The sequence below is a fragment of the Lepidochelys olivacea genome (genome assembly GCF_965140295.1).
Source record: "Lepidochelys olivacea isolate rLepOli2 genome assembly, chromosome: 1".
NCBI classification, from domain to species: Eukaryota; Metazoa; Chordata; order Testudines; family Cheloniidae; genus Lepidochelys; species Lepidochelys olivacea.
Genome location: NC_140411.1, coordinates 3,502,048 through 3,619,484, shown reverse-complemented (window position 1 = coordinate 3,619,484; position 117,437 = coordinate 3,502,048). Strand labels below are relative to the sequence as shown.

Sequence of the window (117,437 nt, the reverse complement as noted above, 5' to 3'; positions counted from 1 at the left end):
TGTGCAGGTGGGCGGCCAATCAGAGAAGGCCTGTGAAAAGTGCTGGGGTGTAAAACAAGATGATGATACAGACGTGGGAGCCACAGGTGCTTAAAGCCTTGAGCCGGGCATCTTTGGTGGGGAGCCTGAAGACAGCCCTGAGGATCAGCGCATAAGAGACGCCAATAAGCACAACATCTAGTATAACGGTTACAATCGGCACTGCAAAGCCATACCAGATATTGACGGTTATGTCTGCACAGGCCAGGCCCTACCGCAGTATGAGTGCGGTAGGATGTTGCTTCACATAAAGTGAAACTGAAATGTGCTTTCTTTGAATGCCATACAAACCTGAGTCTAAGAGCTACATTCAGACCTGTAAAGAACAGAAACGTATCATGTGACAGTGACCAGTCAGGAAGCTCAGATGTCAGATAGGAACACTTGCAACCCACTGTAAAAAAGCCACAGTGCAAGCGTTATTGGGCGAATAATTTCAGATAACTAATATATGAAAGCAAATCTCAGTCAGCTCTAGGAGGATACACAAACAGAAACCAAAATGGTGAAGTTCAGCTCTATCAGGAATTATTCACCCAGCTGTGTTCCAGCTGTATTTTCCCGTTGAGCAATACTGAATGCAACAGTCAGCTACTGAACAACTAAATACGACAACTCAGTTTAGTCACTGCAGAATGGATCACTAATGGCTTCATAGATTCTAAAGCCACAGGGGATCAGTGTGATCATCATGTCTGACCTCCTGTATAACACAGCCCAGAGGACTGTCCTGAATCAATTTCTGTTTGAACTAGAGCAGATCTTTTTAAAAGCTCTCCACTCTTGATTTAGAGATTGTCAGGGATGGAGAATCCACCTCAACTTGTGGTAACTTGTTCCAAGGGCTAATCACCCTCACTGCGAAGAATTTGTGCCTTATTTCTAGTCTGAATTTGTTTAGCTTCACCTTCCAGCCATTGAATCTTGTTAGACATTTGTAGACTGAAGAGCCCTCTATTATCACATTTCTGTTCCCCAGCTCAGTACTCCTAAACTGTGATCAGGTGCATGAAGCGTATTCTAGTTACATTATATTCACATTTATTAGCATAGTTTTATAAAATCATATAGAGTGTGTCACACAGGGATTTGACCATAGGTCTCCATGTTAGGGGCTTATTCCGTCACCCGCTAACTTCACTGGTCCTTCTCTCATGAACAGAGAGCAACGATACCCGAAGTCCAGAGGTGCAAACAATTCAATGTTTATTGGGGTGAACTTCCAGCAAGCATGATTTCAGTTTCCTTCTTTAGTGTCCCCCTTCCCAGCTCTGACACCACAGAGCCTTATCTGTGTCCCTGTTCCCATTCCCCCCCCTTAGCAAGACATGATTCCAATCCCCCACTCCCATTCCCTGTTCCCATTTCCCCCCCTTACTTCCTGATTGACTGCAGATTATATAGTAAAAGTTGAGTTCTGCTTAGCTATACCTTAACCTATCATTATACTGAAATTTAACTAACCAATCCGAACATATTGTAACATGGTTATTTAACCAATTATATTCTACCACCTTAATTAGTTTACACCCAGCAAAATTAATTATACAGCAGACAGAAACAATCACAGAACCAGACAGAGATTATACAGACAAACAATAGGGAAATGATACATTAGAATAACACAGAAATGAGGATTTCACATCCTAGCTATGGATAAGTGAGTTCTTGCCAGACAGGATGCTATCAAACTAAGTTTCCTTTTACAGTTTCTAGGCACTTCCCTTTCTCTGGAGGCGACAGGCTCTGTCAGGACAGAATTGTATCCTAACAGCCCCATAGCATCTTCTTTCAATGTGACTAGTTTGGGATGTGAGGAGGTGACCGGTAGCTTCACAGTTTATGGCTGCCTCTGCTGCTTAGCCAAAGGCCTTAGCCTAAGAACAGGGCCTCAGACTGTCACAGTAAGAGAAGGCCCTTACACCGGCAGACAGTGATTTTGATTCTTTGTTTTATAGCTCTAGAACTAGCCAAGTGATAAGAATACCCCTAAATTAGAGTCTTGGCCTTTAGAGACAGGCCTGAATATCTATATCCTAACACTCCACGTCCCATGCAAGTGCCCGGTTTACTGGGCTGTGGGTTCACGGTCTCCCACACAGACAGCGTGTTGCGGGCTGATCCCCACTGACCACGTGGCAGATCACTCCGCCATTGTTAGGGTCCAGGGCTGGGACGCACTGGAGTCAGGCGGGCCTGCATCCCCCTGCCACCCCACCCCTGGGGTGGGATCCTCCTCAGAGCAGGCCAGGAGGCCTGTGTTAGTCTAGTGCATGCTCACCCGTAACTGAGCCCATGGTCATAAGTCCCTGCAATCAAAAGGAAAATACATGGTTATGAATTTGGGAGTATGAACTTGAGCCTTTTGGTGGATCAGCTGGAGAAGCTGGACAAAAACCAGGTCCTGGACATCTACCGGGAGACCATGGCTCTGCAGGAGCAGCTGAAGGCATGCCAGGAGGAGAATGCCACCAAGCAGATTGCCCCCTGTCAGCATGGCCTCTATTCCTTGAACGGGAGGGGCAAGAGAAGGGGGATGACTTGTGGATTTCCCACTCCCCAGAGTTCAGCCCACGTAGCCGGAGGTGGGGTGGGGAAGAAAGCTCCCCACTCTGGCTCCCCGGCTGCCAGTGTCTCCCTTGTGACCCTAATCACCCCACCCATAGAGGCAGAGGATGGAAGGTCCATGGAGACCTGAATCTCCTTTGTATCCCAATTTTATAACCATTTATTTTCCTTTTGATTCCAGGTACCAGTGACCATGGTGGACTCATGGGTATCAGCAAACCTGTCTTGACACAGGTGAACTAGAGGGGGCTTGCCTATTCCCATTTCACTGTCCTGCTAACACAGAGAAGGAACTTTACCGGGTGGCACCTTTGAACACAGATGGGAGATCACTGGGATAGTACAGTCTTTACCAGTGATATGATGATTTTCTGCTGTACAGAAATGATCAAGAGAAGAGAATTCAGTGTGGACAAGGTAGTGATATTACTGTGTATACTCCATTTAAATACAAACCAACTAGTTCAGTCTAAAATACATCACAGATGCCATCTATAACAACCGCGTTTCCTATGCTGGTGCGTCATGGCAGGACATTGACTTTGCTGTTGATGAAAGTGGGTTGTGGATAATTTATTCAACAGAGGCAAATACAGGTAACATTGTGATTAGCAAACTCCCTGCAAGTGCAAAACACCTGGTATAACAGGCCACACAAACCTTCTGTTTCCAATGCTTTCTTTATATGTGGGGTTCATTATGCCATTAGATCTGTCCACACTCGGCAGAAGGTCTTTTGTATGTACAATATCAACACCAGGAAAGAGGGCAGAATTAGCAGCATGCTGGAGAAAATGTTTAACACAGTGCAAAGTATCAACTTGTGACGAAGTGGGAATGTTCTTAATGTTTTCTCTGAATACTGTGTGGGTGCCTCAGTTTCCCCCATGCATTTCTTAAGCATCTAGGTGGTGGGATAAGGGTGTGTGAATGTGGCAGAGCCCTAAGGGGTCAGTGAGATGGTGTTTGGACAAAGAGTGGCCGACACCCTGTCTCCTGGCAACTGATGGCCTGGGCCCCTCCTCTGCAAAGGTGCCAACTGAAGGTGTTGGAGAACAAAGAGATCAGGTGGCCTCCTGGACCAGGAAAGCGACAAAGGAGAGGAGGGGCTGGAGAGTTTCAGTTTGGAGCTGACTGGGGAAATGGAGTGAGACTCAGATGGGGCTCTGGCCTCCCTGCCCCCCAAGATGGATCTGACTGAGGGGTCCTGTTCTAGGGGTCCTGTTCTCTGTACCTACAAGCTCTGTTTTAGACCATGTTCCTGTCGTCTAATAAACCTTCTGATTTACTGGCTGGCTGAGAGTCAGGTCTGACTGCGGAGTCGAGGTGCATGGCCCTCTGGCTTCCCCAGGAGCCCCACCTGTGCGGACTCATTGTGGGAAGCTGTCATAAATATAAAGGGAAGGGTACACACCTTTAAAATCCCTCCTGGCCAGAGGAAAAATCCTTTCACCTGTAAAGGGTTAAGAAGCCTTAGGATAACCTCGCTGGCACTAGACCAAAATGACCAATGAGGAGACAAGATACTTTCAAAAGCTGGGAGGAGGGAGAAAAACAAAGGCTCTGTGTCTGTCTGTGTGATGCTTTTGTCGGGGACAGAACAGGAATGGAGTCTTAGATTATGATTTCTTTAAGTGGCTGAGAAATTAAGTTGTGCTGAATGGAATGGATATTCCTGTTTTCGTGTCTTTTTGTGACTTAAGGTTTTGCCTAGAGGGATTCTCTATGTTTTGAATCTAATTACCCTGTAAGGTATTTACCATCCTGATTTTACAGAGGTGATGCTTTTTACTGTTTCGTCTATCAAAATGTTTCTTTTCAAGAACTGAATGCTTTTTCATTGTTCTAAGATCCAAAGGTTTGGGTCTGTGGTCACCTATGCAAATTGGTGAGGATTTTTACCAAACCTTCCCCAGGAAGTGGGGTGCAAGGGTTGGGAGGATTTTTGGGGGAAAGCCGTTTCCAAACAATGTTTTCCCAATAAACCCAGATAAATGTTTGGTGGTGGCAGTAGAAGTCCAAGGGCAAAGGGTAAAATAGCTTGTACCTTGGGGAAGTTTTAACCTAAGCTGGTAAAAGTAAGCTTAGGAGGTTTTCATGCAGGTCCCCACATGTGTACCCTAGAGTTCAGAGTGGAGAAGGAACCTTGACAGAAGCGCATGGTGTGGAAGGGGATGCTGAATGCTCCGAGGTCAGCCCCACAAAGGTTGAAACTGTGTAAGCTTCTTGCCCTGGAGGCAGTCTGCTCACAGAGAGGAGGCTCCCCCAGAGTCCTGACTGGCTTCGTATGGAGTAGTTCCAGAGCGGCGCCCGGTGACTCCGTGACAGAACTACCAGCCCTTGAACCATAAGTTGTTGGTGGACAATGACGGCAACTTACAACCGGAGCTTCCACCCCACCCACCAGTGAGAGCTTTCTTTGGTTCTGTGAAAATCAGTCATGCAGAGAAAATATGCAGTTATGTTTTGACAGAACAAAGAGCAATGGTCTCAAGTTGCAGTGGGGGAGGTCTAGGTTGGATATTAGGAAACACTGTTTCACTAGGAGGGTGGTGAAGCACTGGAATGGGTTACCTAGGGAGGTGGTGGAATCTCTGTCCTTAGAGGTTTTTAAGGCCCAGCTTGACAAAGCCCTGGCTGGGATGATTTAGTGGGTGTTGGTCCTGCTTTGAGCAGGGGGTTGGACTAGATGACCTCCTGAGGTCCCTTCCAACCCTGATATTCCATGATTCTATGTTTTTTTACTGACACTTTCACAAGACATCAAAATAATCACAGAATAGTTTGATTAGAATCACTAATCATTACAATTAATAACTGAGAACAATTAGAAAACTAACAATTAGAGGCAGAGATTTACATGGAGGAGAATTAGGGACTAATCTTGAGAGAAAAAACAACTTCTTGGGTCATGGTTGTGGAAAGAAATTCAATGAAACCAAAAGGCTGCAAATTTAAAATGGTGGTGTGACAGGCTGGGTCACAGAGACCCCCTTGAGACTGCCTCTGAGCTGGTTTCCCCTGGCAGCTTGGGACGTCAGTGCCCTGCCTCGTTGACCCAGACACGCTAGCCTGCTGCAAACACAGACCCAGGCCTGAACCACGTCCCCCACAAGCTGCAGGCTTAACTGAAAACAGCTTAAGAAGTGCTCCTGTCTCCAGCACCCAGATACCCAGTTCCCAATGGGGTCCAAACCCCAAATAAATCCATTTTACTCTGTATAAAGTTTATACAGGGTAAACTCATAAATTGTTCTCCCTCTGTAGCACTGATAGAGAGATATGCCCAGCTGTTTGATCCCCCAGGTATTAATACTTGCTCTGGGTTAATTAATAAGCAAAAAGTGATTTTTATTACATATAAAAGGTAGGATTTAAGTGGTTCCAAGTAATAACAGACAGAACAAAGTGAATTGCCATTACCAAAATAAAACAAAAACATGCAAGTCTAAGCCTAATACAGTAGGAAAGTAAATGCAGGTAAATCTCACCTTCAGAGATGTTCCGTTAAATATCTTTCACAGACTAGACTCCTTCCTAGTCTGGGTCCAGTAATCACCCCTTCCCCCCTGCCCCCCGTAGTTACTGTCCTTTGTTCCAGTTTCTTTCAGATGTCTCTTTGTGATGGAAAGGCTATATTCTGAGCCAGCTGAAGACAAAATGGAGGGGTTCCCAGGGCCCTATATATTCTCTCTCCTGTGGGTGGGAACCCCTTTGTTCTCCTGTGCAAGATCACAGCAACAAGATGGAGTCTGTCATCACCTGGGCAAGTCACATGTCTGTGGTGATTCAGCATTTTGCAGGCCGACGCCATTGTTTACATGTTAGTTTGAATGCTCCCAGGAAAGCTCAGATGTGGACTGGCATCTCCCAAAGTCCATTGCTAGTTAGGCACTCCCAATTACTTGAATAGCCCCTTCACACTATGCTGACCAAATCTGCCCTATGTGCTTCCTACAGCAAACACTTTAAATATAAGCATAGAGCCAACGCTCATAACTTCAGATATAAAAAGGACACATGGATACAGATAGGATGAATATAGTCAGTAGATCATAATCTTTGCAAAGATATGTTACATGGCATATCTAGCATAAAACATATTCTAGTTATGTCATATTTGCACTCATAAGCATATTTCTGTAAAGCATTGTGGGGTGCAACGTCACAGGTGGAAGGAGGGGTTGTTGTTTTTACACAACACAGTTCGCCTTTGGTACTCACTGCCACAAGATACCATTAACGGCTAAGAGCTGAGCAGGATTCAAAAGAGACTTGGGCATTAATAGAGATGAGAATACCGAATTTACAGTAATGAGGGTTAAATGTATATTTAGCAGAGACTAAAACCTTCCTGCTTCCGGGCATAAGTCAACCACTAACTGAGGGGATTTAGGAAGAAACTTTCCCACACACAGGATAACTGTTTGTACCCCTGTGGGGTTTCCTCTGAAGCAGCTAGGACTGGCTACTAGAGACAGGATATTGACTAGATGGACCACGGCTCTGATCCAGCCCGGCGGTTCCCATGTCCCTAGATATCTACAGTATTGAAGTCAAAATTGGTTCTTTGTCTAACTGGCCAAAACCATTCCTTAGCTGGATGGGTTTTTCACCTCCGTCGTATGTGAAGTGGCAGCAGAGCTCCATGGAAAGGCAGATATTTTCAGTGCCCGTCAAGGTGAGCGTAACTCACTTGTCAGCGTCCTTGTGCCTCTCCATCTGGCATAAAGTGGGCAGCACAAGGACTAACCTCCCATTTGGCCTTCCCCTCAGACTAGTGAGACCCTCCCTCTTCTGGGGGTGTCATGAAAATTGATCAGAAGGCTACCAATAAATGGATCTCGAGCCCACATAGTGCCATGGCCCTGGGTGTGCAGTGACACATCCCGGGAGCTGATACTGTCTCTTTTGCTACAGGGAGTTAAAGTGTTAACTTCCATTTCTCGGTGCCAAGGGACCCTCCTTGTCGTGCAGAAGAAGCTACGAGTAAGTTTCATTGTTCAGTTAGCAGCCCATCTGGGGTACTCGGCACCATTTCCACTTCTGTGAGAACATGGAGCCCGCTTGTACCCGGATCTGCTTGGTTTTCATCCCGTAAACAATGGGGTTTAGCATGGGGGGGATGAGCACATAGAGATCGGCCAGCAGGATGGGAATGTGACGGGGGATATGACGGCCAAAGCGGTGGGTTAGGACTGTGAAAAGTGCTGGGGTGTAAAACAAGATGATGATACAGACGTGGGAGCCACAGGTGCTTAAAGCCTTGAGCCGGGCATCTTTGGTGGGGAGCCTGAAGACAGCCCTGAGGATCAGCGCATAAGAGATGCCAATAAGCACAACATCTAGTATAACGGTTACAATCGGCACTGCAAAGCCATACCAGATATTGACGGTTATGTCTGCACAGGCCAGTCTGGCCACCCCTATGTGCTCACAGTATGAGTGCAGTAGGACATTGCTTCCGCAGAAGGGCAGCCATTCAAGCAGAAAAACCACGGGGACAATTATACAAAAGCTTCTGATGACTATGGCCACAGCGATTTTCCCAGTCTTCGCATTGGTGAGGATAGTTGTGTATCTCAGGGGGTCGCAGATGGCTACGTACTGATCAAACGCCATGGCCAGCAGGACAGCCGACTCGGCAACAAACCCAAAGTGAACAAAGAAAATCTGGGTGAGGCAGGACTCGAAAGCAATTTCCTTGGCCCTAAACCAGAAGATGGCCAGCATTTTCGGCACTGTAGAAGTAGATAATAATAAATCGGTGACCGCCAACATGGAGAGGAAAAAGTACATGGATTCCTGGAGGCTGCGCTCTGTTGCAATAAGGAACATTAGAACACAGTTCCCTAAGAGAGCAACAGTATACATCAAAGAGAAAGGGATGGCGATCCAGGTGTGCCAGTCCTCCAAGCCCGGGATGCCGACGAGAATGAATGTGAGATGACTGAATTTTGTGCTGTTGAGATGAGACATGAAGAGGTGTGGGTTCTGCTTGGACGCTAGGCAAAGCTGGAAACAAAGACAAGGTCAGTACTTGCTGGGGTAATGCCCCTTTCACACTCACTTCTCACAAACATTCTAGAGTGAAACTCACCCCCGGCCGAGAGCTTGCACAGGGGGTGCAGGGCCCTCTCGGCCACCAGAAACAGGTTTTTTTCAGGAAATAGTGCCAAAGATTCACATAACGTGAAACTAAAATGTGCTTTCTTTGAATGCAATACAAACCTGAGTCTAAGAGCTACATTCAGACCTGTAAAGAACAGAAACGTACCATGTGACAGTGACCGGTCAGGAAATAGCTGGTACAGCCCTTGTTCCAGCTCAGGTGGTAGCTAGGGGATTCCTCATGATTGCAGCCGCCTTTGTTCAGTTCCACCCCCTTATATAGCTTTGGCACAAGGCGGAAATCTTTTGTCTCTCTGCCTCCCCCGCCCCTTCTAAATGGAAAAGCACCCAGGTGACATGGTCACATGTCCTGTGAGACACCCAAGCGTTCATTCCTCCCAGCCTGGCTCACAGGGAGGCCTGCCTGCAAACAGAGCCATCCACAGTCAATTGTCCTGGCTGATGGGAGCCATCAAGATTCCCAGCCACCATTAATGGCCCACACTTTGCATAATTACAATAGGCCCTCAGAGTTAAATTTCATATTTCTAGTTTCAGATACAAGAGTGATACATTTATACAAATAGGATGACCACACTCCGTAGATTATAAGCTTTCTAATGATACCTTACAAGAGACCTTTTGCATGAAGCATATTCCAGTTACATTATATTCATACTTACTAGCATTTTCATAAAATCATGAAGAGTGCAATGTCACACATATAATTTCCCTACTCGTACTTGAGGGTCCCCTGTTCATACGTCCAAGAATTACATTAGCCCCTTTTGACCCCAGCAACACACTGGGAGCTCATGTTGAGCTAGTTATCCACCATGACCCCCGAGTCCTTTTCAGACCCATCTACCCTGGGTCTCCCTGCAGCACTCCCTTTGATTTCAATTGCAGATCCATTGTGATAACTCTACACCCCAGCCAATGGACCATAGTTAACAATGACATTCAGTCCTCTCCACAGAATGGATTTGCCATTGCCTGATATAGGGAGTCTGCAGGCAGGTTCTAATCCTCCTCTTTAATCAATAAGTCAAACATAAGAGTTAGTGCTAAATAACCAAGTATTGAAAGAGCTTAAACCTCACGCTTCACACTGAAATCAATGGCCAACTATTACCAGTCAGGAGGATCCCTGAAGAAGTGTCATGTTATCCCACATCTGCCAGTTCTGGAGCTTCTCGCCCCTTCCCTGCAGCACCTGGTGCTGCTCACTGCTGCAGGGGGGGATGCTGGACAAGACAGACCCTGGTCTGACCCAGTCTGGCAATGCCTCTGTTCCTACGTTCGTAGTAGCTTCCGTTTGTTCTTTGGTGCTTTTAATTAGTCTGGCCCAAAGTAGCAGATTGTCAGTCAAAACGTTATGGAGTCACAGTCTAACCCCACCTCGGAGATGCCCAGAAGACTCTCCAGAGTAACAGATGTGCAGGAAACTCAGGTACGAAAGACAACCCATACCCATCACTGTCTGCCGGGTCAGGAACTGGCCAGGTGTCCCAGGCAGAGACATGGCATTACGGCATCTCCTTGGCTGGGAGCCTGGACGCTGTATCTCTTAGTGGCGTTTTCTCCTGGCTGCCAATGCCCTGCCTCTCACCCTATTCCATCACACTGCTTAAATGACAAAGGGCTCCTTCCAAACCATGCCCGGTTGTCACACCGGGCCAAATCCCCAGCTGGTGGCACCCCCACGGCCCCACCAAAGGCAATGGAGCGATGTCCGGTGACACGGGCTGATGATCTGGCCCTTTGTTATCTGAGGCTTACAGATTTCCTTGAAGCAGTCAGGTGAAAACTGGAGTTGTTGCAGCCACCCTTGGGAGAATGTCTTGGGTCAGTTTATGATCCAGGGTAACTGGGATGTTACAAGAAGACAGCCACATTTCATATCCCTTTGCAGTAGTTACACACAGTATTTCCATATGACCCACTGGGAAGACAAAGCACACTTCAGCCTTGCACGCATGATTTGCAGAGTGGAGAATTCAGCTGCTCTGTTAGAATTGCACTTTCCCTGAAAATAGAAAATAAACAATAGTTTCTATCTCCCTGTCTTTCTGTCCCTCCACCCACCATCTTTGGTATTTCTAAGGCACTGTCAGCTCGGTATCTAAAGCCCTGAAGTTCATTATCATTTTATAGCTGAATCATTTGGAAGCTTGGCATAACGAAATGCTAGTGATTCTGGCCTGCTCTCGTCTGAGCTCTTGGGATGGGAAGGGAAATCAAGACATGCCTCCCCTCTCTGAATGGGACACGAATGATCTGTAATAATAGCACTTCGCAGAGCATAGCAGCATCAGCCCCACGGGGAGGTGCAGCAGAGATTATCTCTTTCTTGCACACTGGAAAAATGAACACAGGCCTTCATCTTACAGGGACCTCTCCTGTGGAATGTCTTTGCAGGATGCGGGCCAGGGAGAGGCCAGGTGATGGGACAAGACCTGGGACTGCCTAGTTTCCATTCCTGGGCTCACTGCGCAATACCCAATGAGAATTCTGCAGCTCGTTGCAAGCAGAAAACACGCTCTGTGAGGCATTGCATTCCAGTCTGTATTTTCACTGTCTTTTCTTTGGCTGTGGGCTCGATCCTGGAAGATCCTATGTGCCCTCAACTCCCACTGAAACCAGCGGAGGTTGAAGGTGCCCTTGGACTGGGTCCTTGGCATGCTAATGTTCCCACTGATGACACGCAATGGGCACCTTTCTAAAGAGAGGGATGCACCAGTAATGGAGGCCTGCCCCGATCCCAAACGACTCACCATGCTCCTGCTCCGGCCCGGGTTGAGGAATCTCGGCCTGTGATCCGGGTGGAGAGCTCCAGGCAGTGTGAAGCACACTGACCAGGGCTCAGACACAGGGATATTTATACTGCCTCCCTGGGAATCCCTGGAGGGCTCCGAGCCAGCAGGGAGCCCCAGGGACTCACCACTTTCCATCTCAGCCTCATAGAATCATAGAATCATAGAATATCAGGGTTGGAAGGGACCCCAGAAGGTCATCTAGTCCAGCCCCCTGCTCAAAGCAGGACCAATTCCCAGTTAAATCATCCCAGCCAGGGCTTTGTCAAGCCTGACCTTAAAAACCTCTAAGGAAGGAGATTCTACCACCTCCCTAGGTAACGCATTCCAGTGTTTCACCACCCTCTTAGTGAAAAAGTTTTTCCTAATATCCAATCTAAACCTCCCCCACTGCAACTTGAGACCATTACTCCTCGTTCTGTCATCTGCTACCATTGAGAACAGTCTAGAGCCATCCTCTTTGGAACCCCCTTTCAGGTAGTTGAAAGCAGCTATCAAATCCCCCCTCATTCTTCTCTTCTGCAGGCTAAATGCAGGTGAGATCTTTAAACGGGGGATTTCCCAATGTTTGTATGAATGATATTCCTGATGGCTTTCCCCATCGCCAGCGCAAACGCCCAGCCTCTGGCTGTTATTCCACATGGGGAACAGGGGAGCACCTTCAAGCCCTAACTGGGATCAGGGAGCTGCTGCACTGGGCTGGACACATACAGCGAGAGCAGCTCCTGCCCCAGAGAGCTCTCAATCTAAACAAAGGGTGAGAGCAAGGAAGTCCCATTGCCCCCAGTTTGCAGGTGGGGAACAGAGCTCCAGGGATGCTAAGTGACTCACCCAAGGTCACACAGGAAGTCAGTGGCAGAGCCAGGAATTGAATCCAGGGCTCCCAAGTCCCAGCCCAGAGCTGCCATCACAACACCATTCTTCCTCTCTGAGAGCGTGTCACAGGGTGCTCTTCTCGCATCTAGGAGTGCTCCCTTCTGGCCATGTCTGGGGATTAGCTCGACCAGGCCCACACCCCTTCCTGTGGTTGCACCCTTCACTCTCTCTCTCTCTCATGGGACTTGACTGCTCCCGCTTGGTGGCTTGGCCCTCCCCTCCAGGAGACTGTGGGTTTCCCCTTCCGGCGACGTTGCATGCCTCAACGTCTCTCAGGACCCACTGACCATCTTTCACTGCCCCTTAGCACTGCGACTTTGCCAGTGCCTGTCAGGGGAAGCCAGGTGTCCGGTTTTCAACTGGAACACCCATTGCAAAGGGACCCTGGCAGCTCCATTTGGCACAGCTGACCAGGCCACTAAAAGTCCGTTTGGCCACAGCAGGGGCTAAGGCAGGCTCCCTGCCCGGCTCCGCATGGCTCCTAGGAAGCAGCAGCATGTCCGGCTCCTAGGCAGATGGGTGGCCAGGGGGGCTCAGCATGCTGCCCCCACCTGCAGGTGCCACCCTGACAGCTCCCTGACAGCGCCTGCAGCCTCTCTCTGCAGCAGCCTTCTGCTCTCAGCTCCTGGGCCCCCCAGGGCCGGCCCTAGATTGAATAGCACCCCAGGCAAGGATCATCTGTGGCTCCCCCCTTCATTTGTTAAACCTTTGAATACCCTTTTTTTATTGCATTTGTTGCCCATTTCACGACTTCAATGCATTATTTACATACATGGTTTATCCCTGTCATATAAGACTATACATTTGTAGGCTAGAATCTGTAAATCTGTATTTATTCATGCCATATATAAGCAAATAAAAAAAATAGTTTCCTCTATGCTTATAGGAACTTTTTAATGTTAAAAATCCCTGAAATGTACAAACACCGAGACATTGCTCTGTGCACCGACATTGGGAGGACCAGCATTAACTCGTGTTCCAGCAGGTGACGGCTGTACACTGTTAACCCTCGTCCTTTCGTTCAAAAGGAGGCTTTTCCCGCCTTTGCCCTGGGGAAGTGCAGGACAACGACTGGCCAGGGGCATTTTCAAGTGGTACCATAACGAGCGAGCTCATTAAATACGTCCTTTATTAGGCGCGACTTACACGCTTCGAGTCTTAAAACACAGGAACGCTTCCACAATTGCACAATGAAACAAAGTTCACAACATCGCAGCGGGGCTCTTACTTCACTTTGCTCTTTGGCCACGTTCTAGGAGGTTCCAGGAAAACGTCGTTCTCCTGGAAGGATCCACAACATTTGGCAAAGGTCCGGAACATTCTGGGAGGCTGGTGAAACATGAACCCAGCTACGGAATACCGGAAACATTTTCCTTCAGACATTTCCTTCTCCCTTTTGTCGCTAACCACAAAAACAGCACCCTGAGCCCAGCACCCCCCTACCAAACCCCGGCTCTCCAGCCTGGGTCACGTGCCCCTAAATCCGGCCCCTAAATCCGGTTCCTGACCAGCTGAGCCTCATCTCTAATTAGTCCCGGCTCCTCCTAGGTGGTTAATTGGCCCCCCGGCCACCTGAATTCCTTCAGGCCACGTGGGGGGTGTACATGCCATCGCACACCCTCCCCCTCACACCTGTAATCCTTGGGGTGCCCTGTGCTCAGCATGTTCCTGAGCTGGGGCTGCAGTCCATCCCTCTCTCATTCGAGGTATGAATTGATGCTTTTTCATACCTGAACCCTCCTGCAGAGTCCCATTACTGTGGCACCCATAACCCCTGAGTAAGCTCCCGTGCATCCAGACCGCCCCTGCACCCAGATCCCGCTCTGAGCCAACTGCACCCAGATTGCCCCACAAAGAACCCTCTCAACCCACACCCAGATCCCCCCACATTAAGCCCCTCTGCACTTAGATCCTGTCGGGCTGAGCCTGCCCGTCCACACCCGGTACACCTGGCATTGAGGGGCAGGACCTGGGTGTTTCTGGGGCAGGATTGGTCCTCACGTTGTGTCAGTGTCAGGAGCAGCCCCACCGCTGAGTCCATGTGCCGGGGCGGGGAGCTGCAGAGTGATCGCCCACCTCGGTGCAGCCAGTGGCCTGTGCTCCCCAATGCCATCCTGGAGCCTCCACATTTATTGGACAAACAAATTTTGCAGAATGTTGTTAGAATTTTTAAAATATTGCATGCAGAATTTCTAATTTTTTGGTGCCGGATGCCCTCCAGAGTAATGGAGGATAGGTCTATCCATGGCTATTAGCCAAGATGGTCAGGGATGCAACCCCATGCTCTGGAGGTACCTAAACCTCCAACTTCCAGAAGCTGGGAATGAGCGACAGGGGATGGCTCACTTGATGATTCCCTGTTCTGTTCATTCCCTCTGGTGCACCTGGCATTGGCCCCTGTCGGAAGACAGGGTACAGGGCTAGATGGACCTTTGGTCTGACCCAGTGTGGCCGTTCTCATGTTCTTCCTTATGTTTTCCTTAGTCTAAAATAAAGGTCATTTACGACCCCCCGCATCACCTCCGGTCCCCTTTCCCTGCTGTTCTCGCCCTGGGGTGCTAGAAACAAGGGGAAAGGGAAGGAAGGAAGCAAGAAAGGACAGGGAGTTTACTGGCCCAGGGGCAGCCCCATTAGCCCCTCCTTACTGGCTGTCCCTGTTGCAAGGCCCCTGCCATACTTTTTGGTGCTTCATCAACACTTGTAAGGGTGTCTGTGCCCAACCCCAGGCTCTTGGCTCACCAGGAGCATAGACACAGCCAGAGGGAGCTCCATTACCAGCCCCCTCGAACATTTTCAGAATAATTCTTTCCTTGCCCTGTTTGTTGAGCTGCAGCCCTTCGCTAGAAACACTCAGAGGAGGGCTTGTGCAAGGCACAGCCTGCCTCCAGCAAGGAGCAGCACAGAATGCCTTCTGCTCTCTGAGCCCCTGGTCCAAGGCCCTCTGAATTCACCCAGCAGGGTTGGGTCAGACTTTAGGGCTCGCGCTCGCCCAGGGCTGAGTGCGCTCTGCTCCCATCGGCATGGGGGTCAGGCTCTCACGCTGCACAGGCTCCCAGGTAACGCTCTGCACTATCTGCAGGGAAAGTGTTAACAAGAGGAGCTCACGCTGCCCACACACACAAGTGAGGCCGCAAGTTGTGTGTGCGAGCAGCATGGGGTGCATGGGAGAGAATTAGCAAGGGCCTTCGGCACGCGCTGGGAGGTTGAAGAGACATTCAGGTCACCTCACTTCATACACCTGACGGGGAAGCGCTGTGACATTTTATGGCAAAAACCCCCAGATCCCTGGGGCTTGAATGCTGCCTGCAGTTCTGGTTGCTGCAGCTCAGAAATGATATATTCGAATGGGAAAAGATTCAGAGAAGGGCAGCAAAGATGAGGAGGGGGGTGGCAGAGCGAAGATGAGGAGGGGGAAGGCACAGCAAAGCTGAGGAGGCAGATGGCAGAGTGAAGATGAGGAGGGGGATGGCACAGCGAAGATGAGGAGGGAGATGGCACAGCGAAGATGAGGAGGGAGACGGCACAGCGAAGATGAGGAGGGGGATGGCACAGCAAAGATGAGGAAGGGGATGGCACGGCAAAGATGAAGAGGAGGATGGCTCAGCGAAGTTGAGGAGGGAGATGGCACAGCAAAGATGAGGAAGGGGATGGCACAGCAAAGATGAGGAGGGAGACGGCACAGCGAAGATGAGGAGGGGGATGGTACAGCAAAAATGAGGAAGGGGATGGCTCAGCGAAGATGAGGAAGGAGATGGCATGGCAAAGATGAGGAAGCGTATGGCACAGCGAAGATGAGGAGGGGGATGGCACAGTGAAGATGAGGAAGCGGATGGCACGGCAAAGATGAGGAGGGGGAAGGCACAGCAAGGATGAGGAGGGAGACGGCATGGCGAAGATGAGGAGGGGGAAGGCACGGCGAAGATGAGGAGGGAGATGGCACAGCAAAGATGAGGAGGGGGAAGGCACAGCTAAGATGAAGAGGGAGACGGCACGGCGAAGATGAGGAGGGGGACGGCACGGCAAAGATGAGGAGTGGGATGGCGCAGCGAAGATGAGGAAGGGGACGGTGCAGCAAAGATGAGGAGGGAGGCGGCAGAGCGAAGATGAGGAGGGGGATGGCACAGCGAAGATGAGGAGGGGGATGGCTCAGCGAAGATGAGGAGGGGGATGGCTCAGCGAAGATGAGGAGGGAGACGGCATGGCAAAGATGAGGAAGCTTATGGCACAGCGAAGATGAGGAGGGGGATGGCTCAGCGAAGATGAGGAAGGGGGTGGCACAGCGAAGATGAGGAGGGGGAAGGCACAGCAAAGATGAGGAGGGGGATGGCACAGCGAAGATGAGAGGCGGATGGCTCAGCGAAGATGAGGAGGGGGATGGCACGGCAAAGATGAGCAGGGGGAAGGCACAGCAAAGATGAGGAGGGGGTGGCACAGCGAAGATGAGGAGGGAGATGGCTCAGTGAAGATGAGGAGGGGGATGGCTCAGCGAAGATGAGGAGGGAGACGGCGCAGCAAAGATGAGGAAGCTTATGGCACAGCGAAGATGAGGGGGATGGCACAGCGAAGATGAGGAGGGGGATGGCACGGCGAAGATGAGGAGGGGGACGGCACGGCGAAGATGACGAGGGAGACGGCACGGCGAAGATGAGGTGGGGGACGGCGCAGCTAAGATGAGGAGGGGGATGGCACAGCGAAGATGAGGAGGGGGATGGCACAGCGAAGATGAGGAGGAAGATGGCATGGCGAAGATGAAGAGGGGGACAGCACGGCGAAGATGAGGAGGGGGACGGCACGGCAAAGATGAGGAGGGGGAAGGCATGGTGAAGATGAGGAGGGAGATGGCACGGCGAAGATGAGGAGGGGGATGGCTCAGCGAAGATGAGGAGGGAGATGGCATGGCAAAGATGAGGAAGCATATGGCACAGCGAAGATGAGGAGGGGATGGCACAGTGAAGATGAGGAAGCGGATGGCACAGTAAAGATGAGGAGGGAGAAGGCACAGTGAAGATGAGGAGGGGGAAGGCACAGCAAAGCTGAGGAGGCAGATGGCAGAGTGAAGATGAAGAGTGGGATGGCACAGCGAAGATGAGGAGGGAGACGGCACAGCGAAGATGAGGAGGGGGATGGCACAGCAAAGATGAGGAAGGGGATGGCACGGCAAAGATGAAGAGGAGGATGGCTCAGCGAAGATGAGGAGGGAGATGGCACAGCAAAGATGAGGAGGGGGACAGCACAGCAAAGATGAGGAGTGGGATGGCACAGCGAAGATGAGGAAGGGGACGGCACAGCAAAGATGAGGAGGGGACGGCACAGCGAAGATGAGGAGGGGGATGGTACAGCAAAGATGAGGAAGGAGATGGCATGGCAAAGATGAGGAAGCGTATGGCACAGCGAAGATGAGGAAGCGGATGGCACGGCAAAGATGAGGAGGGGGATGGCACGGCAAAGATGAGGAGGGGGATGGCTCAGCGAAGATGAGGAGGGGGATGGCACAGCGAAGATGAGGAGGGGGATGGCACGGCAAAGATGAGGAGGGGGAAGGCACAGCAAAGATGAGGAGGGAGACGGCATGGCGAAGATGAGGAGGGAGATGACACAGCGAAGATGAGGAGGGGTAAGGCACAGCTAAGATGAAGAGGGAGATGGCACGGCGAAGATGAGGAGGGGGACGGCACAGCAAAGATGAGGAGTGGGATGGCACAGCGAAGATGAGGAAGGGGACGGTGCAGCAAAGATGAGGAGGGAGACGACACAGCGAAAATGAGGAGGGGGATGGCACAGCGAAGATGAGGAAGCGGACGGTGCAGCAAAGATGAGGAGGGAGACGACACAGCGAAGATGAGGAGGGGGATGGCACAGCGAAGATGAGGAGTGGGATGGCACAGCGAAGATGAGGAGGGAGACGGCATGGCAAAGATGATGAAGCTTATGGCACAGCGAAGATGAGGAGGGGGATGGCTCAGCGAAGATGAGGAGGGGGAAGGCACAGCAAAGATGAGGAGGGGGATGGCACAGCGAAGATGAGAGGCGGATGGCTCAGCGAAGATGAGGAGGGGGATGGCACGGCAAAGATGAGCAGGGGGAAGGCAAAGCAAAGATGAGGAGGGGGTGGCACAGCCAAGATGAGGAGGGAGATGGCTCAGTGAAGATGAGGAGGGGGATGGCTCAGCGAAGATGAGGAGGGAGACGGCGCAGCAAAGATGAGGAAGCTTATGGCACAGCGAAGATGAGGAGGGGGATGGCACAGCGAAGATGAGGAAGCGGATGGCACGGCGAAGATGAGGAGGGGGATGGCACGGCGAAGATGAGGAGGGGGATGGCACAGCGAAGATGAGGAGGGGGATGGCACGGCGAAGATGAGGAGGTTGACGGCACGGCGAAGATGAGGAGGGGGACGGCACGGCGAAGATGAGGAGTGGGATGGCACAGCGAAGATGAGGAAGGGGACGGTGCAGCAAAGATGAGGAGGGAGACGGCACAGCGAAGATGAGGAGGGGGATGGCACAGCGAAGATGAGGAGGGGGATGGCTCAGCGAAGATGAGGAGGGAGACGGCATGGCAAAGATGAGGAAGCTTATGGCACAGCGAAGATGAGGAGGGGGATGGCTCAGCGAAGATGAGGAGGGGGATGGCACAGTGAAGATGTGGAGGGGGAAGGCAAAGCAAAGATGAGGACGGGGATGGCACAGCAAAGATGAGAGGCGGATGGCTCAGCGAAGATGAGGAGGGGGATGGCACGGCAAAGATGAGCAGGGGGAAGGCAAAGCAAAGATGAGGAGGGGGTGGCACAGCGAAGATGAGGAGGGAGATGGCTCAGTGAAGATGAGGAGGGGGATGGCTCAGCGAAGATGAGGAGGGAGACGGCGCAGCAAAGATGAGGAAGCTTATGGCACAGCGAAGATGAGGAGGGGGATGGCACAGCGAAGATGAGGAAGCGGATGACACGGCAAAGATAAGGAGGGGGAAGGCACAGCGAAGATGAGGAGGGGGATGGCACAGCGAAGATGAGGAGGGGGACGGCACGGCGAAGATGAGGAGGGGGACGGCACGGCAAAGATGAGGAGGGGGAAGGCATGTTGAAGATGAGGAGGGAGATGGCACAGCGAAGATGAGGAGGGGGATGGCTCAGCGAAGATGAGGAGGGAGATGGCATGCAAAGATGAGGAAGCATATGGCACAGCGAAGATGAGGAGGGGGATGGCACAGTGAAGGTGAGGAGGGGGATGGCACAGTAAAAATGAGGAGGGGGATGGCACGGCGAAGATGAGGAGGGGGATGGCACGGCAAAGATGAGAAGGGGGATGGTACAGCGAAGATGAGGAGGGGGATGGCTCAGCGAAGATGAGGAGGGAGAGGGCATGGTGAAGATGAGGAGGGAGATGGCGCAGCGAAGATGAGAAGGGGGATGGCACAGCAAAGATGAGGAAGTGGATGGTACGGCAAAGATGAGGAGGGGGATGGCATGGCAAAGATGAGGAGGGAGATGGCACAGCGAAGATGAGGAGGGGGATGGCAAGCGTCCATATGAGGAGAGGTTAAAAAGACTGAGGTAGTTCAATTTAGAAAAGAGCCAGCCATAGCATGGAGAAAAAGAATTTGTTCGTCTCTAAGGTGCCACAAGTCCTCCTTTTCTTTTTGCGGATACAGAATAACACGGCTGCTCCTCGGAATCAGGAAGAGTTCACAGAACCCAAGGACCAGGTCTCCCGCAATGAAATGAACAGGGAGCTGGTTTAAAACAAAGGGAAGCATTTCCTCACACCATGCACCGTCAACCTGTGGAACTTGTTGCCAGGGGATGTTGTGAAGGCCAAATAACGGTGTTCAAAAAAGAATTTGATCAGTTCCTGGAGGAAAGGTCCATCGATGGCTATTCGCCAAGATGGTCACAGTTGCAATCCCATGCTTTGGATGTCCCTCGCCTCTGACTGCCAGAAGTTGGGAATGGGCGATAGGGGATGGATCACTTGATAAATTGCCCTGTTCTGTTCACTCCCTCTGGGTCACCTGGCATTGGCCACTGTTGGAAGACAGGGCACTGGGCTAGATGGACCATTGCTCTGACCCAGTAGGGCCATTCTTATGTTCCCTGCTGGCTCTGAGCCCCACACTGGGATTCCCAGGGCGGCAGTATAAATATCCTTGTGTTTCAGCCCTGGTCAGTGTGGATTCCCCACCGCCTGCCGCTCCCCACCCGGGTCACAGGCAGAGAGTCCTCATCCCCGGCAGGGACGGGAGCCTGGGGAGTCCTTTGCATGGCCACATAGTTGGAACAGCTGACGTCAATCCAGCGTTGAGGGGCTATGAAGCAGGGATGGTGGAGTAGCCCATTACACTCTAAACTGGAGCCGGTCGGGCATTTTTTGAGGTCACATTTGTTGGTGGGAAATGCCAGTGTCTCCAAAACAAACCTTTTCACAGGAATGTGTTGGTTTCCATGAAACCTTCACCAGGAAGGTCCTCAAGATGGAACAGCTCATGAGCGAGTGCTCCCCAAGCCTGAATTACCCATGGCAGGGCATTCACATAGCTATGGGAGACCTAGATTTAAGTCCAAACTCTGCCTGATTTGGAGCCGGGATTTGAACCTAGGCCTCCACATCCCACACGATGGCCTGTGTGTAACCCTGACTGAGGAATGCACATCTCAGTTAGCTACATTTTTTTTTTAAAACAGAGCCAAGTTGTGAACATTTACAAACAGTCACTCCAATTTTCAGTGACTTAAGAAAAGACCCCGGGGATTCTTATGCACCCAGCAGCACCCAGGAAAATCAATGAAAAACTCCCATTAACGTCAATGGACTCTGGATCAGGCCCAAAGGAAGTATTGCTTTTTAGGGGGAGAGGAGAAGTTTGGTGAAAGTTTGACCCAATACATTCCTCCCCTTTGTGGACGCTGAGATGCAGCTAAACCACAGACGAAATGTTCATAGAGTCAGAGATTATCTGCCAGGAGACCACTGTGACCCTCGGCTCTGATCTCTGGTTTAATACAGGATGTAGGGCTTCCCTGCATTATTTCCTGTTTCAACTAGAGCAGAGCTTTTAGCAAAACAGCCCACCTTGATTTAAAAATCGCCAGTGATGGAGAATCCTCCACGACCCTTGGTAAACGGTTCAAGGGATTAATTACTTTAACCGCGAAAAATGTACGCCTCATTTCCAGTGTGAATGTGTCTAGCTTCCACTTCTGGCCGCTGGATCGTATTAGACCTTTCTCTGCTGCACTGAAGAGTTCATTATTAAATATTTGTTCCCCATGTAGGTGCTTACAGACTGCGATCATGTCAGCCCTTAACAGTCTTTTTGTGAAGCTAAATAGATGAAGCTCCTTGAATCCATCACTCTAAGGCAGGTTTTCTAATCCTTTAATCATTCTCGTGGCTCTTCTCTGAACCCTCTTCTCTCCATACTGCTGAAACTGTGTCCTGTGTTTTCTGTTCTCACGCATCCCCACAGAGCATCCTTCTTCTGGGGGCAGCTGCAGGCCAGTCCAAAGTCTCTTAAATCCTGCTTCAGCTTCTGCAGGGGGTGAATCCCACCTGCAGGTACATACTCTACATTCAGCGTGTGAATCCCGGCTGCACACGTATTTACTGATATTATCTTTGCCAGCAGGGACGAGAACCTGATCCAGAGTCAATGTGACGTTTCAGGGTTGATCCGACAAAGCACGTTTCTGAAGCTCCCTCCCCGCGCTGACCCTGATAACAAGTCTACCTGCATCAGTCAAGGAGCAGCCCCACTGCAGAATTCCACACAGCTTCCTCATGTGGGCCAACATGTGATCACTCTCTCTCGAATCTGCCTCATGCTCACCCCATAAATGATGGGGTTTAACCTTGAGCGGGGGATGTACAATTGCTGGACCCAGGTGTCACAGCTGTGCTAACGTGTCCATCCTGCACTGCACAGACCTTCTGATTTGGGTCTGAGGCTTGGCCTGCGTCCGCATTGCAAAATGACAGGGCTTGGACTCGAGTCCCCGTGGGACTGGGGCTCTGACCCAACCTGCTAGCAAGGTCCTAACGCCTGGGTCCTGAGTGCTCGCTGACCCAAGGGAGATTGACTTGTGAGTGGATGGAAGCGGGGCTCAAACCTGAGTCAGACCCTGGGCTTATGTGCAGTGTAGACAGATCTGCATATGCTTGTGGGCTTGAAGGCCAGCATATTCAGAAGTGGCCACATCACCCAGCAGCTGGTGTTTTCAGTGGTAATATCGGGGTGCCAAGCAGAGCTGGAAAAAAACCTACTTCCCCCAACCCCCCAAGTTATGAAATTTTCTGAGAATAAAGGGACAGGGTTTTTTCAACATTTTTTGTGCAAGACGTGTTTCGTTTTTCTACCAGCAGTAGAACCGAGCTTCTTTGAAAATCTGGGGCCAGGCGTGCGAGAGGCACACGCCCTTCTGAAAATGTAGCCCTCCAATGCCGCGGTTTCTTGGTTGCAAGGTGGCATTATAAAGGAAAAGGGGCATCAATATTATTTCAGCTACTCAGGCCGGGGACCGAGAGATCCATAGGCTTTAATGCTAGAATGACCCCTGTGACCACCTGCTCTGAGCTCCTGCATAGTGTGGGCCATAGAATCGAACCTAGCCCTTTCTACGCCAAGCCCATAACTTCTCTTTGAGCCAGAGCAGAGGAGAACAAAGAGCCACCTACTCTCAGAAATCTCTTCCCCATGAAGGTACTTGTTGCCCATGATCTAGTCACCTCTTAACCTTCCCTTGGACAAGCTAAATAGATAGAGCTATCATTTGGGATGCTGGGACATTGCTTGTCATTTGTCAGTGTCATTCCCCTTTAAAATGGTGTCTGAATAATAATGCACTATAAATAAATACTAACTTCTGAGATTCTGGCCTCTCTGGGCTTCACCACAAACGTGGCTGTAATTCAGCATATGCCAGTTCAGACTGGAATGCTAATGTGTGGAGAAACAATGCAGGCTTCTGGGTTTTGCCACTGGCAGAAACCCTTGCCCACAGAGCAACATCTGCATAATGTAGATGATGTGTTTGGAGGTGTTGCTGGTAATGCAAAGACTAAAGGGTAAATTGTATCCTAGGTAGCAGAGACACCAGGCCTTGAGAACGCCAGCCCAGCTCTGAAGCTCTTAATGGTCTTCGGTGCCTGGCTCTGTGTCAGTTGTTCTTGGTTTCAGTGGTCAGCACAAGTACCACTCAGGCCCATGCAGGCTGGGTAAGTTAAACCACTTGTAATGCAAATGATGGAAAAGCAGGAAATGGCTGAACGAAACTGACCGGGTAAGTTCCTGTTAATCTTTAATGCACCAGGCAGTTTAAGATTCAGCAAGTCCAAGAGCCTGCCTGAGGCTCACTGCTGGGATTCATAAGGAGGCAATGTTAATATCCCCACGCCTCAGCCCCAGTCAGTGGCAATTCCCCACCACCTGCAGCTCCCCACCCGGATCACAGGAGCAGAGTCTTCGTTCCTAGCCAGCACAGAAGCCTGGGTGAGTCTTTTGCATTAAACATTTGGGCTTGGGGGCAGCTCAAAGTTATTTTAAAAATGTTCTAAGGCAGGAAATGTTCAGCTGGGACAAATGGCTCCTCTGAGAGGCACTTCTAGGATAGGACTTAGTTCAGTGGGGTTTGCAAGCTGGCTACCTCCTGCCCTGTATGATTCTACACTCCATGAACATGAAGGGAACAGGCCTTGGCTGTCAAAGAAGTGGGCAAATGCAAGGTCTCCTTCTGGGAGGGTAGCTCTGGGCTTTTCCTGACTTAGCTCAGCATGTGACTTCATAATGCATTTTCAGTTTGATAATTAGAAATCTAGCTAGCTGGGTTGGTGATGACCAGGAGAACCACATGGTGACTTGCCTACCAGGTGCAGAGGTTGCGGACCTCACAAGGTATCCAGACAGACTCATGGGTAGTGCTGGGGATGAGCTGGTGGTCGTGGTACATGTAGGTATCTGTGACATAGGGAAGAATAGGAGAGAGGTCCTGGAGGCCAAATTTAGGTTGCTAGATAAGAGAGAGAAATCCAGAACCTCCAGGGTAGCATTCTCTGAAAGGCTTCCAGTTTCACGCGCAGGGCCAGTTAGACAGGCGGAGCTGCAATGTGGCGATGAGACCATGGTGTAGGGAGGAAGGTTTAGCTTTGTTAGGACCTGGGGAACCTTTTGGGAAAGGAGGAGCCTACACGGGAAGGATGGACTTCACCTAAACCAAAAAGGAACTGGATGGCTGGTGTGTAAAATTAAAAAGGTCTCAGAGGAGATTTTAAACTAAGGGCTGGGGGAAAGCCAAGTAGTGCGGAGGAGCATGTGGTTCGGAAAGAGACATCCCTTAGGGGAGGATCTCTATATCCTAGTAAAGAAGAGAAGATAGAAGTTGGTGAAATATAGGCAGAAACTGAAGAGAAACAGTCACAGAAAAAGAGTGACAATCTGTTCCATCACATTAAGGCAGACGAGGAAATATTGGCAGATTTTATAAGTGCTTGTGTGGAAATGCTAGAAGTCTAAATACTAAGGTGGATGAACTGTAGCACCAGGTATTAAATGTGGATATCAATATAACAGGCATCATAAAAACTTGGTGGAGCAATGATAATTAATGGGACAGGGTAATACCAGGGTAAAAAATGTAGAGGACTGATGGAGTAGCTTGTGCTGGGGGGGGGAGGGGAGTGGCACTATGTGTGAAAGAAAACAGACAGCCAAGTATAGTAAAAATCTTAAATGAATCAAACTCTATGGCTAGAAATCCCATGCTTGAATAAGAAGGATATAGCAGTAGGAATATTCTACCGACCACCTGACCAGGATGGTGATGGTGAGTGTGAAATGCTCAGGGAGATTAAAGAGGCTACAGAAAGAGAAAGCCCAATAATAGTGGAGGATTTCAACGATCCCCGTATTGGCTGGGTACATGTCAGGACGGGATGCAGAGATAAAGGTTTGAGACATCACTAACGATGGCTTCCCGGAGCAGCTGGTCCTGGAACCCACAAGGGGAGAGGCAGTTCTTGATTTAGGCCTAAGTGGAGCCCAGGATCTGGTCCAAGAGGTGAATATAGCTGAACCACTTGGTAATAACAACCATAATGTAATTAAATTTAACATCCTTGTAGGGCAGAAAATACCAAAGAAACGTACCACAGCAGCGTTAACTTCCAAAAGGCGAACTACACACAGATGGGGAAGCCGGTTGCACAGAAACGAAAAGCAACAGGGAAATTCCTGCCAGCTGCATGGAAACTCTTTACAAATACCATAATAGAGGCTCAAACTAAATGTATACTCCCTCCCCCTCTCCTCATATCATAATGCCACTGCACAAACCCATGGGTCCCCTATACCTTGAATACTACATGTAGTTCTTATCACCCCATCTCAAAAACATATATTGGATTGACAAGGTACAGAGCTGGGTGATAAAAATGATTCAGGGTATGGAACAGCTTCCGTACAGGGGTCACCCGATGAAATAAATAGGCAGCAGGTTTCAAACAAACAAAAGGAAGTACCCACAGTCAACCTGTGGAACTCCTTGTCAGGGGATGTTGTGAAGGTCAAAGGTATAACAAGGTTCGAAAAAGAATGAGAACTTCCTGGAGGACATGTCCATCAAAGGCTATCAGACAGCATGGTCAGAGACATAACCCCACGCCTGGGTTGTCCCTAAACCTCTGACTGGGAAAAGCTGGGAGTGGACGGCAGGGATGGATCACTCGATAATTGCCCTGTTCTGGTCATTGCCTGGGAAGCAGCTGGCACCAGCCCTGTCGGAGGACAGGATGCTGGGCTAGATGGGCTGTTGTTCAGACCCCATCTGGCTGTTCTTATGCTTTAACACTAAGTCCAGATGTCCTTGCTGGGATATGGGGGAGAGCAATAGCAAAGAAAGGGCTTGGCTCTCGGGCTGAGTGCATTTGGTTTCTCGAATGCTGATCCGGACAATGGCCATTGCACGCCCCCGTAGCAGAATCACCCTTCATGCCCTGGTGGCCCTGTGCACTTTGTGGCAATTGAAAAACCTGCAGAAAAGCAAAACAAAAGACAAGGAAGCCCCTTGTCTGGGCTGTGATTACACAGCCTTGCCTGTGTGTCTAGCATGGCCTCACGCACCTGACATCAAATACCGCTTGCCTGTAGTTTGTGCTATTGGCTGTCAGCCGGACAGAAAGTAATATAGTTCCCTGGGCAGTTCCCTGGCCCTTGTTCTTGCAGTCGAGGTGGAGAATGGGCTGTTCCCCTCACCCTGTGCCCGGAAGGCAGGAAGCATTGTCCACATTTCACAGATGAGGAGCTACGGCACAGGTAGATTAAATGCCTCACCCAGGACGGCTGAGCTGAGAATTGAATCAAAGTCTCCCATGTGCTCAAGTCCTGTCCACTAGCTTAGTGTTTCTCAGCTCCTGAGTCATCACCCCTTTCCCCAGGGGTCCCGAAAGGGGAGGTCAGCTGGCATAGCCGTAGTAGGAGCTATAGTATACAAGCCTATCATTGGCAGCATGGAGACCTTTTTCGGATGTGTATGGAGGATACGAAAACCTGAAAAGTCTGGGAAACACCAGCCCAGGCATCCTTGCTAAGCAAGGGCACAACCCTATGAACAGTGACGCACTGGGGTAACTCTACACTTATGAGTTGTACACGTGTGAGGAGGTCCATTGGCTTCAACGGGGCTACTCAGGAGCACAGTTACTCCCACATGTAAGTGTTTGTAGGATCCGAGTGCACAGAGACTACGGTGATGGACAGCAATATTTCAACCCAAAGTCAGAAAGGATCTGGCCCATTATAACTGCACAGCCAGAGAAGAAGCCCTTAGCACTGAAATTGAAGAGGGTGAATGGCAGCCAAGTATAGTAAAGTATAGCTGGTTAGTGGTTTTACTTCTTGAGTCCATTTCAAAAGAGGGAGAGAGATTCCTTCATGAATTAAGTCCCTGCTTTTTAAACATCTTCTAACTGGAGTCATTTCAGAAACAGATGTTTGTAAGGGGCGAAGCTATGTCTGGTCCAAAATGATTGTGTGAGCCCTAGCTAATCAGAGGAGTTATTTCTGCATTTGTCTTTCTCTACAGAGCCAGTGTGAGTTCAAACCCAGGGCCCACCATGCCGACTCTCAACCAAAGCAGCTTTGATCCTATAACGTTCATCCTGACCGGCATCCCGGGCATGGAAGAGTCTCACATCTGGATCTCCGTCCCTGTCTGCCTGATGTACGTTGTTGCTCTTTTTGCCAACTCGGTTTTACTCTTCATCATCATAACAGAGCGCAGCCTCCACGAGCCCATGTACCTTTTCCTGGCCATGCTGGCGGTCGCTGATCTAATGTTATCCACGACTACCGTGCCCAAGATGCTGGCCATATTCTGGTTTAGTGCCAAGGAGATTTCTTTTGATGCCTGCATTACCCAGATGTTCTTTACCCATTTTAGTTTCATCGCAGAGTCAACCGTTTTGTTGGCCATGGCGTTTGACCGGTACGTTGCCATCTGCTATCCCCTGAGATACCCGGCTATCCTCACACACTCAGTGATAGGGAAAATAGCTGTGACCGCTGTTCTCAGAGGGTTATGTATAATGTTCCCACCTATCTTCCTCCTGAAGAGGCTACCGTACTGTGGCCACACCGTAATGCCTCACACGTACTGTGAGCACATGGGCATAGCCCGGCTGGCCTGCGCCGATATAACAGCCAACATCTGGTACGGGTTCACCACAACTCTGCTGTCATCAGGGTTGGACGTCATGCTCATCGCTGTGTCTTACGTGCTGATCCTCAGGGCCGTCTTCCGGCTCCCGTCCAAGGACGCCCGGCGCAAGGCTCTCAGCACCTGCGGCTCCCACTTCTGCGTCATCCTGTTGTTCTACACTCCGGCCTTTTTCTCGTTCCTCACTCACCGCTTTGGCCACAATATCCCTGGACACATTCACATCCTACTGGCCAACCTCTATGTGATTGTTCCCCCCATGCTAAACCCCATCGTCTACGGGGTGAGAACGAGACAAATCCGGGAACGAGTGACCCGCATGGTCTCCCAGGCCTGGGGATTTCACTGCTTCTGCTGCGGGAGGGGATGTTGACCTGCACGTAAAGGTGAGAGACACGGACTGGGAATGAGCAATTGGTAGTGAGTGCTGCCACAGGGCCGAGACCTGAGCAATGAAACTCACCAGCAGGTTCCTTCAAAATGAAACCAGATTGCTTCGAAGGCGGGTTTTCAGGAGATGGGAGACTGGTTCATCTGGTCTTTTCATCACTGGAGGTTCCTCCCGTGATGTTTGCTTCCTGTGGCTCAGATGAACCATCAGACACTCCCCTCCAGCACAGATCAAATGCAGAACATTCAGAAAATAGCCAGGACTACCAAGATCTCTGTGACTGTGATCGTATATAAACATACCTGTCACTACTGTTAGTCTGTCCACCCTTTACCTCCCATTTGTCTGTTTATTCACCTGTTGTGCATTGCCTTAATCTTAGACTGTCAGCCCTCTGAGGTGCAGGCTGTCTTTGTGTTAGCAGGAGACTGCCTAGCTCAGTGGGGCCCAGATCTCTGATTGGAGTCCTCAGGTGTTACTAGGATACGGATAATAGTCATAACATATGATGATGACAACACTCTTTCCATTCCATTAGTATCGCTGGAGGATGTTAAACAGCAGCTACTAAAGTTGGACATTTTAAAATTAGCAGGTATAGAGAAAATGCATCCAAGAGCTTTAAAAGAGCTGTCTCAGGCGCTCAGTTGGGACGTTCCAGAAGACTGGAAGAAAGCGAATGTTGTGCCAATTTAAAAAAAAAAAAGCAAAGGGAATGATCCAGGTAATTATAGGCCTGTCATTCTGACATTGATCCTGGGTAATGGAGATGGGTGATAATGGATTTGATTAATAAAGAATTAAAGGGTAATATAATTAATACCAATCAACATGAGTTTATGGAAACTAGAGCCTGTCAAACTAATTTGATATCTTTTTTTGACAGACTCAGGAGACTTGGGTTCTATCCCCAGCTCTGCTTCTGGCCTGCTGGGTGATCTTGGGCAAGTCACTTCCCTGCTCTGTGGCTTAGTTTCCCCATTGGTAAAGGGGGGATAATGCTACTGACCTCCTTTGTAATACAAGATCTGCCACTGAAAAGCATAATGCAAAAGCATGGTCTTGTGATTGTGTACAAAATAGGTGTGAAACACTAGGGAGAATGTTTCACATGTACTCTGCAGAGGAGCAAATGAATTACTAGGAGCTGGGCAGGGAATCCGGCCCATGGAACCTACAAAGAGTGAATGTGGCTGGGGTTTATGTTTAGAGCATGAATGCCCCCAATTGTTTCAATGCCCTCTGTGCTAGATCTGCCGAAACCTCCACTGATCTAGGCAAATCCTGGCCCATCCCCTTATAGGGCAGAAGGGGCCTGTCTAAGGTGAACCCAGTTCCATTCTGTTGGAGGCATGGTTCAGCGATCTGGTGCAAGATGTCTGCACCCGGATCTACCTCATCTTTGTGCCATGTGCAGGGTCCCTCTGCATCAGGGTTATGGGGCAAGGCGGTGGACCTGCTGCCATCAATTTCCCCCTGCCCCCGAGTAAGGAGAGAATGGCAGCGCCTCTGAAAGGAAGGTTCCTTCCCGTGGTGCTGATAAACTCTCTGGGCCATGCCCGGCGGCTCTGGTGAGATGGGAACGTGGGCTGGGAAGGGGTTAGATGTGGCCCATAATGAAGTTGCTCTGGGGTAAGGGAATGGAGGGGCCAGACATGATTGCCTCACAGAGATGGGAAAACACAAGATGGCGGCAGCTCTTTCAGCACTGGGATGGCTGTCTGCGGACCCCTGGAGCATTACAATACGGGGCTCAGAGCTGCTCGAATGGCAGCCCAGTCCCTTTCTGCTCCTCCCTCTTCCGGGGCCAAGCAGAGGCGAAAAGCACTTGGTTCCCTTGGGATGGGATTTTCACAAACACCTAAGTGACTTAGGAGCAGCAGCCCCATTGGAAGTCAAAGCTACTGTAAACCAATGGGACGTGTGTTTCTAGATTATGTAGGCCCGTTGGAGACAAAGACACACCAAAGGAGATGTTGGGACTTATTTTCCTAGTACGTTTATCAAGGTTTACCACAGGAGAACTGCCACACAGACTTTCCTTGATGTAATTCAAAGGCCACTTGGTGATAATTATACCCAATGTACTAACATAAACATATGCATCTATATTCTGTGCCCGCCAGCATACAATTATAAGTACCAACGGGATGAGGCCCAGAAGCTACCTTCCCATCATGGTGCTCTCCAGAGGGGTAAGGAAAAGCTTTGACAAAGAACCCCTGAAAAACCTGGTTTTTTATGCACTATAACACACAAGAGGTGTCGTTGCCAGTTATTGGACCTTAGCTAAAGCCAGGTGAGGGAATTTTAGGGGGGAACCTTGCCCTCAGGTCTGGGTAGGAGAAGATTCATGGCTGGGCCCCTTTCTTCCCAAGGTTTCCTTCTTATCTCATTTTCCCATATTTCGTTCTAAGCTGCATTTCTTTACAATAAACTAAAGAAACAGATTGTTTACTGCCCCTGCTGTCCAACTCACTACGTTTTCTTTGTCTCTACTGCTTTAACCCAAACCTTGAATGAAATAACCCTGATATTTCCAGGGGCACTAGAAGTCCAACACAACCAGCCCCTCTTGCTCAGGATCGCATTCTTTTCGGTCACATGCTCTGGGGCTATCACTCATGTTAAGATCTAGGCTCAATTTAAAACCGTAGTTCATCCAGGTTTCAGGCGGGCACCAGGGCCTTGACGTTGCTGTGTGGGAGGGCAGGATGGATGATGTTTACACTTGGCAGAATGGGATTTTTTATTTGTATCATTTCAGCAGATAAGCTCAATGTTTATTTTTAAGCATTTTTTCCCTAGCTTTATTGATTGAAATTTTCGCAGTTGTGCATGGCTACGGGTTCGAAGCATTTTTCTTTTTGATTTTCAAGACTGTAAATTTTCACAGTTGCGAGAAATGATGAGGGGGGATGAGACAATAATTATTCAATGACAGGCCATGTTGAGATTCAAACAGTTAAATCTTTATAGCCATGAAAACCCAAATTGTCGACATCGTGTGTGAAAATATACACAGTAAATCACCTTAAATTGAACTCTCATATGTTCTCAAGCAGCATATTTCTTGCCTGGCTGCCAATTTCAATTATTACAGATGGAAATATTTTTTGGTCAGGTTTGGCATGTGACATTGACATTTACCGAAAGAAATCCAATCCCCTTCCTTGCCCAGTGATGTCCAGCTGGGCTCTGACCCTGGCTTGGCTCGGGAGAAAATCTCTAGAACCTATTGCAATGCTGGTGGAGGAAAGTGAACCCAATGAGAAATAGGGGTCGGACGTTGGGGGGGGAATCCAACCCACTTCTCAAGAAGGATTTGGGGAGCTGCTGAGCAGGAGGGGGAACTTATCTGAATGACAGCTTTACCCCTCCCCACGCCTCACTGCTCAGGTCCCTGGTCACCCCTTTGGCGTGGCTGCTGTCTTACTAAGAGGCTTTTTTGTGGGACCCAGCGAGGTAGGGCAGCATTTTATTCCCCATTTCACAGAAGGGGAAACAAGGTTCTGGGTCTCACCCACGGCCACACAGGGAGTTGGTGGCAGAGCCAGGAATTGACCCACATCCTCCCCATTGTTTTAGAGACCCCCCCCATGGGGCTCCTGAGAAAGACGGTCTGGGACAGGTGCCTGTCCTGGGAGGGCACCCCTCAGGGTCAAAGTGGGGCGAATGGCAGTGAAACATGTCTCAACCACCCGCTCAGAGACTGGCAGACGTCAGTGCAGCTTAACCGTGGGGCAGGAACACGCAGAAACACACTCAACAAGCTTCCTTCTCTGGCCAACCCCTGAAGGCCTTGTCCAGTCCCTCCTCCTGGGGGAGTTGTGGCAGTCACTACAGGTTCGGGGAGAGGCTGGGGGTTTCTTTGGGAGTCAGGGTTTGCCCTGAGGAGGGGTTTGTTTGGGCAGCTGGATTGGATTCCCTAGGGGCCAGGCTGGCTGGGTGTTGCATGTTTTATGGGCCCAGGGGTCTGTTTTTCTAAGGATGGGACAATACATTGACTTATAGGACATGGCTGTGCTAATTGTGAAGATCACGCAAGGAGTTCCAGCAGGGACATGCAGCATGGAGAAGGAGCTGACTGGAAAGCTGAAGGATTTAGAGAAGGGAAGTTCTCCAAGAACTATTCTGTGGGTTCTTGGGAAACATCTGTCCACCCATTGTCTCATCCTCTCCCCTTCAACTGGTGTAACTCAGTCTCAGTGGAGCTCTGCTGATGAACACCACTGGAGGGTCTGGCTGTCTGCAGCTGCTAAGTGTGTTTCAAGTTTGGATCATGGCTTTTTGTAAGACCCTCTGGTTCCCTTGTCAGGGAAGTAAAACTTTATTTGTATTGTTACCCCTTTTGGCCTAAGTGGTTGGACAAAGTTTGGGGCCCTGCAAGTTGTTTCTGTTAGGAGGCAAACCTGATGATGCAGTCACACATTTGTTTGATGGAATCCTGTTTATTTACACAGAAGGTACAAAGTCCTTGTTCCTTGACTCCAGGAGGAACTAAGGATAGTTTCCTTGTTTGCAGCTCCAAGCCTCTTTCTGCCAGCACTCTGCCAAAAAGCTCTCTCTGACCTTTCTCAGGGCCACTCCACCAGCGCTTCGGGAGCAATTTGGCGCTTCCTTCCTGCCTTCTTTCCCAGCTTCACTGGCCTTGCTGCAGTGTCTCTCTCAGAGACACCCAGACACACTCAGTTCCATCTGCATTTGCTGTATCAGTCCCCAGGGAAACCCACTGGGCCACACAGTTCAGCCTTTACTCAAGCCTAGCCTGTGTGATGGGTGGTGGCTGCTATTGTTTCAGTTCCCTGGTTAATAAAGGAGCTTACTCACTTCTTCACATTCATCCTGAATGAAAGGCGGCTGCTACACTCCCGCAACTTCAACCGGATTTAACCCAGCCCAGAATGACATTTTAAATTTGTGCTGGGTAAAAATGATGGATGACAGAGAAATCTCCATTCCCTCCCCACAGAAGTTGCCTGAGTAAAGACTGAGTAAGGATCCCAGAATTATTTATTAGTAGAACTAAGATTATTACAGATTTGGGGCCAAATTCACCTGTGATGTGCAAAGACCCAGCTCCATTGCCCTTGGTCTAGTTGCATCTACTTATGCCACCGGGAAAGAATTTGGGCCTTTGCCAGGAAATCGCCACGTTGAGGTTCTCAGAACGAGTAGCTTGCGTGGGGATTAATGTAGAGGAAACGGCTGGTCTCACCCACAGGTGCCATGGCAGCTTATGGCATCAGCCGTGATGTCACAGTGCAGACACAGGAGGTTGCAGGTCAGCAGAGGAGCAGAGCAGCAGGGGAGCCTGGGCCTTGGTTGGAGACACCGAGGAGGTCTCCCCCTTGGTCCTCTCCAGAGGCTCATGATGAGAGGGGGCCAGTAGCGGGGAAGCAGAAGACGCTGTGTCCTTTGCCTCACACCCCCATCCCTGTGCCAAAGCTTGCAAATGTCCTGTTACTGAGGCTCCATCCCACTAAGCATGGTCAGAAGCGGAGAAGTCCCTGGAGCTGGTCTAGAGGCTGCCGCCGCTCCCCAACTCATCAGGGTGACAGTCAAGACTCCCGGGCAGAAGGAGGAGTTTGTGGTGCCCGAGGACAGGCTCATCAGGGAGTTTAAGGCCGGCGTCTCCACCCGTTTCTCCTCTCCCACCGACCGGCTCGTACTGATATTTGCTGGCAGGATTTTAAAAGATCACAAGACCCTGAGCCAACATGGCATCCAGGATGACGCCACCATCTACCTCGTCGTCCAGTCGCAAAGGAGACCCCAGGAGCGTCCGGGTCAGCGCGCCGGCTCCCCGGAGGGTGCGGCCGCCACCCAGTTGGAGAACGGCTGCCTCTCCAGGCCGGGCTCTGCCAGCAGCATGGCCTTCGGCACGGCCGGCCTGCAGGAGCTTGTCAGCAACCTCGGCCTGAACACGGCCAACTTCTCCGAGTTTCAGAGCCAGCTCACGTCCAACCCCGAGATGATGTTCCAGCTCTTGGAGAACCCCTTCATTCAGAGCCGGCTCTCCAACCCCGACCTGATGACCGAGCTGATCACGGACAATCCTCTGAAGCAGCAAGTGATCCAGAAAACCCCGGAGATCGGCCACTTCCTGAACACTCCCGACATGCTGCAGCTCATGCTGGAGCTCGCGCGGAGCCCAGCCACCGTGAGGGAAATCATGAAGGACCCCAGCCAGGCCTTGAACTTTCTGGCCAGCATCCTGGGCGGAGGCCGTGCCTCGCAGCACATGAGCAGGGATCACCCCGATTTAACGTGGAAGGAAGCACAGACACAGGCTGCGGGGAACTCATTTGCTTCTCTGAGGAGCAGCTCATCCCTCACCAGCAGCCAGACCCCTTTGAGTAGAAGAAGAAGAGCTCCTTCACCCCCGGCTTGTACTCCGCCCTCCAGCTCCCCCAGTGACACCAGCAGCAGCCGTAGCATTAGCCACTACCCAGCACGGAGCTGCTTCGGACCCACTCCAGACCCAGGAAGCACCGCCGCCCTCTCAACGGCCATCAAGGGCTTGCTGCAGCAGACGGTCAAACAGCTTGTGCAGGACGTCCTGGTCGGGCCCGGTGCGAGGAGCGTGCAGCAGTCGCTCGGCCTGAACCCCGACCTGGGGACAAAGACGCTGCCGCAGAGCCCCCCGACAGCTGGGCAGCCCCCGACGCAGCCCCTCCCCACCTTCCATCAGCAAATCTGGCACCTGGAGGAGCTGGCGGCCGTGCCGGGCTCTAGAGAAATGCAAGCAATGGCACAGATTCAACAGAGGCTGCAGGCACTGGCAATGGGGGAACCCGGCATCCCACTGCAGCTCCTGTCTCCTTTAGCGGGGTCGGGGCACACGGCAAGCTCAGCAGAGAGAGCGCCCCCGAGCCCTGGGCTCAAGGAAGCTGCACAGCCAGCCTCAGCCGTGCCAAACCAGAAGTTCACTGTTCAGCAGATGCTGCAGGCCCTAGCTGGAGCAAATCCTCAGCACGCCCCAAATCTCTGACGAGCAGCTGGAGCTGCTGACTGCAATGGGCTTCCCAAGCCGCCGTGCAAATTCACCAGCTCTGCTAGCAGCAAGAGACGACGCTGAGGCGACAACGAACAGGCTCTCGGGCTCCCAGCACGGCTGTCGCTTAACATGAAAAAAACCCAAACCGAAAAGAACACCATGATTTCTGATAAAAAGGTCGTAAATCTTTCAAGCCCCATTTTTGTTTATTTCATTCCAGGTCGTGTCACTCTGCCTAAGGTAGGAGAGCAGCAGCCGTCGCCGCATTCGGGCTCAAAGCTTCCTCTGTAAAAGGGGTTTCCTGCATCAGAAGCAAATAAAGTGATATGAAGAAAAAATTAGAGCTATCCAAAAAAAAAAATGTATTTTATTTTCCAAGAACAAAAGGTGGAGGAAACCATTTCCTGGTGGTTTTTAGCAGCTGTTTCATGAACACCTACAAAGGTGGAGGAAAAAGGTCATTTTTGGTTGAATTCTTTTTTTTTTTTTGATTAAACGTTTCTGACCAGCTCTAATAATAATCAGTTACCAATTGTAGTAGGAAGAGAGAGCCAGAAGCACAGGCCTTGTTCAAGGCCTGGAGCCTGAACCAAAGCCAGGAAAAGTTACGCTCTGAGCAACGGTCAGGCCCTGTGAAAAGCAGAAACCTCCCTATTCATCATCTGTCTTTGTACTTTTACTCCTCATATTTCAGACAAGATATTTTGCCCAACTGTCTTATCGTGTGCGAGGCGGGGGTTTTCTTGTGCTGGCCTGCTGGCATGGGCTCGCCTGCTCAGTGTGTTCTAGCAATCCTAGCACCGAGTTCGGGTACCGGACGCTGACTGGCCGGGATTAGGGAAGCATCTGCTTTTGACAGGGCCTGACTGTTGCTTGTAGTGTAACTTTTCGCTGGCTGTGGTTTAGGCCTTGAACCAGGCCCATGTTCCCGGCTCTCTGTCTACTACACAACATGTATTTATTTATATTTCGAAAACGTCGTTCTCGTGACTGTTCATCGCATGTGTGTTACCCATGGCTCCTAACACTGTTACTCCCCTGCTCCCCGTCTCTTCCTCCCCATTCCTTCCCCTGGGGCCCAAGTCAGCGAGGTCCATCGGCACATGCCTAACTGCGAGCACGTGGGGCTGCCCATGCATTTAAAGTTAGGTGCATGTTTAAGCTCCTTGCTGAGTTAGGGCCCCGTGTGTTACCCCTGCGTGGTGTGTCTTGTTTTATTAATTATCGTTATCTATTTGTATTACCCTCCCACCAAGGAATCCCAGCCATGGGCTAAGTCCCCGTTGTGCCAGGCACTGTACGAACACAGAACAAGAAGTATAGGAGGAGAGGTGCAGACAGACAGATGGGGGCATGCCAGGAACAAATGAGACACTCTTGGCCAGCGTGATGGGCCATGGGCTCAGCACACCAGCTGCTGAATTGTCCAGTTCATGGAGCTCATGGCCTGCTAATGCCTGAGGACACGACTAACTTCACTTACAGGAGTGGTCCCACTCACCTAAACAGCGGCTATTGGTGCTCTGTGGCTCTAAAAGACCAGCCGGCTGGCACTTAGAGGACTGAGGTGACTGGGTTATGTAGCCCAGTTTGAAAAGGACGGCACTGAACCATAGAACAAACGCTCACTGTACGCCTAGAAATCAATCCGGCCCTTTGTCAGACTCTGCAGCCATCCTGCAAAGGAGGTGGAAGTATTTTCAAACCCTGGCTGTAGCCCTGCTCTGAGGGGGACTAAGGGGCCTCGGGCAGGTTTTTGCACAGGTTATGCACGTTTGGGAAAGAGAGGAAAAGAACCACTTGGTCAATCAGTCACCAGCTCCACAGCGCCTGCCGGTTCAACTCGTACATAATGCCAAATTAGTCAGCTCCTTAGGAAGATTTATACTCGGAGCTTGGTTAAAATGTTAGCTGAATTGCCCCACTGCTCCTTGGGAAAGCACAGTGTTCACAGCTCCTTTCCAACGGCTCCCTCGCGGAGAGAAAATATGTTTCTGAACACCAGGGTTGGGCTAGCTCCCCGGGCAGCTACTTGGCTAGCGAGGCTGGTTCACATATCGCACGCCGGGGCTTTCACCGCAGTTGGCCTTCCTGCACGCCTCACTCAGAAGCCAGCCAGGCAGGAAAGGGGCTGAGCGAAATGCAAGGTGGATTTGGGGCCTGAGCCAGAATCCGTTGAAGTCCATAGAAACCCTCCCAGTGACTTCACTGGACTTTACAGTGGGCCCTTTGTGATTATTTGCCCTTAGACCCTAACTTGGCAAAGCACTTAAGCATGGTCTGTGCTTTAATATGCGCTTGCATCCATCTAAGCCAGGGGTGGCCAACCCGAGCCTGAAGAGGAGCCAGAATTTACCAATGGACATTGCCAAAGAGCCACAGTAATACGTCAGCAGCCCCCCATCAGCTTCCCCCCCACACTCCCAGCACCCGCTGCTCACCTGCAGCCCCGCCCATAAGCGCCTCCCCCTCCCTCCCTCCCCACACCTCCCGATCAGCTGTTTCGTGGCATGCAAGAGGCTGCTGGGGTGGGGGGAGAGCGAGGGCACGGCAGGCTCAGGGGAAGGGGTGCAGTGGGGGCAGGGCCTGGGGCAGAGCCAGGGGTTGAGCCGTGAGCGCCCCCCGCAGCACATTGGAAAGCTGGCGCCTGTAGCTCCACCCCCGGTGTCGGTGCCTAGACAAGGAGCCGCCCATTAACTCCCGGAGAGCCGCGTGGGGCTCCCGAGCCAGAGGTTGGCCACCCCTGCTCTAAGTACACACTTAAGACCCAGTGAGTATGGCTTACATTGCAATTAGACCCCTGTGGCTGGCCCGGGCCAGCTGATTTGGGCCCCGGCTAGCTGATTTGGGCCCCCAGGGCTCGCGTGAAGGGGCTGTTTCATTGTGGTGTAGACATCGGGGCTCAGGCTCCTGGAGCCTGAGTCAGCTGCATGAGCCAGGCCTGGGTTTCTAATTGCAGTGTAGCCACACCTTTTATCTTCAAAGTTAAGCATATACTTAAGTACTTTACTGAATGGGGACAGAGTTAACATATGCTTAAAGTAAAGCATGCGCTTAAGTGTGCTGCTGATCAAGGCCTTCATAGGTGCCTTTTCTCGCCGCAGGACTCTGAGAGAGACAAGGTGGGGAGGGAGACAAGCTCACCAGCTGAAGTTGGTCCCATAAAAGTTATCACCTCCCACACCTTGTCTCTGTAACATCCTGGGACTGACACCGCTACAGCAACACGGCCAATGAAACTCCTTGTGAGCAAGGGTTAGCAGCCCGATTTCACTGGGTGGCTAACAGATTATAACGGTCTTGCCTAAAATTGCCCAACAGCAGAGCCGTGAGTGAGCGATTAGTTGATTTACTCAGCTGTATTCCGGCCTCCTGATGACTTCCTAATTCTGGAGAAATCCAGACTGGCCTCTCAAAGCTCCATGCCTGTTGGGAAGCTGGCTGATACCAGCTGAACCCAGGAGTCCTAGCTCCCAGTGACCCACTCCAAGCACAGGACTGCCGTCTCTTCTCCTCTGATTTCAGCCTCCCTGCAGCATGCAATGCAAGTGGCTGCTTGCTCTGTAGAAATTCCAGCAGACTCCATTCCAAACCTCCCCTAGGTCTCTGCTGATTTCTCGGGGAGGACCAGTAGCCCCGGGAACCAGGGGCCCGATAAATCCATTGCTGGGTTCCAGAACCAGCTGACAACCAGAAAACCGGCTACTGGAATTTCCACAAGGATTAACCCTTTATCACCTGTGTTGCTCTGCGCCTGTGGGCGCAGAAAAGTTAAAGAGCCACTGAAATCGCAGATCGCTGCTGCAAAGTGGTAACAGTCCCTGGGTGAGATGCCACACCTGATGCAGAGGGCCCGAGGCTGCCCTGCCGGGCAACCTGCCTCTGCAGGCGCAGCTGTCGAGAGTGGGTATAAAATGCTCCCGCTTTGATTCCCTTGCCAGGGACCGCAGGACGGGGCACCTGCCAAGCCAGAGCCATGCAGCACACTCGGCAGAGATCCCTGGTCTCTGTTCTGGGGCTGATGAGCAACCCAGGGCTTGATGCTCTGTCGCCGCCTAACCGAGCCGATCGTTCCTGCACGGGGGGGGGGGGGGGGCTGGTGTGTGGGGCTGGAAGGGACCTCCTGGGTCACTGAGCACAGCCCCATCAGATACGGAAATGGGATCCCGGTTCAATGAGAAAGCACCTTGGGCTATAGGAGGGCAGACTTATCATGCCGATAATGCTAATGCAGAAAAATGCACAGAGAAACGAAGGGTTAAATCCCTGTTGCTCTTCACCACCTGAGTCACAGACATCAGGTCCCTGGGGCTCCCTGCTGGCTTGGAGCCCCCGCTGGGATCCCCAGGGTAGCACTATGAATATCCGATGCCAGCCCCAGTCAGTGAGGATTCCCCACCACCTGCTACTCCGCACCCGGATCATGGGCGGAGATTCCTCCTCCCAGGCTGGGGCAGCAGCCTGGTGAGTTGCTGGCCTTAGCCGTCTGGGTCGGGAGCAGCTCTTGGGCATTCAGCAGGGCCCGGTGCGGTGAGGGCTGTGATTGGAGGGAGGGGCAGGGAATCTGTAGCTGGAGGAAATGCAGCTTCTAGGCTCGGAGCTGGGAGACACCACTGGCCCAGACAGGTTTAGTATAATGTGACCTCGCTGCCCGGGACACCCGGCCATGCCCTGAGCTGACAGAGGTAAGGATCCCCGGGAGGGGGGTGGGACCTGTACTTCCATGGGGTCAGCGGAGTCACCTGCTCAGATCTTAGCCAGGCGATTCCTCTGCCTGGAGCGGGACCGTACGGAGCGAGTCCATCTCTGATGTCAGGACAGTGCACACCACCATGTATGCCACAGATGCTGGGCTGGCTCCTGCCCTGTGCCACACTCCAGAAGACAGGGATGAAGAGCCTCAGGGGACGATTAGGAGTATGTTTTGTATCGCAGTAGGGCCTAGGGGCCCACATTGGGGATCAGGGCCCCATTGTGCTAGGTGCTGTATGGACACATAAGAAAAAGCCAGTCCCTGCCTCAGAGAGGTGGATGTCAGGGTGTGACCGCACCGAAATATCAAACGCCCATTGGTAACTGGAGTTTGAGACCCAAACTGGGGCTGGAAGCTTTTTGCTTTTTTCTCCTCTTTAGGTACTGTAAAACGAATCTGTAGGTCCCCTTGAACAGCTGGGCTACCGGGATTCGACGCCTGGCACCTGAGGCTATTGGGATTCGATGCCTGGCACACGGGGCTATCGGGATTCGATGACAGTAAATCCGTTGGGGTGGGATTCTGTTCTGCAGGTCTTTTCACCCAGTCTGATTCTCTCCTGGCCAGCACTTTGTGCCATCACTCACCCTGGTGCTAAGTTACTGTGAGACAGCAACTCGATCAGGCTGGGAAGACTTTGCCCAGGAGGGCATGGTCACACAAGGTATTGAAAATCTGAATGTTTCCTACATTTTAGCATGAATGTTTGTCCTTCCAAAATACAACCCAGAAGGGCATTGTCCCTTCCATATGTTTGTTATTCTCCTTATCAAAATGATCCCATTCAGGAAGCAGACATGATTCTACGTGGCTGTGGTGAAGTGAGAATTTTCTGTCATATTTTTATGTAGCCTACACATGCCTCAGTTTCCCCGCTATTTTGCATTGTTATCCGGGGGAGTGGGGGAGGACTGTTTGCTCTCGGGGTAGGCTAAGAAACATAGTTAGGAATATCTCCCAGCTATCTGAGCCTGAATGGGTCACTAAATAGGACTGGCCGAGGGGTCCCCATATCAGTGGAAAATTGGAGAAGACAATGGCAAAGCCAGTCACCGGGACATTGACACAGAGACAGACAGAGCCTGAACAATGGGGCTCACTCCAGCTTGGCAGGACCCTGGGCTGATCAGAACAAATGATGCTTTAACCATCAGTTCTCTGTGCTTACCTAGGACTTCCCATGCTGCATTCCTTGAGGAATAAGCCCACTGTTTTGACAATGCTGTTTGAGTGTCACTGCAAATGCTGGGCAAGGGGCATTAACCCTTGCAGCATGGACCTTCTTATTTTGAGGGAACTGGGATTGTTTAGTCTACGGAAGAGAAGAATGAGCGGGGATTTGATAGCTGCTTTTAACTACCTGAAAGGTGGATCCAAAGAGGATGGCTCTAGACTGTTCTCAGTGGTAGCAGATGACAAAATGAGGAGTAACGGTCTCAAGTTGCAGTGGGGGAGATTTAGGTTGGATATTAGGAAAAACTTTTTCACTAGGAGGGTGGTGAAACACTGGAATGGGTTACCTAGGGAGGTGGTGGAATCCCCTTCCTTAGAGGTTTTTAAGGTCAGGCTTGACAAAGCCCTGGCTGGGATGATTTAGTTGGGGATTGGTCCTGCTCTGGGCAGGGGGTTTGACTAGATGACCTCCTGAGGTCCCTTCCTACTCTGATATTCTGTGATTCTATGATTCTATGACCAGTGTCTCCCAGGGGTCTGTCTGCCTCTGTTGGACTCGCTGGGCAGAGCTCATGGTGTGAAGCCGGAGGGCTGAATGACTTACTCCAGAGGAAGAGGGAGACCACTTGGGGGCTGGCATGCTGAAGGGGTTCCAAAGCTGGGGGTGCAGCAGGATCCTGTGGGTCTGTGACAGTGGCCAATCACAGAGCTCAGATAATGAGTAGTGAATAGCTGGAGGAAACAAGCTCATGACCAAACCACCACCCGACATTCATTCAAACTAGTCATTGACTATTTGCAAATAGAGAATACACCCTGAGAACGCCAGCTCACCCAAATGGGGGAAGGGAGACTATGAACATTACTGGCAATGAACTCTGTAGTTTTAGTGATTCTGACAGCGACTGTTCTTGTCTTCCCCCACAGGCCAGGGAGCCTGCGTGGCCTGCATCATACCATGTCAGTGATCAATTCCACTAGGTCCCACCCCGCAACATTCGTGCTGGTCGGCATCCCAGGCATGGAGCAGGCGCACATCTGGCTCTCCATCCCCTTCTGTCTGATGTACGTTGTTGCCCTTCTCGGGAACTCTGTCCTCCTATTCACCATCATAACAGAGTCGAGTCTCCATGAGCCCATGTACATCTTCCTATCCATGTTAACAGTGGCCGATCTGCTGTTATCGTCCTCCACGGTGCCGAAAACCCTAAGTGTTTTCTGGTCTCTCTCCAAGGAGATCTCTTTCAATGGCTGCCTCACCCAGATGTTTTTCATTTATTTTATTTTCATTACCGAGTCGGCCATCCTACTGGCCATGGCCTTTGATCGGTACGTTGCCATCTGCGACCCCCTGCGGTACACAACTGTATTAACACACTCCGTGATCAGGAAGATAGCCATGGCCGCTCTAACCAGGAGCTTCTGTATAATGTTCCCAGCCGTCTTTCTCCTTAAACGGCTCGACTACTGTGGACATAATATTATGCCTCACACGTACTGCGAGCACATGGGTGTGGCCAGGCTGGCCTGTGGGGACCTAACAGTCAATATTTGGTATGGTTTAGCAGCTGGTTTCCTATCAGCAGGATTGGATGCTCTTTTTATTGCAGTCTCCTACGCTTCCATCCTCAGGTCTCTCTTTAGGTTGCCATCCCAGGGCATCCATCTCAAGGCTCTGAACACGTGTGGCTCCCACGTCTGTGTCATATTGATGTTTTACATCCCAGCGTTTTTCTCTTGGAGCACCCATCGGTTTGGCAGCCACATCCCCCGCCATACCCTCATCCTACTGGCCAACCTCTATGTCATCATCCCCCCCATGCTGAACCCCATCATTTACGGGGTGAGGAGCAAACAGGTGTGGGAAGGAGCGACCCACGTCTTCTCACATTGAATGTGGCAGCTGGGCTGAACCATGAAACTCGCCAAAGAGTCTGTTTAGAAATGAAATTGGGTTGAAATGATGTTGGGTAGAGAAATGCAGTGGGACGAGGTAGGACACCACATAATGAAGCTGAATCTGGCAGGCTACCATTCCTGATACACGTAGTTTCATTTGATGCTTCCCCATACTGCTCTAATTCCACCATGGGCTGAGTGTATTTCATACTTGTCAATCAAAGTCCTCTACAAATCGAAAATAGCTGTTCCTCTGAGCTTCTCGAACTACAGGAGCTCAGATGACGAGCTTCTTAGAAATTATTATAAAGAGAACAAACGGATCGATAGAACGTGCAAAACACAATGTTAAAAAGAACATTATTAAGGTTGCAAAGTCAAGCATTCACATGTTGGGACATGCCAGAAGGCCCTGGCAGTCTGAGCACAGCCCCGCCCTGTGTATGTTTTGTGACACTGTCGTTAACTGATTTGTGACGTTGCACTCCATATGATTCTATGAAAATATGCTAATGAGTGTGAATATAATGTAACTGGAATATGCTTCATGCGAAAGGTCTCTTGTAAGGTATCATTACAAAGCTTATAATCTATTGAGTGTGGTCATCCTATTTGTATAAATGTATTATTCTTGTAGAAATATGAAATATAATTCTGAGGTCCTATTGTAGCATGACGATGCTGCCCGTGGGAGCCAGCTGAGGTCACTCAATCAGGGTGAACTGCAAACAGACCGGGGCAGACAAACCCCAAAGGCTGTTGGATATTCCAATACTTAGATTTACCCAGCCAGCCCAAAACAGCTTCTACAGCATCTCCCTGGTTACTCAGAAGCCCAAATAATGCAGTTCCCTTAAAGTGATCCAGCCTCAGGCCTCCATCCAGACACACCTGTCAAACATAGGATGATAAAATTCTGAAAATCTGATTTCATCATATAAAAGAAAAGGTTCTCCTGACCCCAAAGGACCAAACCCCAGACCCAGATCAAATGATAACTCAGCTCTTACCCAAAATACATGCTTATAGTAAATTCTTATTAACTAAACTAAAATTTATTAAAAAAGAAAAGAGAGAGAGTGTTGGTTAAAAGATCAATATACAGACAGACTTGAGTTCAATTCTTGAGGTTCAGATACAGAGCAGAGATGAGCTTGTAGTTGCCAAAAGTCCTTTTAGAAATAGTCCAGAGGTTATAGTCCAATGTCCATATTCAGGGAGATTCCCGTCAGTGACTGGGGATCTCAATCCTTATGGCTTAAGGTTTCCCCTTCTTGAAACCCAAAGCAGATCTGAGATGAAGAAGGATCATGTCCCAGGTTTTTTATACATTTCCAGCAGCCTTTTGGGCTGAGAAAACAATAGTCTTAACTTTCCTTCTCCTAAACATCATGGCAATTAGCACAGGGTAAGTTATCCATTAAACAGTTCAGACACAGGTTACCACAACCTTCAAAGAGACACATAGACAATTATACTATTTCACTCAAGGGTCTTCCTAAATGTTCATATGACTTTTTTGATCTTTGAATCAAAGCTATAGCCATAGACAAGACTTGTTTGCTGACATCACAAGACCTGAGCAAACCTCTATCCTTCTATCTCTAACAATGCAGGCTTGCATTACAAAGCTCTATTCATTTACATCTCTTCCTAACAAGTCTTTAGAGTCTGGCCCTGGGTCAGGTCAGTCTGTGAGTTAATTAACTCTTTCTGGACCTATCACCTTTCAATGAGATATTATATTACACTCATAACATCACGTGTAGTTATGCGAAGTGTGGGCCATTAATGGTGGTTTAGAATCTTGATAGGTTTCAGAGTAGCAGCCGTGTTAGTCTGTATCCACATGCATCCGATGAAGTGAGCTGTAGCCCACGAAAGCCTATGCTCAAATAAATTTGTGAGTCTCTAAGGTGCCACAAGGACTCCTGTTCTTTTTGTAGAATCTTGATGGCGCCCATCAATGAGGACAATTGACTGAGCGGTGCGCGGTTTACTTGCAAGCCTTCCTGTGAGTCAGGCCGGGAGGAATGAAGGCTTGGGATCTTACAGGACATGTGACCATGTCACCTAGTACTGGAATCCATCTTTAACCTGGTGCTTTTCCATTTAAAAGGAGGCATAGAGACCCAGAGAGGCAAAAGATTCCTGCCTTGTGCCAGAGCCATATAAGGGTGTGGAAGAGAACAAAGAGGGCTGCAGTCATGAGAAATCCCCTAGCTATCACCTGAGTTGGAACAAGGGCTGTACCAGGGGGAAGGATTGGGCCCAGACTAGAAACGAGTCTAGTCTGTGAAAGAAGCTTATTGGCACATCTCTGAGGGTGAGGTTTCGTCTGTAATCAGTTTCTTACTGTATTAGGCTTAGACTTGCGTGTTATTGTTTTATTTTGCTTGGTAATTTACTTGGTTCTGTCTGTTATTACTTGGAACCACTTTAATACTGCTTTTTATAGTTAATAAAATCACTTTTGTTTATTGATTAAGTGATTAATACCGGGGGGGGGGGGGAAACAGCTGTTCAAATCTCTCTATCAATGTTATAGAGGGTGGACAATTTATGAGTTTACCCTGTATAACCTTTATCCAGAGTAAAATGGATTTATTTGGGGTTTTGATCCCATTGGGAACTGGGTATCTGGGTGCTGGAGACAGGAGCACTTCTTAAGCTGTTTTCAGTTAAGTCTCCAGCTCTAGAGGACGTGGGTCAGACCTGGGTCTGTGTTTGCAGCAGGCTAGTGTGTCTGGCACAACCAGGCAGGGCTCCCAAGCTGCCAGGAGAAACAGGCTCAGAGGCAGTCTCAGCATATCAGGTGGAAGTCCCAAGGGGGTCTCTATGACCCAACCCATCTCGTGATTAATCTGTCTGACTCAGAGCAGGGCCTTCATTTGGGTCCCTTACATCCCAGGGTGTCCCCTAACCACCAGGCTATGGGGTATTCTGGGATGGGGCTTGTGACAAAGCAGCCCTGCCTGAGGCTACTTCCAATAACAAATGGCAGTATGACAGATGCACCTACCTCAGTTTCCCCTGTAGTTGCCCATGCAAAGGAGTATTGTCTCACCCCTCTGTCTGGTTCATCAGCCCCCTTTCCAGGCCTCCACTCTCCAGGCCTCCCCCCAAGACCTCCCAGACTCGCTTCCCTCCGCAACTCTTCTCCCGTCGCTCCTACTCAGGTCTCCTGTGAGAGGGCCCCTGGCAGGATTCCACTCGTCCCGGCCTCCCAGTCGAGGAGTCCTACCCCTGTTCTGGGGAACCTCCTGCCAGTACCCCCCCTTGTTCCTTGGCTCCTCCCACAGCCCTCCACTTGGGTGCCAGGTCTTCTGCCGTAGGGCTCCCTGCGTTGGCACGCTCCTCAGACCTCCTGGCTGTGAGCCCTGCGTCTGGGTCTGGCTTACGTGGTCCATGCTGGCTCTTCCCCTCGTTCCTAGGAGCCTCCCTGCCACTCAGCAGGGCTCCCCGGCTCCAGCCAGTCCCCGCCACCAGCTGTCCTCCAAACTCTCTGTTGGCAGCTTTCCCTCAGGCAGGCCTCTGCTGCTCCTTCGGTCTCCCCGGCCCTCCCCTGCCCCCTCCTCCGGCCCAGGTGCCCTCACTTACACCCAGGCTGGGGGCAGCTGTTGAGTCACAGGCACACTGGACTTGGGGGGTGGGGTGGTCACTTTGGGCAGTCACAGGGCTCTTGCTGTCCCTTCCCTTGGAGCTGGTCCACTTTGTGTGGTGGCTGGAGCAGAGACGCGGCCCCGGGTCTCCCCAGGGAAGGCACCTGTCACTGGGCTCGAGAGTCGGTCTCTAGCTCTTTGGCCCGGGGAACGTCTAATGAGCTTCCACTGGGAGATTGAGAAAACGGAGACAGACTGGATCCAGTGGTGCAACCCTCCCCTCGGATGTCGAGGGCCCACATTCCAGTGCTCTGCTGAGTCTGAGCAGCAGCTTGACCCTGGGTTTCCATCCCAGGTAAGTGCCCTGAGCCCTGTCTAACCTCTGGACCCCCCCCCGCCCCCTTTTTTAAAAAATGTGACCTATGTGGAGGGGAGGGAAGTCAATCTACTTACCAATTCTGTGCTGGAGTTCCTCTCTCGGGCTCCAGGTACTTACACAGGCCGTGCAGCCCCATGCTTGCAAGAGCCAACAGCAGGACTTTCTGTAGGAACCTTTTCAATACTGACAGTGGGAATGACCATTCCCTTTCTTTCTCTTCTTAGGAATCCGGTATCTGCCTTTCCCATAAAGCAGCTCCGCTCACCCGCACAAGTAACATTTCCAATTCCTTCTTATGAAGAGCACTCCAGAGCAGCTGGTCCAGCACAGCAGTAAGAACGCAGCATCGCCGGATTGACAGGGCTTGCTAGCGAATTGTTATTTTGACTGTAAAACAAAGGGCTGGAAGGGACCTCAGTAAATCGTCTAGTCGGGTCTAATGCACTCAAAGCAGGACTGTAGCTATATATCAACCCCCACAGGGGTGTCAGCAGTAGGGGTCAAACGTGGGACCTCTGGAACTAAATGCATGAGGGGTTTTATGACCCCTGCGTGAGTTGGCCTTATATACACACGTGATGCCTTCGTAAAGCAAACCAGGGATTAGGATGTCTGACCACTGGAGGTCTCCTGCCTTCATGTAGGCTCACCCTGGCTATTATATTGAAGACTGAATAATACAATTAGTTGTACTATGTAACCAATTGTTTCAGCATCTGCATTATTGAGCACAGACAAAATTCCAGATAAGAGAGGGGGAAAAAAACACCCTTTGCAGTGACCGTAGCTGTCAGGCTTTGTCGACCTTCGCGGAGAGGTTTCATCTGTTGCTCTGTGAAACGGTCCCCAGCGTAAGGGGAGTGAAAAGCGGGCCGGCCTGAGCAGCCCCGTCTGAAGTTCTCACACTCTCCTCGGCCCTGTGGAGGGCAGCAGAGGAACGTGGCTGTAAGCCCTCCGCTCAGAGGGGCTGGGTGAATTCAGCCTGGCCAGGCTAGGCAGAGGTGGACACAGGACCTGCCATTAGAGCAGGGGGCGGCCGGCCCAGTGGCCTGGCACTGACCCAGACCAGCCCTACAAGAAGTCCCAGCATGGGGCAGTTCTGGAGTAACCTGCTCATAGGGAGAGTTTTTTTCCTCACTCTCATCGGCTGTTGGATGGCTTCTGCCCTGCAGCTTGTGGGTATCTGTCCCCTGGGATGTTTAATGCATAGCCACGGATGGTATGATCGCCCACAGAAACACATGAGAGGAAGTAAGGCCTAGTAGTTACAGGATGTGCCTGGGCTTTTGGGGCCCCGGGCTACTCCCAGTTTTGCTACCAAATCACTGTGTCACCTTGAGCAAATCACTACCCTCCCCTTGTGCCTCAGTTTCCCCATCTGTAAAATGCAGCTAACGCTGCTGACTCAGCTCACAGAGCAGGAGAAGGGGGGTTAGACTGACTCATGGATGTGTGTGAAGCTCACTGAGACCCTCAGATAGACTGTATGGGAGACAGGATGGGCCATGGATTGGACACCCCCCTGGTAGCTAGGAGATCCCCATTCAATTCTCTGCATCACTGCCAACTTCCTGCGCGGCCTTGGGTGAGTCACTTAACCTCTCTGCGCCTCACTGGGGACAACAACCCTGCCTTGCCTCACAGGGCTGCTGTGAGGCTAAATACCCTACAAACCGGGAGCTGCTCAGGTACTACAGTGACTTGGCACGTGAGAGACGTAGCCAGAAGGAGCGATGGGTATGCACAGTAGCATCTCCCGTGATGTGGGTTATTCCGGGCTGGGCTGTGTTCATTGCACCTGACGGAAAGAGGGAAGGGAAAAAAAAACTGAGGAAGTCAGAGCTGAATATTAGAGAGACAAGGTGCGATGGACCTAGCTGCATCTACACTGCAAACAGCATCTGAATATTAAGCATTTAAGGCACCTGCAGCAGGTTTATATCAGTGCTGTGAGCTCCCTCTGGCTCGGCAGTATAAATATCCCTGTGCGGGTTTCCAACCGCCTGCCGCTCCCCACCCAGGTCACAGGCAGACATTCCTCATCCCCCGCTGGGCAGGAGCCTGGTGCGTTGTTGGCATCAACCATCTGGGTTGGGGGCAGCTCTCCGGCATTCAGCAGGGCCCAGTGGGGTGCGGACTGTGATTGGAGCGAGAGGCAGGGAAGCTGCAGCTGGGGGGAAATGGCCCAGTTTCTAGGCCCTTCCCTATTCAGATATTTCCAAAAATCTGGGGAAAAGCTACTTCTGCCCTGCTCTGCACCTTGTGCTGCGCCTGCCACCAGGGCAGAGTGGGCGTAAAGCACCCCCGTGTCAAAATATCAAGGGCCAGATTCACACGGTTAGTGATGTTTATTATTGTTTCCGTGGCAATCGGTCGGGGCCCCATAGTACTCGGCCCTGAAGAAACAAAGAACTCAAAACCAGCCCAGTCCCCAAGAGATTGCAGCCTAGGGTCTGTGCCCCAGCCGAAGCCTGCTGCTGGGTCCCACGGGGCTGGAGGCAAGGATGGCTTGACACTGGTGTGGCTGGTGCTTAGCCCAGGAAGCTGGTCCCAGAGGCCAGCAGCCGTACGGTTTGAGACACGTATATTCCAAACACCTAACACGCCGGACATCCCTGAGTATTGGGGTATGGCTGGAATCTGAACCACAGCCCCGGCTGCCTGCCAGTGGCCCCTATCTTATAAAAACAGCCTGAAGTAGGACAACCAAACTGGATCCAAACACCGATCACGCAGCGTAGGCTCCTGTCTAGAATGGTGGCTGAGATCACAGTATCCACAGTATTCTTGTCAGCAAGTTAAGGAAGTATGGGCTGGATGAATGCACTATAAGGTGGGTAAAAAGCTGGCTAGATTGTCGGGCTCAACGGGTAGTGATCAGTGGCTCCATGTCTAGTTGGCAGCCGGTATCAAGTGGAGTGCCCCAAGGGTCGGTCCTGGGGCTGGTTTTGTTCAATATCTTCATAAATGATCTGGAGGATGGTGTGGATTGCACTCTCAGCAAATTTGCGGATGATACTAAACTGGGAGGAGTGGTAGATACGCTGGAGGGGAGGGATAGGATACAGAAGGACCTAGACAAATTGGAGGATTGGGCCAAAAGAAATCTGATGAGGTTCAATAAGGATAAGTGCAGGGTCCTGCACTTAGGACGGAAGAACCCAATGCACAGCTACAGACTAGGGACCGAATGGCTAGGCAGCAGTTCTGCGGAAAAGGACCTAGGGGTGACAGTGGACGAGAAGCTGGATATGAGTCAGCAGTGTGCCCTTGTTGCCAAGAAGGCCAATGGCATTTTGGGATGTATAAGTAGGGGCATAGCGAGCAGATCGAGGGACGTGATCGTTCCCCTCTATTCGACATTGGTGAGGCCTCATCTGGAGTACTGTGTCCAGTTTTGGGCCCCACACTACAAGAAGGAGGTGGATAAATTGGAGAGAGTCCAGCGAAGGGCAACAAAAATGATTAGGAGACTGGAACACATGAGTTATGAGGAGAGGCTGAGGGAGCTGGGATTGTTTAGCCTGCAGAAGAGAAGAATGAGGGGGGATTTGATAGCTGCTTTCAACTACCTGAAAGGGGGTTCCAAAGAGGATGGTTCTAGACTGTTCTCAATGGTAGCAGATGACAGAACGAGGAGTAATGGTCTCAAGTTGCAGTGGGGGAGGTTTAGATTGGATATTAGGAAAAACTTTTTCACTAAGAGGATGGTGAAACACTGGAATGCGTTACCTAGGGAGGTGGTAGAATCTCCTTCCTTAGAGGTTTTTAAGGTCAGGCTTGACAAAGCCCTGGCTGGGATGATTTAACTGGGAATTGGTCCTGCTTCGAGCAGGGGGTTGGACTAGATGACCTTCTGGGGTCCCTTCCAACCCTGATATTCTATGATTCTATGATTCTATGATCCTGCAGCGCATTCACCGCGGGTAGTTAATTGGCAGCTGGTGGCTGCCGTACCCTAGTAGGGGTTGAGGATGGGGCTCCCTGCACTGTGGCTGCCCATCTTGCATCTGCTCCGGGCACTCCAGCCCCCAGCCCTGTCCATCTGGCACCTCTCCCCAGCAAACACCGCACAGGCCAAATCATTAACGAAACAGATCAGGAGATAGTTTGCCATTTTTGCCAAAAGCAAGTGACTGAGCCCTGATGTGTGGCTTGGTATGTCTTCTCTAAGCCCCGGTCCACACTACGGGGGACGGGTGATCGATCCAAGTTACGCAGCTTCAGCTATGTGAATAACGTAGCTGAAGTCGCCGTACTTAGACCTACTCACCGCTGTGTCTTCACTACGGTGAGTCGACAGCTGCCGCTCCCCTGTCGACTCCTATACTCCACCGCCATGAGAGGCGCGGGTGGAGCCGATAAGTATAAGAACTACTGTGATGGCTCTCAGGGGTCCCAGGGCTGTGAGTCACCTCAGTACCCCCTGCCTCAGAGAGCGGGAGTCTCGCTGGCGGTGGTTGGGTGCTGGCTCCTGGACACTACCTGCCCGTCAGCCACTCAGGAGCCTTCCTCTGGGCTAGGCCAGCCCTGACTTCACCCGACAGGTTAATGATAAGGGCACCTCCACTTCTGAGCCCCTGTGAAGCATTCCCCTGTGACATCCAGCCCCTGACACTGGCTACTTAGAGAAATCCAGAATCTCTGCCCCAAAAAGAGCAGCGTATCCCAGTTTATCAGTTTTGAAGTAAATCTCCACTCCTGTATTACACACGGCGCGTGTGAGCACGTACAATAAAATAAAAGTTGGTGTATTTAAGAAGAATGGAGAGTTAACTAGAAACGAGAATGTGGTGGAAACAAATGGTTACAATATAACATCACAAAATGAGAACTTGGGTCAATAGTTCCCTTTCCTACTAATAAAGTAGGTTCCTCCCTCTCAAAGTTTAGTCTGTTGCAGAGCTGGCTGGATTCACATTAACCAGGATCCAATTTTTCATGAGAACATCCCCTCACTCCAAGATGTCTCCTCAGTGAAAGGATCCAGAGGGCCTCTCCCCACTCTGTGTTATTCTGAAATAGTCTTTTGTCTCTGTTCACAGGCAGGGCAATCCTCTTTGTTTTTATTGTTCCTTCATATACCTCCAAGTGGTGCTGATTGTTTGCAGTTGTCCGTAATGGTTTTCCATTGATCATCTTGGGATGGAGCAAGGGTGGACAACTAAGCCTGGCATTACATCCCCAGCTAACCAGGGTGGGGTGACGATGCCCTCCAGGAATAGCCATCACCAAGACACACTGCCCTGGTGACTAACTTCTACTCCAAGTTCTACTCCGTAAAGCACACTGTCAATATCAATGTGTTATTCCTTAACTATTACCTGGACATGCATTTTGCAGTGGTTATGAAGCTTGACAAGTTACAAGCTTTCTGCGCACACCTTACATGCTACTCTTTATGAGTTAATATACTGAAAGACTTGTGTGCGGTGTAGGGAGTTTGTCAGGCCTGAAATGAGAGTTGTTTGCAAAGAACAGGGAACTCTTTGTCAGGGCCTCAGTGTCACAAGGACCTTTCTAAATAATGTACAAAAGGAGAAATGATCAGATCAAACAAGTGAGAGGAGGAAAGGGTTAATTCTCTGTTGCTCTTCCCCACCTGAGCCTGTCACAGAGGCCAGGTCCCTGGGGCTCTGGGCTGGCACTCAGTCCCTGCTGGGATTCACAGGGCAACAGTATAAATATCCCTGTACCTCAGCCCTGGTCAGTGCAGATTCCCTGCCGCCAGCAGCTCCCCGACAGGGTCACAGACGGAGATTCCTCCTCCCCAGCTGGGGCTGGAGCCTGGTGAGTCCTTTGCGTGGAATGAATCTGTGAAGGGGCGAATGGAAACAGATGAAAGCTATGTAATGTCTGAGCTGGGGTTGGATAGCATGGGGGATGTGTAATTCTGACTGCAGGGGCAGGAGAGGAGCCGGGGCACGGAGATAACGCTCCTGTGACTGCTCTGTAGTTCAGTGTTAGGAAGAGGTCACCGGGTTACCCTGATCCACTCCCACGGGAGTCCCTGGGGGTCTTGCTGTTGAACTCAGTGGGCTCTGGACTGGGCCGTTCTGGGTTATGTGACTGTGCAGAGCAAACCTCATTGGAAACCTACTCAGGCCCTGTGATATTCTACACCCCAAATCCCGAGGCCGTCACTCAGTCAACACTTCCATTAACGCCATAAGGACCCCAGGACTGGGTCCATTCCAGCTGGCAGAAATTAGCTGGTTTCAAGGATCACACAGCATCACACACAAACACACACCCATATTTCTGCAGGGTTCACACAAGACTGTGGCCAGCAGCAGCCTTTCCACACTGCATGTGTGGGGGAAGGGAAGGGAGCTGCTTCCAGGCTCAGGGAAGGAGGAGGGAGGGAAGAGATGATCTGGCCCATGTCTTTGCAGAGCTCATCTCTTCCTTCCCCACCCTCCCCATGTCTGGAAGCAGCTTCTCCCTTCCTACCCACACCAACATAACCCAGCCACCTCCTGTCCCCTGGCTACGGCACGGGCAGGAAGGGGTTAAGCCCTAAAGATGCACCAGGGCCCAGGGAAACTGACTGCAAGGGCTTCAGAGAACTGGGCCAGAGAAGTGGCTTAGTAGGGGAGGATGCCTAGGGGGCGGAGCAGCCCCACGCTCCCTGGGGCCAGGATCCAGGGTGTGGGGCTAGGGAGTGAAGAGGGGTGCTTAGGACCTGCCACAGGGGCTGTTGTGGAGCCTGTAGGTTCGGGACATGAACAGGCTGGAAATTGTTTCCCCTTCCTCCCCCCGCCACTCCGGAGCTTAGCTGAGGGGCAGAGAGGCTTCCTCATGCCAGCGCTGTGCGGGGCTTTGGCACATGCAGGTATCAGCACCTCCTGGCCAGCGCCCTGGGCCGGAGGGTCTTGGGTTTTCCCGGGGCGCCGGCCCAGCCAGAGGCAGTGCGGGAAGGAAGGATCATGCCAGCCAGTCTGCTGATAAGCTAAACTCTCCGATGAGGGGCAGGTTCTCCGCACAGCGCTGGGAGCGGGACATGCCCCACTGCGGGCGGATCTGGGGGAGCAGCAGAGCTGGGGAAGGTGAAGGGGCAAAGCAGGGAGAGGACAGCGAGAGGGGGAACATGTAAAGGGCTGATGGGTGGGCAGCAGAGTCAACATGTAACCGGCCGCTGCCTGGTGCCTGCCCGCACTCACCGGCCACTGCAGCTCGCAGCGCCCAGCCAGTGAGGATGGGAAACGGGACGGGGGGCAGGGCCCTGCTGGGCGAGAGCCGGCACATAGTGGGGGCTGCGCTGATGGACCAGCAGGGGGAGCGGCTGAACCCAGGGGCTGCATCTTCGCCCTGCCACCAGCCTTGCACAGCCACCCGCATTGTCGGTGTCATAAATATAAAGGGAAGGGTAAACCCCTTTAAAATCCCTCCTGGCCAAAGGAAAACTCCTCTCACCTGTAAAGGGTTAAGAAGCTAAAGGTAACCTCGCTGGCACCTGACCAAAATGACCAATGAGGAGACAAGATACTTTCAAAAGCTGGGAGGAGGGAGAAAAAAACTCTCTCTCTCTCTGTTTCTGTGATGCATTTGCCCGGGAAAGAACAGGAATGGAGTCTTAGAACTTAGTAAATAATCTAGCTAGAGACGCGTTAGATTCTGTTTGTTTATATGGCTGAGAAAATAAGCTGTGCGGAACGGAATAGATATTCCTGCTTTTGTGTCTTTTTGTAACTTAAGGTTTTGCCTAGAGGGATTCTCTATGTTTAAATCTGATTACCCTGTAAGGTATTTACCATCCTGATTTTACAGAGGTGTTTCTTTTACTTTTTTTCTTCAATTAAAATTCTTCTTTTAAAAACCTGATTGCTTTTTCCTTGTTCTTAAGATCCAAGGGTTTGGGTCTGTGTTCACCTCTGCAAATTGGTGAGGATTTTTATCAAGCCTTCCCCAGGAAAGGGGGTGTAGGGTTTGGGGAGGATTTTGGGGGGAAAGATGTTTCCAAGCGGGCTCTTTCCCTATTATATATTTGTTAGACGCCTGGTGGTGGCAGCAAAAAAGTCCAACGGAAAAAGGTAAAATAGTTTGTACCTTGGGGAACTTTTAACCTAAACTGGTAAAAATAAGCTTAGGGGGGTTTCATGCAGGTCCCCACATCTGTACCCTAGAGTTCAGAGTGGGGAAGGAACCTTGACAATCGGCCACTAGACCTCCCCACTCACCACTGTGGGGCGGGCATCTGCCAAGCAGGGGTCTGGCCAGCAGCAGGACCAGCCAGTGCCAATTTCTTTTTAAGAACAAGTTGGGTCACCTGCAGGAGGGCTTAAATACGGGACTGTCCCTTTAAAAACGGGACATCTGGTCCCCCTGCACGGACTGCAGCTGCAGTTCCCCAGAGCAGAGCTACCAGCATCCAGGCTTAAAATGCTGCCCCGGCGCAGCTGCACCGCTGTGGTGCGTTAGTGGAGACGCTCTGCGCTGAGGGGGGAGAGCTCCCCCGGCAGCGCAGTTAGTCCTCCTCCCCCAGAGGCGGTAGCCATGTCTACATGGGGGTTAGGTTGGTGTAACTACGGCACTCAGGAGTAACCCCTGAGCAACGTAGTTATGCCAATATAGGTCTGTGGTGGGGACCAGAGCTTAACTGAGATTGGCTTCACATAGTTAGGGCCAAATCCCGAAAAAACTTGCAACTTTACTCAGGTGAGTATGTTCATGAAAGTCAATGGGAGTTGCTCGTGATGGAGTTTACCTGTGTGTTAGTCGGGTCAGGGTCTCAGAGCCTGAAGGATCCAGCAGGGGGATTGTGAATGAAACGGGTTCTGCTCTCACCCCATTATAAACTGGGAGTGACTCCGCAGTAGTGAGTGTGAAACTGGGGTAAGTGCCAGAAGAACCAGTCCTGTGGCTGCTTTAACTCACGTTCACAGTCACCGCTGGAGCCCTGAGAGCGACTGTAGCCCACACGCGGAGGAGAGATTCTGCTGTGGACAGCAACACCAGGAGGGCGCGCCCTGCGTCACCTGGGGCCAGAACCGTCTGAACCATCTTCCCTCTTCTGGAATGGAGACCTTCCGTAGCAGGAGAGTTGTAGCGGTTCCCACATGGGGAGTGTGGCCTAATGGTCATGGCTGCAACTCGTGACTGCCAAGTGGCTTGTATGGAGGGGAGCCCGGGCCCTCCAACTACACCGGTCAGCCCTTTGGGCTACCAACAGTCTGGGTGTCCTTCCTGGGCCTCTTCCTCTTGTCCACCATCCTTGGGGTCAGCTTAGTCCAAGGTTTCCCCCTAGTGGGGAAACCCAAACCACAATGGCTAAGAGGGGGTTACCAATGTCCACAGTCCACAGGGAAAGTCCCTCTCTGGTTGTCTCAGGGGTGTGTCCCTCCCTTCTCTTGGGGAGGGCCCCTTTTGGCAGCTATGTCAGAGTCTTAGGCTTCCCTCTGGTCTGCTGGAGCTGTGGGCTGCAGGTCTGCTCACCTCCAGCTTTGCCACCCAAACAAGCTAATTCCCTGTATTTAATTGCTCCCGCAGATGGAGCATTTGCTGGAAGTTTGGTGGGGTGGGGCTGTCTGAGACCAAAATAATCCCTCAGCCCCTTGTAGCCTAGTGTGGGATTTGTACACCCCATCACAAGAGTGTTTCTGGATTTCCGGTGCACCTAACAGGCAGCTGTCACACAATGAAGTCTTTGATAGTATCTATGATTCTCTCAACAAATGCATTCCAGTCCTAGCTGACATTCAATTCTCACTGATTTTCTCTTTTGCTGTTAGTTATTGGAAAATGAATAGAAGATCCAAGTGATGGTACATGATGCCAGCTGACAATCACACTCTTTTTGACCCTGTAACTTACATCCTGACCGGCATCCCAGGTACGGAAGAGTCTCATGACTGGATCTCCATCCCCTTCTGTCTGATGTACATTGCAACACTTTTTGGGAACTCACTCCTACTATTCATCATACTAACAGAACAAAGCCTCCATGAGCCAATGTATCTATTCATCTCCATGCTGGCCGCTGCTGATCTGCTGTTATCTACCACGACAGTGCCCAAGATGCTGGCTCTATTCTGGTTTAGAGCAGGGGAAATTTCTTTTGCTGGCTGCCTGACCCAGATGTTCTTCATCCATGTCAGTTTTATTGCTGAGTCGGCCATCCTGCTGGCCATGGCGTTTGATCGGTACGTTGCCACCTGCGACCCCCTGAGATACACCAGTGTGCTCACCAAGTCTGTGATCGGGAAGATGGGGCTGGCAGTTGTCACAAGAAGTTTCTGTATCATTTTCCCTCTCATCTTTCTTGTGAAGCAGCTGAAGTTCTGCAGAACCAACCTCCTGCCTCACAACTATTGCGACTACGTGGGCGTAGCCCGGCTGGCCTGTGATGACATCACAGTCAGTGTCTGGTATGGCGTAGCTGTGGCTCTTTTTGTAATCGGTTTGGATGCTGTGCTCATTGCTGTATCTTATGGATTGATCCTCAAGGCCGTCTTCCGGCTCCCCTCCAAGGACGCCCGGCTCAAGGCTCTCCGCACCTGCAGCTCCCATGTCTGTGTCATACTGATGTTCTACGTGCCGTCCTTTTTCTCCCATTTTGCACACCGATTTGGGCACATCATCCCAGGTTATATTCTCATCCTACTGGCCAACCTCTACGTGCTCATTCCCCCCATGTTCAACCCCATCGTTTATGCGGTGACAACAAAAGAGATCCTGAAACGGGTGATCAATCTATTTTATCGATGCTGCAGCAGAAGCTTCTTGCTGAGCCCAAGGAGGCAACAGAAAATGCTCTGGGACTTGGAAATTAAAGCGAGGTTTTCATTGGAACTGTAGGGGAGTATTTACTATGTACTTACACTGTGTAAGCTCCAAAGCTGGTCTCTCTTCTCAACAGGAGTTGGGTCCAATGAAAGCTATTCCCTCCTCACCTTGTCTCTTTAATATCCTGGGACTGACATGGCTACTACAACAAAGCTCCCTTCCACAAAAGGCAGCCAGACTGAATGAGTCTCTGTTCTAAGATGAAGGGAAACAACAAACCAAGAAAGCACAAAGGTAAAATCAGCCTGTGAGAGAGCACGGTGTGTGCATCTCCTCTGTGACAAGCTGCATCTGAGCTGCACTCTTAGTGGCAACAGAAAGCAGCAGCCAAGGGGGACAGGCCATTCAGCCATGGGAAGTGCCCTGGACTGCACATTGGGAGACCGGGGCTCTAATATTGGTTCTCCCTCCAACCTGCTGTGTCACCGTGGGAGAGTTTCTTTCCTCCTCGGTTTCCTCATTGGCAAAGTGAGCACACTTTGGGGCCAGCATGGAAGTCAGGAGTAAGTCTCCTCAGGGAGGCAGCACAGGGATTGCATGGCGCTCCTCTGCACAGCCCAGAACCCAAGCAGGGGTGGCTTTGATTGTGCTATCATGGGCCTCCTCGACCTGGCGATCCACCCCAAGAGGACATGGCAAGGGCAGCACACACACCCCCACCCCACCCCACCCCACAGCAAACATGGTGATTCATAATGTTTAAGGCCAGAAGGAACCACAGTCTGACCACCTGTATAACACAGGCCCTAGAATTATACCCAGTCACCCCTCTATATGAACCCAATAGCTTGGTTTTCGTTAAAGCACCTTCCACAAAGATATGTGAACTCCTAAATCCTTCTCAGGGTCACTGCTTTGCCAGTGTCAGTCCCACACTCCGTACCCAAGACCTGTGTCCCACAGACCTTGCGTTTGGCTGCCTTATGGCACATTTCACATGGATGGGCCTGGCTTCCCAAGGCTGATCTCGCTCTCTTCCCTACACAGGTGGGTTTGTGGGGGGTGACTGGTGGGAGAGAGATCAGGGGGTGCAGTGGGTGAGGGGCTCATTTGCACGTGATCTCTAGTCCCCCCCCATAATCCTGTGTGTGTGATAAGTGCGTTTCATCCCATGCTAAAAGAATGTTTTGCTGCTGAGCATAACCTGCCAAATCCTCCTGGGGCTTGGAGGCTTGTTTAACCTGCTAACATTACAGAAATGCTGCAGGAATCTTTTTTTCCCTCTTTTTACCCACCTTCCATAAAGAACATAAGAACATAAGATTGGCCATACAGGTCAGACCAAAGGTCCATCTCGCCCAGTATCCTGTCTTCCGACAGTGGCCAATGCCAGGTGCCCCAGAGGGAATGAACAGAACAGGGAATCATCAAGTGATCCTTCCCCTGTTGCTCATTCCCCGCTTCTGGCAAACAGTGGCTAGGGACACCATCCCTGCCCGTCCTGGCTAATAGCCATTGATGGATCTAACCTCCATGAACGTATCTAGTTCTTTTTTTATCCACTTCCTTATTTACTTTCTCCACGCCAGTCATGATTTCATTGACCTCTATCATATCCCTCCTTAGTCGTCTCTTTTCCAAGCTGAAAAGTCCCAGTCTTATTAATCTCTCCTCATATGGCAGCTGTTCCATTTCTGCAGCTGTTGAGAAGATATGCCTCAGAAAAAACAAAGAACAGCCTGTACGGGGTCAGGACACCCGTTCATCTAGTCCAGCATCCTGTCTCCAGCAGTGGCCTGTACCACAGATTCAGGGGGGTGAACAGAACGGGGCAGTTATGGAGGTATCCATCCCCTGTCCTTCCATCCCAGCTTCTGTCATTCAAAGGTTTTGAGTCGCCCTGACAATCTTGGCTAATAGCCATTGATGGATTGATCCTTCATAGACTTATCTAATTCTTTTGTGATCCCAGTTATACATGTGTCCAGTTCTTTTTTGAACCCATTTGTACTTTTGGCCATCACTATAACCCCGACAATGAGTTCCACAGGATATCTCTGTGTTGCCTGAAACAATATGTCCTCTTGTTTGTATTAAATCTACTGCCTATTAAATTCATCGGGTAACCCCTGGTTTTTGTATTGTGTGAAAAAGTAAATAACATTTCTCATTTCACTTTATCCTGTCATGATTTTATAGACTTCTGTCATATCCCCCCTTAGTCGTTTCTTTTCTAAGCTGAACGGTCCAAGTCTTTTTAGTCTCTCCTTATAGGGAAGCCGTTCCATACACTTAATCATCTTTGTTGCCCTTCTCTGGCCCTTTCCAAATTATAGATATAAGCAGAGTTAGGATGACATCTGGTGGTGAGGTGTGGCAAGTTGTGGAAAAGAACTTCAGGGGCCGATCTCATTTGCATAGGCACACCCACCCTGCCTAGAGTGAGGCCATAGCTGCCCAAATGGTCACTTTGGCTGCTGTGGGATCCCCAGTGTCTCTGTTATTGGGGCAGGAAGAATAAATTGTTATTACCCTGATTATGGGAATCAAGGACAGTGGAACTGTACTTGGCCTTTTGTTATGATGGAGGGACTCACCATCAACTAAGTAGCACTCGCTAGGCAAGGGACATGGGTTCCAAAACTCTGTGAATTGAGAGAGGCTGGGGATAGGTATTAATACTTGGTGGCATGGGCCCCCTGGTGAGGGCCTTACATGCTAATTGCACTTCCTCCTCTCTCCACTGTGGACTATCAGAGCTAAAATTTTGATTTCATAAGGAGTCTAGTCACAGGCTGCTGAGCTGAATTCACTTTGGGCTAATGGTGCACCAGCACTGTGGCTCCCCTGCTACAAGCTGAAATCACAAAAGAGCTGAACTGACTAAGAGCTGAAGTCACTGAGTGCTGTATTAAGTAGTGGGGGAGCCTGAAGATACATGGTGGAGCAGTTTGCGGGACGGCGAGCGGAGCAGAGCGGCTGGTGGAGCAGAGCAGTTTGTCGGGTGCCTAGAGCAGCTCATGGGGCGGCTGGCAGAGCGGAGCCCCATGGAGAGGTGGGGCCATCAGCTTTGGACCATGTAAGGTGCCCCTTAAAAGCCCCCCCCCATCTCCACTCAGGTTGGCAGGTAAAACTCTGCAGATAAACTTTCGAACTCTGGGGCTGCCCTGACCAGGGACAGAGACTTTTGGGTCGTTGGACTTTTGGGACTTTGGGTGATTTGGGGTTGCTGGACTCAAGAACCAAAGGGAAAGGACATGCCCCAATTTGCTTGGGGTGGGTTTTTTGCCCATGGGTTGTGTTATGAATCCTGTTGGTGGTGTTTCCCCAACATAATGTCACATTGTTTCTCTCTGTTATTAAAAGGCTTTTTGCTACACTCAGACTAGGTGCTTGCGAGAGGGGAAGTATTGCCTCCTGGAGGCGCCCAGTGGGGGTGGTATATATTTGTCCCAGGTCACTGGGTGGGGGCTCGAGCCGGTTTGCATTGTGTTATTGGAATGGATCCCCTAGATATTGAACCTGGCCCTTGTTGCTGCCAACTCTGACGGGCAGAAGGGTTACATACAAAATCCTTTTTTCATACGGGGCAACGAGAACTGGACAGACTATTGAAGGTTTGGGCATACCATGGATTTATATAGTGTCAGAATAATATTTTTTATCCATTTCCTAATGGTTCTTAATGATCTATTAGCCTTTTTGACCACTGCTGTGCAGAGAGCAGAAGTTTTCAGAGAACTGTCCACAATGACTCCAAAATCTTATTCTTGGGTGTTATAAGCTAATTAAGACCCCATCCTTCTACATGTGTAGTTGGGATTATTTTTTTTCCAATGTGCAGCATTTTGCACTTATCAATGCTGAATTTCATTGGCCATTTTGTTGCCTAGTCACCCAGTTTTGTGAGATCCCTCTGTAACTGTTCACAATCTGCTTTGGACTTAACTAGCTTGAATAATTTTGTATCCCCTGCTACCTTTGCCCCTTCACTGTTCATTCCCTTTTCCTGATCATTAGTGAATATGCAGAACGGCACTGCTTCCAGTACATACCCTTGGGGGACCCCACTGTTTACCTCTCTGCATTATGAAGACTGACCATTTATTCCTACCGTTTGTTTCCTCTCTTTTAACCAGTTACTGACCCATGAGAGGACTTTCCCTTTTATCCCAGGACAGGTTACTTTGCTGAACAGCCTTTGGTGAGGGACCTTGGGAAAGGCTTTCTGAAAGTCCAAGTGCACTATAGCTACTGGTTTCAGAGTAACTGGACCACCCTGCTCCACAGGAATGTTGACCCCCTCAAAGAATTCTAAGAGCTTGGTGAGACAGGATTTCCCTTTCTAAAAACGGTGTTAACTTTTCCCCAGCCCATTGTGTTTATCTTCTAAGGCCATAAGAGATATTTGCTACTAGCAGTCGTAGATGGGCCATACGCCATCCTATTGGAATCCAGGAAGCAGGCAGGCAGAAGCCCACCCACTACTATAGGACCCCCCTCCCCCCCCAGCCTAAGGGGAGGATCCACATGACCTGGAAGCCAAATGATTCCAGAGGACAACTAATGAGATAACAGGGACAGAAGTGAGGTCAAAGGGTCAAATGAAGGGAACCTGATGAGGACACCGAGCAGAGACCCCTGGACAGCGCCCACTGCTCCTCGAAGGCATCAAGGGAGCCAGCGGACGGAGGATCAAGGATAGGCCCCACAGTCATAGGAGACCCCATCGGCCAACCTCCTCTCCCTGGTTTTATAGATGGCCATTTTAGCCAGGGCTAGGAGGAGGTTGACCAGGAGGTCCTGTGACTTTGTGGGGCCATTGTAGGCAATCCCATTATACCATCCCCTCCATCAACGTATCCAGCTCACTTTTCCAATGAGGAAATTGAAGAGCACACTCCACTGAGATGGCGTGATAGACATCTGTCTGGGGTCAGAGTGGGCTTGAGGGAGGCTGATGGCTTGGGGCAGGAGAGGGTGTGTGTGTCCCAGCCAGGGTCTGCCCACTCTGCGAGTGTGGAGCCAGGCTGGGGAGAGCAGGCAGGGCAGTGGCAGGTTTGTACCTCAGTTAACTGGAAGTTCACAACCTGTTTAATTTTCCCCATTTTTCCAGTATCTCCTGGCTCTGGGAGGAAGGAGGGAGGCAGAGAGTTAGTTACTGACCCGGTTACACACCGGCTCTCAGTTCACCACCTTCTGCTCCTGCTGTACATCACAAGAAAAAGGCATCCTTCCTTTCTCAGTAGGCAGTCCTGTAACCGCAGGGCAAAGTGTCTGCATGGCAAGGAGATGTAGTCCCTGGATGACATCCACACAGGCTGGGAATCGGGACTGGGACTCAGGAGACCTGGGTTCTATCCCCAAGCTCTCCCACCAGCCTGTTGGAGAACCTTGGGCAGACGTGAAGCAGGGCCATGGGCTTTGATTCCTACCCTGCACCGCTCTCCTTACTTTCAGTGGAGCTATTCCGGATCTGCACCAAGACAGAGAAGAATCCGACCCAGAGAGCCGGCTCACCCCTGGCTTCACATCCCCATTATTCACAGATTCATTAATTCCAAGTCCAGAAGGCACCGTTGTGTTCATCCAGTCTGACCCCCTGCATCACACAGGCTAGGGAACTGTCCCAAAATAATTCCTAGGGCAGATCTCCTAGAAAAACATCCCATCTTGATTGAACAATGGTCAGTGATGGAGAATCCACCACAACCCTTGTAAATTGTTCCAACCTTAATGGTTAATTACCATCCCTGTTAGAAATCTACACTTTTTCCCCAGTCTCAATGTGTCGAGCTTCCACATCCAGCCAGTGGATCGTGTGAGACCTTTCTCGGCTAGACAGAAGAGCCCATTGTTAAATGTTTGTTCCCTGTGTAGATACTTACACACTGTGATCAGACTTTATTTTCTCTTTGTAAATCTAAACAGATTCGGCTTTTTGAGCCTCTCACTATCAGGCAGGGTTTCTAATCCTTTAGTCATTCCCGTGGCTCCTCTCTGAGCCCTCTCCAATGGATCAGCATTTCTCTTGGGTCTGTCCATTTTGGGGAGCAGGGAGGTAGGGGCTGCCAAGGCCATTGCTGCTCACAAAGATGTCATCGGTGATGTCACAGTCGGCCCAGCCAGGGGGCAGTGCCAGGAACCCCTGCAGAAGCAGGAGGGGCAGGAGGGAGCTGGTGTCCTGGGAGTGGAGAAGTGGGGGCTGGTATGCATGATTTGGGCCTGGATTCTGGCATTACGCAGGGCAGGGGGAGGTCGGTTCCCTTCTCCTGCTTCCCCACCCGTAGATCGGTGATCACGGGAGCAAGAACAATACTACGAACAACACCACAGTGAAGCAAACCCAGCCCCCACTGCTCTCCGGCTCTCCTTGGCTCTCCCTGAGCCTCACCAAGCATGGTGGACAGCGGAGAGATCACCATCGCCTGCCCAGTCACCGCCGCCAACCCCCGCATCATCCGAGTCACGAGGGAAACCCCCCTGGTTAGGGAGGAGTTTGCAGGGAAGCCAGAGGGCCCTGCACCCCGACTCCGCAGTCAGCCGTGACTCTCAGCCAGCATGGAGAACAGAAGGTTTATTTCTCGAAGGAACAGAGTGTGGAACAGAACTTCTTCGTGGGGTTTGAGGAGAAGGGGTGGGCTGGGGCCTCGGGGGGAGGGCTGGTGTGAGGGTGGGGGGCTTGTGGAGGAGGGGTGGGACGAGGTCTCACGGGGAGGGGCAGAGCAAGTCGGGGCCTTGGGGAAAGGGGCGGTGCGGGGGGGCAGGCCACAGTTCAGGCACCACTGCCCCCCCCCCACCACACACACTTTTTTGGAGCTTCCGCCGCACCCCTTTGGGTGCTGAGCTTGAGTCATCCAGGGACTTGCTTTTCACAGCGCCTGAGCACCCGCCACTCCGGTGCAGAGAGTGGGCACTGCGAGTGCTCCGCACCGCTTGAAATCTTGGCTGAGGTGTGTCCCAGGCTGGGGGCTGCAGCAGGCCAACTTTGCACCTTGGTAGAGGGACACGGGAACCACCAGACTGGATCCTTGTTGCGTCCATCTAGCTCAGCAGCCTGTCTCCAACAGGGGCCAGCACCAGGTGCTTCAGAAGCAGCTGTGAGAATCTCTCATGAGGGGGAGATGGGATAATCTTCCCCTCACACCCTGCGTCCCATCCTTAGCTCTAACAGAGATTGGCTTAAAGCCTGAGCCATGGGGGTCACTCTCCCTTCCAAAATGTGTGTTGTCATTAACGCTGGTAACTCTGGGTATTTCTGATACCCAGATAAATGTCCAATCCCTTTTTGAATCTTGCAAAGGTCTTGGCCTCAACAAAATCCTGCAGCACTGAGTTCCACAGTTGGATTACGTCTTTTGTGGGAAAGTATTTCCTTGTATGGGCTTTTATTTACCACCTTTTACTTTCCTTGCATGTCACTTGTTCTACTGTAATGAGAGAAAGAGTAGCTCCCGATTTCCCCTCTCTCTACCACCTACTCTCTTACATATACATATATACTCTCTTACATAGGGAGAGACAAGGGGTGGGGCAGGTGATATCTTTTATTGGAACAACTTCTGATGGGGAGAGAGACAAGCTTTCCAGCTCATGGAGCAGTTCTTCAGGTCTGACAAAGGCACTCAGAGTGTGCCAGATAAATACAAGGTGGAACACATAGTTTAGCATGAGTAGTTCACACCTATTTGAAGGGACAGTTCAAGTGAACAGGCTGACAAAAGTTGATCCAGTAAAAGATATTCCCTCCCCCACCTTGTTTCTCTAATGTCCCAGGACTGACAGGGCTACAGTGACATGGCACACACACACATATAGGTTTTCAGGATGGTTGGACTAAGTGAGACTAACGGCAATCTGTATAAGAACTACTGTTATGGTTCTCAGGGCTCTCAGGATTGTGAGTCACCTCATTACCCTCTGATTTCAAGATCCAATTTTTCATGAGAAGGTCCAGGCACCAGGAGATGTCTCCACAGTTAAAGGATCTAGAGGGCCTCTCCCTGCTTTGTGTTCTGCGGAAACAGTCTTTTGTCTCTGTCCATAGTCAGGGCAACCCCATCTCTTGTAATGTTCCTTCATTTACCTCCAAGTAGCGTTGATTATTTTCAGTTGTCTCTGATGGTTTTCCATTGATAATCTTGGGATGGAACAAGGGTGGACAATTGAGCCTAACATTACATCCCTGGCTAACCAGGGTAGGGTGACGACGCCCTCCAGGAATAGCCATCACCAAGACACACTATGCCCTGGTGACTAACTTCTACTCCAAGTCCATAAAGCACACTGTCAATATCAATATGTTATTCTTTAACTATTACCTGGACAAGTTACTAGCTTTTTGCACACACCTTACATGCTTCTCTTTATGGATAAATATTCAGTAAGACTTGTGTGTGAGATGAGAGTTGTTTGCAAAGAACAGGGAACTCTTTGCCAGGGCCTCAGTGTCACAACGACCTTTCAAAATAACATAAAAAGGGAGAAATGATCAGATCAAACAAGTGAGAGGAAGAAAGGGTTAATTCTCTGCTGCTTTTCTCGACCTGAGCCAGTCACAGAGGCCAGGTCCCTGGGGCTCCCTGCTGGCTCTGAGCCCCCCGCTGGGGTTCACAGGGCAGCAGTATAAATATCCCTGTACCAAAGCCCTGGTCAGTGCAGATTCCTTGCTGCTTGCAGCTCGTTGACTGGGTCACAGGTAGGGATTCCTCATCTCCAGCTGGGACAGGAGCTGGTGAGTAATTTGAATGGAAAATGAATCTGTGAAGGGGCGAATGGAAACACATGAAAGCTATGAAATGTCTGAGCTGGGGTTGGAAAGCATGGGGAGGGTGTGACTGTAATTGCAGGACCAGGATGGGAGCCGGGGCACGGAGATAACACTCCTGTGACGGCACTGAGGTTTGGTGTTAGGAAGAGGTCACCGGGTTACCCTGATCCACTCCCACGGAAGTCACTGGGGTCCTGCTGTTGAACCCAGTGGGCGCCGGACGGGGCCATTCTTCGTTAATGTGACTCTTCAGAGTAAATCTAAGCAGGCCCTGTGATATTCTACACCCCAAATCCCGAGGCCGTCACTCTCATTAACGCCATAAGGACCCCAGAGCTGGGTCCATTCCGCTTGGCAGAAATTAGCTGGTTTCAAGGAGCCTGGCGGCGAATGTCCGAACTAAACAACTCAGGCACAACCGACTCTAAGGGCTGCTTTGATACCCGTGTTCCAGCGACTTCGGGTGACCACATCTCCCTACGTTGAATGCGGGACAGCTGGTCAAATTACTTGTCTTCAGGCAAGTTCCACAACAATCCGTCAGAACTATGCAGTAGAAATGTTCAAATTAACATCAAGTTGACTGAGTCCCTGTTAAAAACAATTTGGCATAATAGGATTCTTTTTTAACTACCTTCTTCACTTTAAATCTTTAGGGTCCACACAGGGCGGGGTGACACCCCCCCCATCCCCATGGGGACACCTGACACACACACACTCCCGTACACCTCTCTCACACTGGGTGGGGCGCGGGGTGACTGACCGACTGACCTGCCTCTCCCTGTCCGGCGCGCTCCGCCCTCCATGCTTGGCTGGGCCCTGGTAAGGGCTTGCTTCTCCTGGTACCTCGTGCCGTGTCTTCTCAAGGCAACATGTGTGTGTGTGGGGGGGGGGGAGCGGGATGCAAGGTCATATTCCCTCCCCCCAAGATTTCTGCCCGGGTTCACACCAGAATCTGGCCAGCAGCAGCCTTTCGGCACTGTGCATGAGGGAAGGGACAGGAGCTGCTTCCAGCTGCAGGGGAGGAGGGGGTGGGGGAAAGGATAAGAACATAAGATTGGCCAGACTGGGTCAGACCAAAGGTCCATCTAGCCCAGTGTCCTGTCTTCTGACAGTGGCCAGTGCCAGGTGCCCCAGAGGGAATGAACAGACAGGAATCATGCAGTGATCCATCCCCTGTCGCTCATTCCCAGCTTCTGGCAAACAGAGGCTAAGGACAACATCCCTGCCCATCCTGGCTAACAGCCCTTGTTGGACCTATCCTCCATGCACTCATCTAGTTCTTTTTTGAACCCTGTTATGGTCTTGGCCTTCACAACATCCTCTGGCAAAAATTTCACAGGTTGATTGTGCATTGTGGGAAGAAATACTTCCTTTTGTTTGTTTTAAACCTACTGTCTATTAATTTCGTTGGGTGATCCCTGGCTCTTGTGTTATGAGAAGGAGTAAATAACACTTCCTTATTCTCTTTCTCCACAGCAGTCATGATTTTATAGACCTCTATCATATCCCCCCTTAGTCATCTTTTTTCGAAGCTGAAAAGTCCCAGTCTTATTAATCTCTCCTCATATGGAAGCTGTTCCATACCCCGAATCATTTTTGTTGCCCTTTTCTGAACCTTTCCCAATCCAATATATCTTTTTTGAGATGAGGCAACCACATCGGCACGCAGTATTCAAGATGTGGGCATACCGTGCATTTATATAGAGGCAACATGATATTTTCTGTCTTATTGCCTATCCCTTTCTTAATGATTTCCAACATTCTGTTCGTTTTTTTGGCTGCCGTTGCACACTGAGTGGATGTTTTCAGATAACTCTCCACAATGATGCCAAAATCTCTTTCTTGAGTGGTAACAGCTAATTTAGACTCCATTATTTTATGTGTACGGTTGAGACTATGTTTTCCAAAGTGTATTGCTTCGCATTTATCAACATTGAATTTCATCTGCCATTTTCTAGTCCAGTCACCCAGTTTTGAGAGATCTTTTTGTAGCTCTTCACACTCTGCCTGGGACTTAACTATCTTGAGTAATTTTGTATCATCCACAAATTTTGCCACCTCGCTGTTTACCCCTTTTTCCAAATCATCTATGAATATAATGAATAGGACTGATCCCCGTACAGACCCCTGGGGAACACCACTCTTTACCTCTCTCCATTCTGAAAACTGACCATTTATACCTACCCTTTCTTTCCTATCTTTTAACGAGTTACCAGTCCATGAGAGGACCTTCCCTCTTATCCATGATAGCTTACTTTGCTTATGAGCCTTTGGTGAGGGACCTTGTCAAAGGCTTTCAGAAAATCTAAATACATTATGTCCACTGGATCCCCCCTGTCCACATGCTTGTTGACCCCACTCAAAGAATTTGAATAGATTAGTGAGGCGTGATTTCCCTTTAGAAAAAAACATGTTGACTATTCCCCAACAAATTATGTTCATCTATTTGTCTGACAATACGGTTCTTTACTATAGTTTCAACCAGTTTGCCCAGTACTGAAGTCAGGCTTACAGGCCTGTAATTGCCAGGATCACCTCTGGAGCCCCTTTTAAAAACTGGCGTCACATTAGCTATCCTCCAGCCGTCTGGGACAGAAGCTGATTTAAATGATAGGTTACAGACTACAGTTAGTAGTTCTGCAATTTCACATTTGAGTCCCTTCAGAACTCTTGGGTGAATCCCATCTGGTCCTGGCAACTTATTACTGTTTAGTTTATCAATTTGTTCCAAAATCTCCTCTAATGACACCTCAATCTGGGACAGTTCCCCAGATTTGTCATCTAAAAAGAATGGCTCAGATTTGTGAATCTCCCTCACATCCTCAGCCTTGAAGATGACCTAGCCAGTTTCTCGCTGATCACACACTCCCAGGGGTTAAGTGTAGCTCCTCCACCCTCCGAAACCACTTCTCTCTGAAGCTTCAGCACACCTGGTCCCTGTCAATTCCCCTTCATTGACTGCTCCCCAGTCACTTACGGCAGGAAGCGCTGTCTACGGGGTGCAGTAGATCCCACCTTTGCCACCAGTTGTCACGACGTGAGGGGGAGTCAGGGCCCTGCACCCCCACTTCCTGCGATTCACCGTGACTCTCAGCCAGCCAGTAGAACAGAAGGTTTATTGGAGAGGACAGGAACACAGTTCAAATCAGAGTTTACAGGCATAAAGAGGATCCCTTAGTCAGGCCGTTCTGTGGGGCAGGGAGATTAGACCCCAGCCTTGGGGCTCCCTCCTCTTCCCCAGCCAACCCCCAAAACTGGAAACCCCTCCAGCCATCTCACCCAGCCTCACCCCAGCTCCTCCTCCAGCCTTTGTCCACTTTCCCAGGCAGAAGGTGTCACCTGGCCCCAACCCCCCTCCAGGGCTCAGGTTACAGGCTGAGGAATCTTCCCTCAAGGGAAGCCTCCCATCCCCAATGAAACTCCCCTGCAACATCCCCAGGTCAAACCTGCCCCACTCCCTTCTGCACCACACATGCCCCAGTGGGGGTCGGGATGTGGGGGGGGGAGCAGGGGAGCTGGGGTGGGGCATGATGAGGCAAGGCAAGGAGAGGATAGTGAGAGGGGGAGCATGTAAAGGGCTGATGGGTGGCAGTAGAGGTAACACGTAACCGGCCGCTGCCTGGTGCCTGCCCGCACTCACCGGCCACTGCAGCTCGCAGCGCCCAGCCAGTGACGATGGGAAACGGGACGGGGGGCGGGGCCCTGCTGGGCGAGAGCCGGCACATAGTGGGGGCTGCGCTGATGGACCAGCAGGGGGAGCGGCTGAACCCAGGGGCTGCATCGTCGCCCTGCCACCAGCCTTGCACAGCCACCCGCGTCGTTGGCCAATAGACCCCCCCACACACACTCACCGTTGGAAGGTGGGCATCTGGGAAACAGGGATCTGGCCAGCAGCAGGACCTGCCAGTACTGATGGGGGGAGTGAGAAAATATGGGACAATTTACCTGTTTGAAGAAAAAGTCAGGACACCTGCAGGAGGGCTTAAATACGGGACTGTCCCTTTAAAAACGGGACATCTGGTCCCCCTGCACGGACTGCAGCTGCAGTTCCCCGGAGCAGAGCTACCAGCATCCAGGCTTAAAATGCTGCCCCTGCGCAGCTGCACCGCTGTGGTGCGTTAGTGGAGACGCTCTGCGCTGAGGGGGGAGAGCTCCCCCGGCAGCGCAGTTAGTCCTCCTCCCCATGGGACGTAGCCATGTCTACACAGGGGGTCAGGTTGGTGTATCCATGTCACTCACGGGTGTGGATTTTTCACCCCCCTGGGCAATGTGGTTATCCCGCTATAGGTCTGTAGTGCAGACCAGAGCTTAATTGAGATTGGCTTCACATCCTGAAAAAAACTTGCAACTTTGCTCATGTGCACATGTTCATAAAAGTCAATGGGAGTTGCTCCTGAATGACTTTACTTATGGGCTTGAGTGTTGGTCGGTTCAAGGCCCCAGTGCCAGCAGGAGGACTGTCAGTGAAACAGGTTCTGCTTTCACTCTGTTATAAACTGGGGGTGATTTCACAGTAGTGAGTGTGAAATTGGGGTAAGTGCCAGAAGAACTAGTCGTGTGACTGCTTTCTCACTTTCACAGTCACCGCTTGAGCCCTGAGAGCGACTGTAGCAAACGTGCGGAGGAGAGATTCTGCTGTGGACAGCAACACCAGGAGGGCGCGCCCTGCGTCACCTGGGGCCAGAACCATCCGAACCATCGTCCCTCTTCTGGAATGGAGATGTTACGTCACAGGGGCAGTACGTAACTTGTCGTGGGTCACCAGTGTGGTAAAATGTTCGGCTGTGTGTGTCTGTGTTCTCGCTGTGTCTTGTCCCAGCTCTGCGCAGACAGCTGGCCTAGCAGACCTCGAGCGAACAACCCAATGACCACAAGATCCCTTAAGGTACGAAAGCACCCAGCCAGGTTTATTGTCGATGAAGCATGTTACGGCTATCCCGCGGACCCTACCGGACCACTAAGGCACGTCTGCCTGTTAGAATGAACCAGCTCAGTGAACAGCGGGACTTTCCATTCCTCCCTAGGCTAGACAGAGACACTCCCTTTGAGGCTCCATTTCATACATCAATACAAACAAGTTACGTACTGACCCTCTAACATAGTTAATTAACACCCTCTGACGTAGCCGGATGCCACCCATCACTTTGTACATCTCTACCCATCACACTGTCATCCTGATCTTATATTTAGGATGGGTCACTGTCATAAATATAAAGGGAAGGGTAATCAGCTTTCTGGGAACAGTGCTATAAAATCCCTCCTGGCCAGAGGCAAAATCCTCTCACCTGTAAAGGGTTAAGAAGCTCAGGTAACCTGGCTGGCACCTGACCCCAAATGACCAATTAGGGGACAAGATACTTTCAGATCTGGGGAGGGGGGAAGAATGCTTTTGTCTGTCTGTGTGATACCTTTGCCGGGAAGAGATCAGGAATGCAGCCTTACAACTCCTGTAAAGTTAGTAAGTAATCTAGCTAGAACATGCATTAGATTTTCTTTTGTTTAATGGTTTGCATGAGTGCCCTGTGCCCAGCACCTCTTAGAAATGTGTGGCTTTGAAATATCAGCCCTGTGCTTGCCAGATTCTGTGATCGGGGCCTGCCTCTAGCTCACAGCCTAATTGTGCTTTACATCAACAAGGTTTTGATTACTTTATCCCAGGCCTCAGGCCTCATACTAGGCCTCTAATCCAAGGGTTTATGTCTCAGGCTCTCTTCCTATTACAGTCCCGCAGTGCGAGAGTGCCATAAATATAAAGGGAAGGGTAGCAACCTTTATGTATGCAGTCATATAAAATCCCTCTTGGTCAGAGGTACAGAATCACTTACCTGAAAGGAGTTAATCTGTTCAATTAACCTAGTTGGCACCCGAGCAGAGGGACCAATGGGGAAAGAAGATACTTTCAAATTTGGGGGAGGGGGAAGGTTTTTTTGTGCTCTCTTTGTGTGTGCCCTTTCGGGACAAAGAGAGAGACCAACCAAGTAACCCAGCTCCTAAAAAGATGCTGAAATGATACATGTAAAATTACAGAAATTGTCAGTAATAGCAAGGATTATCTTTTGTTTTGGCTTGTGAATTTTCTCTATGCTAAGAGGTAATTTTATTTCTGTTTTGTAACTGGGAAGCAGAGTCAGAGGGGGATCCTCTGGTTTTAAATCTTTTTATTTACCCTGTAAAGTTGTCTTCAATCCTGATTCTCCAGGTGTGATTCTTTTACTTTTTTTTTTTTTAATAAAATTCTTCTTTTAATAACCTGATTGATGTTCAGTGTCCTAAAACCCAGGGATTTGGTCTGTGCTCACTTTGTTAACCTATCGGTTGGTATATTATTCTCAAGTCCCCTCAGGAAAAGGGGTGAAGGGTCTTGGGGTGATATTTCTGGGGGGGGATAGGGCTCCAAGTGGTCCCTCCCTGAATGTTTTTTTTAAATCACTTGGTGGTGGCAGCAACACCGTCCAAGGACAAGGAAAGGAATTTGTGCCTTGGGGAAGTTTTACGCCTAAGATGGTGGAATATAACCTTAGTGGGTCTTCCATGAAGGTCCCCACATCTGTACCCCAGAGTTCAGAGTGGGGAGGGAACCCTGACAGAGAGTCTTTCTGGTTTTATGGTCCCACCCAGGAGGCAGTTGTCACACAACAAAGTTTTTGATGGTGTCTATGATTCTCTCAACAAATGCATTCTAGTCCGAGCTCACACTTGAGTTCTCATTGATTTTCTCTTTTCCTGTTAGTTACTGGAAGCTGAATAGAAGATCCAAGTGATGGTACATGATGCCAGCTGAAAATCACTCTGTTTTTGACCCTGTGACCTACATCCTGACCGGCATCCCGGGTACAGCGGAGTCTCATGTCTGGATCGCCATCCCCTTCTGTCTGATGTACGTTACGACACTTTGTGGGAACTCTCTCCTACTGTTCATCATACTAACAGAACAAAGCCTCCATGAGCCGATGTATCTATTCGTCTCCATGCTGGCCACTGCTGATCTGCTGTTATCTACCACGACAGTGCCTAAGATGCTGGCTGTATTCTGGTTTAGAGTGGGAGAAATTACTTTTGCTGGCTGCCTGACCCAAATGTTCTTCATCCATGCCAGTTTTATTGCCGAGTCGACTATCCTACTGGCCATGGCGTTTGATCGGTACGTTGCCATCTGCGACCCCCTGAGATACACCACCAGGCTAACCAAGTCGGTGATCGGGAAGATAGGGCTGGCAGTTGTCACAAGAAGTTTCTGTATCATTTTCCCTCTCATCTTTCTCGTGAAGCAGCTGAAGTTCTGCAGAACCAACCTCCTGCCTCACACCAACTGTGAGCACATGGTCATAGTCCGGCTGGCCTGTGACGACATTACAGTCAACATCTGGTATGGCTTAGCCATGGCTATATTAGTAATTGGTTTGGATGCTGTGCTCATTTCTTTGTCTTATGGGTTGATCCTCAGGGCTGTCTTCCGGCTCCCCTCCAAGGACGCCCGGCTCAAGGCTCTCCGCACCTGCAGCTCCCACTTCTGTGTCATACTGATGTTCTACACGCCGGCCTTTTTCTCCTCTTTTGCACACCAGTTTGGGCACATCATCCCAGGTTATATTCTCATCCTACTGGCCAACCTCTACGTGCTCATTCCCCCCATGTTCAACCCCATCGTTTATGGGGTGACAACAAAAGAGATCCTGAAATGCATGATCAACAGGTTTTATCTATCCTGCAGCAGAAGCTCCCTGCTGAGCTAAAGGAGACAACAGAAAATGCGTTGGGACTTGGAAATTAAAGCCAGGTTTGTATGTAAACTATAGGGGTGTTATAATTATGTACTTTCACTGCATAAGCTCGAAAGGTGGTCTCTCTCATCAACAGAAGTTTGTCCAATGACAGATATCTAGTCCCCCATTTTGTCTCTCTAATATCCTGGGACTGACATGGCTACCATAGCACTGTGCACTGCCAAACAAGGCAGCCAGACCAAGTGAGTCTTGTTCTAAGTTGAAGGGAAACAGAAAAACAGGAAAGAACAAAGGTAGAAATCACCATGAGACAGCGAGAGCACGGTGTGTGCATCTCCTCTGTGACAAGCTGCATCTGAGCTGCACTCTTAATGGCAAGAGAAAGCAGCAGCCAAGGGGGCCATGCCATGGGACAGTGGGAAGTGCACTGGGCTACACTTTGGGAGAGAGGGGCTCTAGTCTTGGTTCTGCCACCAACCTGCAATGTCACCTTGGGAGAGTTTCTTTCCTCCTCAAACTCCTAAATCCTTCTCAGGGTCACAGCTTTGCTGGCCTCAGTCCCCCATTCTGGAGCTAAGACCTGCATCCCACAGATTTTGTGTTTTGCTGCTTTACGGCACATTTCGTGTGGATAGGCCCAGCTTCCTCAGGCTGATCTCGCTCTCTTTCCTACACTCGAGGCTTTGTGGGGGTGGCTGGGTAGGAGAGAGGTCAGGGGGTGCTCTGGCCTGGTGCACTGGGCGAGGGGCTCATTTGCACATGATCTCCAGTCTTCCTGCTGTGGGAGAGAGAGAGGGGGAATAGAATTGTGTGTGTGTGATTAGCTGTTTTTTGTCCTGTGCTAAAGGAATTTTTTTGCCGCTAAGGATAATGTGCTGACTCCTCCTGGGGCTTGGGGGCTTGTTTGGCCTTCTGCTGGCGTCTCACAGCATCCAACAAAAATGCTGTGGGAATCTTTTTTCCTTTTATTCTCACCTTCCATTCCTGCAGCTGTTGAGAAGAAACGTCTCATAAGAACGGTGTATACTGGGCCAGGCCAAAGTGCCACAGTGGCCAATGCCAGGTGCTTCAGGGGGGTGAACAGAACAGGGCAATCGTCAAGTGATCCATCCTCTCTCATCCCATCCTGGCTTCTGGTGGTCAGAGGTTTTGGGACACCAGCAGCATGGTCTTCCATCCCCGACCATCTTGGCTTATAGCCATTGATAGACCTATCCTCTGTTAATTTATCTAATTCTTTTTTAATCCTTTGGCCATCACAACATCCCCTGGCAATGAGTTCCACTGGTTAGCTCTGTGTTCTATGAAAAAATACTTCCTCTTGTTTGTATTAAATCTGCTGCCTATTAATTTTGTCAGGTAACCCTTGGTTTTTGCATTCTGTGTGTATGTAAATAGCATTTCTCAATTCACTTTCTCCACACCAGTCATGATTTTATAGACCTCTGTCATATCTCCCCTTCATTGTCTCTTGTCTAAGCTGAATGGTCTCAGTCTTTTTAGTGTCTCCTCATACGGACGCCGTTCCATCCCCTTAATCATCTTTGTTGCCCTTCTCTGAATCTTTTCAAGTTACACTATGTCCTTTTTGAGACGGGGCTACCAGAACTGGACGCACTATTGAAGGTGTGAGCATACCATGGATTTATACACTGGCCGTATGATATTTTCTGTCCATTCCATAATGGTTCTTAACAATCCATTAGCCTTTTTGACCACTGCTGTGCCTAGACCAGAAGTTTTCAGAGAACTGTCCACGGTGATGCTACGATCTCTTTGTTGGGTGGTATCAGATCATTTAGACCCCATCCTTATATATGTGTAGGTAGGATTATTTATCCCAGTGTGCATCATTTTGCACTTATCAATGCTGAATTTCATCGGCCATTTCATAGCCCTGTCATCCAGTTTTGTGAGATCCCTCTGTAACTGTTCACAGTCTGCTTTGGACTTAACTAGCTTGAATAATTTTGATTCCTCTCCAAACTTTGCCACTTCACTGTTCACGCCCTTTTTCCGGATTATTAAGGAATGTGTTGAACAGCACTGGTCCCAGTACAGATCCTTCGGGCACCCTGGCGTTTACCTCACTCCATTGTGAAAATGGACCATTTTTTCCTACCCTTTGTTTCCTATATTTTAACCAGTTACAGAGCCATGGGGGGGCCTTCTGTCTTATCCCATGACAGCTCGCTTTGCCTAAGAGCCTTTGGTGAGGGACCTTGTCAAAGGCTTTCTGAAAGTCCAAGTGCACTATAGCTACTGGATCACCCTTCTCCACATTCTTGTTAATGCCCTAAAGATTTCTATTAGCTTGGTGTGGCATGGTTTCCCTTTACAAAATCGGAGTTATCTCTTCCCAACATAGTGTGTTTATCTTCTAAAGCCATTGGAAATATTTGCTGCTTGTGGTTGCATACGCCACATAGGCATACGTAAGGGCCATACGCCATTGTAGACAATCTCATTATACCATAAACCTATTTGCAGATGAGGAAATTTCTGGGGGCAGAGTGGGCTCGAGGGTGGCTGATAGCTCGGGATGGGGGATATCCCAGCTGGGGGCTCTCCACTCTCCAAGTGTGAAGCCAGGCTGTGGAATGGAGGCAGCTCAGGGGCAGGTTTCATTGAATCATAGAATATCAGGGTTTGAAAGGACCTCAGGAGGTCATCTAGTCCAACCCCCTGCTCAAAGCAGGACCAATCCCCAACTAAATCATCCCAGCCAGGGCTTTGTCAAGCCGGTCCTTCAAAACCTCTAAGGATGGAGATCCCACCACCTCCTTAGGGAACACATTCCAGTGCTTCACCATCCTCCTAGTGAGATAATTTTTCCTAATATCCAACCCAGACCTCCCCCATTACTCCTTATTCTGTCATCTGCCACCATGGAGAACAGCCGAGCTCCATCCCCTTTGGAACTCCCCTAGAGGTAGTTGAAGGCAGCTATCAAATGCCCCCTCACTCTTCTCTTCTGCAGACTAAATAACCTCAGTTCCCTCAGCCTCTCCTCGTAAATCACGTGCCCCAAACCCCTGATCATTTTCGTTGCCCTCTGCTGGACTCTTTTAAATTTGTCCACATCCTTTCTGTAGTGGAGGGCCCAAAACTGGATGCAATACTCCAGATGTGGCCTCACCAGTGCCGAATAGAGGGGAATAATCACTTCCCTCGATCTGCTGGCAATGCTCCTACTAATGCTGCCCAATATGCCGTTGGCCTTCTTGGCAACAAGGGCACACTGCAGACTCATATCCAGCTTCTTATCCACTGTAATCTCCAGGTCCTTTTCTGCCAAACTACCGCTTAGCCAGTCGGTCCCCAACCTGTAGCGGTGCATGGGATTCTTCTGTCCTAAGAGCAGGACTCTGCACTTGCCCTTGTTGAACCTCGTCATATTTCTTTTGGCCCAATCCTCCAATTTGTCTAGGTTACTCTGGACCCTATCCCTACCCTCCAGCGTATCTACCTCTCCCCCCACCTTAGTGCTATCTGCAAACTTTCTGAGGGTGCAATCCATCCCATCATCCAGATCATTAATGAAGATATTGAACAAAGCCAGGATGTTGAACAAACAGACCCCTGGGCACTCCGCTTCATACCAGCTGCCAACTAGACATCGAGCCATTGATCACTACCCATTAAGCCCAATGATCTAGCCAGCTTTCTGTCCATCTTATAGTCCATTCATCCAATCCATACTTTTTTAACTTGCTGGCAAGAATACTGTGGGAGATCATATCAAAAGATATATCATATCACCGGTTTCCCCATATCCACAGAGCCAGTTATCTCATCATAGAAGGCAATTAGGTTTGTCAGGCATGACTTGCCCTTGGTGAATCCATGTTGACTGGTCCTGATCACCTTCCTCTCCTCTAAGTGCTTCAAAATGGATTTTTTGAGGACCTGCTCCATGCTTTTTCCATGGACTGAGGTGAGGTTGAGCTGTCTATAGTACCCCAGATTCTCCTTCTTCCCTGTCTAAAAGATGGGCACTATATTTTCCTGTTTCCAATCGTCCATGACCTCCCCCGATCGAGGTTTGTACCTCAATGAACTGGAAGTTCATGACCTGTTTAATTTTCCCATTTTTCCGGTAGCTTCTGCTTTGGGTGGGGGGCCTCTGGCTCGGGGAGGAAGGAGTGAGCCGGACAGTTAGTTACAGACCCCATTACACACCGGCTCTAGGTTAATTGCTCTTGATCCTGCTGTACATCACTGAAGGACAAGAGAAAAGGATCCTTCCGTTCTCCCTTGGCCTGTCCTGTAACCCCATGGAAAACTTGTCTGCATGGCAGGGAGATGTAGACCCTGGATGACATGTGTGACGGGATCCCCAGGGGGAAGCCTGGGACTCTGGAACCGCTGTGCCCCCTGAACTCTCTCCAGCCTGATCTGTCTCTCACAATGCCTCCCTATTGACCAGCAGAAAACCCCTCCAGGTGCTGTTGTCACTCAGCAGAACCGCAAGTGGACCCCACACCCAGTTAGTTTGCATGAATGTTCCCAGAGCCACTCACAAATCACACAGTGTTTATACCCTCAGTCCCATGTGCTTGGAGAACCCAAGTCCAGGCATGTCTGGGGGGCATTGCTGAGTCTCCAGGCAAGGTTGAGCAATTCCCCTGGTGTGGCCTCATGCAGGTGAGTCATTGCATTGTGGCTCCCTTGCTGGACAATACACTGTTGATGGGTTGATTGACATCCCATCCGGCTGTTTGTTACTTTCCTTGCTGTTGCCTCTAGGAAGCTAATATCTGGCTGATTCCCCAACTTGCAGCATGTTTTAGTGACAACCATACAACACAATTTTCATAACTTCATATGCACAAAAGATGTACATAGTTAGATAGAACAGCAGGTTTCAGCTTTCTATGCAAGATCACAATTACATATAAATGAGGAATATGGGTGTTACAGGATGCTCCCTTAAGGTATAGAATGTCACAACCTCCACACAGGCTGTGAGTCTGGGCTGGGATTCAAGAGATCTGGGTTCAATCCCCAAGCTCTCTCACCGGCCTGCTGGAGAATCTTGGGCAAGTTACAGCACACCCTTGTGCCTCAGTTTTCCCATCTGGAAAATGGGAACAATGATACTGCCGTCCTTTGTAGAGTGCTTTGAGACCCACTGATAAAACAGCTCAATATTGTTATTTAATCTTGTTTCCATTGGGGTCCAAGGGCTCTGCCAGGCACCTCCCAAACCGAGATGAGATCCTGCGCCGAGGAGTTTACAAACTAGGGTAGACATTGCACCAAGGCAGAGGAGATTCTGACCCAGGAAGCTGGACTGTTGCTGGCTTCACATCCCTGTTATTCACAGATTCATTAATTCCAAGGCCAGAAGGAACATTGTGTTCATCTATTGTGACCCCCTGCACCTCACAGGCTGAATGCCTGCCCCCAAATAATTCCCAGAGCAGAACTTTTAGAAAAACATCCCATCTTGATATGAACAATCGTCAGTGATGAAGAATCCACCACAACCCTTGTCAATTATTCCAATGGTTAATTTCCCTCTCTATTAGAAATCTACAATTTATTCCCAGTCTCAATGTGTCAAGCTTCCACTTCCAGCCAGTGGATCGTGTGAGACCTTTCTCGGCTAGACTGAAGAGCCCATTGTTAAAAGTTTGTTCCCTGTGTAGATATTCACACACTGTGATCAGACTTTATTTTCTCCTTGTTAAACTAAACAGATTGGGGTCTTTGAGCCTCTCACTATCTTAATCATTCCTGTGGCTCCTCTCTGAGCCCTCTCCAGTGGATCAGCATCTTTCTTGGGTCTTTCTCGGGGAGCAGGGAGGTAGGGGCTGCCAAGGCCATTGCTGCTCACAAAGATGTCATCGGTGATGTCACAGTCGGCCCAGCCGGGGGGCAGTGCCAGGAACCCCTGCAGAAGCGGGAGGGGCAGGAGGGAGCTGGTGCCCTGGGAGTGGAGAAGTGGGGGCTGGTATGCATGATCTGGGCCTGGATTTTGGCATTACGCAGGGCAGGGGGAGGTCAGTTCCCTTCTCCTGCTTCCCCACCCGTAGATCGGTGATCACAGGAGCAAGTGATATCTTTTATAGAACCAACTTCTGCTGGGGTGAGTGACAAGCTTTCAAGCTACATGGAACAGTTCTTCAGGTCTGGGAAAGGTATTGAGAGTTTCCCAGCTAAATACAAGGTGGACCAGATAGTTTAGCATGAGTAGTTCACACCTATTCGAAGGGACCATTCAGGCCTACAGAAGTCGGTCCAGTAAAAGATATTCCCTCCCCCATCTTGTTTCTCTAATATCTCGGGACTGATGGAGCTACAACGGCATGGCACACACACATATCGGTTTTCAGGATGGTTGGACAAAGTGAGACTAAAGGCAGTCTGTATAAGAACTACAGAGATGATTCTCAGATCTCCCAGGACTGGGGGTCACCTCGTTACCCCCTGACTCCAGGATCCAACTTTTCATGAGAACGTCCCCGCACCAGGTGATGTCTCCTCAGTGAAAGGATCCAGAGAGACTCTCCCTGCTCTGTGTTCTCTTGAAACAATCTTTTGTCTCTGTCCATAGTCAGGGCAACCCCATATCTTGTAATGTTCCTTCATTTACCTCCAAGTGGTGTGGGTTGTTTGCAGTTGTCTCTGATGGTTTTCCATTGATCATCTTGGGAAGGAGCATGGCTGGAGAACTGAGGCTGGCGTTACATCCCCGGCTAACCAGCGCGGGGTGATGATGCCCTCCTGGAGTGACCATCACCAAGACACGCTATGCCCTGGTGACTAACTTCTACTCCAAGTCCATAGAGCACACTGTCAATATCAATATATGTTATTCCTTAACTGTTACCTGGACATGCCTTTTGCAATGGTTATGAAGCTGAGAAGTTACAAGCTTTCTGCACACACCTTACATGCTATTCTTTACGGGTAAATATTCCATAAGACATGTGTGTGGTGTAGGGAGTTTGTCAGGCCTCAGATGAGTTGTTTGCAAAGAACAGGGAACTCTTTGCCAGGACCTCATTGTCACAACAACCTTTGTAAGTAACGTACAAAAGGAGAAATGATCAGCTCAAACAAATGAGAAGAGGAAAGGGTTAATTCTCTGCTGCTCTTCACCGCCTGAGCCAGTCTCCAAGGCCAGGTCCCTGGGGATCTGGCCTGGCTCTGAGCCCCCTGCTGGGATTCACAGGGCAGCAGTATAAATATCCCTGTACCTCAGCCCTGGTCAGTGCAGATTCCCCGCCGCTTGCAGCTCTCCAACAGGGTCACAGACGGAGATTCCTCCTCCCCAGCTGGGGCCGGAGCCTGGTGAGTCCTTTGCATGGAATGAATCCGTGAAGGGGGAATGGAAGCACATGAAAGCTATGAAATGTCTGAGCTGGGGTTGGATAGAATGGGGGTGTCTAATTCTGACTGCAGGGGCAGGAGAGGAGACCATCGCACGGAGATAATGCTCCTGTGACCGCTCTGTAGTTCGGTGTTAGGAAGAGGTCACTGGGTTACCCTGATCCAGTCCCACAGAAGTCACTGGGGCTCTTGCTGTTGAACTCAGTGGGCTCTGGACTGGGCCGTTCTTGGTTACGTGACTGTTCAGAGTAAACCTCATTGGAAACCTACTCACCCCAAATCTCTGAACCCTAAATCTCGAGGCCTTCACTCAGGCAAAACTTCCATTAAAATCAACAAAGACCTCAGGACTGGGTCCATTCTGATTCTCAGAAGTAAGCTGGTTTGAAGCAGCATAGATGTGAATTTCCAAAGTGTATAACCCAGCAGCAACCGATTATAAAGGCTGCTTTGGTACTGATTGTGACAGGTTCCCCCCAAATTGGGGTACCACTGAGCCCACTGACCCACCCGCCTGGGCTGCCACTCACCCTGTACTGCTGTGACAAGGTGCAAAGCCCTCCAGCCTGCACCTTCACCAGCATTCACACAGGTAGAGACACACCCAGCTGCAATTACACACAGGCTCTTTAACCAGCAGCTTTCCAGGCTAGCACCCCAGAGCAGAACAATCCTGCCCTGGTCAAATCTGGCCAGTGTGTGTGTTTAATACCCGGTCGCCTCTCCCTCAATCTGAAGAGGACCTTGCACACTTGGGGTAACCAAGCAGAGATTTTCATCAAACACTCTACTCAACGCTCACTGGTTTAGATTATAACAAAACAAGTTTATTAACTACAAAAGATAGATTTTGCGATTTAATATAAAGGTTAGGTTGCATTTTTGTTTATTTGCTAGGTAATCTGCTTTGATCTGTTTGCTTTCACTTATAATTACTTAACATATGTCTTTCGTTGTTAATAACATTGTTTTTGCTTTATCTAAACTAGTGAGTTGGAATGAAGTGCATGGGAAAATCATAGCTCGAGGGACAAAGGCTGTTGTATATTCCTTTACTCATTCAGGGAGGGGCAAATTCTATGAGCTTACGCTGTACAGTTATCTGTGCAGGGTAAGATGGTAACATTTTGGGTTTATACTCCAGTGGGTGATATGAATCTGGGAAGCTGGTGGTTAATTTGGCTGCAGCCTCTCTTTTGTTGGTTCACATGCGGTGGCTGGTTAGAGAGCCTGCATGTCACTGCAGCTGCGTGTGCATCCTGATCTGCGTGTATCCTGGGGTAATGGTAAGACTGGGAGCAGGTCTGCAGTTTTTGACAGCAGCACAGTGTGAGAGGGAGCGCAGGCTGGTGGGTCAGAGGGCTCAATGAAACCCCAGTTCCAGGTGGCACCCCTGGGGGAACCTGTTACGCTGTCAACAAATGCACCCCAGGGCTAGCTGACACTTGAGTTCTCACTGATTGTTTCTTTTGCTGTTAGTTATTGGAAACTGAATAGAAGATCGAAGCAATGGTACATGATGCCAGCTGACAATCACACCTTTTTTGCCCCTGTGACCTACATCCTGACTGGCATCCCGGGTACGGAGGAGTCTCATGTCTGGATCGCCATCCCCTTCTGTCTGATGTACGTTACAACACTTTATGGGAACTTTCTCCTACTATTCATCATACTAACAGAACAAAGCCTCCATGAGCCCATGTATCTATTCGTCTCCATGCTGGCCACTGCTGATCTGCTGTTATCTACCACCACAGTACCCAAGATGCTGGCTGTATTCTGGTTTAGAGCGAGGGAAATTTCTTTTGCTAGCTGCCTGACCCAGATGTTCTTCATCCATGCCAGTTTTATTGCAGAGTCGGCCATCCTGCTGGCCATGGCGTTTGATCGGTACGTTGCCATCTGCGACCCCCTGAGATACACCACCTGGCTAACCAAGTCTGTGATTGGGAAGATAGGGCTGGCAGTTGTCACAAGAAGTTTCTGTATCATTTTCCCTCTCATCTTTCTGGTGAAGCAGCTGAAGTTCTGCAGAACCAACCTCCTGCCTCACAACTATTGCGACTACATGGGCGTAGCCCGGCTGGCCTGCGATGACATCACAGTCAGTGTCTGGTATGGCGTAGCTGTGGCTATTTTAGCAATCGGTTTGGATGCTGTGCTCATTGCTTTGTCTTATGGGCTGATCCTCAGGGCCGTCTTCCGGATCCCCTCCAAGGACGCCCGGCTCAAGGCTCTCCGCACCTGCGGCTCCCATGTCTGTGTCATACTGATGTTCTACATGCCGGGCTTTTTCTCCTTTTTTGCACACCGATTTGGGCACATCATCCCAGGTTATATTCTCATCCTACTGGCCAACCTCTACGTGCTCATTCCCCCCATGTTCAACCCCATCGTTTATGCGGTGACCACAAAAGAGATCCTGAAACGGGTGATCAATCTATTTTATCGATGCTGCAGCAGAAGCTTTTTGCTGAGCCCAAGGAGGCAACAGAAAATGCTCTGGGACTTGGAAATTAAAGCCAGGTTTTCATTGGAACTGTAGGGGAGTATTTACTATGTACTTACACTGTGTAACCTTGAAAGCTGGTCTCTCTCGTCAACAGAAGTCGGTTCCAAAGAAAGCTATTCCCTCCTCAGCTTGTCTCTTGAATATCCTGGGACCGACATGGCTATAACAACACAGCTCCCTTCCACAAAAGGCAGCCAGACTGAATGAGTCTCTGTTCTAAGATGAAGGGAAACAACAAACCAAGAAAGCACAAAGGTAAAATCAGCCTGTGAGAGAGCACGGTGTGTGCATCTCCTCTGTGACAAGCTGCATCTGAGCTGCACTCTTAGTGGCAACAGAAAGCAGCAGCCAAGGGGGCCATGACCTGGAACAGTGGGAAGTGCCCTGGACTGCACATTGGGAGAGAGGGGCTCAGGGCTTGGTTCTCCCTCCAACCTGCTGTGTCACCGTGGGAGAGTTTCTTTCCTCCTCGGTTTCCTCATTGGCAAAGTGAGCACACTTTGGGGCCAGCATGGAAGTCAGGAGTAAGTCTCCTCAGGGAGGCAGCACAGGGATTGCATGGCGCTCCTCTGCACAGCCCAGAACCCGAGCAGGGGTGGCTTTGACTGTGCTATCATGGGCCTCCTCGAACTGGAGATCCGCCCCAAGAGGACATGGCAAGGGCACCACACACCTCACACAGCAAACATGGTGATTTATAATGTTTAAGGCCAGAAGGAACCACAGTCTGACCACCTGTATAACACAGGCCCTAGAATTTTACCCATTCACCCCTTTATTGAACCCAGTAATTTATTTTTCATTACAGCACCTTCCACAAAGATATGTGAACTCCTAAATCCTTCTCAGGGTCACTGCTTTTTATCCACCTTTCAGTCCATTCGTCCAATCCATATTTCTCTAACTTAGTGGCAAGAATACTGTGGGGGACCATATGAAAAGCTTGCAAACGTCAAGATATAAATCCACTGCTTTCCCCACATGCACAGAGCCACTTATCTCATCATAGAAGGCAATCAGGTTGGTGAGGCATGACTTGCCCTTGGTGAATCCATGTTGACTGTTCCTGATCACCTTCCTCTCCTCCGAGTGCTTCAAAATGGATTCCTTGAGGATCTGCTCCTTGATTTAGCTGGGGACTGAGGTGAGTCTGATCGGTCTGAAATTCCCCACGTTCTCTTTCTTCCATTTTTTGAAGATGGGCACAATATTTGCCTTTTTCTGATTGTCCGTCACCTCCCCCGATCTCCAGAAATTTTCAAAGATAATGGGCAATGGCTCTGCAATCACATCAGCCAACTCCGTCAGCACCCTTGGATGCATTAGATCTGGACCCATGACCTTGTGTATGTCCAGTTTTTCTAAATTGTCCTCAACCTCTTCTTTCAACACAAAGGGCTGCTCACCTCCTCCCCATGCTTTGTTGCCCAGTGCAGCAGTCTGGGAGCTGACTTTGTCTGTGAAGACCATGACGAAAAAAGCACTGAGTTCTTCAGCTTTTTCCATATCCTCTGTCACTATGCTGCCTCCTCCATTCAGTCTCCCTGACCGTCTTGGCTAACAGCTATTGATGGATTGATCCTCCATGGACTTATCTATTTCTTTTTTGATCCCAGTTATACATGTCGTGTTCTTTTTCGAATGCAGTTGTACTTTTGGCCATCACTACATCCCCTTGCAATGAGTTCCACAGGTTACATCTGCGTTGCATGAATAAATATGTCCTCTTCTTTGTCTTAAATCTGCTGCCTATCAATTTCATTGGGTAACCTCTGTTTTTTGTATATTGTGAGAAAGTAAATAATATTTCTCTATTCACTTTCTCCACACCAATCATAATTTTATAGACCGCTGTCATATCCCCCCGTAGAGGTCTTTTTTCTAAGCTGAACAGCCCAAGTCTTTTTAGGCCCAGTGGAAACACCCAAGGTGAGGAAGGAGTTTGTGGGGAAGCCAGAGGGCCCTGCACCCGACTCCACAGTCAGCTGTGACTCTCAGCCAGTGTGGAAAACAAAAGGTTTATTTGTCGAAGGAACAGAGTGTAGAACAGAACTTGTTAGCCCAAAGTCCGTGACTTTCAGCAAATCCACCTTGGGGAGACCGGTCTGGACACCCCAGACTTCAATCTCCCGAGTCCCTCACAGCAGACTGCCCAGCTTCTAGCGGCCTGACCTCCGACACACCCATTGTTCCTCCTCCTGGTCTGTGTCCCCCTTCCCAGGCAAAGTGCCACCTGGTCTCATCCCCCTCCTGGCTTTCAGGTGACGAAGGGCACGGGCCATTCCTTACATGCAGGCAGCTGGAGCCACCTCCCCTCGCCCCGAGGGCCTCAGCAATTGTCACACACCCTTATTCCCACCACCTAGTCATTGGTGAAGCACACAGGGAAACTGAGGCACACACAGTATTCATGCAAAACCGTAAGACTGAAATAGGTTCGCATGTAACATAATAAGGAGGAAAAACCCACTTTGTAACAGGTGTGTAGTAGTGCCAAAGGGCCCTGTAGACCGATGTTCAAGACCTGTGATCCCTGACACACAGACAGCAATGGAGACAGAGTCAAACAGGCCGATGGCAGCCTTCTCTCCTGGCACCCTTTACTATTGCTGCCAATGAAGTCTGGACCAAAAAGACAAATTCTCTGACTCTGCCCTTCTCTGACACAAGCAATCAGGACAGCCCACCTGACCCAGAATCTCTAGGGGACATCACCCAGTGATAATCCGAGACGTGTAGGCCTGGAAGGGACCTAAACGGGTCATCTAGTCCAGTCCCCTACACTCAAGGCAAACATTTTCCAAAGTGGCTGCTGATTTAAAGATTTTCAGGTTTGGACGCAGGGGCACCAGAACGAGGCGGGCCAAGGTCCATGGCCCCATCACTTACAACAGTTGGAGGGCTAAGAACTCCCAGTGTTTACTGGCCAGAAAGGCAAGCGAGAGGGGGATGGGGTGGAGAGGAGTGAGTGGGGGGCAGAGGATTGGGGAGAAGGGAAGGGGTGGGGTATCAGTGGGAGGGGTGGCGTGAGGGTGGGATTTGAGGAGAACGGATGGGCTGGGGCTTCAGGGGGAGTGGCAGTGCAGGGTAGGGGTGCAGAGGAGGGGTGGTGTCAGTCCGGGGGTTCAGGTGAGGGGTGGTGCGAGGACGGGACATCAGGGGACGGGGCTGTGCCAGGGCGGGGTGCTTAGGGGAAGGGGCAGTGTAGGGTGGGGGCTCAGGGAGGAGGGGAGGGGCAAGTCAAGGCCTTGGGGAAAGGGGAGATGCGGTGGGGGGCAGGCCAAAGTTCAGGCACCGGTGCCCCCCCCCCACACGCACACTTTTTTGGAGATTCCGCCGCTCCTGTTTGGATGTTGAGCTTGAGCCATCCAGGGTCTGACTTTCCACAGCTGCTGAGCACCCACCACTCCGGTGGCAGAGAGTGGGCGACACACTATGCCCTGGTGACTTACCTTCCACTCAAGTCCATAGAGCCACTGTCAATATCAATATCTGTTATTCCTTAACTATTGCCTGGACATGCCTTTTGCAATGGTTATGAAGCTTGAGACGTTGCAAGCTTTCTGCACAGCCCTCACGTGCTTCTCTTTATGGGTAAATATTGCATAAGACTTGTTTGTGGTGTCGCGTGTTTGTCAGGCCTGAGATGAGAGCTGTTTGAAAGAACAGGGAACTCTTTGCGAGGGGAGGAAAGGGTTAATTATCTGCTGCTCTTCACCACCTGAGCCTACCACAGAGGCCAGGTCCCTGGGGATCTGGGCTGGCTCTGAGTCGTCCCCGTCCCCCCCCCCCCCCGGATTCACAGGGCAGCAGTATAAATATCCCTGTAGCTCAGCCCCGGTCAGTGCGGATTCCCTGCCGCCTGCAGCTCCCCGTTTGGGTCACAGACGGAGATTCCTCCTCCCCAGCTGGTGCCAGAGCCTGGTGAGTCCTTTGCATGGAAGGAATCAGTGAAGGGGCGAATGGAAACACATGAAAGCTATGTAATGTTTGAGCTGGGGTTAGATACAATGCGGGGGTAACCTCTGACTGCAGGGGCAGGATGGGAGCCGGGGCACTGAGATAACGCTCCTGTGACTGCGCTCAGGTTCAGTGTTAGGAAGAGGTCACCGGGTTACCCTGATCCACTCCCAAGGAAGTCACTGGGGTCTTGCTGTTGAACTCAGTGGGCTCTGGACTGGGCCGTTCTTGGTTATGTGACTGTGCAGAGTAAACCTCATTGGAAACCTACTCAGGCCCTGTATTATTCTGCACCCAAAATCCTGAAGCCTTCACTAATGCAAAACTTCCATTAAAATCAGTACAGACCTCAGGACTGGGTCCGTTCCACTTGGCAGAAGTTAGCTGGTTTCAAGCAGCAGAGCTGTGAATGTCCAAATTGTAGCACCCAGGAACAGCCAATTATAAGGTCTCTTTTGATGCTGATTGTGACGGGTTGCCCCCGGGTTGCCATCTGGACCTGGGGTACCACTGAGCCCGCTGCCCCACCCGCCTGGGCTGCCACTCACCCTGTACTGCTGTGACAAGGTGCAAAGCCCTCCAGCCTGCACCTTCACCAGCATTCACACAGGTAGAGACACACCCAGCTGCAATTACACACAGGCTCTTTAACCACCAGCTTTCCAGGCTAGGACCCCAGAGCAGAACAATCCTGCCCTGGTCAAATCTGGCCAGTGTGTGTGTTTAATACCCGGTCGCCTCTCCCTCAATCTGAAGAGGACCTTGCACACTTGGGGTAACCAAGCAGAGATTTTCATCAAGCACTCTACTCAACGCTCACTGGTTTAGATTATAACAAAACAAGTTTATTAACTACAAAAGATAGATTTTAAGATTTTTTATAAAGGTTAGGTTGCATTTTTGTTTATTTGCTAGGTAATCTGCTTTGATCTGTTTGCTTTCACTTATAATCACTTAAAATCTGTCTTTCATTGTTAATAACATTGTTTTTGCTTTATCTAAACTAGTGAGTTGGAATGAAGTGCATGGGAAAATCATAGCTCGAGGGACAAAGGCTGTTGTATATTCCTTTACTCATTCAGGGAGGGGCAAATTCTATGAGCTTACACTGTACAGTTATCTGTGCAGAGTAAGATGGTAACATTTTGGGTTTATACTCCAGTGGGTGGTATGAATCTGGGAAGCTGGTGGTTAATTTGGCTGCAGCCTCTCTTTTGTTGGTTCACATGCGGTGGCTGGTTAGAGAGCCTGCATGTCACTGCAGCTGCGTGTGCATCCTGATCTGTGTGTATCCTGGGGTAATGGTAAGACTGGGAGCAGGTCTGCAGTTTTTGACAGCAGCACAGTGTGAGAGGGAGCGCAGGCTGGTGGGTCAGAGGGCTCAATGAAACCCCAGTTCCAGGTGGCACCCCTGGGGGAACCCGTTACGCTGTCAACAAATGCACCCCAGGGCTAGCTGACACTTGAGTTCTCACTGATTGTTTCTTTTGCTGTTAGTTATTGGAAACTGAATAGAAGATCCAAGCAATGGTAAATGATGCCAGCTGACAATCACACCTTTTTTGCCCCTGTGACCTACATCCTGACCGGTATCCCGGGTACGGAGCAGTCTCATGTCTGGATCGCCATCCCCTTCTGTCTGATGTACATTACAACACTTTGTGGGAACTCTCTCCTACTATTCATCATACTAACAGAACGAAGCCTCCATGAGCCCATGTATCTATTCGCCTCCATGCTGGCCGCTGCTGATCTGCTGTTATCTACCACTGCAGTACCCAAGATGCTGGCTGTATTCTGGTTTAGAGCGGGGAAAATTTCTTTTGCTGCCTGCCTGACCCAGATGTTCTTCATCCATGTTAGTTTTATTGCTGAGTCAGCCATCCTGCTGGCCATGGCGTTTGATCGGTACGTTGCCATCTGTGACCCCCTCAGATACACTGCTGTGCTAACCAAGTCTCTGATCGGGAAGATAGGGCTGGCAATTGTCACAAGAAGTTTCTGTATCATTTTCCCTCTCATCTTTCTGGTGAAGCAGCTGAAGTTCTGCAGAACCAACCTCCTGCCTCACACCTATTGTGAGCACATGGGTGTAGCCCGGCTGGCCTGTGACGATGTCACAGTCAACATCTGGTATGGCGTAGCCATAGCTATTTTAGCAATCGGTTTGGATGCTGTGCTCATTGCTATATCTTATGGGCTGATCCTCAGGGCCGTCTTCCGGCTCCCCTCCAAGGATGCCCGGCTCAAGGCTCTCCGCACCTGCGGCTCCCATGTCTGTGTCATACTGATGTTCTACACGCCGGCCTTTTTCTCCTTTTTTGCACACCAATTTGGGCACATCATCCCAGGTTATATTCTCATCCTACTGGCCAACCTCTACGTGCTCATTCCCCCCATGTTCAACCCCATCGTTTATGCGGTGACAACAAAAAAGGTTCTGAAATGGGTGATCAATGTGTGTCGTCAGTGTGCAGTCGGAGATTCCTGCTGAGCTATAGCAGGCAACAGAAATTACATTGGGACTTGGAAATTAAAGCCAGGTTTTCATTGGAACGACAGGGGTGTATTTACTATGTACTTACACTGTGTGAGGTCGAAAGCTGGTCTCTCTTGCCAACAGAATTTGGGTCCAATGAAAGATATCTCCACCCCCACTTTGTCTCTCTGATATCCTGGGACTGACAGGGCTACAACAGCACCGGTCACTTCCACAAAAGGCAGCCAGACTGAATGAGTCTCTGTTCTAAGATGAAGAGAAACAACAAACCAAGAAAGCACAAAGGTAAAATCAGCCTGTGAGAGAGCACGGTGTGTGCATCTCCTCTGTGACAAGCTGCATCTGAGCTGCACTCTTAGTGGCAACAGAAAGCAGCAGCCAAGGGGGACAGGCCATTCAGCCATGGGAAGTGCCCTGGACTGCACATTGGGACACAGGGGCTCTAGTGTTCATTCTGCCACTGACCTGCTGTGTCACCTTGGAGAGTTTCTTTCCTCCTTCGTTTCCTCATTGGCAAAGTGAGCACACACTTTGGGGCCTGCATGGAAGTCAGGAGCAAGTCTCCTCTACTCAGGGAGACAGTGCAGTGATTATATGGGCCTCCTGCACACAGCCCAGAACCCGAGCAGGGGTGGCTTTGAGTGTGCCATCGTGGGCCTCCTTGACCTGGAGATCCACCCTAATAGGAAATGGCTAGGGCAGCACACACCCCACACACCATCCCAGGGCAAACATGGTGATTCAGTGTTTAAGCAGGCCCTAGAATTTCAGCCAGTGACCTCTGTATTCAGCCCTATAACTTGTCTTTGGCTAAGGCACTCTCCACAAAGATATGTGATCTCCTGAATCCTTCTCAGGGTCACTGGTTTGCCGGCCTCCGTCCCCCATTCCGTAGCCAAGGCCTGTGTCCCACGGACCTTGTGTTTGGTACCTTACGGCACATTTTGCGTGGATGGGCCCTACTTACCCAGGCTGATCGCACTCTCTTCCCTACATAGGTGGCTTCATGGGGCTGACCGAGAGGGAGAGAGGTCAGGGGGTGCTGTGGCCTGGTGCAGTGGTTGAGGGACTCATCTGCAGGTGCTCTCTGGTCCACCGACCGTGGGAGAGAGAGACAAAAATCTTGTGTGTGGTTAGCTGTGCCTTACCCCCTGCTAGTGGGATGTTTTGCCACTGAGGATAATGTGATGACTTCTCCTGGGGATTAGAGGCTTGTGTAACCACCTGCTAATGCACAAAAATGCTGCGGGAAAGTTTTTCTGCTTTTATTCCCACCTTCCATTCCTGGAGCTGTGCAGTAGAAATGTCTCTAAGAACATAAAAATGGCATATACTGTGTCAGACCAATGGTCCATCTCGCCCAGTGTCCTGCCTTCTGACAGTGACCAATGCCAGGTGCTTCAGGGGAGTGAGCAGAACAGGAAAATCACCAAGTGATCCATGCCCTGTCATCCCATCCCGGCTTCTGGCAGTCAGAGTTTTTGGGACACCAGCAGCATGGGGTTGAATCCTTGACCATCGTGGCTAATAGCCATTGATGGACCTATCCTCCTTAAACTTATGTAAGTCCTTTTCAATCCTTTTCCATCACAACATCCCCTGGCAATGAGTTCCACAGGTTAGCTCTGTGTTCCATAAAAAAAATACTTTCTCTTTTTTGTATTAAATCTGCTGCCCTGGTTTGTGCAGTGTGTGAAAAAGTAAATCACATTTCTCTATTCACTTTCTCCACACCTTGGTTGTCTCTTTTCCAAGCTGAACAGTCCAAGTTTCTTTAGTCTCTCTTCATACGGAAGCTGTTCCATCCCCTTAATCATCTTTGTTGCTCTTCTCTGAACCTTTTCAAGTTACACTATATCCTTTTTGAGATGGGGCTACCAGAATTGGACATACTATTGAAGGTGTGAGCGTACCATGGATTTATATTGTGGCAGTATGATATTTTTCTATCCATTCCCTAATGGTTCTTAACCATCCATTAGCCTTTTTAACCACTCCTGTGCCTAGACCAGAATTTTTCAAAGAACTACTCATGTTGACTCCATGATGTCTTTGTTGGTAGTATCAGCTAATTTAGACCCCATCCTTATATATGTGTAGTTAGGATTATTTATTCCAGTGTGCACCATTTTGCACTTATCAATGCTGAATTTCATCGGCCGTTTCGTAGCCCAGTCATCCAGTTTTGTGAGATCCCTCTGTAACTGTTCACAGTCTGCTTTGGACTTAACTAGCTTGAATAATTTTGTATCCCCTGCTACCTTTGCCACTTCAGTTTTCCGGATCATTAAGGAATGTGTTGAACAGCACTGGTCTCAGGACAGATCCTTGGGGCGCCCCAGCATTTACCTCACTCCGTTGTGAAAATGGACCATTTCCCCCCCTTTGTTTCCTATATTTTAATCAGTAACTGAACCACACGGGGGCCTTCCGTCTTATCCCAGGACAGCTTACTTTTCTAAACAGCCTTTGGTGAGGGACCTTGTCAAAGGCTTTCGGAAAGTCCAAGTGCACTATAGCTACTGGATCACCCTTCTCCACATTCTTGTTGATGCCCTAAAGAATTCTCTTAGCTTGGTGAGGCATGATTTCCCTTTACAAAATCTGTATTAACTCTTCTCCACATATTGTGTTTATCTTGTAAACCACCGGAGATATTTACTGCTAGCCGTCGCAGATGTGCCATAGGCCACTAGAGGCTGTTTCATTATCCCATCCCATCCATCAACTCATCCAGCTCACTTTGTGATGAGGAAATTTCTGGGAGGCAGAGTGGGCCTGAGGGGGGATGATACCTCAGGATGGGGGATCACAGCTGGGGGCTGCCACCTCTGCGAGGGCGGAGCCAGGCTGCGGAGCGGAGGCAGGGCAGGAGCAGGTTTGCACCTCAATGAACTTGAAGTTCACAACCTGTTTAATTTTCCCCATTTTTCCTGCAGCTTTTGGTCGGGGGTTGGGGGCCCTCTGGCTTGGGAAGGAAAGAGGCAGGCAGAGAGTTTGTTACAGACCCCGTTACACACTGGCTCTAAGTTAGTTACCTCTTGTTCCCTCTGTACCTCACTAAAGGACAAGAGAAAATGGATCTTTCCTTCCTCCCTAGGCCAGTCCTGTAACCCCTGGGTAAAGGGTCTGCGTGGCAGGGAGATATAGATCCTGGATGACATCCACACAGGCTGTGAATTGGGCCTGGGACTCAGGAGATCTGGGTTCTATCCCTACACTCTACCAACAGGCTGCTAGAGAACCTTGGGCAAATCACTTTGCCGCCCTGTGCCTCAGTCTCCCCATTTGTAAAATGGAAATAATGATACTGCTGTGCTTTGAGACGCCCCAATGAAACAGCTCAAAATTATTATTATTTAATCTTGTTTCTAATGGGGCCCAACGGCCTGTGCCAGACACCTCTGAAACAGAGATCCCTGCCCCGAGGAGCTTACAAACTAGGCTAGACATCGCACCAAGGCAGAGGAGAATCTAACCCAGGGAGCTGGCCCGGTGCTGGCTTCACATCCCTGTTATTCCCAGATTCATTAATTCCAAGGCCAGAAGGGATCATTGTGCTCATCCAGTCTGATCCCCTCCATCGCACAGGCTGGAGGCCTGCCTCCAAATAATTCCCAGAGCAGAACTTTTAGAAAAACATCCCATCTTGATATGAACAATCGTCAGTGATGAAGAATCCACCACAACCCTTGTCAATTATTCCAATGGTTAATTTCCCTCTCTATTAGAAATCTACAATTTATTCCCAGTCTCAATGTGTCAAGCTTCCACTTCCAGCCAGTAGATCATGTGAGACCTTTCTCGGCTAGACAGAAGAGCCCATTGTTAAACGTTTGTTCCCTGTGTAGATATTTACACACTGTGATCAGACTTAACTTTTTCTTTGTAAAACTGAACAGATTGGGCTCTTTGATCCTCTCACTATCAGGCAGGGTTTCTAATCCTTTAGTCATTCCCGTGGCTCCTCTCTGAGCCCTCTCCAATGGATCAGCATTTCTCTTGGGTCTGTCCATTTCAGGGAGCAGGGAGGTAGGGGCTGTCAAGGCCATTGCTGCTCACAAAGATGTCATCGGTGATGTCACAGTCGGCCTAGCTGGGGGGCAGTGCCAGGAACCCCTGCAGAAGCAGGAGGGGCAGGAGGGAGCTGGTGTCCTGGGAGTGGAGAAGTGGGGGCTGGTATGCATGATTTGGGCCTGGATTCTGGCATTACGCAGGACAGGGGGAGGTTGGTTCCCTTCTCCTCCTTCCCCACCCGTAGATCGGTGATCATGAGAGCAAGAACAATACTACGAACAACACCACAGTGAAGCAAACCCAGACCCCACTGCTCTCCGGCTCTCCTTGGCTCTCCCTGAGCCTCACCAAGCATGGTGGACAGCGGAGAGATCACCATCGCCTGCCCAGTCACCGCCGCCAACCCCCGCATCATCCGAGTCACGAGGGAAACCCCCCTGGTGAGGGAGGAGTTTGTGGGGAAGCCAGAGGGCCCTGCACCCCGACTCCGCAGTCAGCCGTGACTCTCAGCCAGCATGGAGAACAGAAGGTTTATTTGTCAAAGGAATAGAGTGTGGAACAGAACTTGTTAACACAAAATCCGTGACTTTCAGCAAATCCATCTTGGGGGTACCCCTGGCCGGACACCCTAGACTCCCCTGTCTCTGGGTCCCCCTAAGCAGACTGCCCAGTTTCCAGCGGCCCAAACTCCAACACGCCCATTGCTCCTTCCCCTGGTCTTTGTCTCGCTTCCCAGGCAAAGTGTCACCTGATTGCATCCCCCTATGAAGGGTTCAGTAACAGAGACCCCTTCTGGTTCTGGTGGGACCCAGCTGAGAGTGCCAATTCAGGACAAATTGCTTACAGCAGGGCAGTTACAGCCCAAGGGTGGGGTTTCTATGCACACCGGGGCAAACACAACCAGCCAAACAGAGAAGACTTCGGTCTCACCCCACTGGCTAACCACAAGTCACACAAGCAATTCCCTTTCACACTCCAGTTTCCCAGTATCACCACCAGGGCCACTTGTTATGGGGACAAATGGTTATGAAAACCAATACCCCAGTAAAAGAACAAAGGTTCTCTTGATCCCAAAGGACCAAGCCCCAGACCCAGGTCAATATACAAGTCAGATCTGACCCACAAATCATGCTGTTACCAAACCTTTAGAATCTAAAATCTAAAGGTTTATTCATAAAAGGAAAAAGATAGAGATGAGAGCTAGAATGGGCTCAATGGAATCAATGACACACAGCAACGGCCAACTTCTTGGTTCAGGCTTGCAGCAGTGATGGAATAAACGGTAGGTTCAAATCAAGTCTCTGGAGAACATCCCCAGCTGGGATGGTTCTCTAAGTCCTTTGTTCAGAGCTTCAGTGTAGCCAAGTCCCTCCAGAGGTAAGAAGCAGAACTGAAGACCAGATGGAGGAGCTGCAGCAGGTTTTTACAGTCTCTTGCCATGTGGCCTCTCTTTCTGTGTCCCTAAGACAAGCTGTCCATCCCATGGCCTGGAAAAACCGCAGAGTTCTGTCCATAGGCAGGTCCCTGCATCCCTGGCTGAGTCACAAGGTGTATCTGCCTTCTCTCAAAGAGTCAACTGTATCACTGATGGTCCTTAATCGGCCACCCAGCAGGCTAGGCAGAGCTGACACCAGCTTGTCTGAGGTGTCACCCAGAAGCGTAGCAGAAGTTTGAAATACAGACAGTACAGATCCAATATTCATAACTTCAACTACAAAAATGGTACATACAGATAGACAGCATCATCATAATGAGCAAACCACAACCTTGTCTTAGACACCTCATTTGACCCCCTTTATATAAGATTTGGTGCCACTACAGGACCTTGCTTGCAACAATGATCTATATGGTCCCAGTTCAAGTCAATAACGTCACAGCTGACGTACGAAAATTACCTCTGAGCCCGTTTTCCCTGCCAGCTTGGGACTCCAGAACACTGCCTTGTTAAGCCAGACACACTAGCCTGCTACAACACAGACCCAGGTCTGGGCCACGCCCCCAAAGCTGCAGACTTCATCCAAAAACAGCACAGCAGATTACCTCTGTAGCACCCAGACACCCAGCTCCCAATGGGATCAAAACCCCAAACAAATCCGTTTTATTCTGTATAAAACTGATACAGGGTAAACTCATAAACTGTCCACCCTCTGTAACACTGATAGAGAGATATGCTAAGCTGTTTGCTCCCCCAGCCTTCTCGATAAAAGCGTGGTGTAGACAAGCCTTTATTCTCCTAACTCCAGACACAGAAATAATACATGCGAACAAATAGGATGAACACACTCAGGTGATTATAAGTTTGTAATGATACCTTACAAGAGATCCTTTTCATACATCATATTCCAGTTACATCATATTCACATTTATGAGCATATTTTCATAAAGCATATGGAGTGCAATATCACACCCCCTCCTGGGTCTCAGGAGACGAAGGGCACTGGCCATCACTCATGTGCAGGCAGCTGGAGTCACCACACCTGGCCCCGAGGGCCTCAGCAAAAGTCACACACCCTTATTCCCACCACCTAGTCATTGGTGCAGTACACAGGGAAACTGAGGCACACACAGTGTTCATGCAAAACCGTAAGCCTCAAATAGGCTTGCACACAACATAGTAAGTAGGAAAAATCCACTTTGTCACAGGTGTGTACTGGCGCCTAAGGGCCCTGTAGACTGATGTTCAAGACCTGAGGTCCCTGACACCGAGACAGTAATGGAGATAAACAGGCCGATGGCAGCCTTTTCTCTTGGCACCCTTTACTATTGGTGCCAATCAAGTTTGGACCGAGAAGACAAATTCTCTGACTCTGCCCCTCGCTGACACAAGCAATCAGGACAGCCCACCTGACCCGGAATGCCTAGGGGACATCACCCAGTGATAATCCGAGATGTGTAGGACTGGAAGGGACCTAAACAGGTCTTCTAGCCCAGCCCCTACACTCAAGGCAAACATTTTCCAAAGTGGCTGATGATTTTAAGGGTTTCCTGTTGGGATGCACACCAGAACGATGGGGGCCAAGGTCCAGGGCCCTGTCACTTTTAAAAGTTGGAGGGCTAAGTCCTCCCAAGGTTTACCAGCCAGAAGGGCGAGTGACAGGGGGAGGGGGTGGAGAGGACTGAGTGGGGCCAGTGGCAGGGCTGGCTCTGGGGTTTTTGTCGCCCTAAATTCCGAGAGCGCAACTGCCCAAGCGAAAAAAAAAAAAGAAAGAAAAGGGTGGCCGAAAAGCCCCCCCTGGAATTCTGCCGCCCCGAGCACGTGCCTTCCTGGTGCCGAGAGCCGGTCCTGGGCAGTGGAGAGCAAGGGCTCAGGGGAAGGAGTGGTGCAGGTCAGGGTTTGGGGAGGAGGGGTGGGATGGGGCACGAGGGAGAGGGGAGGTGCAGGGCGGGGAGGAGGGGTGGTGTGGGGCAAGTCGGGGCCTTGGGGAAAGGGGCGGTGCGGGGGGGCAGGCCACAGTTCAGGCACCACTACCCCCCCCACCACACACACTTTTTTGGAGCTTCCGCCGCACCCCTTTGGGTGCTGAGCTTGAGTCATCCAGGGACTTGCTTTTCACAGCGCCTGAGCACCCGCCACTCCGGTGCAGAGAGTGGGCACTGCGAGTGCTCCGCACCGCTTGAAATCTTGGCTGAGGTGTGTCCCAGGCTGGGGGCTGCAGCAGGCCAACTTTGCACCTTGGTAGAGGGACACGGGAACCACCAGACTGGATCCTTGTTGCGTCCATCTAGCCCAGCAGCCTGTCTCCAACAGGGGCCAGCACCAGGTGCTTCAGAAGCAGCTGTGAGAATCTCTCATGAGGGGGAGATGGGATAATCTTCCCCTCACACCCTGCGTCCCATCCTTAGCTCTAACAGAGATTGGCTTAAAGCCTGAGCCATGGGGGTCACTCTCCCTTCCAAAATGTGTGTTGTCATTAACGCTGGTAACTCTGGGTATTTCTGATACCCAGATAAATGTCCAATCCCTTTTTGAATCTTGCAAAGGTCTTGGCCTCAACAAAATCCTGCAGCACTGAGTTCCACAGTTGGATTACGTCTTTTGTGGGAAAGTATTTCCTTGTATGGGTTTTTATTTACCACCTTTTACTTTCCTTGTATGTTCTTTGTTCTACTGTAATGAGAGGAAGAGTAGCTCCCGATTTCCCCTCTCTCTACCACCTACCATCTTACGTCTACACATAGAGTCAGACAAGGGAGAGGAGGTCATATCTTTTATTGGACCAACTTCTACTGGGACAGCGACAAGCTTTCGAGCTACATGGGGGGTGGGGGCGCTTTTGAGCTATATGGGGGGTGGCTTTCGAACTACATGGGGGCCCTACATGGGGGGGCCTACATGAGGGGGGCTTTCAAGCTATATGAGAGGGGGCTCAGTGTCACAAGGTCTTTTCTAAACAATGTACAAAAGGAGAAATGATCAGCTCAAACAAATTGGAAGAGGAAAGGGTTAATTCTCTGCTGCTGTTCACCACCTGAGCCAGTCTCCAAGGCCAGGTCCCTGGGGCTCTGGGCTGGCTCTGAGCCCCCCGCTGGGATTCACAGGGCAGCAGTATAAATATCCCTGTACCAAAGCCCTGGTCAGTGCGGATTCCCCGCCGCTTTCAGCTCCCTGACCGGGTCACAGACAGAGATTCCTCCTCCCCAGCTGGGGCTGGAGCCTGGTGAGTCCTTTGCCTGGAATGAATCCGTGAAGGGGCGAATAGAAATGCATGAAAGCTATGAAATGTCTGAGCTGGGGTTGGATAGCATGGGGGATGTGTAATTCTGACTGCAGGGGCAGGAGAGGAGCCGGGGCACAGAGATAACGCTCCTGTGACTGCTCTGTAGTTCGGTGTTAGGAAGAGGTCACCGGGTTACCCTGATCCACTCCCACGGGAGTCCCTGGGGGTTTTGCTGTTGAACTCAGTGGGCTCTGGACTGGGCCGTTCTTGGTTATGTGACTGTGCAGAGTAAACCTCATTGGAAGCCTACTCAGGCCCTGTGATATTCTACACCCCAAATCCCGAGGCCGTCACTCTCATTAACGCCATAAGGACCCCAGGGCTGGGTCCGTTCCGCTTGGCAGAAATTAGCTGGTTTCAAGGAGCCTGGCGGCGAATGTCCGAACTAAAGAACTCAGGCACAACCGACTCTAAGGGCTGCTTTGATACCCGTGTTCCACCGACTTCGGGTGACCACATCTCCCTACGCTGAATGCGGGACAGCTGGTCAAATTACTTGTCTTCAGGCAAGTTCCACAACAATCCGTCAGAACTATGCAGTAGAAATGTTCAAATTAACATCAAATAGACTGAGTCCCCGTTAAAAAAAGTACAGCATCGTTGGATTCCTTTCATTTACCTTCTTCTCTTTAAGTTTTAGGGTCCATGCAGGAAGGGGTGACACCCCCCCCAATGCCCCCCATCCCCACGGGGAGACCTGACACACACACTCCTGTACACCTCTCTCACAGAGGGGCGGTGACCGAGCAACCGACCTGACCCTCCCTGTCCGGCCCGTTTCGCCCTCCATGCCTGGCTGGGACCCCGGGATGGACCTGCCTCTCCTGGTACCTCGCGCCATGTCTTCCCAAGGCAACATGTGGGGGGACACAAGGTCACATACCCCGATGTGAGGATGTGAGGCAGCAGGGAGGGGGGAGTGCTGACCTGGGAATGTGCCCTGGGGATGGGAGACCTGAGAGCCTGTGACCTGAGCCAGGAGGGGGACGGGGAGGTAACACCTCTGCGGAGGAATGTGAAGACAGGCTGCAGCAGGGAACCTGCTGGGGGGGTTTAGTTTCAGTTTGGGGCTGGGTGGAGGAACACAGGGAACCCCAGGGCTGGGGTCTAAGCTCCCTGCTCCCCCAGAAGGACTTGACTGAGGGGTCCTGGGGGTACCCACAAGCTCTGTTTTGTTCTGTGTTCCTGTTGTCCAATAAACCTTCTGTTTTACTGGCTGGCTGAGAGTCTCAGTGAATCCCAGGAAGAGGGGTGCAGGGCCTGGACTCCCCCACACTCCGTGACACCCCCCCACAGGCAGATTTCTGCCAGGGTTCACACCAGTATCTGGCCAGCAGCAGCCTTTCAGCACAGTGCAGGAGGGAAGGGACAGGAGCTGCTTCCAGCCACAGGAGAGTAGGAAGGGGTAGAAGGGATAAGAACATAAGATCGGCCATAATGGGTCAGACCAAAGGTCCATCTAGACCAGTACCCTGTCTACCGACAGTGGCCACTGCCAGGAGCCCCAGAGGGAGTGAACAGAACAGGGAATCATCAAGTGATCCATCCCCTGTCGCTCATTCCCAGCTTCTGGCAAACAGAGGCTAGGGACACCATCCCTGCCCATCCTGGCTAATAGCCCTTGATGGACTGATCCTCCATGAAATTATCTAGTGCTTTTTTGATCCCTGTTACAGTGTTGGCCTTCTCAACATCCTCTGGCAAGGAGTTCCACAGGTTGACTGTGCCTTGTGTGAAGAAATACTTCCTTTTGTTGATTTTAAACTTGCTGCCTATTAATTTAATTGGGTGACCCCTAGTTCTTGTGTTATGAGAAGGAGTAAATAGCACTTCCTTACTTACTTTCTCCACACCAGTAAAGATTTTATAGACCTCTATCATATCCCCCCTAAGTCGTCTCTTTCCCAAGGTGAAAAGTGCCAGTCTTATTAATCTCTCCTCATTTGGAAGCCGTTCCATCCCCCTCATCATTTTGTTGCTCTTTTCTGTACCTTTTCCAATTGCAATATATCTTTTTTGAGATGGGGCGACCACATCTGCACACAGGATTCAAGATGTGGGCGTACCATGGATTGATATAGCGGCAATAGGATATTTTCTGTCTTGCTATCTATCCCTTTCTTAATGATTCCCAATATTCTGTTTGCTTTTTTGACGGCCGCTGCACACTGAGTGGATGTTTTCTGAGAATTAGCCACCGTGATGCCGAGATCTGTTTCTTGAATAGTAACAGCAAATTTAGACCCCATCATTTTATAGATATACTTGAGATTATGTTTTCCAATACGCAGTACTTTGCATTTATCAACATTGAATTTCTTCTGCCATTTTCTTTTCCAGTGGCCCAGGTTTGAGAGATCCCTTTGTAGCTCTTCGCAGTCTATCTAGGACTTACCTATCTTGAGTAGTTTTGTATCATCTGCAAATTTCGCCACCTCACTGTTTACCCCTTTTTCCAAATCATTTATGAATCTGTTGAATCAGACTGGTCCCCGAATAGACCCCAGGGGGACACAACTATTTCCCTCTCTGCATCCTGAAAACTGACCATTTTTTCCTGCCCTTTGTTTCCTATCTTTTAACCAGTTACCAATCCATGAGAGCACCTTCCCTCTTATCCCATGACAGCTTTCTTTGCTTAAGAGCCTTTGGTGAGGGACCTTGTCAAAGGCTTTCTGAAAATCTAAGTACAATCTATCCACTGGATCCCCTTTGTCCACATGCTTGTTGACCCCCTCAAATAATTCTCGCAGATTGGTGAGGCGTGATTTCCCTTTACAGAAACCATGTTGACTCTTCCCCAACAAATTATGTTCATCTATGTGTCTGACAATACGGTTCTTTACTATAATTTCAACCAGTTTGCCTGGTACTGAAGTCAGGTTTACCGGCCTGTAATTGCCGGGATCACCTCTGGAGCCCTTTTTTAAACATAGGGGTCACATTAGCGATCCTCCAGGCATTTGGTGCAGAAGCTAATTTAAATGATAGGTTACAGGCTACAGTTAGTAGTTCTGCAATTTCACATTTCAGTTCCTTCAGAACTCTTGGGTGAATCCCATCTGGTCCTGGAGACTTATTACTGTTTAGTTTATCAATTTGTTCCAAAACCTCCTCTAATGACACCTCAATCTGGGATAGTTCCTCAGATTTGTCATCTACAATGAATGGTTCAGGTTTGTGCATCTCCCTCACATCCTCAGCCATGAAGATGACCTGGCTCGTGTCTTTGCAGAGCTCATCTTTTCTCTTTGACAGCTGCCCTCTCCCCCTAACTCCCACAACCCCTGCATTCCCTTGGGTGGAAGCAGCTTCTTCCTTCCTACCTGCCCAGTATCAAAAGGCATCTAAACCCTCAAGGCTGCTGCTGGCCACCGATGTAACCAAGCTTCCTCCTGTCCGCCAGCTGCAGCACGAGCAAGAAGGGGTTAAACCCTAAGACTGCATTGTGCATCAGGACCCTGGGAACCTGACTGCAGGGGCTTCAGCAAACCAGGGCAGAGAGGTGGCTGAGCAGGGGAGGGTGCCTAGGGGACAGAGCAGCCCAGCACCCCTAGGGGCAGGATCCAGGGCGGGGAGTTCGAGCGTGAAGATGTTGCTAAGCCCAGCCCGGGGCAGCATGGGGAGGAAGGAGCCTGATGGCCAGGCTGCTAATGAGGGGCTGGTTCTCCACACAGTGCTGGGGGGGATATGGAGGATCAGTGGGGCTGGGGGGGGTGAAGGGGCAAAGCAGGGAGAGGACATGGGGTTTAGCCAGCACATAGCGGGGTCTGAGCTGAGGGACCAGCATGGGGAGCAACTGGTCCCATGTGCTGCATCTTCGCCCTGCCACCAGCCTTGCACACCCACCTGCATCGTTGGGCAATAGACACCACCCCCCGACTCACCGCAGGAAGGCAGGCATGTGGGAAGCAGGGATCTGGCCAGCAGCAGGACCTGCTGGTATGGATTGGGGGAGATAGAAAATTCAGGACAATATGCCTGTTTGAAGAAAAAGTCAGGACACCTGCAGGAGGGCTTAAATACAGGACTGTCCCTTTAAAAACGGGACATCTGGTTTCCCTGAGCCGACTGCAGCTGCAGTTCTCCGGAGCAGAGCTACCAGCGCGGCCAGGCTTAAAATGCTGCCCCTGCGCAGCTGCACCGCTGTGGTGCGTTAGTGGAGACGCTCTGTGTGACGAAGCAGGACTGTTCTTAATGTTTTCTCTGAATAGTGTGGGGGTGCCTCAGTTTCCCCTGGGCAGTTCTTAAGTCTGTAGGGGGTGGGGTAAGGGTGTATGATCGTTGCAGAGCCCTAGAGGGCAGGTGTGTGCAGGGGTCTGGACACAGAGAATGGCCGACACCCTGTTTCCTGGCCACTGATGGCCTGGGCCCTTCCCCCCTGCAAGGTAAGAGCTAAAGGGTTGGAGAACAAAGGAATCAGGTGACCTCCTGGCCCGGGAAAGGGACAAAGCCCAGAGGAGGAGGGGCTGGAGAGAGTTTCAGTTTGGGGCTGGCCGGGGACAAGGAGTGAAGGGCAGACATGGTTGTTTGGCTCACTGCCCCCCAGAACGGACCCAGCTGAGGGGTCTGGTTCTCTGCACCTACAAGCTCTGTTTTAGACCATGTTCCTATCGTCTAATAAACCTTCTGTTTTACTGGCTGGCTGAGAGTCACGTCTGACTGTGGAGTTGCGGGGCAGGACCCTCTGGCTTCCCCAGGACCCTGCCTGAGTGGACTCACTGTGGGAAGCGCAGGGAGGGGCAGAGGATGCTGAATGCGCCGAGGTCAGACCCAGGAAGGTGGAGCCGGGGGAGCTGTGTGTCCTGCAGACAGGCTGCTCCCCGAGAGGAGACTCCCCCAGAGTCCTGACTGGCTTCATGGGGAGCAGTCCCAGAGCATCGCCCGGGGACTCCGTGACACTCTGCGCTGATGCAGGAGAGCTCTCCCGGCAGCATAGTTAATCCTTCTCCCCCAGATGTGGTAGCCATGTCTACATAGGGGGTCAGGTTGGTATATCTATGTCACTCACAGGTGTGGACTTTTCACCCCCCGGGGCAACGTGGTTATCCCGATATAGGTCTGTAGTGCAGACTAGAGCTTAATTGAGATTGGCTTCACATACTCAGGACCAAATCCTGAAAAAAATTGCAACTATACTCAGGTGAGTATTTTCATAAATGTCAATGGGAGTTGCTCGTGAATGAGTTTACTTGTCTACTTGAGGGTTGGTTGGGTCAAGATGTCAGCGCCAGTAGGATCCAGCAGGAGGATTGTGGATGAAAGAGGTTCTGCTCTCACACCATGACTAACCGGGTGTGACTCCTCAGTAATGAGTGTGAAACTGGGGTAAGTGCCAGAAGAACCAGTCCTGTGGCTGCTTTAACTCACTTTCACAGTCACCGCTTGAGCCCTGACAGCGACTGTAGCAAACATGCGGAGAGATTCTGCTGTGGACAGCAACACCAGGAGGGCGCGCCCTGCTTCACCTGGGGCCAGAACCATCCAAACCATCGTCCCTCTTCTGGAATGGAGATATTACGTCACAGGGGCAGTACGTAACTTGTCGTGGGTCACCAGTGTGGTAAAATGTTCGGCTGTGTGTGTCTGTGTTCTCGCTGTGTCTTGTCCCAGCTCTGCGCAGACAGCTGGCCTAGCAGACCTCGAGCGAACAACCCAATGACCACAAGATCCCTTAAGGTACGAAAGCACCCAGCCAGGTTTATTGTCGATGAAGCATGTTACGACTATCCCACGGACCCTACCGGACCACTAAGGCACGTCTGCCTCTTAGAATGAACCAGCTCAGTGAACAGCGGGACTTTCCATTCCTCCCTAGGCTAGACAGAGACACTCCCTTTGAGGCTCCATTTCATACATCAATACAAACAAGATACATATTGCTCCTCTAATGTAGTTAATTGACATGCTCTGACATAGCCGGTTACCACTGATCACCTTGTACATCTCTACCCATCACACTGTCATCCTGACCTTATCTTTAGGATGGGTCACCATGTTCCTCTTATCTTTAGGGGATGTGTTGGTATCAAGATGTTCTTGTACCACTCTTCTGGAATGTGCTTGAGTGAGTGCCCTCTGCCCAGCACCCCTTAGAAATGTGTGGCTTTGAAATGTCAGCCCTGTGCTTGCCAGATTCTGTGAGCAGGGCCTGCCTCTAGCTCACAGCCTAATTTTCCTTTATATCAAAAAAGTTTTGACCATTACTTTAGCCCAGGCCTCAGGCCTCATACTAGGCCTCTAATACAAGGGCTTATGTCTCAGACTCTCTTCCTACTACAGTTCCACAGTACGAGAGTGTTTCTGGATTTACGTTCACGCATGACAGGCAGTTGTCACACAACAAAGTTTTCGATAGTATCTGTGATTCTCTCAACAAATGCATTCCAGTCCTAGCTGACACTCCAGTTCTCACTGATTTTCTCTTTTGCTGTTAGTTACTGGAAACTGAATAGAAGATCCAAGTGTTGATACGTGATGCTAGCTGACAATCACACCATTTTTGACCCTGTAACTTACATCCTGACCGGCATCCCGGGTACGGAGGAGTCTCATGTCTGGATCGGCATCCCCTTCTGTCTGATGTATGTTATGACACTTTGTGGGAACTCTCTCATACTATTCATCATACTAACAGAACAAAGCCTCCATGAGCCAATGTATCTATTCGTCTCCATGCTGGCCGCTGCTGATCTGCTGTTATCTACCACGACAGTGCCCAAGATGCTGGCTGTATTCTGGTTTAGAGCAGGGGAAATTACTTTGGCTGGCTGTCTGACCCAGATGTTTTTCATCCATGTCAGTTTTATTGCCGAGTCGGCCATCCTGTTGGCCATGGCGTTTGATCGGTACGTTGCCATCTGCGACCCCCTGAGATACACCAGCGTGCTAACCAAGTCTGTGATTGGGAAGATGGGGCTGGCGGTTATCACAAGAAGTTTCTGTATCATTTTCCCTCTCATCTTGCTCACGAAGCAGCTGAAGTTCTGCAGAACCAACCTCCTGCCTCACACCTATTGTGAGCATATGATCTTAGCCCGACTGGCCTGCGACAACATCAAAATCCACGTCTGGTATGGCGTAGCTGTGGCTATTTTGGTAATTGGTTTGGATATTGTGCTCATTGCTGTATCTTATGGTTTGATCCTCAGGGCTGTCTTCAGGTTCCCCTCCAAGGATGCCCGGCTCAAGGCTCTCCGCACCTGTGGCTCCCACATCTGTGTCATACTGATGTTCTACGTGCCTGCTGTTTTCTCCTCTTTAGCACACCAGTTTGGGCACATCATCCCAGGTTATATTGTAAACCTACTGGCCAACCTTTACGTGCTCATTCCCCCCATGTTAAACCCCATTGTGTATGGGGTTACAACAAAAGAGATCCTGAAACGGGTGATCAACGTCTTTTATCTCTGCTGGAGCAGAAGCTCCTTGCTGAACTAAAGAAGACAACAGAAAATGCTTTGGGACTTGGAAATTAAAGCCAGGTTTTCATTTGAACTATAGGGGTGTTTTTACTATGTACTTAAACTGTGTAAGCTGGAAAGCTGGTCTCTCTTGCCAACAGAATTTGGTCCAATGAAAGATATCTCCTCCCCCACTTTGTGTCTCTAATATTCTGGGACTGGCATGGCTACAATAGCATTGCGCAAAACCAGAAAAAAACACCCAGACCAAGTGAATCTTGTTCTAAGTTGAAGGAAAACAGCAAAACAAGAAAGAACAAAGGTAAACATCAGTATGAGAGAGAGCACAGTGTGTGCATCTCCTGTCTGACAAGCTGCATCTGAGCTGGACTCTTAATGGCAACAGAAAGCAGCAGCCAAAGGGGCCAAGCCATGGGACAGTGGGAAGTGCACTGGGCTGCACGTTGGTAGAGAGGGATTCTAGTCTTGGTTCTGCCACCATCCTGCTATGTCACCTTGGGAGAGTTTCTTTCCTCCTCAAACTCCTAAATCCTTCTCAGGGTCACAGTTTTGCAGGCCTCAGTCCCCAATTCCATAGCCAAGGACTGTGTCCCACGGACCTTGCTTTGGCTGCCTTATGGCACATTTTGCATGGATGGGCCCGGCTTCCCCAGGCTGATCTCACTCTTCCCTACACGGGTGGTGGGGGTGGCTGGGTGGGAGAGAGGTAAGGGGGTGCTGTGGCCTTGTGCAGTGGGTGAGGGGTTCATTTGCACGTGCTCTCTGGTCCCCCCGACTGTGGGAGAGAGAGAGAGGGAATAGAATTGTGTGTGCGATTAGCTGTTTCTTACTCTGTGCTAAAGGAATGTTTTGCCACTGAGGATAATATGCTGACTCCTCCTGGGGCTTAGAGACTTGTTCGACCTTCTGCTAACATCACACAGCATCCAGCAAAAATGCTGTGGGAATCTATTTTCCTTTTATTCTCACCTTCCATTCCTGCAGCTGTTGAGAAGAAATGTCTCATAAGAACGGTATATACTGGGCCAGGCCAAAGGTCCACCTAGCCCCGTATCCTGTCTTCCAACAGTGGCCAGTGCCAGGTGTTTCAGGGGGATGAACAGAACAGGACAATCTTCAAGTGATCCAGCCCCCCTCATCCTATCCTGGTTTCTGGCGGTCAGAGGTTTTGGAACACCAACAGCATGGGGTTGAATCCTTGACCATCGTGGTTTATAGCCAAAAATGGACATAATTTATCTAATTTATCTAATTAATTTTTAATCCTTTGGCCATCACAACATACCCTGGCAATGAGTTTCACAGGTTAGCTCTGTGTTCTATGAAAAAATACTTCCTCTTGTTTGTTTTAAATCTGCTGCCTATTAATTTCGTCAGGTAACCCCTGGTTTTTGCATTCTGTGTATAAGTAAATAACATTTCTTTATTCACTTTCTCCACAACAGTCATGATTTTATAGACCTCTGTCATATCCCCTCTTCGTTGTCTCTTTTCTAAGCTGAATGGCCCACGTCTTTTTAGTGTCTCCTCATATGGAAGCCGTTCATTACCCATAATCATTTTTGTTGCCTTTCTCTGAACCTTTTCAAGTTACACTATGTCCTTTTTGAGATGGGGCTACCAGAACTGGATGCACTATTGAAGGTGAGGCCAGACCATGGATTTATACACTGGCCATATGATATTTTCTATCCATTTCCTAATGGTTCTTAACAATCCATTAGCCTTTTGACCACTGCTGTGCCTAGAGCAGAAGTTTTCAGAGAACTGTCCACGGTGACGCTACAATCTCTTTATTGGGTGGTAACAACTAATTTAAACCCCATCCTTGTATATGTGTAGTTAGCATTATTTATTCCAGTGTGCATCATTTTTCACTCATCGAGGGTGACTTTCATCAGCCATTTCATATCCCAGTCATCCAGTTTTGTGAGATCCCTTTGTAACTTTTCTCAGTCAACTTTGGATTTAACTATCTTGAATAATTTTGTATCCTTGCAAACTTTGCCACTTCACTCCCTTTTCCGTAACATTAAGGAATGTGTTGAACAGCACTGGTCCCAGTACAGATGCTTTGGCGACCCCCGCTGTTTACCTCACTCCATTGTGAAAATGGACCATTTTTTCCTACCCTTTGTTTCCGATATTTTAACCAGTTACTGATCCACGAGGTGGCCTTCGTCTTATCCCATGACAGCTCACTTTGCCTAAGAGCCTTTGGTAAGGGACCTAGTCAAAGGCTTTCTGAAAGTCCAAGTGCAGTATGGCTACTGGATCACCCTTCTCCACATTCTTGTTGATGCCCTAAAGCATTCTATTACCTTGGTGAGGCATGATTTCCCTTTACAGAGACTGTGTTAACTCTTCCCAGCATATTGCGTTTATCTTTTAAAGCCATTGGAGATATTTGCTGCTAGCAGTCACAGATGGGCCATACGCCACTGTAGGCAATCCCATAATACCATCTCCTCCATAAACTTATCCAGCACACTTTGCAGATGAGGAAATTTTTCCGGGCAGACGGGGCTCGAGGGGGCTGATAGCTCAGGATGGGGGGATCCCGCTGGAGGCTGCTCACTCTGCAAGTGTGGAGCCAGGTTGGGGAGTGGAGGCAAGGCAGGGACAGGTTTTATAGATTCATAGATGATTAGGGTTGGAAGAGACCTCAGGAGGTCATCTAGTCCAACCCCTTGCTCAAAGCAGGACCGATCCCCAATTAAATCATCCCAGCCAGGGCTTTGTCAAGCCTTACCTTAAAAACCTCTAAGGATGGAGATTCCACCACCTCCCTCGGTAACCCCTTCCAGTGCTTCACCATCCTCCTAGTGAAATAGTTTTTCCTAATATCCAACCTAGACCTCCCTGTGACGGTGCCCCCCATAAGGCTTTATGGAAATATGCTTATGCATGTATATATCAAATAACTGGAATATGTTTTATGCTACATATGCCATGTAACATATATCTGCAAAGGTCATGATCTACTGAATATATTCATCTTATTTGTATGCACGTGTCACTGTTGTATTCAAAGTTATGAATACTGGCTGTATACTTGTTTGATTTTAAATAACCTTAGTAAGGCATTTGGTCAGCTTCTTTAGAAAGGAATTTGCAAGTTAAGTGCCCAATCAAGAAGCACTTAACACACAATGGATCTTGGAAGGCTCCAATCCACATAAGAAGTTGTCCTGGAGACATTCAAGATACCATGTGGGCGATGGCTGCTGCCTGTAAAACCTGAGTCATGCATGGACATGTGACTTGCCTATGTGACTCCAGAACTCCATTTTGTGGCTGGATTCTACACAGGGGGAGGGAGGGGGTCTCCACCCACAAGAGAAAGTCTATTTAAACCCCTGGGAGACCCCTCCATTTTGTCTTCAGCTGGCTCAAGAGAGAGCCTCTCCACCCCCAAGGATACCTGAAAGAAACTGGAACAAAGGACAGTAACTACAGGGGGTGTGAGTGACTGCTGGACCCAGACTAGAGGGAGACCAGCCTGTAAAAGGAAGCTTACTGGAATTCCCATGAGGGTGAGGTTTTTATTTGTATTCAGTTTTCTTACTGTATTAGACATAGACTTGTGTGCTATATTTTATTTTGTTTGGTAATTCACTTTGTTCTCTCTGTTACTACTTGGAAACACTTAAATCCTACTTTCTGTATTTAATAAAATCACTTCTTATTTATTAATTAACCCAGAGTATGTGTTAATACGGGGGGGGGGGGGAGAGGAACACCTGTGCATATCTCTCTATCAGTGTTATAGAGGGCAAACAATTTATGAATTTACCCTGTATAAGCTTTAAACAGGGTAAAACGGATTTATTTAGGATTTGGACCCCATTGGGAGTTGGGCATCTGTGTGTTAAAGACAGGAACACTTCTTAAACTGCTTTCAGTTCAAGCTTACAGCTGTTAGGAGACGTAAGTCAGACCTGGGCCTGGGTTTGCAGCACGCTAGTGGGTGTTGCTCAAACCAGGCAGGGCACTGAAGTTCCAAGCTGCCAGGCAGGAAAGCAGGGTCAGAAGTAGCCTTGGCACATCAGGTGGCAGCCCCCAGGGGGTTTCTGTGATCCAATCCGTCACACTCCCCCACTGCAACTTGAGAACATTGCTCCTTGTTTCGTCATCTGCCACCACTGAGAGCAGCCAAGCTGCTATCAAATCCCCCCTCACTCTTCTCTTTTACAAACTAAATAAGCCCAGTTCCCTCAACCTCTCCTCATAAATCATGTGCCCCAGGACCCTAATCATTTCTGTTGCTCTCTGCTGGACTCTCTCCAATTTGCCCACATCCGTTCTGTTGTGGGGGGCCCAAAATTGGACCCATTACTCCAGATGTGGCCTCACCAGTGCCGAACAGAGGCGAATAATCACTTCCCTCGATCTGCTGGCAATGCTCCTGTGAATGCAGCCCAGTATGGCATTAGCCTTCCTGGCAACAAGGGCACATTGATGACATACTGGTGTTCTACACGCCGGCCTTTTTCTCCTTTTTTGCACACCGATTTGGGCACATCATCCCAGGTTATATTCTCATCCTACTGGCCAACCTCTACGTGCTCATTCCCCCCATGTCAATGTGTTTTCTTTGATGCTGCAGCAGAAGCTCCCTGCTGAGCTAAAGAAGGCAACAGAAAATGCTTTGGGACTGGAAGGCAGCCAGACCATGTGAGTCTTGTTCTGTGTTGAAGGGAAACAGCAAAACAAGAAAGAACAAACGTAAAAATCACCACGAGAGAGGGCACAGCGTGTGCATCTCCCCTGTGACAAGCTGCATCTGAGCTGCAATCTTAATGCAAGACAAAACAGCAGCCAACGGGGCCATGCCATGGGACAGTGGGAAGTGCACTGGGCTGCACATTGGGAGAGAGTGGCTCTAGTCTTGTTTCTGCCACTGACCTGCTGTGTCACCTTGGAGGAGTTTCTTTCCTCCTCAAACTCCTAAATCCTTCTCGGGGTCACTGCTTTGCCATCCTCAGTCTCCCATTCCATAGCCAAGGCCTGTCTCCCACGGACCTTGTGTTTGGCTGCCTTACGGCACATTTCACATGGATGGGCCCGGTTTCCCCAGGCTGATCTCGCTCTCTTCCCTAGACGGGTGGCTCTGTGGGGGTGGCTGGGTGGGAGAGAGGTGAGGGGGTGCTGTGGCCAGGTGCAATGGGTGAGGGGTTCATTTGCCCATGCTCTCTGGTCCCCACGACTGTGGGAGAGAGAGGGGGGAATAGAATCGTGTGTGTGCGATTAGCTGTTTCTTACCCTGTGCTAAAGGAATGTTTTGCCTATCCACCACCTGAGGATAATGTGCTGACTCCTCCTGGGGCTTGGAGGCTTTTTTGGCCTTCTGCTAACATCACACAGCATCCAGCAAAAATGCTGTGGGAATCTATTTTCCTTTTATTCCACCTTCCATTCCTGCAGCTGTTGAGAATAAATGTCTCATAAGTACATGAGAACAGTATATACTCGGTCAGGCCAAAGCTCCACAGTGGCCAATGCCAGGTGCTTCAGGGGGATGAACAGAACTGGGCAATCATCAAGTGATCCATCCCTTCTTGTCCCATCCCAGCTTCTGGTGGTCAGAGGTTTTGGGACACCAGCAGCATGGTCTTGCATCCCCGACCATCTTGGCTTATAACCATTGATGGACCTATCCTCCATTTACTTATCTAATTCTTTTTTAATCCTTTGGTCATCACAACATCCCCTAGCAATGTGTTCCATAAGTTAGCTCTGTGTTCCATGAAAAAATATGTCCTCTTGATTGTATTAAATCTGCTGCCTATTATTTCATCAGGTAACCCTTGGTTTTTGCATTCTATGTATAAGTAAATAACATTTCTTTTTCACTTTCCCCACAACAGTCATGATTTTATAGACCTCTGTCATATCCCCCCTTAGTTGTCTTTTTTTCTAAGCTGAACGGTCCACATCCTTTTAGTCTCTCCTCATACGGAAGCCGTTCATTACCTTTAATCATCTTTGTTGACCTTCTCTGAACCTTTTCAAGTTACACTGTATCCTTTTTGAGATGGGGCTACCAGAACTGGACGCACTATTGAAGGTGCAGCCATACCATGGATTTATACACTGACAGTATGATATTTTCTATCCATTCCCTAATGGTTCTTAACAATCTATTAGCCTTTTGACCACTGCTGTGCCTAGAGCAGAAGTTTTCAGAGAACTGTCCATGGTGACTCTATGATCTCTTCATTGGGTGGTATCAGCTGATTTAGACCCCATCCTTATATATATGTGTGACATTGCACTCTATATAGTTTTATAAAAATATGCTAAGTGTGAGTATAATGTAACTGGAATGTGCTTCCTGCAATAGGTCTCTTGTAAGCTCATTACAAAGCTTATAATCTACAGAGTGTGGTTATCCTTTTTGTATAAATGTATCACTCTCATATCTGAAACTAGAAATGTGAAATATAACTCTGAGGGCCTATTGTAGTTATGCAAAGTGTGGGCCATTAATGGTGGTTTGGAATCTTGATGGCTCTCATCAGCCAGGATAATTGACTGTAGATGACTCTGTTTTACTTGTAAGTCTTCCTGTACCTGTGGGCTGGCAAGTGGGTAATGAAGTCTTACAGTAACATGTGATGATGTCACCTGAACTGGAATCCATCTTTAACCTGGTGCTTTTCCATTGAGAAGGCGGGGTGGGAACCCAGAGGGACAAAGGATTCCCGCCTTATGCAAAAGCAATATAAGGGGGTGGAACAGAAGAAAGGGGGCGGCCATCATGAGAAATCCCCTAGCTACCACCTAAGCTGGAACAAGGGCTGTACCAGGGGAAAGGATTGGGCCCAGACTAGGAATGCGTCTGTTTTGTGAAAGAAACTTATTGAAACATCTCTGAGGGTGAGATTTTATCTGTATTCAGTTTTATTACTGTAATAGGCTTAGACTTGCGTGTTTTATTTTAATTTGCTTGGTAATTCACTATGTTCTCTCTGTTACTACTTGGAACCACTTAAATCCTACATTCTATATTTCATAAAATCACTTTTTACTTATTAATTAACCCATAGTATGTATTAATACCTGGGGGGAGGGGGGACAAATCTCTCTCTCAGTATTATAGAGGAAGAACAATTTGAGTTTACCCTGTATAAACTTTATACAGGGTAAAAGGGATTTATTTAGGGTTTGGGCCCCATTGGGAGTTGGGCATCTGAATGTCAAAGACAGGAACACTTCTGTAAGCTGCTTTCAGTTTATGCCTGCAGCTGTTAGGGGTCTGGGTTTGCAGCAGGCTCCTGGGTCTGGCTCAAACCAGGCAGGGCTCTGAAGTCCCCGGCTGGGAGGGCCAGGCAAGCCGGGGCTGAAGTAGCCTTGGCACATCAGTTGGCAGCACCAAGGGGGTTTCTGTGATCCAACCCGTCACAACGTGTAGTTAGGATTATTTATTCCAGCGTGCATCACTGTGCGCTTATCAATGCCTCGCTCCATCCCCTTTGGAGCCCCCGTTCAGGTAGCTGAAAGCAGCACGCCGAGAAAACAATGTCAGCCCCGTACTTGCCAGATCTTGGGAGCAGGGCCCTGCCTCTTGCTCACCGCCTGACTTTGCTTCATAGCAGCAAAGTGTTGACCACTACTTTAGCTCAGGCGTCAGGCCTCTGATACAAGGGCTTATGTTTCAGCCCCTCTTCCTACTTCACCCCCTTCTTTCCTGTCTTTTCACCCAGTTACTGACCCATGAGAGGACCGTCCCTCTTATCCCAGGACAGGTTACTTTGCTGAACAGCCTTTGGTGAGGGACCTTGGGAAAGGCTTTCTGAAAGTCCAAGTGCACTATAGCTACTGGTTTCAGAGTAACTGGACCACCCTGCTCCACAGGTTTATTGACCCCTTCAAAGAATTCAAAGAGCTTGGTGAGGCAGGATTTCCCTTTGGAAAGCTGTGCAAACTCTTCCCCAACCCATTGTGTTTATCTTTTAAGACAGGGGTGGGAAAACTTTATGTCCCGAGGTCCACATCTGGGTGGGGAAATTGTATGTAGGGCCATGAATGTAAGGCTGGGGCAGGGGGTTGGGATGTGGGACAGAGTGTGGGCGGGGGTGCGGTGTGCAGGAAGGGGCTCAGGGCAAGGGGTTGGGATTCAGGAGGGGGTGCAGGGTGCAGGAGGGGGATCAGGGCAGGGGATTGGGATGCAGGGGGGATCAAGGCAGGGGGTTGAGTTGCAGGAGGGGTGCAAGGTGCAGCAGAGGGCTCAGGGCAGGAGTTTAGGGGGCTCAGGGCAGGGGGTGCAGAGTGTGGGAGGGGCTGGGGGTGCAGGCTCCAGCCTGGCACCACTTACCTCGAGTGGCTCCGGGATGGCAGTGGTGCGCAGTGGGGCTAAGGCAGGCTCCCTACCTGCCCTGGCCCCGCACCACGCCCGGAAGTGTCCAGCACGTCCGGCACTGCTTCCTGGGGGTTAGGTGGGGCAGGTGGCTGTGCTGTGTGCTGCCCTCGCCTGCAGGTACCACTCCCGCAGCTGACATTGGCCGTGGTGCCCCGTTCCCGGCTAATGAGCGATGCCTGCAGGCGAGGGAAGCACACAAAGCCCTCTGCCTCCCCCTCCCCAGGGGCCGCAGGGACGTGATGCTGGCCACCTCCGGGAACGGTATGGGGCCAGGGCAGTCAGGGAGCCTGCCTTAGCCCCACTGCCCCATGGGGCTGGCAATCCCACGGTCTGGATTGAAAGCCCTGACGGGCCGTAGTTTGCCCTCCCCTGTTTTAAGGCCATTGGAGATATTTGCGACATGGCCATTGTAAGCAATCTCATCATACCGTCCCCTCCATCAGTGTATCCAGGTCACTTTGCCAATGAGGGAATTGAGGAGCACACTGCACTGAGATGGTGAGATAGACTTCCCTGTGATCTCACCTCATTAGGGCTGATGGCTCCGCAGGGGTGTGTGTGTGTCTGTGTGTGTCCCGGCCAGGGTCTGCCCACTCTGCGAGTGTGGAGCCAGGCTGCGGAGCGGAGGCCGGGCAGGGGCAGGTTTGTACCTCAGTGAACTGGAAGTTCACAACCTGTTTAATTTTCCCCATTTTTCTAGTAGCTTCTGGTGGGGAAGGAGGGAGCTGTTCACGGAAGGAGGGAGGCAAAGAGTTAGTTACAGACCCCATTACACACCAGCTTTAGGTTAGCCACCCCCTGCTCCTGTTGTACACCACCAAAGAACAAGAGAAAATGGTTCCTTTCTTTCACCCTAGGCCATTCATGTAACCCCAGGGCAAAGTGTCTGCATGGCAGGGAGATGTAGCCCCTGGATGACATCCACACAGGCTGGGAATTGGGACTTGGACTCAGGAGATCTGGGTTCTATCCCCAAGCTGTGCCACCAGCCTGCCGGAGAACCTTGGGCAAGTCATGTCGTCTCCCTGTGCCTCAGTTTCCCAATCTGTAAAATGGGAATAATGATACTGACCTCCTTTGTAGAGTACTTTGAGATCCACTGATGACACAGTTCAAAATTATTACTTAAACTTGTTTCCACTGGGGCCCAAAGGCCTGTGCCAGGCTCCTCCCAAACTAGCAAATGGAGACGTTATTCCCTGCTCCGAGGAGCTTACAAACTAGGCTGGACATAAGCAGGGGGAAACAAGGCTGCGCATGCCACAGCTGTGCCGTCGTTCTGCAGCGTGAAGGACAGCAGGTGCGGAGCAGACGTGAAGCAGGGCCATGAGCTTTGATTCTGACCCTGCACCGCTGTCCTTGCTTTCAGTGGAGCTATTCCTGATCCGCGCCAAGACAGAGGAGAATCGAACCCAGAGAGCCGGCTCACCCCTGGCTTCACATCCCCATTATTGGCAGATTCATTAATTCCAAGGCCAGAATGCACCATTATGTTCATCCAGTCTCACCCCCTGCATCACACAGGCTAGGGAACTGCCCCAGAATAATTCCTAGAGCAGATCTCCTAGGAAAACATCCCATCTTGATTGAACAATGGTCAGTGATGGAGAATCCACCACAACCCTTGTAAATTGTTCCAATGGTTAATTATGCTCCCAGTTAAAAATGTCTGAATGTGTCTAGCTTCAACTTCCAGCCAGTAGATCATGTCAGACCTTTCTCGGCTAGACTGAAGAACCCATTGTTAAATGTTAGTTCCCTGTGCAGGTACTTACAGACTGTGATCAAGTCACCCCTTAATTTTCTCTTTGTTAAACTAAACAGATTGGGCTCTTTGAGCCTCTCACTGTCAGGCAGGGTTTCTAATCCTTTAATCATTCCCGTGGCTCTTCTCTGAGCCCTCTCCAATGGATCAGCATTTCTCTTGGGTCTGTCCATTTCAGGGAGCAGGGAGGTAGGGGCTGCCAAGGCCATTGCTGCTCACAAAGATGTCATCGGTGATGTCACAGTTGGCCCAGCCGGGGGGCAGTGCCAGGAACCCCTGCAGAGCAGGAGGGGCAGGAGGGAGCTG

At 50.2% G+C, this 117,437-nt stretch overlaps 6 protein-coding genes and 2 pseudogenes across 9 annotated transcripts; 7 read left to right on the top strand and 1 right to left on the bottom strand.

Annotated features, from left to right (window-relative positions):
- Nucleotides 1-7,195: 7,195 nt before the first annotated feature.
- Nucleotides 7,196-47,746, bottom strand: LOC311530761 (olfactory receptor 52B2-like). Of its 2 annotated transcripts, none has more exons than XM_084647639.1 (2): nt 47,382-47,746; nt 7,196-8,622 (listed from the first exon to the last, which is right to left on the bottom strand). In XM_084647639.1, the coding sequence occupies exon 2, from the start codon at nt 8,584-8,586 to the stop codon at nt 7,615-7,617; it is 972 nt and encodes a 323-aa protein (XP_084503765.1). In that variant the 5' UTR covers nt 8,587-8,622; nt 47,382-47,746; the 3' UTR covers nt 7,196-7,614. The 2 variants fall into 2 exon arrangements, with proteins under 2 accessions (XP_084503765.1, XP_084503766.1); XM_084647640.1 differs by lacking the exon at nt 47,382-47,746 and adding an exon at nt 9,854-9,926.
- Nucleotides 23,776-30,872, top strand: LOC311530755 (olfactory receptor 52B2-like). The gene is made up of 2 exons (XM_084647632.1): nt 23,776-23,891; nt 27,478-30,872. Exon 2 carries the CDS (start codon nt 27,509-27,511, stop codon nt 28,481-28,483), a length of 975 nt encoding a protein of 324 aa, XP_084503758.1. The 5' UTR covers nt 23,776-23,891; nt 27,478-27,508; the 3' UTR covers nt 28,484-30,872.
- LOC311514469 (ubiquilin-1 pseudogene) lies at nt 33,990-35,495 on the top strand (annotated as a pseudogene). Its single transcript has one exon. The product of its transcript is annotated as a ubiquilin-1 pseudogene (transcript).
- On the top strand, nt 42,386-58,104 carry LOC311514468 (uncharacterized protein; the record flags this gene model as incomplete). The annotated part of the gene is made up of 2 exons (XM_084617033.1): nt 42,386-43,315; nt 57,070-58,104. 2 exons carry the CDS (start codon nt 42,386-42,388, stop codon nt 58,102-58,104), a joined length of 1,965 nt encoding a protein of 654 aa, XP_084473159.1.
- Nucleotides 58,105-71,601: 13,497 nt separating this feature from the next.
- Nucleotides 71,602-74,538, top strand: LOC311517292 (olfactory receptor 52B2-like; the record flags this gene model as incomplete). Its single annotated transcript, XM_084622017.1, has 2 exons — nt 71,602-71,690; nt 73,536-74,538. Exon 2 carries the CDS (start codon nt 73,573-73,575, stop codon nt 74,536-74,538), a length of 966 nt encoding a protein of 321 aa, XP_084478143.1. The 5' UTR covers nt 71,602-71,690; nt 73,536-73,572.
- Nucleotides 74,539-81,785: 7,247 nt separating this feature from the next.
- LOC311517311 (olfactory receptor 52B2-like) lies at nt 81,786-86,151 on the top strand (annotated as a pseudogene). Its single transcript, XR_014714546.1, has 2 exons — nt 81,786-81,831; nt 83,350-86,151. The product of XR_014714546.1 is annotated as an olfactory receptor 52B2-like (transcript).
- A 1,703-nt stretch (nt 86,152-87,854) lies between these two features.
- Nucleotides 87,855-90,931, top strand: LOC311517299 (olfactory receptor 52B2-like). Its single transcript, XM_084622031.1, has 2 exons — nt 87,855-88,306; nt 89,840-90,931. The coding sequence occupies exon 2, from the start codon at nt 89,877-89,879 to the stop codon at nt 90,834-90,836; it is 960 nt and encodes a 319-aa protein (XP_084478157.1). The 5' UTR covers nt 87,855-88,306; nt 89,840-89,876; the 3' UTR covers nt 90,837-90,931.
- A 15,123-nt stretch (nt 90,932-106,054) lies between these two features.
- On the top strand, nt 106,055-107,017 carry LOC311514467 (olfactory receptor 52B2-like; the record flags this gene model as incomplete). Its single annotated transcript, XM_084617032.1, has 1 exon — nt 106,055-107,017. The coding sequence occupies one exon, from the start codon at nt 106,055-106,057 to the stop codon at nt 107,015-107,017; it is 963 nt and encodes a 320-aa protein (XP_084473158.1).
- Nucleotides 107,018-117,437: the final 10,420 nt, after the last annotated feature.

Excerpts from the sequence above, each read along its gene's own strand:
- LOC311530761 (XM_084647639.1), bottom strand. The coding sequence starts at position 8,586 with ATGTCTCATCTCAACAGCACAAAATTCAGTCATCTCACATTCATTCTC.
- LOC311530755 (XM_084647632.1), top strand. The coding sequence starts at position 27,509 with ATGCCGACTCTCAACCAAAGCAGCTTTGATCCTATAACGTTCATCCTG.
- LOC311517299 (XM_084622031.1), top strand. The coding sequence starts at position 89,877 with ATGATGCCAGCTGACAATCACACCTTTTTTGCCCCTGTGACCTACATC.